The 142,188-nt window shown below is 51.8% G+C and overlaps 1 protein-coding gene across 1 annotated transcript; it reads right to left on the bottom strand.

The window, feature by feature from the left end:
• Positions 1 to 24,229: 24,229 nt before the first annotated feature.
• On the bottom strand, positions 24,230 to 128,518 carry LOC132388599 (NACHT, LRR and PYD domains-containing protein 3-like). The gene is made up of 9 exons (XM_059960973.1): positions 128,205 to 128,518; positions 127,753 to 127,918; positions 126,671 to 126,842; positions 126,506 to 126,571; positions 39,300 to 41,037; positions 29,817 to 29,903; positions 24,883 to 25,053; positions 24,557 to 24,727; positions 24,230 to 24,401 (listed from the first exon to the last, which is right to left on the bottom strand). Exons 1-9 carry the CDS (start codon positions 128,270 to 128,272, stop codon positions 24,230 to 24,232), a joined length of 2,811 nt encoding a protein of 936 aa, XP_059816956.1. The 5' UTR covers positions 128,273 to 128,518.
• Positions 128,519 to 142,188: the final 13,670 nt, after the last annotated feature.

The following is a 142,188-nucleotide window of genomic DNA, read 5'->3' as shown; positions in this document are numbered from 1 at the left end:
GTCTTCAGATGTTTGGTTATTCCTGCTGTTTGCCCGGATTGTGTGTTTTTCTCTTTGCTCTTTCTGTGTTCGTCCATCTTTTCACTTCTTTATTTTGTGGCTGCCTGCTAAGAGAGGAACTCAAAAATAAACGAACTTGGACTTGACTTTGAAACACCACCGGAGGAGAACAACAGAGAAAAACTACAGCACACTCGAGGCCCTTCGGCCCACAAGCTGTGTCGAACACGTACTGACTTTACAAATTACCTCGGGTTACCTGCAGCACGCTATCTTTGTAAGCTCCATGTACCAAAACAAGAGTCTCTAAAAAGATCCTATCGCATCCGGGTCCACCATCACTCTGTGAGTCAAACGTTTACCCCTGACATCTCCTCTGTCCCTACTCCCCAGCACCTTAAAACTGTGCCCTCTCGTGCTAGCCATTTCAGCCCTCGGAAAGAGCCTCTGTCTATCCACACGATCGATGCCTCTCATCATCTTATACATCTCTCATCCTCCACCGCTCTAAGGAGAAAAGACCGCGTTCACTCAACCTATTCCTGTAAGGGATGCCAATCCGGGCAACAACCTGGTAAACCTCCTCTTCACCTTTTCATATAGTTTTCACATCTTTCCTGGTGTGAGGTGAATAGTACTGAGCACAGTACTCCAAGTTGGGTCTGACCAGAGTCTTAAATAGCTGTAACATTACCTGTCGGCTCTTAAACTCAATCCCACCGTTGATGAAGGCCAATGCACCGTCTGCCTTCTTAACCACAGAGTCAACCTGCGCAGCAGCTTTGAGTATTCTATGGACTCTGACCCCAATATCCCGCTGATCCTCCACACTGCCAATATACTTACCATTAATGCTATTTATCATCACATTTGACCGACCAAACTGAACCATGTTACACTTATCTGGGTTGAGCACCATCTGGAAATTCTCAGACCAGTTTTACATCCTATCAATATCCCGCTGTTACCTCTGACAACCCTCCAGACTATCCATAACACCCACAACCTTTGTGTCATCAGCAAACTTGTGAATCCATCCCTCCACTTCCTCACCCAAGTAATTTATAAAACACGCAAAAGGACTGGTACACAGACCACAGAGAGACAGTTCTCAACACAAGGTAGCGGCAAATAGCCGGACCTACCCAGCGCAGGCGAGGACACAGAGACGGTTCCCAACATAAGGTAGCAACAAACGGCTGAAGCTACCCATCGAATGCATGGACACAAAGAGTCAGTTCCAAACCACAAAAGTCAGTTCCTCATCGAGACACTTCAAGGCTCCGGTCTTGCTCAGGCAGTAGGACTTGACAGCGATACAGACAAGGTTGCAGGCAAGGCTTCATAAGGAAGGGGATCGAAAGGGAACAGTCCAACAAATGAAGCTGACCCAGGAGCTATTTATGTATCCAGCCCAAACTGAGATTCAGTTGACTCGATTAGAGCACCAAGCAGAAAACTCGGAATAACGATGAGCCGGACCGTGAACCGGAATGTGGTCTTCACGGACCGGATGATGACACTGTTCCCAATTTATGCTTTCAAGCTTTGCTTGATAGGTTTATAGTTCCGCTTACTTCAGTTAAACTCTTTCCTAATTTGTCTGTTCCTATCGCTCTCCAATGCTATGGTAAAGGAGATAGAGTTGTGATCATTATCTCTAAAATGCTCACCCACTGAGAGATCTGACACCTGACTAGGTAAATTTTCCGATACCAGATCAAGTATAGCCTTCCCTGTTGTAGACCTATCTACATATCGTGTCAAGAAACCTTCTTGAACACACCTAACAAAATCCAGCCCATCTGAACCCCTCACTCTAGGGTCCTGCCAATCCATATTTGGGAAATTAAAATCTCCCACCACGACAATCCTGTTACTATTACACCTTTCCAGAATCTGTCTCCCGATCTGCTCCTCGATGTTCCTGTTACTGATGGGTGGTCTATAAAAAACACCCAGTAAAGTTATAGACCCTTTCCTGTTTCTAACGTCCAGCCACAGAGATTTCGTAGACAATTCCTCCATGTCTTCCTCCTTTCCTACGGCCGTATCACTATCTCTGATCAACAGTGCCATGCCCCACGTCCTTTGCCTCCCTTCCCGTCCTTTCTGAAAAAATCCTGAATCTAAATCTAAACTCTGAAGTCTGCAATGGACACAACATCATAGCTCCAAGTACTGATAGACGGCTAAAGCTCAATCACTTTGTTTCTGATGCGACTTGCATTAAAATAAGCACATCTCAGACCATCAATCTGAGCGCGTCCCTTCTCGATCAGCTGGCTATCCTCCCTCTCGCACTGTCTCAAAACTTCCTCTATCTGTGAGCCATCTGCCCCTTCCTTCGATTCTTCAGCTTGCTCCCACCCCCATTGATCCCAGTTTAAACTCGCCTCAATAACCTTGGCAAACCTCCCTGCCAGGTTATTGGTCCCCCTGGGAATCAAATGCAACCCGTCCTTTTTGTACAGGTCACTCATGCCCCCAAAAAAGTGCCAGTGATCCAGAAATCTGAATCTCTTCCTCTTGCTCCAATCCCTCAGCCAAGTATTTATCCTCCTCCTCACTCTATTTATATACTCACTGTCGCGTGGCACAGGCGACTACCTTTCTGCTTCTGCTTCTCAACATCCTTCTTAACTCCTTCTTGTGTGCTTTCAGAACATCCTCCCCTTTCCTGCCTATGTCGTTGGTACCAATATGTAACACGACCTCTGGCTGTTCTCCTTCCCAGTTCAGGATATCGTAGACACGAACAGAAACTTCGCCGACCCTGGCAAGTGGGAGGCAAACTACCACCCGAGTTTCTTTCCTGAGTGCAAAGAATCGCCTGTCTGCCCCACCCCCAACCCCCGGCAAATAGAGAGTACCCAATCACGACGGCCTTTCTCTTCCTTTCCCTACCTTTCTGAGTCACATGACCACCGTTGCTACCCCCAGGTAGGCCATCCCCCCAACAGTACTCAAACAGGAGTACTTATTATCAAAGTGTACAGCCACATGGGTACTCTCTAGCCTCTGACTCCGGCCCTTCCCGCTCCAGACTGTTACCCACTTATCGGTCTCGCCAGGGCCCGGAGTGAGGGCCTCCTCACTCTCCCTGCACAGACGAAAGTAATCGAGATGCATCTCCAGTTCCCTAACGTGGTCCCTAAGGAGCTGAGTCTCCTGGACATCTCATATCTGACACCCAGTCCAGAAAACCCGACTCATAGACATACTTCTGGTTTCTATTCCTCACAGCTAACGTACCCGTTATCGCTGAAGACCGAATGAGTCAAAGTCCTACCACTCTGCCTCAGATCATTGTGTCGATGACCGCTCTGCGAGGGAGTGTTTCCCTTCTCTGCCTGAACCTTGCCTGCTACTGAGCTCACGGTTTTTGCTCCGGTTATAACCGCTGATAGGCCACGCACATATAATTTGGACCAGTCAGAGTTGAAAGACACAGATACACAAGGCTGGAATGGACAGTACCATGAAACAATGCTGGTTGTACCCCTGTACAATGACCAGTACGAAGGTGACCCAGGTAGGTCAGGTGACCTTGGGATGGAGACGCACCAGTTTAGTTAATTCGGACCGCAGGAAGAGTAGGGCCGATGAGCCTCAAGACATCAGAGATCAAGCATTGTCGATAAGGGGGACCCCACGAGGAACGCCTGACCTGCGCAGTCTCCCTTCCCGGGCAATAGCATGTTTCTTCAGAGACTGCTCTGCGATGGTCAGGAATTCGAGTCGGGGGCACACAGGGAGATAGCTTGCGAAGCTACGTGATTTTTAATGGAGGCAATAAAGTTACTTGTGGGCAAATGCAGATTCCCTGTGCTTCACTGACCATTATTACAAGGTAAGATTCATGAAACAACACAGGATCCGTGGAGGTCTGGAGAGGCAAATGTGAAAGTGTAGCTGTATGTGTGCGTGTGTGTTTTTATCTGTGTTTCTAAGTAGGTGTGCGTATCAGTGTGTTGTGCACATGCGTGTGTCTTTTTATGTTGGTAAGTATTTGTGGCTGGGTGTTTTTCTGTCTGGGAGTCAGTATGTGTGTGTGTTTCTGTGTCTGCCTTTGTGTGATTGGTTGTGTCTGTGTGTAGCTGGTAGTTTGCGGGACTGTGTGTGGACGTGCGCGTTTGTGTGTGTGTTTGTGGGACTGTGCTTGTTCTCGTTGTGTGTCTCATCCTGTCTGTGTTTGTCCTTTCAGTTTCTTTGTATGTTTCTCTGTGTGTCTGTGTTGCGCTCTGTGACTGTGCGATGGTGTATTCCAGTGCGTGATGGTGTGCGTATCTCGGTGTATGTGTGTCTGCATGTTCATGTGTTTATGCTGGTGCCTGTTGATATACGTGTGTGCGCGTGTGCACGCTGTGTATGTGCGCGCGCATCTGAGTTTCTGTGCGCGTTTGTTAGTTTGTGCGTGCATGTGTGCATCTGCGTCTACCTCTGTATGTTTTATTTGCCATTGTGACTGAGCCCGTGTGTCTCTGAGTCTCTGTGTGTGTATGTCGAACAGTGTCTGTGTTCGGAGAGGTGTATGTGTCTTTGTCTGGTTATCTGTGTCTATGGTGTGTGTGTATGATGAGACCATGTGTTGGTGTTCACGTCTGTGTGTGTATTTGTGTGAGCGAGTGTGTCCGTGTGTATCGGGGTTAATTCGTATGTATGAGGGAGGGAGATACATCAGCAGCCATTCCACGTCGTACAAACAAGGATCCACACACCTGACTGTCCGGTTTGGTCCATTGTCTCTGCCTGCTCCTGTCTGACTGAACTCGTGTCCGTGTACACTGACTTCATTATACCCGCCTCGGTAGAGTGCAATCCCGTCCACATCCATGTCTCTGCACATGGCATCGATCTCTTCAACAAATTAAAATCCCTGGAAACGATTGCTTCACTGGGCATGGCTGCCCATTACCGAAAAACTGCAACCTTCTCCACCGCCCCTCCCCACTAACCAAGAAGGTTTTAAAGAGCTCCGCTTCCTTCTCGACAACAGACGCAACGGGTTCCACACCAACTCCCGTTATTCAGTCATAGAACACGACAATAAAGAAACAGACGCTTTTGCTCCTTTCCACCGTCCCGAGACTCAGGACTGAAACAGGACCGTAGCCCAATCAGTCCCCTCTTGTGCTTATCCAAACACTTCTTCAATTCAGCCAAACCCACATCCACCAATTCCGTGTGTGTGTGTGTGTGTGTGTGTGTGTGTGTGTGTGTGTGTGTGTGTGTGTGTGTGTGACTGAGAGCGAGCGGAGTGTGGTTATTTTGAAAGAGTGTTGAAAAGTTTAACGACGGTGTTGCCAGGTGGAGGGAGGCTGTGGGGGGACGATTGGCCGGGCTGTGGCTTTCACGCACTACTGGAGTCACCTGCTTTGTTTCACAGCGGGGCTGCATATGGAAAAGGGGATGAGGGCTCAGTTAATATATGCTTGTACGATTTTTTCAATAAAACGAGTCCGAGTCGTTTCAATTGTTTAACAAAAGCCGCAGCGCTTTGTTTCCATTATGGAGAAACCAAATACAGTCGCTTTACACTCTCTTCGCTTGATCAGGCCTCACCTCGGAAAGCGAACACAATTCAATGACGGAGATTGTGAATGATGTCGAGCATTTCCGCCTACGAACAGCTTTTGTCATTTGCCCCACTTTACATTGCCCCACAAATGTCTCATGATAGTGGGACATATTGCGACGGAGGGGACAATCATTGTTACTTCACGCTCATATTTGAGATCAGAGCACAGTTACTATCCAGTCTCCTCCTGACTCGAGTCCTCCCGTCCCGGTAACAAAAGACCTGAATCCTGACCGCGCCTGTCTGGGTTAATTACGTCCTCTCTGAGGCGGGGACACGGTTCTCCAGCTGTGGTCTGGGTTAATTACTTCCTTTCTGAGTCGGCGACCTGAGATTCACACGGTTCTCCAGCTGTGGTCTCACCAAACCAGAAAGGGACAGAACGGGAACAGGCCGGTCTGCTCATTGCCTTGTTCTGACCCAGTTGAAATGTTAATGTAATGCTCAGCTGAACCAGTCCCATCTGCCCGCAGAAGATCCACATCCCTCCATTTGCACAATATGCATGTGGATTGCAATATTCACCATCGCCTCTGCCTGCGCATTCATTCCAGGCACTCACCATGATGAGTATGGAAAAAAAAGACGTGCAACGCATATCTCCCGAAAACTATGGATCAGGTTTAACATTACTCTGTTATTCGGGTTGTTGTTTTTTTCCGCGTCAGTCTCGGGGAAAGAAACAAAATGACTCTAATCTAAAAACAAATTTCCCTGCTGTCAGAGTGCATGAACAAACCTTCACTATTCTGCCGGCACACAAACTTATTTTAAGTTAGTCTAAGTACAAGGGCACCAAGGAGGTCGCGCCTGGACTCATAAAGAACATTAAGCGGGAAATGTTTCCAGCGCCTGGCGGGATTTATTGCACATTATTCAGAGAGAGGAGATGGGTATACTGGGTATATGACCAATATATTTGGGTTCGCCAAACCCCACTCCCCTCGGAAATCAAAAGGGAAATAAATGGATGAAAAACACGGAACATAGAAATCTTTGTGAAACCACTAGCCACACTCCATAAACGCCATTATGTCCAATCATAACGCGGAAACATCTTCATTCGTCAACGAAAAGTGAGACATCACAACATAACCCGACGCTCCTGGAGCAGCGAGAGGCGTGGCAGTCTCAATTCAATTGACAAGGTTAAATAGAAGACCTCGGTAATGAACCCCCCCTCCCCAGTTGAGATAACAATTAATCAATACAGGCGCCAGAGAAACGAAGAAGCCCAACGCTCTTCGACACGTGGCAGAGGCCCAGGAACGGTAGGTGGCGCTGTGTCCACGGCAAAATCTGCCGGGATCTTATTGCAGGGCGGAGCAGGATCGCCAGGTCAGATGACCAACTCCTGCTCTGATTATTCCGTTTATTATGGAAAGGAGTAAGAGGAGAGAAAGAGGGAGGCTGGGGGCATACAGAGGGCAGAGATAGGAAGAGATACTGAGATCTTCGGAGGAGATCGACACAGAGGAAAAAGAGAAAGAGAATCCGCCGATCAGGTCCTGGGACAGCAGAGAGAACTCTGCAGATTAACGACACCAAACCGCTCAGCAGTAAACCGTACCCTCCACATCTTACCACCTCATGCAGCCCCTCCGCACAGGAAACACTGGCCACCCCAGTAAGGTAACCGCCAGCATCGAAGGGGAAAGGAAAAGGACCCAACTGTACTAATGCAATTTAATTAGAGCGAGGCTTTTGCAATCGAACAGCCATGTGATGCGGGATTTCAACGAGCTGTAATGGCGGGGGAGGGGTCTTAGTGAATGAATCCTTGCGACTCTACTGACCGAATCGAATCAATGCAGTTTTATTTCAGCGACGTTTCTGCAGTCAATGAGCTGTGATAGTGGAAGCTGTGTGTGGGGGGGGGGGGGTTGTGGGGAGGGAGGCGTACTGACCGAATCGAATCAGCTGAACCTCACTCCTCTGCCAGACAAGCTCCATATCCCTCCGTTCTCCTCAGATTCATGTGGATTGTAATATCCCCCATCGCCTCTGGCATCACCTCTGGATTTCATTGCAGACACTCACCACCATGAGTATGAACAAAAACTACTTGCAACACACGTCTGCTAAAAACATTATGGGTCAGGTTTGACATTACTGTATTAAACAGGTTGTTTTGTTTTTCCCGCAGCTGTCTTGGGAAAAGATAAAAATTACACTAAATTAAAAATAAACAAATAAATCGTGCGAAAACAACTGCCTGCGTTTGACAGGAATTGACTTAAATGTGCCTCCGTCGCTTTGAACATGAGCTGAAGGGTCTTTTCCCCGCTGTCGGAGTGTATGATCAAACCTGCAATATCCTGTCGGCAGACAAACTTCCTTTAAATTTGTCTAAGTACAAGGGCACAAAGGGTCGCGTCTGGTCGCTTAAGGAGAATTAATTGGGATATGTTTCCGCTCCTGGCAGGATATACTGCATTTATTGAGACGGTGTTGCTGGGTATACTGGGGACTTGAGCAACATGTTTGGGTTGTCCCTAGCCACAGGTAAGATCTCAAAAAGTCATAAATAGACATTATTGTTATTTCAGAAGGGTGGTGGATACTCCTGAAAAACAGAGACCCAACTCACCACAGGGGTAAGTAAGTTACTGGACAGGATTCTTAGGGAGATGATGTAGAATTATCGAGCAGCACGCACACAACGTGACCCCCTGGCTCTTCCAATCTGTGCTGAGCTGCTTTCTAGCCTTGTCCTCTCGGCGTGCACTGGAACAATAACCTTCCACAACCACTCCCATCGGTGCATCTACCGAGATGGGAACGAGACGAAGAGAGAATAGAAAAGCCGTTCGGAGTGAAACATTATCCCCACACCGCACAGAGAGGAACAGCATCCCGATCGCCAAACCCCAACACCGCTGCCCCGCGCAAAAAAAAAACAAAAATATCGACCCCAAACCCCACTCCCCTCAGAAATCAAAAGGGTAAGTAATGGGCGAAAATCACGGATCACAGAAACCATTAATGTGAGATCGCCACACTCCATAAACGCCATTATGTCCAACACGTAACACAGAAACACGGGAACATCTTCCTTCGTCAACAAAAAGTGAGACACCACACGATAGCCCGTCGCGCCTGGCACAGTGAAAGGCGTGCCAGTGTCAATTAACTTGACAAGGTTAAATAGAAGGCACCAGTACTTAACGGCCCTTGTTAAGATAATACTTTATAAATACAGGCTTCAGAGAAACGGAGAAGCCCAACGCTCTTCGACACGTCGCAGAGACCCAGGAACGGTAGGTGGCGCTGTATCCACGGCAGAATCTTCCCGGATCTTATTGCTGGGCGGAGCAGGATCGTCAGGTCAGATGACCGACTCCTGTTTTTTCCGCCTTCCGTTCATTATGGAAGGGAGTAAAGGGAGAGAAAGAGGGAGGCTGGGGAGAAAGAGAGTAATAGGGAATGGGGACAGAAATAGGAAGAGGCGCTGAGTGCTTCGGAGGAGGTCGAAACAGAGGGAATAGAGAAAGAGAATCAGCCGATCAGGTCCCGGGACGGCAGAGAGGACTGTTATGAGTGATAAACAGACCTGATGGACAATGGGGTGAAGGGTTTACCATTCCCAACACCCCCCATGAGAACCACGAACTGTTGTTATGCTGACCATGAGAAAGAGAGACGAAAAACAGGCAAGTACATCTGCGACAGATAAAAGAGAGGGATAAATTGCTGATTAACTGTATTATGACTCCTTTTTAATTATTTACTGCTTCGTTGCAAGAATAATAGTTTGCTCAATAACATTCCTCAGTGGACTGTAGGAGTGGCCTGATTTGATGAACACAGTCATTCAGAATTGATGGATAGCTGAGACCCCGTGAGTGGGGATAAAAAGACAGGTCTGGATAGACACCCTTCAGACACACCAGTGGACACTGATTGAGTGCTGGAACCCACAAGAAAGGTGGGGGCTTCAAAGACCGGAGGTCGGTCATTAAGGCAATCAGTGTTAATGCAGGGCCGGTGGGGACTTGTGTGCGTGTCCACTCATGTCAGACTGACGAGACCACCACAGAAGAACGGTCTAGCTGAAGGACGGAGGAGTCAAGCTGAATGACCACCGGAACAACGGTGCAACGGAATCAAAAGGCAACAGGAAGGTTTGCTGACTGCAACTGTTTAATCTCTCGCTCTCTCTCAATCTCCCCGACGATCACAACTCAACAAGCATAACTACCTCAGCACTCATGAACTGAACTGAACTGAACTTTATAATTTTCTATGACAATTCATTTACCCTTAGACATCGATAGAGCTTGTATATTATTGCTTATTATTATTATACCTACACTTTTAGGTTTATTATTGCTAACTTGTGTTATATGTATATTTGCATTATTGATATGGTTTTGATTATTTTTATTAATAAACGCTTTAGTTTGGTACCACCAGACTCCAACGGATTCTTCTTTCTCTGCTGGTTAGACACCCAGTTACGGGGCACGTAACAGGACTCTGCAGATTAACGACAACAAACCGCTCAGCAGTAAACCACACCCTCCACATCCTACCACCCCATGCAGCCCCTCCGCACAGGAAATACTGGCCACACCAGCAAGGTAGCCATCCGCATCCAAGGGAAAAGAAAGGAGACCCAATTATACCAATGCAATTTTATTTGGAGCGAAGCTTTTGCAGTTGAATAACAACTGCATGCGGGGCTTCAACGAGCTGTAATGGTGGGGGACGGGGCTTAGTGAATGCATCATTGCGACCCTATTGAATTTCCGTTTCGGGTATTGAGGGAGAGGGTTGTGGGTGGGCGGACTGGCAACTGCATTCTAAACCTTCCCTTAAACCTCCGAAGGGGAGTCGGTCGGGAAGTGGACATTTCCTAATGCACAGGATGATCAAACAGATACACGTCGCGGTGATATTGAACCACCCGTGTGTGTGGGGCGTCAGATCAATAGCCCGTCGAGTCTCCCTCCCCCCACCCCCTTGTTACAGCCGACTGATTGCTGGAGTTCCTTGGTTGGGGTGTGCGAGCAAGAGCTATGGTGGTGGGGCGTTGAGCGTCCTGCTGCTGGGAGATGCCTGGATTGGGGGCGGTGGGCTGGTGGTGGCTGAAGCAGGGCGAGGCGGATGTGCTGGTGAGTTGGCAGAGAGTCCTCACTCCTCTCCCCCCGAGGATAGGAGTTTGAAGGTCATTCCTCATGTCGTGTCCCTAAGGTGCGAATAGGGTTGGTTCCCCCGGCATCTGTTTGCCCCTCCGCTCACATCCTCTCCGGTTCATTCACTCGTCTTCCACTCTCAATCCATCGTCCTCTCTGCTTTCTCATTCCCAATCCTGCCTTCACTCTATCTCTCTCGAAGTTATACCGTTCAGCCGCTCTTCCGGCCTTTGGCTCCACCTCTCTCGCTGATCTAAAACGTGCCGTTCCTTGGTTGCTTGCACATTGTAAATTGTCCCGTGATTCGGTTCGTGTTGATCCCGGTTTGCTGGGCGGCGCGGCCTGTGGCCCATTGCACGCGCTCTCTCTCAATTAAAAAAAAAATAACCTTGCATGTCCCTATCATAAAGAGAAATTTAACAGCAAACTATTAGCTTTCGACTGCAGATAGTGGACTCCGCCCCTCCTCCCGTTGACCCCGTCCTTCCAGTCACAGGCCCATTCCATCCTGCCAATGACCGCGCTCCCTCCTCCCATTGACTCCGCCTGTCCACCCAGAAAAGCCACTGCCTCAGTAATACTCCTCCCAATGATGTTCCTCTGGTTGGCCTCAGCGGTGAACTAAGCGGGCTTGGTCTGGGGTCCGACGACATCACCGGTCTGGAAGAGGGGACCCAAAGAAACGAAGTTCATTTTCCTGATCACAGCAAACTCAAAAATCGATTCAATGGTGGATATGGATGGTCTGCAGAGTGGTATGTACAGGTTCAGAGAGAGAACAAATGTATTCCTGATGGATTACAACGCTGGGATTGCAAGTTTCCCCACTTTGGAAAATAAATACAATTCACTATTCAAACAGTGCAGGATTGCTGAGAACGCTCGCGGTGATGGACTGGAGTGCTTTTGCATGACTCGCAAAAGTTGCAACTGCTTGTGAGAAGGCAAATGAAAGGTCGACCTTCGTGGCTGGAGGGTTTGAATTTCGGAACAAGGAGATTATGCTGTATATTTTCAGGGTAGTGCCGATGCAGCAGCCGATATTCCGTATGCGGTTCTGCTCTCCCTACTTAAGGAAAGATCGAACACAGGAGGGGCCCTTCGGCCCACGGCATGCTGACTATTCAATTTACCCCTCTGTCAACCTAGCATCTCCCTCCTACACAGTCTATATCCTTCCATTTTGCTTTCATGCACACGGAGATGGAGAGAACTGAAATTTCCCCAGGCCTCTTTCCGCCTCCCGGTAGCGCGTTCGACGCTTCCACCAATCTCTGACAACCCCCGAAAATTTCCATTAATCACCTTCAACAAATGTCCCGTGGTACTCGCCAGTTCCGCCTGGGAGAAAATAATTCTGTATGTCTGCACAATCTGTGCCTATCGTCATCCTGTACATCCCTGTCAATTCACCTCTCATTCTCCTTCGCTCCAAAGTGAAGAGCCCGGGCTCGCTCAAACTATCCTCACAAGACACGCTCTCTAACCGAGGCAGCTCCCTGGTGAATCTCCCCTGCACCATCTCTAAAGCTTCCTCATCCTTCCTATGACGAGGCGACCTGAACCCAGGACTAGGAACTGTGCAATCGCACTGATGGGATTGTACCGCAGTCTCCCAACTAGCCCCAGGGATTATGAAGATCACATATGTAATCCGATTCAAGAAAACTGTTAAAGTGTTGCCATGAGGCGTATCACTATTATAAACTAGGACCTTCTAGTGCAAGGAGTTCAGATGGAGCTGAATTTGTGAAGTGTCTGCTGTACATTTTATTGAATCATTATGTGGGCGGTGCAACGAGAGAAGGGGCAGTACTGGACCTGGTGTTGGGTAATGAGCCCGGCCAGGTAACTGACCTTTCAGTCGGGGAGCGGTTAGGGAACAGTGATCACATCTCACTAACTTTCATGACAGCTGGAGATGAGAATAGGGAGAGTTATTAATTGCAGTAGGACACATTAGGCAGAGTTCTTTCGGAAGACCTTTTCTCTAGAAAATCCACATAAGACATGCGCAGAACGTTTGAAGATCAGTAGCATAGAGTACAGGAATGGTGTGCCCCCGTTAGAAGGAAGGACGGGGATGGAAAGATGAGAGAACCTTGGATGTCCAGAGACGTGATGGATGCAGTCAAGATGATAAAGGAAAAGTAGATAAAGCTTCAGAAGTCAGGATCAAACGAAGCACATCAGGAGAATAAAGACGCATGGAAAGAAGAAAGGAAGGGAATTAGGAAAAGCCAGGATGACCGTGAAATGTCCTTGGCGAATAGAATTCAGGAGCATCCCAAGGGTTTTTCATGCCTACTTCAAGAGCAAGAGGAATACTCGGGAGAAGGTGGGATTACTCAGAGATAAAGGGTGAAATATTTGCTTGTCTCTGGAGAACGTGGGTGAGGCAGAATGAGTATTCTGCTTCCGTATTTAACAAGGAAAAGTGTATGGAGGCCCGGGAGATCAGTGCTGAGTGTAAAAACACATTACGGTGATTAGAGGTCAAGCAGGAGGAAGTGTTGGTGTCCAAATGAGTATTAACTTGGAGCCCTGCAGGGCCTGGTGGGATTTACACCAGGTCATTGAAGGAGGAAAGTGACAAGACTGATGGAGTATTGAATGGTACGTTCTTGTCCTCCAGGCACAGGACACTTCCCGGATGATTGGCAAGTCGCTAATGTTGTATCGCCATTTAAGAAGTGAAGAAGGGAAAACCCTGCGAACGACAGACCGGAGAGATTCACAACAGTTCTATGGAAATTGCTGGCGAAAGTTCTTATGGACAGTCGAAATGAATATTTGGAAACCCATGGACTGATTAGGTATAGCCGGCTTGTCTCTGTGCGGAGCTGGTCTTGCTTAAAAACTTAGAACCATAGAAGGACCACAGAACTTTACAGCACAGAAACAGGCCTTTTGGCCCTTCTTGGCTATACCGAACCATTTTTCTACCTAGTCCCACTGACCTGCACCTGGGCCATATCCCTCCAAACCCCTCTCATCCAGATACCTGTCGATGTTTTTCTTAAATGTCAAAAGTGAGCCCGCATTCACCACTTCATCTGGCAGCTCATTCCACACTCCCACCACTCACTGCGTGAAGAAGCCCCCCCCCCCCAATGTTCGCTTTAAACTTTTCCCTCTTCACCCTTAACCCATGACCTCCGTTTTTTTTCTCCCCGAGCCTCAGTGGAAAAAGCCTGCTTGCATTCACTCTATCTATACCCATCATAATTTTATACACCTCCATCAAATCTCCCCTCATTCTCCTACGCTGCAGGGAATGAAGTACTAACCTATTCACACTTTCTCTGTCACTCAGTTTCTCAAGTCCCTGCAACATCCTTGTAAACCTTCTCGGCACTCTTTCAACCTTTTTAATATCCTTCCTGTAATTCGGTGACCAAAACTGCACACAATACTCCAAATTCGGTCTCACCAATGTCTTATATAACCTCACCTTTACATTCCCACTCTTATACTCAATACTTTGATTCATAAAGGCCAATGTACGAAAAGCTCTCTTTACGACCCTATCCACTTGTGACACCACTTTAAGGGAATTCTGTATCTGTACTTCTAGATCCCTCTGTTCGACTGCACTCCTCAGTGCCCTACCCTTTACCTTGTATGTTCTACCTTGGTTTGACCTTCCAAAGTAAGGTTTCACACTTGTCTCAAACCTCACACTTGTCCGCATTAAACTCCATCTGCCATTTTTCAGCTCATTCCTCAAACTGGTTCAGATCCCTCTGCAAGCTTTGAAAACCTTCCTCACTGTCCATGACACCTCCAATCTTTGAATCATCAGTTAATTTGCTGATCCAATTTACCACATTATCATCCAGATCATTGATATAGCTGACAAATCACAATGGACCCAGCACTGATCTCTGTGGCACACCACTAGTCACAGGCCTCCACTCAGAGTAGCAATCCTCCACTACCAATCTCTGGCTTCTTCCACTGAGCCAATGTCTAATCCAATTTATTACCTCTCCATGTATACCTAGCACCTGAATCTTCCTAACTAACCTCCCATGCGGGACCTTGTCATAGGTCTTACTGAAGTCCATGTATACAACATCCACTGCCTTCCTTTCATCCACATTCCTGGTAACTTCCTCTAGAAACTCCAATGGATTTGGTAAACGTGACCTACCACGCACAAATCCATACTAACTTTTTCTAATAAGTCTCTGTCTATCGAAATACCAGTAAATCCTATCTCTTAGTTTTCCTTCCAATAATGTACCTACTACCAATGTCAAACTTACGGGCCTATAATTTCCTAGCTTACCTTTTGAGCCTTTTTTAAACAACGGATCTACATGAGCTATCCTCCAATCCTCCTGACCCGTGGATTTCAACATTTTAAATATTTATGCCAGGGCCCCTGCAATTTCAACACTAGTCTCCCTCAAGGTCCGAAGGAATACCCTGTCAGGTCCTCGGGATTTATCTACTCTGATTTGCCTCAAGTCAGCAAGCACCGACTCCTCTTCAATCTGTATAAGTTCCACGACCTCCCTACTTGTTTGCCTTGTTTCCATAGACTCTATTCTATTTTCCTCAGTAAATACAGATGCACAAAAACCATTTAATCCATCTCCAATTTCTTTTGGTTCCATACATAGCCGACCAGTCTATTCTTCAAAAGGACCAATTTTATCACTTACTATCATTTTGCTCTTAACATGCCTGCAGAAGTTCTTCATCCTGACTGCCAAAGCAACCTCATGTCTTCTTTTAGCCCTCCTGATATCTTTCTTAAGTATTTTTTACTCTTTTTATACCCCTCAAGCATCTTATTTCCTCCCTGTTGCCTATACATGTTATACATCTCTCTCTTCTTCTTTATCTGAGTTCCAATATCCCTCGAGAACCAAGGTTCCTTATTCTTATTCATTTTGCCTTTAACCCTGACAGGAACATACAAACTCTGCACTCTCAAAATTTCACTTTTGAAGGCCTCCCACTTACCAATCACATCCTTGCCAGAGAACAACTTGTCCCAATCTACGCATTTCAGATCCTTACTCATTTCTTCAAATTTGGCCTTTTTCCAGTTTAGAACTTCAACCCGAGGACCAGCTCTACCTCTATCCATGATCAAGTTAAAACTAATGGCGTTATGATCACTGGAACACTAGTGTTTGCCTACACACACTTCTGTCACCTGTCCTAACTCATTTCCTAATAGGAAATCTCATATTGCATTCTTCCTAGTTGGTACATCGATATATTGATTTAGAAAACTTTCCTGAACACATTTTACAAACTCTAACCCATCTAGACCTTTAACAGTATGGGAGTCCCAATCAAAGTGTGGAAACTTAAAATCCCCTACAATCACAACCTTCTGTCTCCTGCAGTTGTCTGTTATCTCTTTGCAGATTTGCACCTCCGATTCTCGCTGACTATTGGGTGGTCTGCAGTATAACCCTATTAATGTGGTCATACCTTTCCCGTTTCTCAGTTCCACCCATATGCCCTCTGTAGACAAGCCCTCTAATTTGTCCTGCCGAAGCACTGCTGTAACATTTTCCCTGACTAGCAAAGCCACCCTACCCCTCCCCACAATTCATTCCTCTGCCTCTATCACGTCTGAAACATCGGAACCCTTGAACATTAAGCTGCCAGTCCTGCCCCTTCTGTAGCCTAGTTTCAGTAATGGCTACGATGTCATAATTCCATGTGTCAATCCGGGCCCTCCACTCGTCTGCCCTCCACACAATACTTCTCGCATTGAAATATACGCACCTCAGAAGATTAATACCACCACCAGAAGATTAATACCACCACACACAACCTTACTTTTTGAGACTTTGCATGAACTACTAACATCATGTATATTTACCTCCTTTCCACCATCTACTCTGGTACTCTGGTTTCCACCCCCCTGCAAATCTAGTTTAAATCCTCCCCAATAACCTCCCTGCAAGCACATTGGTTCCCTTGTAGTTCAGGTGTAACCCGTCTCTCTTGTACAGGTCCCACCGGCCCCAGAGGAGGTCCCAATGATCTAGAAATCTGAAACCCTGCCCCCTACACCAGTTTCCCAGCCACGTGTTCATCTGCCACAGCATGCTACTCTTACCCTCACTGGCACGTGGCACAGGCAGCAAACCGGAGTTTATACCCTTGAGGTCCTGTTTTTTAACTTCCGACCAAGCTCTCTGTACTCACTCTTCAGGACATCCTGACTCTTTCTACCTATGTCATTGGTACCGATGTGTACCACAAAATCTGGCTGATCACCCTCCCACTTCAGAATGCGGTGCATGCGATCAGAGACATCCCTGACCCTGGCACCCGGGAGGTAACAAACCATCCAGGAGTCTCCGTCACGAATACAGACCCTCCTGTATGCACCCCTGACTATGGAGTCACCTATCACTACCGCTCTCCTCTTCTTCCTCCCTCCCTTCTGCACTGCAGAACCAGACTCAGTGCCAGAGATCCGGCTGCCGCAGCTTGTCCCAGGTAAGCCATTCCCCCACAACAGTATCCAAATCAGTATACCTGTTTTGGAGGAGAATGGCCACAGGGGAACCCTGCACTACCTGCCCTTTCCCCTTCCCTCGCCTTACGGTATCCCAGTTACCTGTGCCCTGATCTTAAGGTGTAATTACCTCCCGGAAGCTACTATCTATAACCTGTTCAGTCTCCCGAATGATCCGGAGGTCATCCAGCTCCTCACAGGATCACAAGACAAAGGAGTAGAAGAAGGCAATTCGGCCCATCGAGTCTGCTCCACCACTCTATCCTGAGCTAAACTATTCTCCCATCTAGTTCCAATTTCCGGCTTTTTTAACAGCTACATTAAACAATGCCACCAGGATATTAGTGCCCTTTGAGTTCAGGTGTAACTCGTCGTTTCTGTATAAGTTATGCCTCCCCGAAAATAGATCCCAATGATCTAAGATTTTGAAGCCCTGCCCCCTGCGCCAGTTATTTAGCCACACATTCATCTGCTTAATTCTGCTATTCTCACCGTCATTGGCACGTGGCTCAGGCAGTAATCCTGAGATTATTACTATGGAGGTCCAGCTTTTCAATTTTCTTCCCTGCTCCCAGTAAGCTTCCTGTCTATGTTATTGGTACCAACATGTACCTCTGCTGGTTCGCCCTCTCTTCTCTGGACCCGATCCGAGACATCCCGTACCCTGGCACCAGGGAGGCAACACACTATTCGGGTATCCTTGTCCGGCTCGCAGAATCTCTTGTCTGTTCCCCTCACGATGGAATCCCCTATAACTACGGCATTTCTCCTTGCTCTCTTGATCACGGCACTGGGCAGAGTGCCAGAGTCCAGTTCGTTGTGGTCTTCCTCTGTCGGGTCAACCTGTCCAACAGTATCTAAAACGATATATCGATTCCTGAGGGGGACTGTCACAGAGGTGCAGTCGACTTTCTCTCAATACGTACTATCGATCACCCCCTCACTTTCTCTAATTAGCTGAGGGTCATCAAGTTGTTGCTCCAGATCCCTGACACGATCCCTAAGGAGCTTCATCTCATTGCATCTGAGCAGATGTTTTCCTGGGGGAGGCTGGAAGTCTCCCAAGGTCCCCACATCTGGCCCTCCGGGCACAACACTAATCCTAAATGCATACCTCTAATGCTACTATTAGCTCTAAATAAATAAACCTGTAACCTACCACTTAACTGTAAGACTCAACGGTGGCAGGAAGCCTCTTCCCGTTTCCGCCGAAGCCCGTTGAGCCGAAGCCCTGTCACTCTGTACCCGCTCACGCCGCTGCCCGCTGGATATGGCGGTGTTCTTTTTAAAAATTCCGCGCTCTGAGGTCACGCGCCTGCGCAGTCGTGCCTCCTTTATCCCAAGTAGTTTGAAAGATAATCTGAACTTTTTCCCGAAAAAACGGCGACTTACTCCGCTCCCTGCTTGCTGCGGTTCAAAGGAGCCGTTGAAGCGTGCTTCCCTTTTTAAATCTTCCGCGCTCTGTAGGTCACGCGCCTGCGCAGGCGTGCCTCTTTTATCCCAAGCAGTTTGAAAAAAGACTGAACTTTTTCCCGAAATCCGATTATTTACTCCGCTGCCTGCTTGCTGCGGTTCAGAGAATAATATATATTATTTTGTTTTTCTCGTGTCAAGCTGATAAAACTCGGGGTACGGGCACACTCATTTCTCAATTGCTCAGAAATTCCCGACGATTCTAATGGTGGTTATTAATTCTGGAGATTTACTGACATACTGCTGTGTGAGGACGGTGACGGGTGAGGAGGATGGGGGAGATGGAGGAGTTGAGGCGTGTGGACAGAGGAGAGAAGATGGTGAGGGAGCTACACACACTCAGACAGGGGATTGGAAAGTTCCATTCTCTCTGACCCAAACACAGTCACCATTGCAGCACAAGGGAAAGGGTCTGAGGTTCCTCATTCTCGCTCCGTTCGCCAGTTCTTCCTGTCTCCGAGCTTCGGTGCGAGTTTCCGCTACTCTGAATGGAGCCTTCCACGCGTCGCTGTTCCGTCCACATCCCGTCTCCGATTGATACTGATCCTGACATTCACTGTCTCTCTCCCTCACTCACTCTCTTTAACTATCACACTTTCTTTAATCTCACTCTCTGCCTCGATCTCTCTCTGTCTCTCCCCCCCCCCTCTCTCTCTCTCCCTCTCCCTCTCCCTTTACATTTCGGTCTTACTCATTGCTCCCTCCGACTTGCACTTTTCCTCTCGGGTTTGCTTTCTGTTTTTTTTTCTGTCTCTCTCTCCCGTATTTGTCTGTATGTCTGGGATTGGGGGAGGAAAAAGAGACAGAGAGTGAGACAGAGAGAGAGAAAGAGAGAGGAAGAGAATGAGAGAGAGAGAGCGCACGAAAGAGAGAACGAGAGACAGAGAGTGTGAATGAGACAGTCAGAGAGAAACAGAGAATGACAGACAGATAGAAAGAGAGTGAGAGAGAATCAGAGAGAGAGAGAAAGGGAGAGAAAATGAGAGACAGAGACATAGGGAATGAGAGAGGCAGAGACAGAATGAGAGATAGAGAAAGAAATAAGAGAGACAGAAAAACGAGAGACAGACAGAGACAGAAAGAGAGTGAGAGAGAATCAGAGACAGAGTGAGACATAAGAGTGAGAAAGGGTGAGAGAATGAGAGAGACAGAGACAGAGAGATAGAGAGAATAAGAGAGACAGAGAAAGAGAGAGAGAGAAAGGAGGAGAGAGACAGATAGAGACAGAGACAGAAAGACAGAGAATGAGAAAGCGAGACAGAGAGAGTGAGAGTGAGAGAGAAGGGAGAGAAAGAGCTCTGGTGTAGAGAGTCTGGAGAGGGAGAGAGAGTCTGAGAGACAGACGGGGTAATGAGAGAGTGGAGAAGGACCCCAGAGGAAGAAAACCCTGCATAATTAACATCAGAAGATATATTTAATTGATTCTATTATGGCTATTATTCTATGTTGGTTTGCTGGGTATGCATGCAAGAAAAAATAATCTCGGAGCTGTATATGGTGACATAGATCTACTTTCATTATAACTTTGAGAGAGACTGTTGGAGAGAGGGAATCTGGGAGGACGGAGAGAGAACGATTGGGGGAGAGAGGAAAATGAGACGATGAGAAAGGCCAGTGAGGGAGAGGGTGAGTTCAAGACGGGAGATAGACCAGTAGGAGAGGGAGAGAAATCGCAGATGAGAGAGAGAATGATGGGGATAGGGAGTCCCGTTAGGAGTGCGGACGGTGGGAGAGGACGGCAAGGGGTGTGGACCCTCAGGCGGGATTTTGTAGACGGGGAGGGGGTAACGGTGCCAATCTCTACCCCGAGATACATTCCTCCCCTTGTGACGCCCTCAGTTACGCTCCCGGTTTACGAGTCACTCCTGAAAATTTCCTCTCTCTGTTCCCTGGCCCTCCCTTCCATCACCGCCCATCTCACACTGGCTGGCGGCCATTTTGTGATGGTTACCATTGACAAGCGCTCTCCCAGCATCGTAGAAATAGTCACACCGTTTTCCTCACCTTCCACTCACTTCCCTCCCTGTTTAACCAATCTCAACTCCTCATCCCTCCTCTCCTTCCCCTCGGCGTCCACTCTCATTTATCTCCATTTAACCTTCTGCCGATTGCCATTTTGTGACAGGGCGTGACCCTCCCTCCCACTTACTCAACCACGAAGTGTCACTTCTTCACACTTATCATCTTTTCACCCTACCTCCTCTCCCATTATTCGCAAACCCCTTCCCTCCCCTCACCACCTCGATGCTCGGCATCTTATGCTGGTTGGCTGCCATTTTGCGATACCAATTTTCGTTTCCCCTCATCGCCTTCCGTCTCTCTGTTACCCAGTGAGTCCCTCCCCTATTCACCCAATCACTTCTGATTCCCTCCCTACTCTGACCCCTTGCCCTTTCTCCCGCCATCCACCACATCCTGGGTGGTGAACATTTTCTGATGGGAAATTTCGCTTCCCCCCCCCCGCCCCCCGTCGTTGAGTGAGTCGCTCCCCCCTCCGGCCCATCAGCCCTGACAGCGTCGCGACTTCTTGCTCCCCCTTTCCCTCGTCCACACCTTTCTTGCAGCTCGTCTTACTTGCGAAGGAAATGTCGCCACCCATCGATCCTCCACTATTGAAAACGTCACACTCCCACCCGACCCATTGTTCCTCCCCTCCCTGCCTAATCAGACCAGTCCCTCCCCTCCCTTCCCATCCCATAAATTCCCCTCACTCCACGTCCCATCGCAACCCTCCCACCCCGTCATATCACCCCTGCTGCCTTCCTGTCGTTTCACTACTCTATACCGCGTCTTTATCTTCTCCATGTCGGCCACCAGTTTGTGACAGGGACTTTCGCCCCTTTGCCTCCGTCCCATATTGAGTCAGTGACTTCGCCACGCTCACCGTCTCATCAGTCCACTCCTCGTCCCGTCACTCCTCTTCCTCCCAAACCCCTCACACCTCCTCCCCAAAACCCACATGTATATGTGTATGTGTGAATATCTGAGATATATACATTAGTTTATGCAATGACAAAATTATTTGAATTAAAACAGATATACAATACGCAAGAGGATATAAGACACAAATTAAAATACTGTTATTACCATCAATAACACACTCGATCCCGGGATTGTATCCATGGACACCGCATGATCCTTCGCCATAGATTCTGTGTGTGACAGGGCCATTTTAAGTCAGTGTCTCACTCCATCCCTGATGGCCACATTAACCAAGGATTCGCCAATTTTAAATCAGCGCGTCCCTCCCTCTCTTGTGCTCACTTCTACCAAAGCCGCCACGCTCTCCCCAGCGGACATTTCAAGCGTCGGCCATTTGAATCAACGTGTCCTTCACTCCTTCTCTGCCGCTCACTTTAACCAGGGCGTCGCTCCCTCCTTGGTCCCGTTTCAACCGGCCGAGCGGGGTCCCCTTCCGTCACCACATCTCTGCCTTTCCCTCAACAAAATTAACGGTGTTAACGGCCGTCTTCAATCGGAGTCTCACTCCCCTCCCTTCCCGGCGCTCACTTTAAACAAAGTATCACAAACCTTAAACTTCCCGGTCAGACATTTTAAGCGAAGCAGCGGCTGTTTTATGTCAGAGCATCACACTCTCCACTCAGATCAGGGTTCTATTGGGAGGCAGACGGTCGGAGTGAATGGGAAGGTCTGGGAGTGCGGAAGATGTGAGGGAACGAGAAGGGGTGGGGTCCATTGGGAATTCAGGCGATGGGGAAGAATGGGAAAGGGTGGAGACTGATTGGGAGCGCGGCCCGTGTACGTGGACGGGAAGGGACCGCGTTCTCTCAGGAGGGCGGACGCTGGGAGTGGACTGGAAGAAGTGGGGTCTCCCTTTTGCAAGATTATCCTCATCTTCGATTTCATCCAGGGCTACTTCTCCCAATCCCAGAAATCAAATGTAATTATTAACCGCTCGGGTTCTGATATACATCTGTTCTCCCCTGCCCGTGCGTGCCCCTTCCCACCATCGCCCACTCCGGGCACCCTGTGTCCCTCCCCGTCGTTCCACTACTTCTCTCCTCGTTTCTATGATCTCCTCGACAGTGATTCAACTTGTGTGTGTGTGTTGGGGGGGGGGGGTTGCTACAGCTTCAACGACAATTTAGCTGATGGATCTCACTCTACACCCGTCTGTGGCGGCCAGTTAGCCAGGAAGGGGGTTGGATAGAGATGCGATCCTGGGCACCCAGACTCTGCCAGTCCGACCTCCCTCAGCCTGGAGCTGAGACGCTACTGTGTCAGTGTGAGGAGCTCCGACCCACTGTTGCAGTGCACAGGCTGCGGGGGGCAGCAGAAACCTCAAATAAAACTCGAGTCCGGCACCAGGACAGGAAGTTACAGCGGTTTATTGATTTCATCATGACAAATGTAAATTAAACAATGTGTGAGCTGCTGACGTGTGTGAATAAATAAGCTGCTCCCGACTCCCTCACAGTCAGACACAATTAACTGACCGGCGACAAGGAGTGACCGGTTGAATAATCAGTCCCGTTTCTCACCGTCACTCTGCATCGGGGAACCGATGATTATAAAATCACACTTCAGGGCCGTGTCCGGGATCGCTGGAGATCCAGGGTCACTGCCGAGGGATTTGTCAATTTAACATCATTATATCGGCCAGCCTGCCGAATGCACCGTCCTCAGCAAAGGGGGCAAAAGGATTCTCTCCCGGGATCATCCCCCCCACCCCGGGACACCGGTGTCCCAGACTGAGCCCCGGACCCCGGGCTCTTCCTGTCCGGGTAATTCCCCGGGGTGTCACGTGGGAGTCTCGAACTCGCACATCCGGCGGAAGCTGCCCCGCCGGAACCAGGCGGAAATACGTCACTGCGGGACCGCTGCGAGCGACGCACACAGCGCGAGGCCCGAGCCGGCTCTGTTAAAACCGTTGGGAATCAGCCCCGGCGCGCGGCCGTTAAAGGTAAGGGCGGGAGTTAAAGGGGAGGGCGGGGAGTCGGCCAAATGTCCCCATCCCGCGGGCGGGGATGTTCACACATTCAGAGGTTCACAGATCCACCATCAGTCCGGGTCTGGGTTCCTGTAGAGATCTCAGTTCCTTCATCCCGGTCTCACTGAACCGATTCACCACATTCAGATGTTCACAGATCCACCATCAGTCCGGGTCTGGGTTCCTGTAGAGATCTCAGTTCCTTCATCCCGGTCTCACTGAACCGATTCCCCACATTCAGATGTTCACAGATCCACTCTCAGTCCGGGTCTGGGTTCCTGTAGAGATCTCAGTTCCTTCATCCCGGTCTCACTGAACCGATTCACCACATTCAGATGTTCACAGATCCACTCTCAGTCCGGGTCTGGGTTCCTGTAGAGATCTCAGTTCCTTCCTCCCGGTCTCACTGAACCGATTCTCCCCCAGCCTGAAACAGATGGGAGAATAAAGATGAAATAAACAGATCACACAACAGTGTCAGTAACAGGGGACCGGGGTTAATGTTTCAACAACACTCACAGACAAATATCTCCAGAAAACCCGCGGATCCGCTGATATTTTATCACATTGAACATTAACACAAACACTCACCAGATCCACTTCAGACCAGGGAGGGTCAGTATGAGGCGGCGGAGACCGGGGACAGATCGCTCTGTCAGCCAGTTTGATTCCAGGTTCAGCTCTGTCAGTGATGGGTTTATACTGAGAGCGGAGACGAGATCCTCGGCACCAGAATCTGTGAGTCCGACACGGGCCAGCCTGGAGATGAGAGAGAGTGAGGGTGAAGGACACAGAGAGACAGGAGACGGTACAAATCCCCAGTGTTTATCAGTAACACAATTACTGATCACATTAATGTTCAGTGTCAGACACCCAATGACTGTAAACACAATATCCCACAGTCTGGTACTTACTCCAGTTTCTGTATTTTACACTCCGGGTTCCTCAGAGCCGCAGACACGAGTTTCACTCCTGAATATCCCAGTTCATTAAAACTCAGGTCCAGCTCCGTCAGTGATGGGTTTGTACTGAGAGTGGAGACGAGATCCTCGGCACCAGAATCTGTGAGACCGACATTGTACAGCCTGGAGATGAGAGAGAGTGAGGGTGAAGGACACAGAGAGACAGGAGATGGTACAAATCCCCAGTGTTTATCAGTAACACGATTACTGATCACATTAATGTTCAGTGTCAGACACCCAGTGACTGTAAACACAATCTCCCACAGTCTGGTACTTACCACAGTTTCTGTATTTTACACTCCGGGTTCCTCAGAGCCGCAGACACCAGTTTCACTCCTGAATCTCCCAGTTCATTACGACTCAGGCTCAGCTCCGTCAGTGATGGGTTTGTACTGAGAGCGGAGACGAGATCCTCGACACCAGAATCTGTGAGACCGACCTCCCTCAGCCTGGAGATGAGAGAGAGTGAGGGTGAAGGACACAGAGAGACAGGAGACGGTACAAATCCCCAGTGTTTATCAGTGACACAATTACTGATCACATTAATGTTCAGTGTCAGACACCCAGTGACTGTAAACACAATCTCCCACAGCCTGGAGATGAGAGAGAGTGAGGGTGAAGGACACAGAGAGACAGGAGATGGTACAAATCCCCAGTGTTTATCAGTAACACAATTACTGATTTTTTTCTTCAGCACGACTGGGCAGGTCGGCCAGTGAGAACAGCGAGAAGAGTTTAAAAGGAAGACAGATTTACAGAGCGAGCGTCAGAGGAGCGGGAGACAGAGTCGGAAGTCTTTGGCTCAACGGGGCTTCGGAGATAAAGGGTCGAGGCGAGGTAGGTTATCTGTTTACAATACAGACAGAGAGTATGTATGTGAGGCTGGTTTTCTGTGCTTGGTGTCAGATGTGGGAGATCCTGGAGACTCCCAGCCTCCCGGACGGCAACATCTGCACCCGGTGTGTCGAGCTGCAGCTCCTTAGGGACCGCGTTAGGGAACTGGAGATGCAGCTTGATGACCTTCGTCTGGTCAGGGAGAGCGAGGAGGTGATAGAGAGGAGTTACAGGCAGGTGGTCACATTGGGGCCACGGGAGACCGAGGAACTGGGTCACAGTCAGGAGAGGGAAGGGCAAGAAGCAGGTACTAGAGAATAGTGGCTGTACCACTTTGATAATAAGTTCTCCTGTTCCAGTGCAGCTGGAGGGGGCTGGCCTACGGGGTTGGGGAGCATCAGTGTCAGTGCCTCTGGCACAGAGTCTGGCCCTGTGGTTCAGAAGGGTGGGGAAAGGAAGAGGATGGCAGCAGAGATAGGGGACTATAGTTAGGGGGTCAGACAGACAATTCTGTGGACGCAGGAAAGAAAATCGGATGGTAGTTTGCCTCCCCGGTGCCAGGGTCCGAGATGTTTCAGATCGCACCCAAAATATCCTGCAGTGTGAGGGAGAACAGCCAGAGGTTGTGGTACATATTGGTACCAGTGACATAGGCAGGGAAAGGGAAGAGGTCCTGAAAGAAGAGTACAGGGTGTTCGGAAGTAATTTGAGAAGCAGGACCTCAAAGTTAGTAATCTAGGGATTATTGCCTGTCCAACGTGACAGTGAGAATAAAATTAGGATGAGGTGGAGGATAAATGTGTGGCTGAGGGATTGGAGCAGGAGGCAAGGATTCAGTTTCTGGATCATTGGGACCTCTTTTGGAGCAGGTGTGACCGGTACAAAAAGGACAGGTTGCACTTGAATCCCAGGGGGACCAATATCCTGACCGGAAGGTTTGCTAAGGCTACTGGGGAGAGTTCAAACTGGAATTGCTGGGGGGAGGGAACCAAATTGATGTGACGGAGGAGAGGAAGGTCGGCTCACAAATAGAGAGAATTTGGAGACAGTGTGAAAGGGAGGATACGCAGGTGATAGAGAAGGGAGGCACTCAGTCCGATGGTTTGAGATGTGTCTATTTTAATGCAAGGAGTATGATGAATAAAACGGATGAGCTTTGAGTGTGGATCAGCTCTTGGAGCTATGACGTGGTGGCCATTGCAGAGACTAGGATGGTGCAGGGGCAGGAATGGCTACTTCGAGTGCCAGGCTTTAATTGTTACAGAAAGGACAGGGAGGGAGGCAAAAGAGGTGGGGACCTGGCACTGTTGATCAGAGATAGAGTCACGGCTACAGAAAAGGAGGACGTCATGGAGGGGTTGTCTCCGGCATCTCTGTGGGTGCAAGTTAGGAACAGGAAGAGGGTCAATAACTCTACTGGGTGTTTTGTATAGACCACTCAACAGTAACAGGGACATCGAGGAGCAGATAGGGAGACAGATTCTGGAAAGGAATTTAATAACCGGTTGTTGAGGTGTGACATTTTAATTTCCCAAATATTGATTGGCATCTCCCTAGAGTGAGGGGTTTAGATGGGGTGGACTTTGTTAGGCATGTTCAGGAAGTTTTCTTGAAGCAATACGGAGATAAGCTGACAAGAGGCGAGGCTGTACTTGATCTGCTATTGGGAAATGAACCTGGCCAGGTATCAGGTCTCTCAGTGGGAGAGCATTTTGGAGATAGTGATCACAATTCTATCTCTCTTACCATAGCATTAGAGAGGGATAGGAACAGGCAAGTTAGGGAAACCTTTAATTGGAGTAAGGAGAACTATGAGGCTATCAGGCTGGAACTTGTAAGCATAAATTGGAAACAGATGTTCTCAGGGAAACATACCGAAGAAATGTAGAAAATGTTCACGGGATATTTGTGTAGGGTTCTGAGTCGGTACGTTCCAATGAGACATGGAAAGGATGGTAGGGTACAAGATCCATGGTGCACCAAGGCTGTTGTAAATCTGGTCAAGAAGAAAAGAGCTTACGAAAGGTTCAAAAAAACGAGGAAATGACATGAATCTGGAAGATTATAAGGCTGGCAGGAAGGAGCATAAGAATGAAATCAGGAGAGCCAGAAGGGGCCATGAGAAGGCCTTGCCGGACAGGATTAAGGAAAACCCCAAAGCATTCTGCAAGTATGTGAAGAGCAAGAGGATAAGATGTGAAAGAATAAGACCAAACAAGTGTGACAATGGAAAAGTGCGTATTTAACCGGAGGAAATAGCGGAGGTATTTAATGAATCATTTGCTTCAGCGTTCATGACGGAAAAGGATCTTGGCAATTGTAGGGATGACTGGCATTGGACTGAAAAGCTTTAGAATGTAGATATTAAGGAAGAGGATGTGCTGGAGCTTTTGGAAAGCATCAAGTTGGATAAGTCACCGGGACTGGATGAGATGTACACCAGGCTACTGTCGGAAGCCAGGGAGGAGATTACTGTGCCTCTGGCAATGATCTTTGCATCATCAATGAGGATGTGAGAGGTTCCGGAGGATTGGAGGGTTGTGAATGTTGTTCACTTATTCAAGAAAGGAAGTAGGGATAGCCCAGGAAATTATAGGCTAGTGAGTCTTACTTCAGTGGTTGGTAAGTTGATGGAGAAGATCATGAGAGGTAGGGTTTATGAACATCTGGAGAGGCAAAATATGATTAGGAATAGACAGCATGGCTTTGTGAAAGGTAGGTCATGCCTTACGAGCCTGAATGATTTTTTTTGAGGATGTGACTAAACACATTGATGAAGGTAGAGCAGTACATGTAGTGTATATGGATTTCAGCAAGGCATTTGATAAAGTACCCCATGCAGGGCTTATTGAGAAAGTAAGGAGGCCTGAGATCCAGGGGGACATCGCTGTGTGAATCCAGAACTGACTTGCCCACAGAAGACAAAGAGTGGTTGTAGACGGGTCATATTCTGCATGGAGGCCGGTGACCAGTGGAGTGCCTCAGGGATCTGTTCTGGGACCCCAAGTCTTTGTGATTTTTATAAATGACCTGGATGAGGAAGTGGAGGGATGGGTTAGTAAATTTGATGATGACACAAAGATTGGGGGTGTTGTGGATAGTGTGAAGGGCTGTCAAAGGTTACAACAGGACATTGATAGGATGCAAAACTGGGCTGAGAACTGGCAGATGGAGTTCAACCCAAATAAGTGTGAAGTGGTTCACTTTGGTAGGTCAAATATGATGGCAGAATATAGTATTAATGGTAAGTCTTGACAGTGTGGAGGATCAGAGGGATCTTGGGGTCTGAGTACATAGGACACTCAAAGCTGCTATGCAGGTTGACTCTGTAGTTAAGAAGGCATACGGTGTATTGGCCTTCATCAGTTGTGGGATTGAGTTTAAGAGTTGAGAAGGGGATAGATCGAGGTGACGTGGATAGGCTTTTTCCGTTGAGAGTAGGGGAGATTCAAACAAGAGGTCATGATTTGAGAGTTAAGGGGAACAGTTTAAGGGTAACACGAGGGGGAATTTCTTTACTCAGAGAGTGGTGGCTGTGTGGAATGAGCTTCCAGTAGAAGTGGTAGAGGCAGGTTCGGTATTGTCATTTAAAGTAAAATTGGATAGGTAAATAGACAGGATAGGAATGGAGGGTTATGGGCTGAGTGCGGGCCAGTGGGAGTGGGTGAGAGTAAGTGTTTGGCATGGACTGCAAGGGCCGAGATGTCCTGTTTCCGTGCTGTAATTGTTACATGGTATATATGTTGCACCAATATAGGACCCTGGTCAGACCCCACTTGGAGTACTGTGCTCAATTCTGGTCGCCTCCCTACAGGAAGGATGTGGAAACCATCAGAAAGGGTGCAGAGGAGATTTACATGGATTTTGCCTGGGTTGGGGACCAAGCCTTATGAGAATAAGTTGAGTGAACTCGGCCTTTTCTCTTGGAGAGACAGAGGATGAGAGGTGATTTGATAGAGGTGTACAAGTTAATGAGAGGCATTGATCATGTGGTTCGTCAGAGGCTTTTCCCAGGGCTGAAATGGTTAGCACGAGAGGGCATAGTTTTAAGGTGCTTGGAAGTAGCAACAGAGGAGATGTCAGGGGTAAGTTTTTTTTTTACGCAGAGAGTGGTGAATGCGTGGAAAGGGCTGCTGGAGGCGGAAATGATAGGGTCTTTTAATTCCAGAATGGCTACACGGAGCTTAGAAATGTAGTGGATTATGGGTAAAACCGAGGTAATTATAAGGTCGTGACATATTCGGCACAGCATTGTGTACTGAACGGCCTCTATTGTGCTGTATGTTTTCTATGTTTCTTTGTTTCTGCTGATCACATTAATGTTCAGTGTCAGACACCCAGTGACTGTAAACACAATCTCCCACAGTCTGGTACTTACCCCAGTTTCTGTATTTTACACTCCGGGTTCCTCAGAGCCGCAGACACCAGTTTCACTCCTGAATCTCCCAGGTCATTCTGCCCAAGGCTAAACACAAACAGACAGATTGATGAACAAAGTGATTCAAACCGTGGGTTTGGGGGAATTTCTCTCGCTCGGATATTTCAGGAAACATTAAACCCTTCAGTAAATCACTGATCGGAGTTCCCATCACAGTCATTGCCCCTCACTGCCCAGCTCCAGTGTATTTACCAAATGTCGGTAATTTAGTTTGTTGGTGTGACCCTGTAAACTCGCTCATTTCCAGATGAATAAACAAAATGTTCCTAACAGAAAAACAGAAATGTCAATGGGACACAGTGAAATAGACCCACCCGAGCTAAAGGAATGGGGAAGAGAGATCCCACAAGAAGAGTGGGGGATGGGACCAGAGAACCCACACGAGAAAGGGTGCAGGTGAATAGAGATCCCACAGGAGGAAGGGGTTTGGTAAAGAGGGAGCCCACTGCAGGAGGGGGGAAGTGGAAAGGAGAACCAACAGTAGGGTTGGGGAGGAGAGATCCCACAGGAAGAAAGGGGGTAGGGAAGATAAATCCCACCGGAGGAAGGGGGATGGTGATGAGAAATCCCAAAGGGGGATAGGGAAGAGAGATCCCACTGGAGGAAAGGGAAGGGGAAGAGAGATCCCACAGGGGGAAAGGGAAGGGGAAGAGAGATCCTACAGGAGAAAGAGGGTTGGTGATGAGAGATCCCAAAGGGGGACAGGGAATGAGGCAGAATAATCCATCTGGAGGAAGGGAGATGTGGAAGAGAGATCCCACAGGAGGAAGGGGGTGGGGAAGAGATAGATCCCTCAGGAGGAAGGAAGATGTGGAAGAGAGATCCCAGAAGAAGAGTGGGGTATGGGAACATAGGCCACACACGAGAAAGGGTGATGGTGAATAGAGATCCCACAGGAGGAAGGGGGATGGGGGAGAGTGATCCCACAGGAGGAAGGGTGATGGGGAATGGATATCCCACAGGAGGAAGGGAGTTAGGAAGGAGAGTGCATGAAGGGGGAAGGGGAGGAGAGATCCCCAGGAAGAAAGGGGGTGGGGATGAGATGCCACAGGAGAAAGGGAATTTGGGAAGAGGGATTCCACAGGAGAAAGGGGGATGTGGAGGGGAGATCCCACAGGAGGAAGGGGGACGGGGAGGAGAGATCCCACAGGAGGAAGGGGGATGGGTAGGAGAGATCCCACAGGAGGAAGGGGGATGGGGAAGAGAGATCCCACGGGAGGATGGGGGTGGGGAAGAGAGATCCAACAGGAGGAAGGGGGATGTGGAAGGGAGATCCCACAAGAAGAGTGGGGGGATGGGAACAAATGCCCAACAGGCGAAGGTGGATGGGGAAAGAGATCACAGAGATAGAAGGCGGATGGGGAAGAGTGATCCCACTGGAGGAAGTGGGATGGGGAAGAGAGATTCCCACAGGATGAACAGAGGTGGAGATGACAAAAGATAAAGGGAGTGAGGAAGGGGATGTAGGAGAGTCATCCCACAGAAAGAAGGGGGTTGAGGAAGAGCAATTCCACAGGAGGAAGGAGCATGAGGAAGAAAGATACAGCAGGAGGAAGTCTGATGGGGTAGAGCGATCCTACGGGGGGAGGGGAGCTGAGAAAGTCAGATGCCACAGGAAGAGGGGAATGGGAATGGGAACAGAGGCCCAACTGCAGGAAGGGGGATGGTGAAGAGAGAGCCCAGAGGAGGAGTTCGGATGCACGAGCGATCTAAAAGTAGGAAGCGGGATGGGGGAGAGAGATCCCAAAGGAGGAAGGGGGATGGGGAAGTGAGATCCCAGAGGAGAAAAGGGATGGGGAAGAGAGATCCCAAATGGGGAAGGGGAAAGGGGAAGAGAGATCCAACAGGAGGAAGGGGGAAGGGGAAGAGAGATCCCACAGGAGAGAGGAAGATGGGGAACAGAGATCCCACAGGTGGATGAGGAAGTTTGATCCCACAGGAAGCAAGTGGATGGGGAAGATTAATCCCACAGGAGTAACGAGATGTGGAACAGAGGTTCCACAGAAGGATGTGGGATGGATGAGTGATCTCAAAGGAGGAATGCCAATGGGGAATAGAGATCTCTCAGGATTTAGGGGGATGGGAAAGAGAGATCCCACGGGAGGAAGGGGGATGGGGAAGAGAGATCCCACAGGAGGAAGGGAGATGGGGAAGAGAGATACCCCAGGAGGAAGGGGAATGGGGAAGAGGGATCCCACAGGAGGAAGGGGGACGGGGAAGAGGGATCCCACAGAAGGGGGATGGGGAAGAGAGATTCCACAGGATATAGGGGGGTGGGAAAGAGAGAACCCATGGGAGGAAGGGGGATGGGGATGAGAGAACCCAAATGGGGAAGTGGGAAAGGGAAGAGAGATCCCACAGGGGGAAGACGGATGGATGAGCGATCCATAAGCAGGAAGGAAGATGTGGAAGTGAGATCCCAAAAGATGAGTGTGGGATGGGAACAGAGGACCCACATGAGAAACGGTGATGTTGAATAGAGATCCCACAGGAGGAAGGGAGATGAGAAAGACAGATGCCACAGGAGGAAGGGAATGGGAACAGAAGCCCATCAACAGGAAGGGAGACGGTGAACTGAGAGCCCACAGGAGGAGGTTGGATGGACGAGCGATTTTAAAGCAGGAAGTGTGATGCCGAAGGGAGATCTCACAGGAGGAAGGGCGATGGGGAACAGGAATCCGACAGGAAGAGGAGGGATGTGGAAGAGAGATCGTACAGGAGGAAGGGGGTTGGGGAAGCGAGATCCCACAGAAGGATGTCAGATGGGGAAGGTACATCGCTCTGGAAGAAGAGGGATGTGAAATGGGGATCGGACAGGTGCATTGCTACCCGTGCCACGTGCTATTGAGGCTAGAAGTCGGAGAATAATGCAGCTAAATACTTGGCTAAGGGGATGGTGCATGAGGGAGGGGTTCATGTTTCTGGACAATAGGGCTTTCTTCCAGGGGAGGTGGGACCAGTTCGAATTGGACAGTTTGCACCTGAACTGGAGGAGACTAACATCCTTGTCGGTAGGTTAGCAAGTTCTGCTCCGGGGGTTTTAAACAAGGTTGCAGGGGGAGGGGAACCAGAGTGTTAGAGCAGATAGTGAGGTGGAGGACGATAAAGGTCATGCGAGGACTGCTTGTATAGACAGATATCAATGGGTTGTATGTGATAGAAATGTTCTCAGGTGCATCTATTTCAATGCAAGGAGTATTGTACGTAAGGCCGTTCAGTTTATGTCATGGATTGGCACATGATGATTTCGACATCTTTGCTATTAGTAAGACTTGGTTGCAGGAGGGGCAGGACTTGTAACTATATAACCATATAACAATTACAGCATGGAAACAGGCCATTTTGGCCCTTCTAGTCCGTGCCGAACGCTTACTCTCATCTAGTCCCACTGATTTGCACTCAGCCCGTAACCCTCCATTCTATTCCTGTCCATATACCTATCCAATTTTACTTTAAATGACAATAGCGAACTTGCCTTTACCACTTATACTGGAAGCTCGTTCCACACAGCTACCGCTCTCTGAGTAAAGAAATCAGCCCTCGTGTTACCCTTAAACTTTTGCCTCCTAAATCTCAACTCATGTCCTCTTGTTTGAATCTCACCTATTCTCAATGGAAAAAGCCTATCCACATGAACTTTATCTATTCCCCCTCATAAGTTTAAATATCTCTATCAAGTCCCCCCTCAACCTTCTATGCTCTAAAGAATAATGAGCTAACTTGTTCAATCTTTCTCTGTAACTTAGGTGCTGAAACTCAGGTAACATTCTAGTAAATCTCTGTACTCTCTCTATTTTGTTGACATCTTTCCTATAATTCGGTGACTAGAACTGTACACAGTACTCTAAATTCGGCCTTGCCAATGCCTTGTACAAGTTTAACATTACATCCTAACTCCTATACTCAATGCTCTGATTTATAAAGGCCAACATACCAAAAGCTTTCTTCACCACCCTATCCACGAGATTCCACCTTCAGGGAACTATGCACCATTATTCCTAGATCACTCTGTTCTACTGCATTCTTCAATGCCCTACAATTTACCATGTATGTCCTATTTGGATTAATCCTACTAAAATGTAGCACCTCACACTTATCAGCATTAAACTCCTTCTGCCATCATTCAGCCCACTCTTCTAACTGGCCTAAATCTCTCTGCAAACTTTTAAAACCTATTTCATTATCACCTACCTTAGTATCATCTGCATACTTACTAATCCAATTTACTACCCCATCATCCAGATCATTAATGTATATGACAAACAACATTGGACACAGTACAGATCCCTGTGGCACACCACTAGTCACCGGCCTCCAACCTGACAGGTATCCATCACTACTCTCTGGCATCTCCCATCCAGCCACTGTTGAATCTATTTTACTACTTCAATATTAATACCTAACGACTGAACCTTCCTAACTGTGTGGAACCTTGTCAAAGGCCTTACTGAAGTCCGTATGGACAACATCCACTGCTTTACCCCCGTCAACTTTCCTCACAACCTCTTCAAAAAATTCAATAAGATTTGTCAAACATGACCTTCCACGCACAAATCCATGTTGACAGTTCCTAATCAGACCCTGTTTATCCAGATAATTATATATACCATTCTAAGAATACTTTCCATTAATTTACCCACCACTGACGACAAACTGACAGTCTTATATTTGCTAGGTTTACACTTTGAACCCTTTTTTAAACAATGGAACAATATAAACAATACGCCAATCCTTCGGCACCAACTCTGTTTCTAATGACATTTGAAATATTTCTGTCAGGGCCCCTGCTATTTCTACACTAACCTCCCTCATGGTCCTAAGGAAGATCCTGTCAGGATCCAGAGATTTATACACTTTTATATTCCTTCAAATCTCCAGCTTCATGTTCCGAGGTTCCACTGTTTCAGACGCGATAGGGGGTAGGGATGAAAGGGGGAGGAATGGCATTACCAGTCAGGGAGAATCTCACAGCTGTGTATAGACGGGACAGCCCGGAGGGTTCGTCTACAGAGGCCATATGGGTGGAGCTGAGGAACGGGAAAGTGCGATCTCACTTATAGGGTTGTATTATAGACCGCCCAGTAGTCAGAGAGAATTAGAGGAGCAAATCTGTAGAGAGGTAGCACACCAATGTGAGAAACAGAAAGTTGTAATCGTAGGGGATTTTAACTTTCCACATATTGACGGGGACGCCCGCTCTGAGAAAGGGTTAGATGGCATGGAGTTTGTCAAATGTTTTCTAAATGTTTGTCAAAAAGTTTTCTAAATCAATATATTGAGGTACCAACGAGAGAGGGTGCAGTACCTGATCTCCTATTACGGAACCAGACAGGTCAGGTGACAGAAGTATGTGTAGGTGAAAATTTTGGGACCAGGGACCAGGGACCAGGGACCATTAGTTTCAAGATAATTATGGATAAGGATAGGACTGATTCACCTGTTAAGTTTCTGAATTGGAGAAGGGCCAATTTTATGGAAATGAGAGAGTATCTGGGAAAAGTGGATTGGGATAAGTTGTTTTCTGGCAAGGATGTGTTCAGTAAGTGGAACGCCTTCAAGGGTGAAATTTTGAGAGTGCAGAGTTTGCATGTTCCTGCCAGGATTAAAGGCAAAGTTAACAGGCAGAGTGAACCTTGGTTTTCAAGGGATATTGGTGATCTGGTTAAGTAGGTGTTTAGCAGGTATAGAAATTGTAAGGGATTACGAAAGAAGATATGTGGTTGCTTTGGCAGATAATGTGAAGGTAAACCAAAAGGGTTTCTACAAGTATATTGAGAGTAAAAGGATATTAAAGGACAAAATTGGTCCCCAAGAGGATCAGAGTTGTCGTCTATGTGTGGAGCCTCACGAGATGGGGGAGATCTTAAACAGTTTCTTTGCATCAGTGTTTACTCAGGAAACTGACATAGCGGATATGGAATTAAGGGAAACAACCAGTAGTGTCATGGAACATATAGAGATTAAAGAGGAGGAGCTGCTTGCTGCCTTACAGTGAATAAAGGTAGATAAATCCCCTGGAACTGACATGATACTTCCTCGGACCTTGAGGGAGACTAATGCAGAAATTGCAGGGGCCCTGGCAGAAATATTTAAAATGTCCTCAGCCAGAGGATTGGAGGGTAGTTCATGTTGTTCCATTGTTTCAAAAAGGCTCCAAAAGTTCACCAGGTAATTACAGGCCAGTGAGCCTGACATCAGTAGTAGGTAAATTATTGGAACGTGTTCTGAGAGATCGGATATACAAGGATTTGGACAACCAAGGGCTGATTAAAGATAGTCAGCATGGCTTTGTATGTGGTAGATCGTGTTTAATGAATCCTGTAGTGTTTTTCCAGGAGGTTACCAAGGATGCATATGAAGGAAAGGCTGTGGATGTTGTCTACATTGACTTTTGTAAGGCCTTTGACAAGGTCCCACATAAGAGGTTAGTTCTAAACATCCAGTCACTAGGTATCCATGGAGAGGTTGTAAACTGGATTCAAATTGGCTGTGTGGGAGAAGACAGAGAATGGTAGTGGATGATTGCTTCTCAGACGGAGGCCTGTGACTAGTGCTGTGTCTCAGGGCTCTGTGCTGGGACCATTGTTGTTTGTTGTCTATACCAATGATCTAGATGATAATGTGATAAATTGGATCAGCAGGTTTGCGGATGACACTAAGATAGAGGTGTTGTGGACAGCGAGGAAGACTTTCAAAGCTTGCAGAGGGATCTGAACTAACTGGAAGAATGGGCCAGAAAATGGCAGATGGAATTTAATGCAGACAAGTGTGAGGTGTTCCAATTTGGAAGGACAAATCAAGGTATGACATACACGATAAACGGTCGGGCACTGAAGAGTGCGGAGGAACAGAGGGAGCTGGGGTTTCAGATACATAATTCCCTGAAAGTGGCATCACAGGTAGACAGGGTTGTAAAGAAGGCTTTTGGCATCCTCGCATTAATAAATCAAAGTTGAGGTTAGGAGGTGGAATATTATCGTGAGGTTGTATAAAACATTGGTGAGGCCAAATATGGAATATAGTGTGCGGTTCTGATCACCTAACTATAGGAAGGATATCGGTAAGTTTGAAAAAGTGCAGAGAAGATTTACTAGGATGTTGCTGGGTTTTCAGGAGTTGAGTTACAAGGAAAGATTGAACAGGTTAGGACTTTATTCCTTGGAGCATAGAAGAATGAGGGGAGATTTGATAGAGGTTTACAATATTATGAGGGTATAGACGGGGTAAATGTGAATAGGCTCTTTCCACATAGATTAGGAGAGATAAATATGAGAAGACAGGGCTTCAGCGTGAAAGGGGAAAGGTTTAGGGGAAGCATTAGGAGGAACTTCTTCACTCAGAGGGTGGTGAGAGTGTAGAACGAGCTGCCGTCTGATGAGGAAAATATGGACTCCCTCTTCAGCTTTAAGAATAAATTGGATAGATACTTGGATGGGAGAGGACTGGAGGGTTATGGACTGGGAGCAGGTCAATGGGACTAGCGGAATAAGGTTTTGGTACAGACTAGAAGGACTGAATGGCTTGTTTTCTGTGCTGTAGTGTTCAATGATTTTAAGATTCTATGGGGAGAAGAGTTCGCACAGGCGAAATGGGGATGGAGATGGGGAAGAGGGATCCCAAAGGAGGAAGGGGATGGGCAAGAGAAATCCAACAGGAGGAAGGGGGATGGGGAAGAGACAACCCACAGGACAATGGGTCATGCCAAAGAGAGATCGACAAAAAGAAGTCGATGGGGAGAGAGATCCCACAGGAAAAAGGGGGATGTGGAAGAGAAATCCATAGAAGGAAGGGGGATGGGGAAGAGCAATCCCATAGGTGAAAAGGAGATGGGGAAGAGAAATCCCACAGGAGGAAGAGGGATGGGCTGGAGAGATCCCACAAGAAGAAGGGGGATGGGGAAGAGAGATCTCACAGGAAGGGGGGGGGTGTGGTAAAGACATCCCACAGGAGAATGAGGAATAATTGAGAGCCCATAGGAGGAATGGGGATGGGGAAGAAAAATCCCAAAGGAGGAAGGGGATGGGGAAGATAGATCCCACAGGAGGAAGGGGGATGGGGAAGAGAGATCCCACAGGAGGAAAGTGGACAGGCAGGAGAGACCCCACAGGAGGAAGGGGGATGGGGAAGAGAGATCCCACAGGAGGAAGGGGGATGGGGAGGAGAGATCCCACAGGAGGAAGGGGGATGGGGAAGATAGATCCCACAGGAGGAAGGGGGATGGGGAAGAGAGATCCCACAGGAGGAAGGGGGATGGGGAAGACATGCCACAGGAGGAAGGGGGATGGGGAAGAGAGATCCCACAGTAGGAAGGGGGATGGGGAGGAGAGACCCCACAGGAGGAAGCAGGATATAGTGAGAGATTAATCAAGATGAAGTGGGAAGGGGTTAAGAGATCGGCCAGGAGGAAGAGGGATGTGGAACAGAGTTTCCAGAGGAGGATGTGGGTTTGGGAAGAGAAATCTCACCGGAGGAAGGGGGGTTGTGGAAGAGAAATTCCACAGGACAATGGGGCATGCCAAAGAGAGATCCGATAGGAGGAGGTCGATGGGGGAGAGAGATCGCACAGGAGGAAAGGGTATGGGGAAGAGTGTTCCAACAGCAGGAAGGGATGGGAAAGAGATATCCATAGAAGGATGGGGGAAGGGGAAGAGCAATCTCATAGGTGAAAGGGGGATGGGGAAGAGAGATCTCACAGGAGGAAGGGGGATGGGGAAGAGCGATCTCACAGGAAGGGGGGGGTGTGGAAAAGACATCCCACAGGAGGATGAGTAATAATAGAGAGCCCACAGGAGGAATGGGGATGGGGGCGAGATTCCAAAGAATGGAAGGGAGATTGGGATGAGAGGTCCCACAGGAGGATTCCAAGTGTAAACGATAATCCTACAAGACGAGAGGACGCAGAAATTTTTTGTACTTGTGTGTTGGGTCTGAACAGAGACCCAGAGGAGATGCGCCCTCGCTCTTTGCGTATCTGGAAGTGAGCAAAGTCACACAGGGGGAATGGCAGTGGGAGGACAATCTCACAATCGTATTTCCTTCCTTCTCACTGAGACAATCTGAGGGGGTGTGAGGGGGTGTGAATCTCTGACCCACCTGCTGCAGTCAGTGTTGGTCTGGGTGTCAGTCACAGTGGGAAGGAACATTGTCAATGGACGTGTCACAGGCAGCGAGAAACACGGCCATTCCTGTGATTTACTACCATTAAACCAATGGCCGTTGTTCACTGATCTGATGAAGTCTCCAACATCCCTTCACAAGGAACCACAGAACCCTCCCGTCCTCGGGGAATGACTGACCGATCCCCTGGGCATTTGTCACAATTTTTCACAATCTGATTTACTACAGATTTACGAAAATTACTTTACATTGAAAAAACACAATGGAAATGTTTCACAGTTCAGAGTGAGAGATAAGTCAAGTTACCTCAACTCCTGGCACTTGTGCAGCCCGGGTCCCAGCCACTGGATTCCTTCACACTGAATGTGGCATTTCTCCAGGTTAAGGTGTTTTATTGTATCACAGAGTCCGATGACATGAGACAGGACCACGCAGTCAATCGGGGTCAGTGTCATTCCACGAAATGAAAGTGTTTCCACAGATCCCAGTGCGGCCTGAGCCAGTCCACGATTCTGAGACTCAAACAGGTAGTGCAATGTGTTCAGGAGTCTCCTTTTACCAGCTTCACTCCTCGTTTTCCCAATCTGCCGTTTAACCTCCTCCTTCACCCAGTCAATCACCCGGCAGGTTGATTCATTGGGAAATGGACCCAGAAACTCCTCCAGACCCCGAGCTGTCATTGGGTTGGAAAGCCCAGCAACAAAACGGAGAAATACCTCAAATCGACCATCTGTCGTGCTGTGGACTTCAGTGAGGAATTTCAGGATATCCACGGGATGTGGATTCAGGAATTGTGCGACTGCAGCTACAAACTCTTGGATGGTGAGGTGTGGGAATGTGTAGACCACGCTTTGGGCAGAATCCTCTCTCTCCAAAAGCTCCATCAGGAACCCAGACAGGAACTGGGAAGGCTGCAGATTGTAGTTGATCAAATCTCCATCTGTAAACACCATCTTCCTCTGGGACACTCCTCTGAAGGCCATCTGACCAACCCTGAGTAACACATCACGGGGGTTCTCAATCTCACGGCCATGGTTTTTCAGGATGTTGTAAATGTAGTAGGAGTACAGTTTGGTGATGGTCTTGGGAACTCGCAGTGGGTCCCTGACTCTTTGTGTGAAGAAGGGGCCCAGTGTCAGAGCGAGGATCCAGCAGTAGGAGGGGTTGTAGCTCATGGTGTACAGGATCTCGTTCTCCTTCACATAATTGAAAACAGCTTCCGCCACCGTCTGATCTTCAAAATGTCTGATGAAATATTCCTTCCGTTCCTCACCAACAAATCCCAGGATTTCAGCTTTGGTACCGATCTCAGCCTTTTCCAATAAAAGTAACTTAGTGGGACGGGTGGTCACCAGCACTGAACACCCTGGGAGCAGCTTGCCCTGGATTAAACTGTACACAATGTCAGACACCTTGCACTTGAATTCAGGATCTGTGCATGTGGACCGAGTTTCCGTGTCTCTCTGACTGTCAGAAAAATCAATTTTGTCATTGAATTCATCCAAACCATCGAATATAAACAGCGATCCCTCTGGGTTCTTCCAGACCTCTCTCAGGATATTCCCAAAGTAAGGATACTGATCCAGAATCAGTTCTCTCAGGTTTATTCTACAGTTAATGGAGTTTAAATCACGGAATTTGAAACTGAAGACAAACTGGAACTGTTGGTATATTTTCCCCGTGGCCCAGTCATGAACAATCTTTTGTACCATTGTTGTTTTCCCGATCCCCGCGACTCCAGCCACTGCTGCAGAATTCCCAGATTTGGATTTACTCTGGGAAAAGCTGTTCTGGAACAACTGATCAGTCCGGACTTTTTCCAGCTCTCCACGGAGATGTTTCTCTCTCCACTCCTCGTGGTCTCTGCCTCTCGCCAGCAGCTCATGTTCCACCAGTCTCCGATATCGAACAGTAGAACTGACCGTGAGCTCAGCGTATCGATCAACCAGCCGGAAAACCTTCACCTTCTCCCTCATCAGGATCGTGTTCACTCTCAGTGTTTCAGTTTGTGCCCGCAGAGTCTCCTTGTGTTTCTGTTGAACATCTTCCATGGGAACAGACAGTGGACAAACTGTTAGATGCCTCAGCTCAGAACTCAGTATTTAAGCACACTATTGCATAATGGTTGTTCGTACAGTACAGTAAATTAAATTAGCAAACCGCTGACTGGACAGAGAGGCCTGTTCCAGATAAACACCAGATCATCACATTTCCACATTAACTGTGCTGTGAAGGTGAGTATTTCCCTGGTAGTTTACTGACCCCCAACTGTCCCGTACTGGACAACATCTCACTACTGCCACAGATATCATCGCTCCTGAGGAAGAATCTTTTAATCTCCAGTGTTGATGTGGCATATGGAGATAGAGAAGAGGATAGTGGTCATTCTGTCAAAGGAACAGGTTGGGGAATCACAGCTGATCCTCCCGTCTCACCGTCACTGAATGAAAATACAAAGAAGCAGCTTTGCTGATCAGAACATGCACTGTGGGTGGGTGGGTGGGGTGCATGGAGTCTCAAACTGTGTTCGAAACCTGTCAGTGGCGTGTGGGGTTATGCACTGTGTCCGGCCTCTTCCAGGGATGTATGGGGAGGTCACACTGTGTCAGGACCCTGTCAGGTGTGTGGGGTCTCACATTGTGTCAGGAACATGTCAGGTGTGTGGGGTCTCACAGTGTGTCAGGACACTGCCAGGTTTGTGTGGGGTCTAACAGTGTGTCAGTATCGTGTCAGGGGCATATGGGGTCCCACAGTGTATCAGGACACTGTCAATGGCGTATGGGGTCTTACAGTGTTTCATCAACCTGTCAGAAATGTGTGGAGTCTTGTATTGTGTCAGGAACCTGTTTTGGAGTGTGGGGTCTCACATCCTGTCAGGACCGTGCCAGCGGTGTGTGGGGTCTCACATTGTTTCAGGATCATGCCAGGTGTGTCTGGGGTCTGACTGTTTGTCAATTGATAATAGACAATAAGTGCAGGAGTAGGCAATTCAGCCTTTTGAGCCAGCACCGCCATTCAATGTGATCATGGCTGACCAGCCACAATCAGTACCCCGTTCCTGCCCTCTCCCATATCCCTCGTCTCCACTATCCTTAACAGCTCTGTCTAACTCTTTCTTGAAAGCATCCAGAGAATTGGACTCCACTGCCTTCTGAAGCAGAGCATTCCATAGATCCACAACTCTCTGGGTGAAAAGTTTTTTCCTGAATTCCGTTCTAAATGACCAACCCCTTATTGTTAAACTGTGGCCTCTGGTTCTGGACTCGGGAACATGTTTCCTGTATCTAGTGTGTCTAATCCCCTAAAAATCTTATGTTTCAATCAGATCACCTCGCATTTTTCTAGATTCCAGTCCATCAGGACCCTATCAGGTGGGTGTGGGATCTCGTGCTGTACCAAGAACCGGACAGGGTTATGTGGAGTTTCACAGTGTGTCAGGACCCTGCCAGCAGACTGTGGTGACTCACACTGTGTCAGGACCCTGGCAGTGGTGTTTGGGGTCTCACAGTGTGTCAGGTCCATGTCCGGGGTGTGTGGGGTGTCACAGTGTGTCAGGAGCCTGTCAGGGGTTTGTGGGAGGTCACAGTGTGTCAGGACACTGTCAGGAGTGTGTGGGGTCTCACAGTGTATCAGGACCCTATGGGGTTTCACAGATTGTCAGCGCCCTGCTAGGCATCTGTGGGCTCTCTCTGTGTGTCACAACCCAGCCAGGGTTGTGTGGGGTCTCACAGTGCGTCAAGACACAGCCTTGGGTTGTGTGGGGTCACAGGGTTTGTCAATTGATAATAGACAATAGGTGCAGGAGTAGGCAATTCAGCCTTTTGAGCCAGCACCGCCATTCAATGTGATCATGGCTGATCATCCACAAGCAGTACCCCGTTCCTGCCTTCTTCCCACTTCCCTCATCTCCGCTATCCTTAAGAGCTCTATCTAACTCTTTCTTGAAATCATCCAGTTAATTGGTCTCCACTGCCTTCTGAAGCAGAGCATTCCATAGATCCACAACTCTCTGGGTGAAAAGATTTTCCTGAATTCCGTTCTAAATGACCTAGCGCTTATTGTTAGCTGTGGCCTCTTGTTCTGGACTCCCCCAACAATCAGGACCATGTTTCCTGCCTCTAGTGTATACAATCCCTTCAAAATCTTATATGTTTCAATCAGATCCCCTCACATCCTTCTAAATTCCAGAGTATCAGGACCCTATCAGGTGTGTGTGGCATCTCATGGTGTATCATGAACCTGTCAGGGGAGTGTCGCATCTGACAGTGTGTCAGGACCCTGTCAGGGGTGTGTGGGGTCTCACAGTGTGTCAGGACCCTGTCAGGGGCGTATGGGGTCTCACGGATTGTCAGCACCCTGCTAGGCATCTGTGGGGTCTCACAGTGTGACAGGACCCTGTCAGGGATGTGTGGAGTCTCGTAGTGTGTCAGGAACCTGTTTAGGGTTGTGAGGGGTCCCAGCGGGTGTCAGTATCCGGTTAGGAGTGTGGGGTCTCTCATCCTGTCTGGACCGTGCCAGGGGTGTGTGGGGTGTCACACTATTTCAGGATCATGCCAGGTTCTGTGGGGTCTCAGTGTTTCAGGAGTCTGTCAGGTGTGTGTGGGTTCTAACGGTTTGTCAATTGATAATAGACAATAGGTGCAGGAGTAGGCAATTCAGCCTTTTCAGCCAGCACCGCCATTGAATGTGATCATGGCTGATCAGCCACAATCAGTACCCAGTTCCTGCCTTCTCCCCATATCCCTTGACTCTGCTATCTTTAGGAGTTCTATCTAACTCTTTCTTGAAAGCATCGAGAGAATTGGTCTCCACTGCCTTCTGAAGCAGAGCATTCCATAGATCCATAACTCTCTGGGTGAAAAGTTTTTCCTGAATTCCGTTCTAAATGACATACCCCTTATTGTTAGCTGTGGCTTCTGGACTCCCCCAACATCAGGACCATGTTTCCTGCCTCTAGTGTATACAATGCCTTCAAAATCTTATATGTTTCAATCAGATCCCCTCACATCCTTCTAAATTCCAGAGTATCAGGACCCTATCAGGTGTGTGTGGCATCTTATTTTGTATCACAAACCTGTCAGGGGAGTGTCACGTCTGACAGTGTGTCAGGACCCTGTCAGGGGTGTGTGGGGTCTCAGAGTGTGTCAGGACGCTGTCAGGTGTGTGTGGGGTCTCACAATGTGTCATGACCCTGGCAGGCGTGTGTGGCTTCTCACTGTGTGTCAGGAATCTAAAATGAATTTGTGGGGCATCACAGTGTGTCAGGACCCTGTCAGAGACGTGTGGGATCTCACAATGTGTCAGGACTCTGCCATGGGTTTATGGGGTCTCACAGTGTGTCAGGACCCTGTCAGGGGTGTGTGTTGCTCACAGCGGGTCAGGACCATGTCAGGGTGTGTGGGGTCTTACAGTGTGTCAGGACACTGTCAGGGGTGTGTGGGGTCTCACAGTGTGTCAGGACCATGTCAGGGTGTGTGGGGTCTCACAGTGTGTCAGGACCCTGTCAGGGGTGTGTGGGGTCTCACAGTGTGTCAGAACACTGTCAGGGATGTGTGGGGTCTCACAGTGTGTCAGAACACTGTCAGGGATGTGTGGAGTCTCGAAGTGTGTCAGGAACCTGTTTAGGGTTGTGAGGGGTCCCAGCGGGTGTCAGTATCCGGTTAGGAGTGTGGGGTCTCACATCCTGTCAGAACCGTGTCAGGGGTGTGTGGGGTCTCAGACTGATTCAGGACCGTGCCAGGTGTGTGTGGAGTCCCAGTGTTTCAGGAGCCTGTCAGGCATCTGTGGTGTCTCAGTTTGTCAGGATCCTGCTAGCAGTGTATGGGGTCTCACGGTTTGTCAATTGATGATAGACAATAGGTGCAGGAGTAGGCAATTCAGCCTTTTGAGCCAGCACCGCCATTCAATGTGATCATGGCTGATTATCCATAATCAGTACCATGCTCCTGCCCTCTCCCCATATCCCTTGACTCCGCAATCTTTAAGAGCTCTACCTAACGCTTTCTTGAAAGCATCCAGAGAATTGGACTCCACTGCCTTCTGAGGCAGAGCATTCCATAGATCCACAACTCTCTGGGTGAAAAAGTTTTTCCTGAACTCAGTTCTAAATGGCCAACCCCTTATTGTTAAACTGTGGCCTGTTGTTCTGGACTCGGGAACATGTTTCCTGTCACTAGCATGTCTAATCCCCTAAAAATCTGATATGTTTCAATCAGATCACCTCGCATACTTCTAAATTCCAGTGCATCAGGACCCTATCAGGTGGGTGTGGGATCTCGTGGTGTATCAAGAACCAGTCAGGGTTAAGTGGCGTCTCACAGTGTGTCGGGACCCTTGCAGTGGTGTGTGTGGTCTCAAAGTGTGTCCGGACCCTGTCAGGGGTGTGTGGGGTCTCACAGTGTGTCAGCACCCTGTCAGGGGCGTATGGGGTTTCACAGATTGTCAGCGCCCTGCTAGGCATCTGTGGGGTCTCTCTGTGTGTCAAGACACTGCCGGGGTTGTGTGTGGTCTCAGAGTTTGTCAATTGATGATAGACAATAGGTGCAGGAGTAGGCAATTCAGCCTTTTGAGCCAGCACCACCATTCAATGTGATCATGGCTGATCAGACACAATCAGTGGGTGTCAGTATCCGGTTAGGAGCGTGGGGTCTCACATCCTGTCTGGACCGTGCCAGTGGTGTGGGGGGTCTCACACTATTTCAGGATCATGTCAGGCTCTGTGGGGTCTCACAGGGTGTCAGGATCCTGTCAGGGGTGTGTGGGGTCTCACAGTGTGGCAGGACCCTGTCAGGGGTGTGTGGGGTCTCACAGTGTGGCAGGACCCTGTCAGGGGTGTGTGGTGTCTCACAGTGTGTCAGGACCCTGTCAGGGGTGTGTGGGGTCTCACAGTGTGTCAGGACACTGCCAGGGGTGTGTGTGATCTCCCAGTGTGTCAGGACACTGCCAGGGGTGTGTGGGGTCTCACAGTGTGTCAGGACCCTGTCAGGGGTGTGTGGTGTCTCACAGTGTGTCAGGACCCTGTCAGGGGTGTGTGGGATCTCACAGTGTGTCAGGACCCTGTCAGGGGTGTGTGCGGTGTCACAGTGTGTCAGGACCCTGTCAGGGGTGTGTGGGATCTCACAGTGTGTCAGGACCCTGTCAGGAGTGTGTGGGGTCTCACAGTGTGTCAGGGCCCTGTCAGGGGTGTGTGGGATCTCACAGTGTGACAGGACCATGCCAGGGAATGTGGGCTCTCACAGTGTGTCCGGACACTGACAGGGATGTGTAGGATCTCACAGTCTGTCAGGATCTTCTCAGTTGTGTGGGAGATATCACAGTGTGTCAGGACCATGCCAGGTGTGTGTGGAATCTCACAGTGCGTCCAGACCGTGGCAGGCATGTGTGGCTTCTCACTGTGTGTCAGGAACCTAAAATGAGTTTGTGGGGCATCACAGAGTGTCAGGACCCTGTCAGGGGTGTGTGGGATCTCACAGTGTGTCAGGACCCTGTCAGGGGTGTGTGTGGTCTCACAGTGTGTCAGGAACCTGTCAGGGGTGTGTGGGATCTCACAGTGTGTCAGGACCCTGTCAGGAGTGTGTGGGGTCTCACAGTGTGTCAGGGCCCTGTCAGGGGTGTGTGGGATCTCACAGTGTGTCAGGGCCATGTCAGGGATGTGTGGGTGGTCTCACTGTTTGTCAGTATCCCCTTAGGAGGCTGTGGTGTCTCTCGATGTGTTAGGAACATGTAAGGGGTGTGGGGTCTCACAGTGTGTCTGGACCCTGTCAGGGATGTGTCAGGTCTCATAGTCTGTCAGGACCCTGTCAGGGGTGTGAGTGGTCTCACAGTGTGTCAAGACCCTGCCTGGGTTGTGTGGGGTCTCAGAGTTTGTCAATTGATAATAGACAATAGGTGCAGGAGTAGGCAATTCAGCCTTTTGAGCCAGCACCGCCATTCCATGTGATCATGGCTGAACAGACACAATCTGTACCCCGTTCCTGCCCTCTCCCCATATCCCTTGACTCCGCAATCTTTAAGAGCTCTATCTAACTCTTTCTTGAAAGCATCCAGTTAATTAGTCTCCATTGCCTTCTGAAGCAGAGCATTCCATAGATCCACAATTCTCTGGGTGAAAAGTTTTTCCTGAATTCCGTTCTAAATAACTTAGCGCTTATTGTTAGCTGTGGCCTCTGGTTCTGGACTCCCCCAACATCAGGACCATGTTTCCTGCCTCTAATGTATACAATTCCTTCAAAATTTTATATGTTTCAATCAGATCCCCTCACATCCTTCTAAATTCCAGTGAATCAGGACCCTGTCTGGTGTGTGTGGCATCTCATGGTGTATCACAAACCTGTCAGGGGAGTGTCGCATCTGACAGTGTGCCAGGACCCTGTCAGGGATGTGTGGAGTCTCGTAGTGTGTCAGGACCCTGTTTAGGAGTGTGTGTGGTCTCAGCGGGTGTCAGTATCCGGCGAGAAGTGTGGGGGCTCACATCCTGTCTGGACAGTGCCAGGGGTGGGTGGGGTCTCACACTATTTCAGGATCATGCCAGGCTCTATGAGGTCTCACAGTGTGTCTGGACCCTGTCAGTGGTGTGTGGGGTCTCACAGTGTGTCAGGATCCTGTCAGGGGTGTGTGGGGTCTCACAATGTGTCAGGACCCTGTCAGTGGTGTCTGGGGTCTCACAGTGTGTCAGGATCCTGTCAGTGGTGTGTGGGGTCTCACAGTGTGTCAGGACCCTGTCAGGGGTGTGTGGTGTCTCACAGTGTGTCAGGACCCTGTCAGGGGTGTGTGGGGTCTCAGAGTGTGTCAGGACGCTGTCAGGTGTGTGTGGGGTCTCACAATGTGTCATGACCCTGGCAGGCGTGTGTGGCTTCTCACTGTGTGTCAGGAATCTAAAATGAATTTGTGGGGCATCACAGTGTGTCAGGACCCTGTCAGAGACGTGTGGGATCTCACAATGTGTCAGGACTCTGCCATGGGTTTATGGGGTCTCACAGTGTGTCAGGACCCTGTCAGGGGTGTGTGTTGCTCACAGCGGGTCAGGACCATGTCAGGGTGTGTGGGGTCTTACAGTGTGTCAGGACACTGTCAGGGGTGTGTGGGGTCTCACAGTGTGTCAGGACCATGTCAGGGTGTGTGGGGTCTCACAGTGTGTCAGGACCCTGTCAGGGGTGTGTGGGGTCTCACAGTGTGTCAGAACACTGTCAGGGATGTGTGGGGTCTCACAGTTTGTCAGAACACTGTCAGGGATGTGTGGAGTCTCGAAGTGTGTCAGGAAGCTGTTTAGAGTTGTGAGGGGTCCCAGCGGGTGTCAGTATCCGGTTAGGAGTGTGGGGTCTCACATCCTGTCAGAACCGTGCCAGGGGTGTGTGGGGTCTCAGACTGATTCAGGACCGTGCCAGGTGTGTGTGGAGTCCCAGTGTTTCAGGAGCCTGTCAGGCATCTGTGGTGTCTCAGTTTGTCAGGATCCTGCTAGCAGTGTATGGGGTCTCACGGTTTGTCAATTGATGATAGACAATAGGTGCAGGAGTAGGCAATTCAGCCTTTTGAGCCAGCACCGCCATTCAATGTGATCATGGCTGATCAGACACAATCAGTGGGTGTCAGTATCCGGTTAGGAGCGTGGGGTCTCACATCCTGTCTGGACCGTGCCAGTGGTGTGGGGGGTCTCACACTATTTCAGGATCATGTCAGGCTCTGTGGGGTCTCACAGGGTGTCAGGATCCTGTCAGGGGTGTGTGGGGTCTCACAGTGTGGCAGGACCCTGTCAGGGGTGTGTGGGATCTCACAGTGTGTCAGGACCCTGTCAGGGGTGTGTGTGGTCTCACAGTGTGTCAGGACCCTGTCAGGGGTGTGTGGGGTCTCACAGTGTGTCAGGACACTGCCAGGGGTGTGTGTGATCTCCCAGTGTGTCAGGACACTGCCAGGGGTGTGTGGGGTCTCACAGTGTGTCAGGACCCTGTCAGGGGTGTGTGGTGTCTCACAGTGTGTCAGGACCCTGTCAGGGGTGTGTGGGGTCTCACAGTGTGTCAGGATCCTGTCAGGGGTGTGTGGGGTCTCACAGTGTGTCAGGATCCTGTCAGGGTTGTGTGTGATCTCCCAGTGTGTCAGGACCCTGTCAGGGGTGTGTGGGGTGTCACAGTGTGTCAGGACCCTGTCAGGTGTGTGTGGAATCTCACAGTGCGTCCAGACCGTGGCAGGCATGTGTGGCTTCTCACTGTGTGTCAGGAACCTAAAATGAGTTTGTGGGGCATCACAGTGTGTCAGGACCCTGTCAGGGGTGTGTGGGATCTCACAGTGTGTCAGGACCCTGTCAGGGGTGTGTGTGGTCTCACAGTGTGTCAGGACCCTGTCAGGGGTGTGTGGGGTCTCACAGTGTGTCAGGACACTGCCAGGGGTGTGTGTGATCTCCCAGTGTGTCAGGACACTGCCAGGGGTGTGTGGGGTCTCACAGTGTGTCAGGACCCTGTCAGGGGTGTGTGGTGTCTCACAGTGTGTCAGGACCCTGTCAGGGGTGTGTGGGGTCTCACAGTGTGTCAGGATCCTGTCAGGGGTGTGTGGGGTCTCACAGTGTGTCAGGATCCTGTCAGGGTTGTGTGTGATCTCCCAGTGTGTCAGGACCCTGTCAGGGGTGTGTGGGGTGTCACAGTGTGTCAGGACCCTGTCAGGTGTGTGTGGAATCTCACAGTGCGTCCAGACCGTGGCAGGCATGTGTGGCTTCTCACTGTGTGTCAGGAACCTAAAATGAGTTTGTGGGGCATCACAGTGTGTCAGGACCCTGTCAGGGGTGTGTGGGATCTCACAGTGTGTCAGGACCCTGTCAGGGGTGTGTGTGGTCTCACAGTGTGTCAGGACCCTGTCAGGGGTGTGTGGGGTGTCACAGTGTGTCAGGAGCCTGTCAGGGGTTTGTGGGAGGTCACAGTGTGTCAGGACACTGTCAGGAGTGTGTGGGGTCTCACAGTGTATCAGGACCCTATGGGGTTTCACAGATTGTCAGCGCCCTGCTAGGCATCTGTGGGCTCTCTCTGTGTGTCACAACCCAGCCAGGGTTGTGTGGGGTCTCACAGTGCGTCAAGACACAGCCTTGGGTTGTGTGGGGTCTCAGGGTTTGTCAATTGATAATAGACAATAGGTGCAGGTGTAGGCAATTCAGCCTTTTGAGCCAGCACCGCCATTCAATGTGATCATGGCTGATCATCCACAAGCAGTACCCCGTTCCTGCCTTCTTCCCACTTCCCTCATCTCCGCTATCCTTAAGAGCTCTATCTAACTCTTTCTTGAAATCATCCAGTTAATTGGTCTCCACTGCCTTCTGAAGCAGAGCATTCCATAGATCCACAACTCTCTGGGTGAAAAGATTTTCCTGAATTCCGTTCTAAATGACCTAGCGCTTATTGTTAGCTGTGGCCTCTTGTTCTGGACTCCCCCAACAATCAGGACCATGTTTCCTGCCTCTAGTGTATACAATCCCTTCAAAATCTTATATGTTTCAATCAGATCCCCTCACATCCTTCTAAATTCCAGAGTATCAGGACCCTATCAGGTGTGTGTGGCATCTCATGGTGTATCATGAACCTGTCAGGGGAGTGTCGCATCTGACAGTGTGTCAGGACCCTGTCAGGGGTGTGTGGGGTCTCACAGTGTGTCAGGACCCTGTCAGGGGCGTATGGGGTCTCACGGATTGTCAGCACCCTGCTAGGCATCTGTGGGGTCTCACAGTGTGACAGGACCCTGTCAGGGATGTGTGGAGTCTCGTAGTGTGTCAGGAACCTGTTTAGGGTTGTGAGGGGTCCCAGCGGGTGTCAGTATCCGGTTAGGAGTGTGGGGTCTCTCATCCTGTCTGGACCGTGCCAGGGGTGTGTGGGGTGTCACACTATTTCAGGATCATGCCAGGTTCTGTGGGGTCTCAGTGTTTCAGGAGTCTGTCAGGTGTGTGTGGGTTCTAACGGTTTGTCAATTGATAATAGACAATAGGTGCAGGAGTAGGCAATTCAGCCTTTTCAGCCAGCACCGCCATTGAATGTGATCATGGCTGATCAGCCACAATCAGTACCCAGTTCCTGCCTTCTCCCCATATCCCTTGACTCTGCTATCTTTAGGAGTTCTATCTAACTCTTTCTTGAAAGCATCGAGAGAATTGGTCTCCACTGCCTTCTGAAGCAGAGCATTCCATAGATCCATAACTCTCTGGGTGAAAAGTTTTTCCTGAATTCCGTTCTAAATGACATACCCCTTATTGTTAGCTGTGGCTTCTGGACTCCCCCAACATCAGGACCATGTTTCCTGCCTCTAGTGTATACAATGCCTTCAAAATCTTATATGTTTCAATCAGATCCCCTCACATCCTTCTAAATTCCAGAGTATCAGGACCCTATCAGGTGTGTGTGGCATCTTATTTTGTATCACAAACCTGTCAGGGGAGTGTCACGTCTGACAGTGTGTCAGGACCCTGTCAGGGGTGTGTGGGGTCTCAGAGTGTGTCAGGACGCTGTCAGGTGTGTGTGGGGTCTCACAATGTGTCATGACCCTGGCAGGCGTGTGTGGCTTCTCACTGTGTGTCAGGAATCTAAAATGAATTTGTGGGGCATCACAGTGTGTCAGGACCCTGTCAGAGACGTGTGGGATCTCACAATGTGTCAGGACTCTGCCATGGGTTTATGGGGTCTCACAGTGTGTCAGGACCCTGTCAGGGGTGTGTGTTGCTCACAGCGGGTCAGGACCATGTCAGGGTGTGTGGGGTCTTACAGTGTGTCAGGACACTGTCAGGGGTGTGTGGGGTCTCACAGTGTGTCAGGACCATGTCAGGGTGTGTGGGGTCTCACAGTGTGTCAGGACCCTGTCAGGGGTGTGTGGGGTCTCACAGTGTGTCAGAACACTGTCAGGGATGTGTGGGGTCTCACAGTGTGTCAGAACACTGTCAGGGATGTGTGGAGTCTCGAAGTGTGTCAGGAACCTGTTTAGGGTTGTGAGGGGTCCCAGCGGGTGTCAGTATCCGGTTAGGAGTGTGGGGTCTCACATCCTGTCAGAACCGTGCCAGGGGTGTGTGGGGTCTCAGACTGATTCAGGACCGTGCCAGGTGTGTGTGGAGTCCCAGTGTTTCAGGAGCCTGTCAGGCATCTGTGGTGTCTCAGTTTGTCAGGATCCTGCTAGCAGTGTATGGGGTCTCACGGTTTGTCAATTGATGATAGACAATAGGTGCAGGAGTAGGCAATTCAGCCTTTTGAGCCAGCACCGCCATTCAATGTGATCATGGCTGATTATCCATAATCAGTACCATGCTCCTGCCCTCTCCCCATATCCCTTGACTCCGCAATCTTTAAGAGCTCTACCTAACGCTTTCTTGAAAGCATCCAGAGAATTGGACTCCACTGCCTTCTGAGGCAGAGCATTCCATAGATCCACAACTCTCTGGGTGAAAAAGTTTTTCCTGAACTCAGTTCTAAATGGCCAACCCCTTATTGTTAAACTGTGGCCTGTTGTTCTGGACTCGGGAACATGTTTCCTGTCACTAGCATGTCTAATCCCCTAAAAATCTGATATGTTTCAATCAGATCACCTCGCATACTTCTAAATTCTAGTGCATCAGGACCCTATCAGGTGGGTGTGGGATCTCGTGGTGTATCAAGAACCAGTCAGGGTTAAGTGGCGTCTCACAGTGTGTCGGGACCCTTGCAGTGGTGTGTGTGGTCTCAAAGTGTGTCGGAACCATGTCAGGGGTGTGTGGGGTGTCACAGTGTGTCCGGATCCTGTCAGGGGTGTGTGGGGTCTCACAGTGTGTCAGCACCCTGTCAGGAGCGTATGGGGTTTCACAGATTGTCAGCGCCCTGCTAGGCATCTGTGGGGTCTCTCTGTGTGTCAAGACACTGCCGGGGTTGTGTGTGGTCTCAGAATTTGTCAATTGATGATAGACAATAGGTGCAGGAGTAGGCAATTCAGCCTTTTGAGCCAGCACCGCCATTCCATGTGATCATGGCTGATCAGACACAATCAGTGGGTGTCAGTATCCGGTTAGGAGCGTGGGGTCTCACATCCTGTCTGGACCGTGCCAGTGGTGTGGGGGGTCTCACACTATTTCAGGATTATGTCAGGCTCTGTGGGGTCTCACAGGGTGTCAGGATCCTGTCAGGGGTGTGTGGGGTCTCACAGTGTGGCAGGACCCTGTCAGGGGTGTGTGGGATCTCACAGTGTGGCAGGACCCTGTCAGGGGTGTGTGGTGTCTCACAGTGTGTCAGGACCCTGTCAGGGGTGTGTGGGGTCTCACAGTGTGTCAGGACACTGCCAGGGGTGTGTGTGATCTCCCAGTGTGTCAGGACACTGTCAGGGGTGTGTGTGGTCTCACAGTGTGTCAGGACCCTGTCAGGGGTGTGTGGGATCTCACAGTGTGTCAGGACCCTGTCAGGAGTGTGTGGGGTCTCACAGTGTGTCAGGGCCCTGTCAGGGGTGTGTGGGATCTCACAGTGTGACAGGACCATGCCAGGGAATGTGGGCTCTCACAGTGTGTCCGGACACTGACAGGGATGTGTAGGATCTCACAGTCTGTCAGGATCTTCTCAGTTGTGTGGGAGATATCACAGTGTGTCAGGACCATGCCAGGTGTGTGTGGAATCTCACAGTGCGTCCAGACCGTGGCAGGCATGTGTGGCTTCTCACTGTGTGTCAGGAACCTAAAATGAGTTTGTGGGGCATCACAGTGTGTCAGGACCCTGTCAGGGGTGTGTGGGATCTCACAGTGTGTCAGGACCCTGTCAGGGGTGTGTGTGGTCTCACAGTGTGTCAGGAACCTGTCAGGGGTGTGTGGGATCTCACAGTGTGTCAGGACCCTGTCAGGAGTGTGTGGGGTCTCACAGTGTGTCAGGGCCCTGTCAGGGGTGTGTGGGATCTCACAGTGTGTCAGGGCCATGTCAGGGATGTGTGGGTGGTCTCACTGTTTGTCAGTATCCCCTTAGGAGGCTGTGGTGTCTCTCGATGTGTTAGGAACATGTAAGGGGTGTGGGGTCTCACAGTGTGTCTGGACCCTGTCAGGGATGTGTCAGGTCTCATAGTGTGTCAGGACCCTGTCAGGGGTGTGAGGGGTCTCACATGTGTCAAGACCCTGCCTGGGTTGTGTGGGGTCTCAGAGTTTGTCAATTGATAATAGACAATAGGTGCAGGAGTAGGCAATTCAGCCTTTTGAGCCAGCACCGCCATTCCATGTGATCATTGCTGAACAGACACAATCTGTACCCCGTTCCTGTCCTCTCCCCATATCCCTTGACTCCGCAATCTTTAAGAGCTCTATCTAACTCTTTCTTGAAAGCATCCAGTTAATTAGTCTCCACTGCCTTCTGAAGCAGAGCATTCCATAGATCCACAATTCTCGGTGAAAAGTTTTTCCTGAATTCCGTTCTAAATAACTTAGCGCTTATTGTTAGCTGTGGCCTCTGGTTCTGGACTCCCCCAACATCAGGACCATGTTTCCTGCCTCTAATGTATACAATTCCTTCAAAATTTTATATGTTTCAATCAGATCCCCTCACATCCTTCTAAATTCCAGTGAATCAGGACCCTGTCTGGTGTGTGTGGCATCTCATGGTGTATCACAAACCTGTCAGGGGAGTGTCGCATCTGACAGTGTGCCAGGACCCTGTCAGGGATGTGTGGAGTCTCGTAGTGTGTCAGGACCCTGTTTAGGAGTGTGTGTGGTCTCAGCGGGTGTCAGTATCCGGCGAGAAGTGTGGGGGCTCACATCCTGTCTGGACAGTGCCAGGGGTGGGTGGGGTCTCACACTATTTCAGGATCATGCCAGGCTCTATGAGGTCTCACAGTGTGTCTGGACCCTGTCAGTGGTGTGTGGGGTCTCACAGTGTGTCAGGATCCTGTCAGGGGTGTGTGGGGTCTCACAATGTGTCAGGACCCTGTCAGTGGTGTCTGGGGTCTCACAGTGTGTCAGGATCCTGTCAGTGGTGTGTGGGGTCTCACAGTGTGTCAGGACCCTGTCAGGGGTGTGTGGTGTCTCACAGTGTGTCAGGACCCTGTCAGGGATGTGTGGGATCTCACAGTGTGTCAGGACCCTGTCAGGAGTGTGTGGGGTCTCACAGTGTGTCAGGACCCTGTCAGTGGTGTGTGGGGTCTCACAGTGTGTCAGGATCCTGTCAGGGGTGTGTGGGGTCTCACTGTGTGTCAGGACCCTGTCAGGAGTGTGTGGGGTCTCACATTGTGTCAGGACCCTCTCAGGGGTGTGTGGGGTCTCACAGTGTGTCAGGACCCTGTCAGGGATGTGTGGAGTCTCGTAGTGTGTCAGGAACCTGTTTAGGAGTGTGAGGGGTCCCAGCGGGTGTCAGTATCTGGTTAGGAGTGTGGGGTCTCACGTCCTGTCTGGATCGTGCCTGGGGTGTGTGGGGTCTCGCAATGTGTCAGGAACCTGTCAGGGATGTGTCAGGTCTCACAGTGTGTCAGGACCCTGTCAGTACTGTGTGGTGTCTCACAGTGTGTCAGGACCCTGTCAGGGGTGTGTGGGGTCTCACAGTGTGTCAGGACCCTGTCAGGGGTGTGTGGGGTCTCACAGTGTGTCAGGACCCTGTCAGGGTTGTCTGGGGTCTCACAGTCTATCAGGATACTGTCAGGGGTGTGTGGGGTCTCACAGTGTGTCAGGACCCTATCAGGGGTATGTGGGGTCTCACAGTATGACAGGACTTTGTCATGGGTGTGTGGGGTCTCACAGTGTGTCAGGACCCTGTCAGGGGTGTGTGGGGTCTCACAGTATGACAGGACCCTGTCAGGGGTGTGTGGGTTCTCACAGTTGGTCAGAAATCTCTAAGGGATGTGTGGGGTCTGACAGTGTGTCAGGACACTGTCAGGGGTGTGTGGGGTCTCACAGTGTGTCAGGTCCCTGTCAATAGTGTGTGGTGTCTCACAGTGTGTCAGGACCCTGTCAGGGATGTGTGGTGTCTCACAGTGTGTCTGGTCCCTGTCAATGGTGTGTGGTGTCTCACAGTGTGTCAGGATCCTGTCAGGGGTGTGTGTGGTCTCACAGTGTGTCAGGTCCCTGTCAATGGTGTGTGGTGTCTCACAGCGTGTCAGTACCGTGCCAGGGTTGAGTGGGGTCTCACAGCGTGTCTGGACCCTGTCAGGGGTGTGTGGGGTCTCACAGTGTGTCAGGACCCTGTCAGGGGTGTGTGGGGTCTCACAGTTCGTCGGGAATCTCTCAGGGATGTGTGGGGTCTGACAGTGTGTCAGGACCCTGTCAGGGGTGTGTGGGGTCTCACAGTTGGTCGGAAATCTCTCACGGATGTGTGGGGTCTCACAGTGTGTCAGGACCCTGTCAGGGGTGTGTGGGGTCTCACAGTGTGTCAGGAACCTGACAGGGGTGTGTGCGGTCTCACAGTGTGTCAGGACCCTGTCAGGGGTGTGTGGGGTCTCACAGTTGGTCGGAAATCTCTCACGGATGTGTGGGGTCTCACAGTGTGTCAGGAACCTGACAGGGGTGTGTGCGGTCTCACAGTGTGTCAGGACCCTGTCAGGGGTGTGTGGAGTCTCACAGTGTCAGGGCCCTGTCAGGGGTGTGTGGGGTCTCACAGTGTGTCAGGAACCTGTCAGGGGTGTGTGGGGACTCACAGTGGGTCAGGAACGTGCCAGGGATGTGTGGGATCTCACTGTGCGTCCAGACCCTAGCAGGCGTGAGTGGCCTCTCACTGTGTTTCAGGAACCTAAAATGAGATTGTGGGGTCTCACAGTGTGTCAGGAGCTTGTCAGGGGTGTGTGGGGTCTCACAGTGTGTCAGGACCCTGTCAGGGGAGTGTGGGGTCTCACAGTGTGTCAGGACCCTGTCAGGGGTGTGAGGGGTCTCACAGTGTATCAGAATCCTGTCAGGGGTGTGTGGGGTCTCACAGTGTGTCAGGAACCTGTTTAGGAGAGTGAGGGGTCCCAGCGTGTGTCAGTATCCGGTTAGGAGTATGGGGTCTCACGTCCTGTCTGGACCGTGCCAGGGCAGTGTGGGGTCTCACACTATTTCAGGATCATGCCAGGCACTGTGGGGTCTCACAGTGTGTCAGTCCGTGTCAGGGGTGTCTGGGGTCTCACAGTGTGTCAGGACCCTGTCAGGTGTGTCTGGGGTCTCACAGTCGGTCGGGACCCTGTCAGGGGTGTGTGGGGTCTCACAATGTGTCAGGACCCTGTCAGGGGTGTGTGGGGTCTCACAGGGTGTCAGGACACTGCCAGGTTTTTATGGAATCTCACAGTGTGTCTGGACCCTCTCAGGGGTGTGTGGGGTCTCACAGTGTGTCAGGACCCTGTCAGGGGTGTGTGGGGTCTCACAGTGTATCAGGACCCTGTCAGGGATGTGTGGGGTCTCACTGTGTGTCAGGACCCTGTCAGGGATGTGTGGGGTCTCACAGTCGGTCGGGACCCTGTCAGTGGTGTGTGGGGTCTCACAGTGTGTCAGGACCCTGTCAGGGGTGTGTGGGATCTCACAGTGTGTCAGGACCCTGTCAGGGATGTGTGGGGTCTCACAGTGTGTCAGGATCCTGTCAGGGGTGTGTGGGGTCTCACAGTGTGTCAGGATCCTGTCAGGGGTGTGTGGGGTCTCACAGTGTGTCACGACCCTGTCAGGCAACTGTGTCGGGTCAGAGATTCACTCGATTGGACTTAGACAAGCTTTAATGTATCCAGCGAAGCTTAGAATTGTGCTGGACGACAACAGTCAACGATTTTTCAACACTCCAGAAGAAGCGAAGAAATTTGTTGAAGAATTTCGATCTTCTACTGCAACTTGAACTATGTGTTATGTGGAAGATTTTTCGGAGAGAGGATATCTTTCTATTTTAAGTTTTAACCTATGAAGTTGGGTTATAACTTTTTGTTTTTTGATCTATGGGTCCGGTTTTTTTTTACTAGCATCATTGTTTATAGATGTTCTTCTTAATTTTGCTAATATTCTTCTTTTTTTCTTTCTGTTTTGGTTATATACGTTTATATTTTGCAATAATGATTTACCTTTTTTTTAAGATGTCGTTTCTTTTTCCCGTAAGATTCTGTTTTTTACAAGCATTTATCTGTTTGCCTGTACTCAGATATGGGACGAATGTTTTGGATTTTTGTTTTTGTTTTATATATATATATTGTACTGTTTATTATATCCCTTTTTTTTAAATGTTATTTTGTCTTTTAACAGATTGCTGAACTCACATTTGTATTTAGTAATATGGTTTTTTCAAAATGGCGTTTCTTCTTCCCATAAGTCTTTGCTCTTGAAACGTCATCTTGTATTTGAATATGGGATTTTTTTTTAAAGGTATATTACACTTAAATTTTGACGTTTATACTTTTTTTTATTAATGATTGTTGTATTATATTAGTTTTCTTTTATTCTGATTGATATATATATATATTTTTTTTGCAACTCTATATCTTAATTTGGGTGTTATATAGTTTTCTTTTAATCTTTTTTTATAGAGCTGCCATCTTGAAATGGGGGTAATATTAGTATTAGATTATGCGCCTGCCGCTTGGCTTTTTTTCGAAGGGTGGGGGGAGGGGGTAGGGATCTTTTTTCACGCTTTTGCTTTTTATTTTTTTGCTTTTAGTTTATGGGCCGACTTTAAACTACTAATATTGTTGAGTTGTCATGTTCTCCGGTTGCTCCTGAATCAATTTTCCTCCTTCCTGAATTGTGGGTTCTGTGTCTTTTTAACATTTTATGATACACACAATTAATATTGGTATGATGGATAGATCTGTTAACTTAATCTCCTGGAATACTAATGGTTTAAATCATCCGATTAAACGTAAAAAAATATTTAAAGTATTCCATAGACTGAATGCTAATATTATCTTTGCACAGGAGACCCATATCAGGAGGGAGGATAATCAACATTTTTTTTGGTTCTGGAAGGGTCAACAATTTCATTCGAATTGTACCGCCAAAATTAGGGGTGTGTCTATTTTTATAGATCTCTCAATATCGTTTACACATCATGAAATTATCTCTGACCCACAGGGTAGATTTTTGTTGATAACTGGCTTACTCTTCCATCGGAAAGTTGTTCTAGTTAATATTTATGCTCCAAACTTTGATTGCCCTGAATTTTTTAAACGTTTATTTACCTCTCTTCCTAATCTAAATGAATATATGTTGATAATGGGTGGAGATTTTAATTGTTGTTTGAATCCTTCGATGGATAGATCTAAACCTATTCGCACTCTTCCGAATAGATCAGCCCTACTTATTAATTCATTTATGGTTGACTCGGGAATTACAGAAATATGGCGGTTTTTGAACCCTAAAGATAAAGAATTTTCATTTTTTTCACATGTATATCATAGCTATTCTAGAATTGACTATTTTCTTATTGATCATCGGTTATTAACGGATGTTATTGATTGTAAATATGATTCTATTACTATTTCGGATCATGCACCTTTGAAGTTATCTATTAAGATTTCGGACTATTCCAATAATACCAGATCTTGGAGACTTAACGCTACTTTGCTTCAAGACCCAGAATTTATTACTTATATAAAACAGCAAATTGACTTGTTCTTTTCTACAAACTGTACTGAAGAAATCGACAGAGGAATACTTTGGGACTCTTTTAAGGCTTTTATTCGTGGTCAAATTATCTCATATTCTGCTGGCAAAAGAAAACAAAGATATTTAGATATTGCTTTATTGGTGGATAAAATCAAGGAAATTGATAAGATTTATTCCGTGACTCCTACCAAAGAACTTTATAAGAAGAGAGTTGAGCTTCAAATGGAACATAGTTTACTATTATCTTCTTCAATTGAAAATCAATTAATTAGGACCAGGGCTCAATTTTATATTCATAGTGACCGTACTGGTAAACTGTTAGCTAATCAATTAAAGGCTATCTCGACTAAGCGACAAATTATTAAAATTCGCAAATCAGACGGTAATTTAACTACTGATCATAAAGAAATTAATAATACCTTTCAAGATTTTTATAAATCTTTATATCATTCAGAATTTGATGGTGACCAGTCCATGATAGATAATTTTTTTAACAATTTGAATATTCCTAAACTGACTGATGAAGACCATAGTCTGTTAGATGCTCCTATTTCTATGGTGGAAATAGGAGAGGCTATTTCATCAATGAACTCAGGGAAAGCTCCTGGTCCTGATGGTTATATAGTAGAATTTTTTAAAACTTTTTCTTCTTTGCTTTCTCCTTGGTTATGTGAATTTTTTAATGATGCGTTTGCTAAGAAGAGATTACCTCAATCTTTTTATGAAGCTAATATTTCTCTAATTCTTAAAAAAGATAAAGATCCTACTTTATGTACATCTTATCGCCCTATATCACTATTAAATGTAGATTCTAAGATTCTTACAAAAATTTTAGCTATTAGATTAGAAAAAGTACTGTCTCAGATTATTTCAGAAGATCAAACTGGTTTTATGAGGAATCGGTATTCCTTTTTTAATGTTAGAAAATTGATTAATATAATTCATACTTCACCACCCACAATCCCAGAATCAGTTATTTCATTAGATGCTGAAAAAGCTTTTGATAGAGTTGAATGGATATATTTATTTAATACATTGAGAAATTTTAATTTTAGTCCTAACTTTATATCATGGATTAAATTAATATATCATAAACATATTGCTTCTGTTTTTACGAATAACCACAGATCCTCTTTTTTTCAATTATCTCGTGGTACGAGACAAGGCTGTCCCTTAAGTCCTTTATTATTTAATATTGCATTAGAACCTTTAGCTATTGCTATTCGTGAATCTCCTAATATTTTTGGTATTACCCGTAATGAGAAGTTATATAAATTATCTCTTTATGCTGATGATTTGCTGTTATATATTTCTGACCCTGATAGGTCTATTCCTGCTATTTTATCCTTGTTGGTTCAATTTGGTACTTTTTCTGGTTATAAACTAAATTTAGATAAGAGTGAATTATTTCCTTTAAATGCACAAACTTTATTGACTGATAGGATACCATTTAAAGTTGTTACTGATAACTTTACCTATCTAGGTATAAAAATTACCAAGAAATATAAAGATTTATTTAGACTGAATTTTTTACCTATGCTTCATCAAATTCATCAACTTACTACAAGATGGTCTCCTTTGTTTTTATCATTAATTGGTCGGATTAATGCTATTAAAATGATGATTTTACCGAAATTTTTATACTTATTTCAAGCCCTACCAGTTTTTATTCCTAAATCTTTTTTTGATAACATTGATTCAAAAATTTCCTCATTTGTGTGGCAAAATAAAAACCCTAGGTTAAGTAAAAAGCAATTACAAAAATCAAAAAAAGATGGTGGTTTAGCTTTACCTAATTTTAGATTTTATTATTGGGCAAATAATATTCGTAATTTATTGTATTGGAAACTAGATTTGGATTCACCACTGTGCCCACAGTGGGTAAATTTGGAATGTAATGAGGTAAAGGGATATTCTCTATTCTCTGTTCTTGGTTCTTGCCTTCCTGCGGGTTTAGTTAAATTTAATAAACAAATATTTAATCCTGTTATTAAACATACATTACGAATTTGGTTTCAATTTCGTAAGTTTTTTATTTTGAAAAACTTTGTTCTTGATAGCCCTATCTTATTTAATTTCTTTTTCAAACCCTCCTGGACAGATCAAGCTTTTAACATATGGAAAAGGAAAGGTATAAAATGTTTTCGTGATCTCTTTTTTGAAGATACTTTGATGTCATTTGATCAACTTTCCAATAAATTTGAATTACCTAAATCTAATTTTTTCAGATATTTACAAATTAGAAATTTCTTACATAAAGTTTTACCATCTTTTCCTAATTCAACTTTGGTGGACATTACAGATTTGATCTTTACCTTAAATCCTTGTCAGAAGGGATTAGTAGCTTTTATTTATAATATGATTATGAAGATACAACCAGAAATATCAGTTAGAATTAAACAAGAATGGGAAAAAGAACTTCAATATAACATATCAACAGATAAATGGGAAAAAATTTTGCAAATGGTTAATTCTTCTTCTATATGTGCTAAACATGCTTTAATACAATTTAAAATTGTACATAGAGCTCATATGTCTAAAGATAAACTTGCTCGATTCTATTCTCATATTAACCCTCTATGTGACAGATGTTATTCAGAAGTGGCCTCATTGACCCATATGTTTTGGTCATGTCCCACTTTACATAATTATTGGAAGGACATATTTACTACTATTTCCTCAATTTGGAATATAGATTTACAACCTCATTTTATTACTGCAATTTTTGGCATACCAAATGAATATGGTAATCAGTTTTCCCCTTCAATCAGACGAATGATTGCTTTTGTAACATTAATGGCCAGAAGGTCTATATTACAAAATTGGAAAGAAGTAAATCCTCCTACTACATTTCAATGGCTTTCTCAAACTATTTCTTATCTGAGTTTGGAAAAAATTAGAAGCACTATTTTTGACTCATCAATTAAATTTTAAGAAACTTGGAGACCGTTTATTCGACATTTTCATATGAATTAATTTGGCCTTTTCCAGACCTTCTTTCTGCTTATTCATGTTCAGGTATGGAGTTCCGGAGTTCTTTGACACTATCTTATACTTGTAAACTGTTATTATTGCCCATGTTAGTTTAGTTTAGTGTTTTATTTTTTTTTTAATATATATTTTTTTTCACATATTTTTAATATTTTTTTTCTTTTTTAATGGTTATTTTTGTTTTTTTTTTCATATAATCATGTGGAGTTGATTGATTAAGGTATTTTCTTTTGTTGATGTTTAGTAGGATATTATTATCTTATTATCAATGTGATTTCAAGTCTATTGTATTCATAATTTACTTATTACTATGTTATTTTTTTTGTGTATATATGAAAATCAATAAAAAGATTGAAAAAGAAAGAAAGGGGAGTGTGGGGTCTCACAGTGTGTCAGGACCCTGTCAGGGGTGTGAGGGGTCTCACAGTGTGTCAGTATCCGGTTAGGAGTATGGGGTCTCACGTCCTGTCTGGACCGTGCCAGGGCAGTGTGGGGTCTCACACTATTTCAGGATCATGCCAGGCACTGTGGGGTCTCACAGTGTGTCAGTCCGTGTCAGGGGTGTCTGGGGTCTCACAGTGTGTCAGGACCCTGTCAGGGGTGTCTGTGGTCTCACAGTCGGTCGGGACCCTGTCAGGGGTGTGTGGGGTCTCACAGTGTGTCAGGACCCTGTCAGGGGTGTGTGGGGTCTCACAGGGTGTCAGGACACTGCCAGGTTTTTATGGAATCCCACAGTGTGTCAGGGCACTCTCAGGGGTGTGTGGGGTCTCACAGTGTGTCAGGACCCTGTCAGTGGTGTGTGGGGTCTCACAGTGTGTCAGGACCCTGTCAGGGGTGTCTGGGGTCTCACAGTGTGTCAGGACCCTGTCAGGGGTGTGTGGGGTCTCACAGTGTGTCAGGACCCTGTCAGGGATGTGTGGGGTCTCACAGTGTGTCAGGATCCTGTCAGGGGTGTGTGGGGTCTCACAGTGTGTCAGGACCTTGTCAGGGATGTGTGGGGTCTCACAGTGTGTCAGGACCCTGTCAGGGAACTGTGTGGGGTCTCACAGTCGGTCGGGACCCTGTCAGGGGTGTGTGGGGTCTCACAGTGTGTCAGGACACTGTCAGGGCTGTGTGGGGTCTCACAGTGTGTCAGGACCCTGTCAGGGATGTGTGGGGTCTCACAGTGTGTCAGGACCCTGTCAGGGGTGTGTGGGGACTCACAGTGTGTCAGGACCCTGTCAGGGATGTGTGGGGTCTCACAGTGTGTCAGGACCCTGACAAGGGAGTGTGGGGTCTCACAGTGTGTCAGGACCCTGTCCGGGGTGTGTGGGGTCTCACAGTGTGTCTGGACACGGTCAGATTTGTGTGGGGTCTCACAGTGTGTCAGGACCCTGTCAGGGGTGTGTGGGGACTCACAGTGTGTCAGGACGCTGTCAGGTATGTGTGGGGTCTCACAGTGTGTCAGGACCCTGTCAGGGGTGTGTGGGGTCTCACAGGGTGTCAGGACACTGCCAGATTTTTATGGAATCCCACAGTGTGGCAGGACCCTCTCAGGGGTGTGTGGGGTCTCACAGTGTGTCAGGACCCTGTCAGTGGTGTGTGGGGTCTCACAGTGTGTCAGGACCCTGTCAGGGGTGTCTGGGGTCTCACAGTGTGTCAGGACCCTGTCAGGGGTGTGTGGGGTCTCACAGTGTGTCAGGACCCTGTCAGGGATGTGTGGGGTCTCACAGTGTGTCAGGATCCTGTCAGGGGTGTGTGGGGTCTCACCGTGTGTCAGGACCTTGTCAGGGATGTGTGGGGTCTCACAGTGTGTCAGGACCCTGTCAGGGAACTGTGTGGGGTCTCACAGTCGGTCGGGACCCTGTCAAGGGTGTGTGGGGTCTCACAGTGTGTCAGGACACTGTCAGGGCTGTGTGGGGTCTCACAGTGTGTCAGGACCCTGTCAGGGATGTGTGGGGTCTCACAGTGTGTCAGGACCCTGTCAGGGGTGTGTGGGGTCTCACAGTGTGTCAGGAACCTGTCAGGGATGTGTGGGGTCTCACAGTGTGTCAGGACCCTGACAGGGGTGTGTGGGTCTCACAGTGTGTCAGGACCCTGTCAGGGTTGTGTGGGGTCTCACAGTGGTCTGGACACGGTCAGATTTGTGTGGGGTCTCACAGTGTGTCAGGAACGTGTCAGGGGAGTGTGAGGTCTCACAGTGTGTCAGGTCCCTGTCAGGGGTGTGTGGGGTCTCACAGTGTGTCAGGACCCTGACAAGGGAGTGTGGGGTCTCACAGTGTGTCAGGACCCTGTCCGGGGTGTGTGGGGTCTCACAGTGTGTCTGGACACGGTCATATTTGTGTGGGGTCTCACAGTGTGTCAGGACCCTGTCAGGGGTGTGTGGGGTCTCACAGTCTGTCAGGACCCTGTCAGGGATGTGTGGGGTCTCACAGTGTGTCAGGATCCTGTCAGCGGTGTGTGGGGTCTCACCGTGTGTCAGGACCCTGTCAGGGATGTGTGGGGTCTCACAGTGTGTCAGGACCCTGTCAGGGATGTGTGGGGTCTCACAGTGTGTCAGGAACGTGTCAGGGGAGTGTGAGGTCTCAGAGTGTGTCAGGAAACTGACAAGGGAGTGTGGGGTCTCACAGTGTGTCAGGACCCTGTCCGGGGTGTGTGGGGTCTCACAGTGTGTCAGGACCTTGTCAGGGATGTGTGGGGTCTCACAGTGTGTCAGGACCCCGTCAGGGGTGTGTGGGGTCTCACAGTGTGTCAGGAACCTGTCAAGGGTGTGTGGGGTCTCACAGTGTGTCAGGACACTGTCAGGGCTGTGTGGGGTCTCACAGTGTGTCAGGACCCTGTCAGGGATGTGTGGGGTCTCACAGTGTGTCAGGACCCTGTCAGGGGTGTGTGGGGTCTCACAGTGTGTCAGGAACCTGTCAGGGATGTGTGGGGTCTCACAGTGTGTCAGGACCCTGACAGGGGTGTGTGGGTCTCACAGTGTGTCAGGACCCTGTCAGGGTTGTGTGGGGTCTCACAGTGGTCTGGACACGGTCAGATTTGTGTGGGGTCTCACAGTGTGTCAGGAACGTGTCAGGGGAGTGTGAGGTCTCACAGTGTGTCAGGTCCCTGTCAGGGGTGTGTGGGGTCTCACAGTGTGTCAGGACCCTGACAAGGGAGTGTGGGGTCTCACAGTGTGTCAGGACCCTGTCCGGGGTGTGTGGGGTCTCACAGTGTGTCTGGACACGGTCATATTTGTGTGGGGTCTCACAGTGTGTCAGGACCCTGTCAGGGGTGTGTGGGGTCTCACAGTCTGTCAGGACCCTGTCAGGGATGTGTGGGGTCTCACAGTGTGTCAGGATCCTGTCAGCGGTGTGTGGGGTCTCACCGTGTGTCAGGACCCTGTCAGGGATGTGTGGGGTCTCACAGTGTGTCAGGACCCTGTCAGGGATGTGTGGGGTCTCACAGTGTGTCAGGAACGTGTCAGGGGAGTGTGAGGTCTCAGAGTGTGTCAGGACCCCGTCAGGGGTGTGTGGGGTCTCACAGTGTGTCAGGACCCTGTCAGGGATGTGTGGGGTCTCACAGTGTGTCAGGAACGTGTCAGGGGAGTGTGAGGTCTCAGAGTGTGTCAGGAAACTGACAAGGGAGTGTGGGGTCTCACAGTGTGTCAGGACCCTGTCCGGGATGTGTGGGGTCTCACAGTGTGTCAGGACCCTGTCAGGGATGTGTGGGGTCTCACAGTGTGTCAGGACCCTGTCAGGGATGTGTGGGGTCTCACAGTGTGTCAGGAACGTGTCAGGGGAGTGTGAGGTCTCAGAGTGTGTCAGGAAACTGACAAGGGAGTGTGGGGTCTCACAGTGTGTCAGGACCCTGTCCGGGGTGTGTGGGGTCTCACAGTGTGTCAGGACCTTGTCAGGGATGTGTGGGGTCTCACAGTGTGTCAGGACCCCGTCAGGGGTGTGTGGGGTCTCACAGTGTGTCAGGAACCTGTCAAGGGTGTGTGGGGTCTCACAGTGTGTCAGGACACTGTCAGGGCTGTGTGGGGTCTCACAGTGTGTCAGGACCCTGTCAGGGATGTGTGGGGTCTCACAGTGTGTCAGGACCCTGTCAGGGGTGTGTGGGGTCTCACAGTGTGTCAGGACCCTGACAAGGGAGTGTGGGGTCTCACAGTGTGTCAGGACCCTGTCCGGGGTGTGTGGGGTCTCACAGTGTGTCTGGACACGGTCAGATTTGTGTGGGGTCTCACAGTGTGTCAGGACCCTGTCAGGGATGTGTGGGGTCTCACAGTGTGTCAGGATCCTGTCAGGGGTGTGTGGGGTCTCACCGTGTGTCAGGACCTTGTCAGGGATGTGTGGGGTCTCACAGTGTGTCAGGACCCCGTCAGGGAACTGTGTGGGGTCTCACAGTCGGTCGGGACCCTGTCAGGGGTGTGTGGGGTCTCACAGTGTGACAGGACACTGTCAGGGCTGTGTGGGGTCTCACAGTGTGTCAGGACCCTGTCAGGGATGTGTGGGGTCTCACAGTGTGTCAGGACCCTGTCAGGGGTGTGTGGGGTCTCACAGTGTGTCAGGACCCTGTCAGGGATGTGTGGGGTCTCACAGTGTGTCAGGACCCTGACAAGGGAGTGTGGGGTCTCACAGTGTGTCAGGACCCTGTCCGGGGTGTGTGGGGTCTCACAGTGTGTCTGGACACGGTCAGATTTGTGTGGGGTCTCACAGTCGGTCGGGACCCTGTCAAGGGTGTGTGGGGTCTCACAGTGTGTCAGGACACTGTCAGGGCTGTGTGGGGTCTCACAGTGTGTCAGGACCCTGTCAGGGATGTGTGGGGTCTCACAGTGTGTCAGGAACCTGTCAGGGGTGTGTGGGGTCTCACAGTGTGTCAGGAACCTGTCAGGGATGTGTGGGGTCTCACAGTGTGTCAGGACCCTGACAGGGGTGTGTGGGTCTCACAGTGTGTCAGGACCCTGTCAGGGTTGTGTGGGGTCTCACAGTGGTCTGGACACGGTCAGATTTGTGTGGGGTCTCACAGTGTGTCAGGAACGTGTCAGGGGAGTGTGAGGTCTCACAGTGTGTCAGGTCCCTGTCAGGGGTGTGTGGGGTCTCACAGTGTGTCAGGACCCTGACAAGGGAGTGTGGGGTCTCACAGTGTGTCAGGACCCTGTCCGGGGTGTGTGGGGTCTCACAGTGTGTCTGGACACGGTCATATTTGTGTGGGGTCTCACAGTGTGTCAGGACCCTGTCAGGGGTGTGTGGGGTCTCACAGTCTGTCAGGACCCTGTCAGGGATGTGTGGGGTCTCACAGTGTGTCAGGATCCTGTCAGCGGTGTGTGGGGTCTCACCGTGTGTCAGGACCCTGTCAGGGATGTGTGGGGTCTCACAGTGTGTCAGGAACGTGTCAGGGGAGTGTGAGGTCTCAGAGTGTGTCAGGAAACTGACAAGGGAGTGTGGGGTCTCACAGTGTGTCAGGACCCTGTCCGGGGTGTGTGGGGTCTCACAGTGTGTCAGGACCTTGTCAGGGATGTGTGGGGTCTCACAGTGTGTCAGGACCCCGTCAGGGAACTGTGTGGGGTCTCACAGTCGGTCGGGACCCTGTCAGGGGTGTGTGGGGTCTCACAGTGTGACAGGACACTGTCAGGGCTGTGTGGGGTCTCACAGTGTGTCAGGACCCTGTCAGGGATGTGTGGGGTCTCACAGTGTGACAGGACACTGTCAGGGCTGTGTGGGGTCTCACAGTGTGTCAGGACCCTGTCAGGGGTGTGTGGGGTCTCACAGTCTGTCAGGACCCTGTCAGGGATGTGTGGGGTCTCACAGTGTGTCAGGATCCTGTCAGCGGTGTGTGGGGTCTCACCGTGTGTCAGGACCCTGTCAGGGATGTGTGGGGTCTCACAGTGTGTCAGGAACGTGTCAGGGGAGTGTGAGGTCTCAGAGTGTGTCAGGAAACTGACAAGGGAGTGTGGGGTCTCACAGTGTGTCAGGACCCTGTCCGGGGTGTGTGGGGTCTCACAGTGTGTCAGGACCTTGTCAGGGATGTGTGGGGTCTCACAGTGTGTCAGGACCCCGTCAGGGAACTGTGTGGGGTCTCACAGTCGGTCGGGACCCTGTCAGGGGTGTGTGGGGTCTCACAGTGTGACAGGACACTGTCAGGGCTGTGTGGGGTCTCACAGTGTGTCAGGACCCTGTCAGGGATGTGTGGGGTCTCACAGTGTGTCAGGACCCTGTCAGGGGTGTGTGGGGTCTCACAGTGTGTCAGGACCCTGTCAGGGATGTGTGGGGTCTCACAGTGTGTCAGGACCCTGACAAGGGAGTGTGGGGTCTCACAGTGTGTCAGGATCCTGTCAGCGGTGTGTGGGGTCTCACCGTGTGTCAGGACCCTGTCAGGGATGTGTGGGGTCTCACCGTGTGTCAGGACCCTGTCAGGGATGTGTGGGGTCTCACAGTGTGTCAGGAACGTGTCAGGGGAGTGTGAGGTCTCAGAGTGTGTCAGGAAACTGACAAGGGAGTGTGGGGTCTCACAGTGTGTCAGGACCCTGTCCGGGATGTGTGGGGTCTCACAGTGTGTCAGGATCCTGTCAGCGGTGTGTGGGGTCTCACCGTGTGTCAGGACCCTGTCAGGGATGTGTGGGGTCTCACAGTGTGTCAGGAACGTGTCAGGGGAGTGTGAGGTCTCAGAGTGTGTCAGGAAACTGACAAGGGAGTGTGGGGTCTCACAGTGTGTCAGGACCCTGTCCGGGGTGTGTGGGGTCTCACAGTGTGTCAGGACCTTGTCAGGGATGTGTGGGGTCTCACAGTGTGTCAGGACCCCGTCAGGGAACTGTGTGGGGTCTCACAGTCGGTCGGGACCCTGTCAGGGGTGTGTGGGGTCTCACAGTGTGACAGGACACTGTCAGGGCTGTGTGGGGTCTCACAGTGTGTCAGGACCCTGTCAGGGATGTGTGGGGTCTCACAGTGTGTCAGGACCCTGACAAGGGAGTGTGGGGTCTCACAGTGTGTCAGGACCCTGTCCGGGGTGTGTGGGGTCTCACAGTGTGTCTGGACACGGTCATATTTGTGTGGGGTCTCACAGTGTGTCAGGACCCTGTCAGGGGTGTGTGGGGTCTCACAGTCTGTCAGGACCCTGTCCGGGATGTGTGGGGTCTCACAGTGTGTCAGGATCCTGTCAGCGGTGTGTGGGGTCTCACAGTCTGTCAGGACCCTGTCAGGGATGTGTGGGGTCTCACAGTGTGTCAGGATCCTGTCAGCGGTGTGTGGGGTCTCACCGTGTGTCAGGACCCTGTCAGGGATGTGTGGGGTCTCACAGTGTGTCAGGAACGTGTCAGGGGAGTGTGAGGTCTCAGAGTGTGTCAGGAAACTGACAAGGGAGTGTGGGGTCTCACAGTGTGTCAGGACCCTGTCCGGGGTGTGTGGGGTCTCACAGTGTGTCAGGACCTTGTCAGGGATGTGTGGGGTCTCACAGTGTGTCAGGACCCCGTCAGGGAACTGTGTGGGGTCTCACAGTCGGTCGGGACCCTGTCAGGGGTGTGTGGGGTCTCACAGTGTGACAGGACACTGTCAGGGCTGTGTGGGGTCTCACAGTGTGTCAGGAACGTGTCAGGGGAGTGTGAGGTCTCAGAGTGTGTCAGGAAACTGACAAGGGAGTGTGGGGTCTCACAGTGTGTCAGGACCCTGTCCGGGGTGTGTGGGGTCTCACAGTGTGTCAGGACCTTGTCAGGGATGTGTGGGGTCTCACAGTGTGTCAGGACCCCGTCAGGGAACTGTGTGGGGTCTCACAGTCGGTCGGGACCCTGTCAGGGGTGTGTGGGGTCTCACAGTGTGACAGGACACTGTCAGGGCTGTGTGGGGTCTCACAGTGTGTCAGGACCCTGTCAGGGATGTGTGGGGTCTCACAGTGTGTCAGGACCCTGTCAGGGGTGTGTGGGGTCTCACAGTGTGTCAGGACCCTGTCAGGGATGTGTGGGGTCTCACAGTGTGTCAGGACCCTGACAAGGGAGTGTGGGGTCTCACAGTGTGTCAGGATCCTGTCAGCGGTGTGTGGGGTCTCACCGTGTGTCAGGACCCTGTCAGGGATGTGTGGGGTCTCACCGTGTGTCAGGACCCTGTCAGGGATGTGTGGGGTCTCACAGTGTGTCAGGAACGTGTCAGGGGAGTGTGAGGTCTCAGAGTGTGTCAGGAAACTGACAAGGGAGTGTGGGGTCTCACAGTGTGTCAGGACCCTGTCCGGGATGTGTGGGGTCTCACAGTGTGTCAGGATCCTGTCAGCGGTGTGTGGGGTCTCACCGTGTGTCAGGACCCTGTCAGGGATGTGTGGGGTCTCACAGTGTGTCAGGAACGTGTCAGGGGAGTGTGAGGTCTCAGAGTGTGTCAGGAAACTGACAAGGGAGTGTGGGGTCTCACAGTGTGTCAGGACCCTGTCCGGGGTGTGTGGGGTCTCACAGTGTGTCAGGACCTTGTCAGGGATGTGTGGGGTCTCACAGTGTGTCAGGACCCCGTCAGGGAACTGTGTGGGGTCTCACAGTCGGTCGGGACCCTGTCAGGGGTGTGTGGGGTCTCACAGTGTGACAGGACACTGTCAGGGCTGTGTGGGGTCTCACAGTGTGTCAGGACCCTGTCAGGGATGTGTGGGGTCTCACAGTGTGTCAGGACCCTGACAAGGGAGTGTGGGGTCTCACAGTGTGTCAGGACCCTGTCCGGGGTGTGTGGGGTCTCACAGTGTGTCTGGACACGGTCATATTTGTGTGGGGTCTCACAGTGTGTCAGGACCCTGTCAGGGGTGTGTGGGGTCTCACAGTCTGTCAGGACCCTGTCCGGGATGTGTGGGGTCTCACAGTGTGTCAGGATCCTGTCAGCGGTGTGTGGGGTCTCACCGTGTGTCAGGACCCTGTCAGGGATGTGTGGGGTCTCACAGTGTGTCAGGAACGTGTCAGGGGAGTGTGAGGTCTCAGAGTGTGTCAGGAAACTGACAAGGGAGTGTGGGGTCTCACAGTGTGTCAGGACCCTGTCCGGGGTGTGTGGGGTCTCACAGTGTGTCAGGACCTTGTCAGGGATGTGTGGGGTCTCACAGTGTGTCAGGACCCCGTAAGGGAACTGTGTGGGGTCTCACAGTCGGTCGGGACCCTGTCAGGGGTGTGTGGGGTCTCACAGTGTGACAGGACACTGTCAGGGCTGTGTGGGGTCTCACAGTGTGTCAGGACCCTGTCAGGGATGTGTGGGGTCTCACAGTGTGACAGGACACTGTCAGGGCTGTGTGGGGTCTCACAGTGTGTCAGGACCCTGTCAGGGGTGTGTGGGGTCTCACAGTCTGTCAGGACCCTGTCAGGGATGTGTGGGGTCTCACAGTGTGTCAGGATCCTGTCAGCGGTGTGTGGGGTCTCACCGTGTGTCAGGACCCTGTCAGGGATGTGTGGGGTCTCACAGTGTGTCAGGAACGTGTCAGGGGAGTGTGAGGTCTCAGAGTGTGTCAGGAAACTGACAAGGGAGTGTGGGGTCTCACAGTGTGTCAGGACCCTGTCCGGGGTGTGTGGGGTCTCACAGTGTGTCAGGACCTTGTCAGGGATGTGTGGGGTCTCACAGTGTGTCAGGACCCCGTCAGGGAACTGTGTGGGGTCTCACGTCGGTCGGGACCCTGTCAGGGGTGTGTGGGGTCTCACAGTGTGACAGGACACTGTCAGGGCTGTGTGGGGTCTCACAGTGTGTCAGGACCCTGTCAGGGATGTGTGGGGTCTCACAGTGTGTCAGGACCCTGTCAGGGGTGTGTGGGGTCTCACAGTGTGTCAGGACCCTGTCAGGGATGTGTGGGGTCTCACAGTGTGTCAGGACCCTGACAAGGGAGTGTGGGGTCTCACAGTGTGTCAGGACCCTGTCCGGGGTGTGTGGGGTCTCACAGTGTGTCTGGACACGGTCAGATTTGTGTGGGGTCTCACAGTGTGTCAGGACCCTGTCCGGGGTGTGTGGGGTCTCACAGTGTGTCAGGACCCTGTCAGGGATGTGTGGGGTCTCACAGTGTGTCAGGACCCTGTCAGGGGTGTGTGGGGTCTCACAGGGTGTCAGGACACTGCCAGATTTTTATGGAATCCCACAGTGTGGCAGGACCCTCTCAGGGGTGTGTGGGGTCTCACAGTGTGTCAGGACCCTGTCAGTGGTGTGTGGGGTCTCACAGTGTGTCAGGACCCTGTCAGGGGTGTCTGGGGTCTCACAGTGTGTCAGGACCCTGTCAGGGGTGTGTGGGGTCTCACAGTGTGTCAGGACCCTGTCAGGGATGTGTGGGGTCTCACAGTGTGTCAGGATCCTGTCAGGGGTGTGTGGGGTCTCACCGTGTGTCAGGACCTTGTCAGGGATGTGTGGGGTCTCACAGTGTGTCAGGACCCTGTCAGGGAACTGTGTGGGGTCTCACAGTCGGTCGGGACCCTGTCAAGGGTGTGTGGGGTCTCACAGTGTGTCAGGACACTGTCAGGGCTGTGTGGGGTCTCACAGTGTGTCAGGACCCTGTCAGGGATGTGTGGGGTCTCACAGTGTGTCAGGACCCTGTCAGGGGTGTGTGGGGTCTCACAGTGTGTCAGGAACCTGTCAGGGATGTGTGGGGTCTCACAGTGTGTCAGGACCCTGACAGGGGTGTGTGGGGTCTCACAGTGTGTCAGGACCCTGTCAGGGTTGTGTGGGGTCTCACAGTGTGTATGGACATGGTCAGATTTGTGTGGGGTCTCACAGTGTGTCAGGAACGTGTCAGGGGAGTGTGAGGTCTCACAGTGTGTCAGGTCCCTGTCAGGGGTGTGTGGGGTCTCACAGTGTGTCAGGACCCTGACAAGGGAGTGTGCGGTCTCACAGTATGTCAGGACCCTGTCCGGGGTGTGTGTGGTCTCACAGTGTGTCTGGACACGGTCATATTTGTGTGGGGTCTCACAGTGTGTCAGGACCCTGTCAGGGGTGTGTGGGGTCTCACAGTCTGTCAGGACCCTGTCAGGGATGTGTGGGGTCTCACAGTGTGTCAGGATCCTGTCAGCGGTGTGTGGGGTCTCACCGTGTGTCAGGACCCTGTCAGGGATGTGTGGGGTCTCACAGTGTGTCAGGACCCTGTCAGGGATGTGTGGGGTCTCACAGTGTGTCAGGAACGTGTCAGGGGAGTGTGAGGTCTCAGAGTGTGTCAGGAAACTGACAAGGGAGTGTGGGGTCTCACAGTGTGTCAGGACCCTGTCCGGGGTGTGTGGGGTTTCACAGTGTGTCAGGTCCCTGTCAGGGGTGTGTGGGGTCTCACAGTGTGTCAGGACCCTGACAAGCGAGTGTGGGGTCTCACAGTGTGTCAGGACCCTGTCCGGGGTGTGTGGGGTCTCACAGTGTGTCAGGACACTGCCAAGGTTTTATGGAATCTCACAGTGTGTCAGGACCCTGTCAGGGGTGTGTGGGGTCTCACAGTGTGTCAGGACCATGTCAGGGGTGTATGGGGTCTCACAGTATGACAGGACTTTGTCATGGGTGTGTGGAGTCTCACAGTCTGTCAGGACCCTGTCAGGGGTGTGTGGGGTCTCACAGTTCGTCGGGAATCTCTCAGGGATGTGTGGGGTCTGACAGTGTGTCTGGACCCTGTCAGGGGTGTGTGGGGTCTCACAGTTGGTCGGAAATCTCTCACGGATGTGTGGGGTCTCACAGTGTGTCAGGACCCTGTCAGGGGTGTGTGGGGTCTCACAGTGTGTCAGGAACCTGTTAGGGGTGTGTGGGGTCTCATAGTGTGTCGGGACCCTGTCAGGGGTGTGTGGGGACTCAGAGTGGGTCAGGAACGATCCAGGGATGTGTGGGATCTCACTGTGCGTCCAGACCCTAGCAGGCGTGAGTGGCCTCTCACTGTGTTTCAGGAACCTAAAATGAGATTGTGGGGTCTCACAGTGTGTCAGGACCGTGTCAGGGGTGTGAGGGTTCTCACAGTGTGTCAGAATCCTGTCAGGGGTGTGTGGGGTCTCACAGTGTGTCAGGAACCTGTTTAGGAGTGTGAGGGGTCCCAGCGTGTGTCAGTATCCGGTTAGGAGTATGGGGTCTCACGTCCTGTCTGGACCGTGCCAGGGCAGTGTGGGGTCTCACACTATTTCAGGATCATGCCAGACACTGTGGGGTCTCACAGTGTGTCAGTCCGTGTCAGGGGTGTCTGGGGTCTCACTGTGTGTCAGGACCCTGTCAGGGGTGTCTGGGGTCTCACAGTCGGTCGGGACCCTGTCAGGGCTGTGTGGGGTCTCACAGTGTGTCAGGACCCTGTCAGGGATGTGTGGGGTCTCACAGTGTGTCAGGACCCTGTCAGGGGTGTGTGGGGTCTCACAGTGTGTCAGGACCCTGTCAGGGATGTGTGGGGTCTCACAGTGTGTCAGGACCCTGTCAGGGGTGTGTGGGGTCTCACAGTGTGTCAGGACCCTGTCATGGTTGTGTGGGGTCTCACAGTGTGTTAGGACACGGTCAGATTTGTGTGGGGTCTCACAGTGTGTCAGGACCCTGTCAGGGATGTGTGGGGTCTCACAGTGTGTCAGGACCCTGTCAGGGGTGTGTGGAGTCTCACAGGGTGTCAGGACACTGCCAGGTTTTTATGGAATCCCACAGTGTGGCAGGACCCTCTCAGGGGTGTGTGGGGTCTCACAGTGTGTCAGGACCCTGTCAGTGGTGTGTGGGGTCTCACAGTGTGTCAGGACCCTGTCAGGGGTGTCTGGGGTCTCACAGTGTGTCAGGACCCTGTCAGGGGTGTGTGGGGTCTCACAGTGTGTCAGGACCCTGTCAGGGATGTGTGGGGTCTCACAGTGTGTCAGGATCCTGTCAGGGGTGTGTGGGGTCTCACCGTGTGTCAGGACCTTGTCAGGGATGTGTGGGGTCTCACAGTGTGTCAGGACCCTGTCAGGGAACTGTGTGGGGTCTCACAGTCGGTCGGGACCCTGTCCAGGGTTGTGTGGGGTCTCACAGTGTGTCTGGACACGGTCAGATTTGTGTGGGGTCTCACAGTGTGTCAGGAACGTGTCAGGGGAGTGTGAGGTCTCACAGTGTGTCAGGTCCCTGTCAGGGGTGTGTGGGGTCTCACAGTGTGTCAGGACCCTGACAAGGGAGTGTGGGGTCTCACAGTGTGTCAGGACCCTGTCCGGGGTGTGTGGGGTCTCACAGTGTGTCTGGACACGGTCATATTTGTGTGGGGTCTCACAGTGTGTCAGGACCCTGTCAGGGGTGTGTGGGGTCTCACAGTCTGTCAGGACCCTGTCAGGGATGTGTGGGGTCTCACAGTGTGTCAGGATCCTGTCAGCGGTGTGTGGGGTCTCACCGTGTGTCAGGACCCTGTCAGGGATGTGTGGGGTCTCACAGTGTGTCAGGACCCTGTCAGGGATGTGTGGGGTCTCACAGTGTGTCAGGAACGTGTCAGGGGAGTGTGAGGTCTCAGAGTGTGTCAGGAAACTGACAAGGGAATGTGGGGTCTCACAGTGTGTCAGGACCCTGTCCGGGGTGTGTGGGGTTTCACAGTGTGTCAGGTCCCTGTCAGGGGTGTGTGGGGTCTCACAGTGTGTCAGGACCCTGACAAGCGAGTGTGGGGTCTCACAGTGTGTCAGGACCCTGTCCGGGGTGTGTGGGGTCTCACAGTGTGTCAGGACACTGCCAGGGTTTTATGGAATCTCACAGTGTGTCAGGACCCTGTCAGGGGTGTGTGGGGTCTCACAGTGTGTCAGGACCCTGTCAGGGGTGTGTGGGGTCTCACAGTGTGTCAGGACCCTGTCAGGGGTGTGTGGGGTCTCACAGTGTGTCAGGACCCTGTCAGGGATGTGTGGGGTCTCACAGTGTGTCAGGACCCTGACAAGGGAGTGTGGGGTCTCACAGTGTGTCAGGATCCTGTCAGCGGTGTGTGGGGTCTCACCGTGTGTCAGGACCCTGTCAGGGATGAGTGGGGTCTCACCGTGTGTCAGGACCCTGTCAGGGATGTGTGGGGTCTCACAGTGTGTCAGGAACGTGTCAGGGGAGTGTGAGGTCTCAGAGTGTGTCAGGAAACTGACAAGGGAGTGTGGGGTCTCACAGTGTGTCAGGACCCTGTCCGGGATGTGTGGGGTCTCACAGTGTGTCAGGATCCTGTCAGCGGTGTGTGGGGTCTCACCGTGTGTCAGGACCCTGTCAGGGATGTGTGGGGTCTCACAGTGTGTCAGGAACGTGTCAGGGGAGTGTGAGGTCTCAGAGTGTGTCAGGAAACTGACAAGGGAGTGTGGGGTCTCACAGTGTGTCAGGACCCTGTCCGGGGTGTGTGGGGTCTCACAGTGTGTCAGGACCTTGTCAGGGATGTGTGGGGTCTCACAGTGTGTCAGGACCCCGTCAGGGAACTGTGTGGGGTCTCACAGTCGGTCGGGACCCTGTCAGGGGTGTGTGGGGTCTCACAGTGTGACAGGACACTGTCAGGGCTGTGTGGGGTCTCACAGTGTGTCAGGACCCTGTCAGGGATGTGTGGGGTCTCACAGTGTGTCAGGACCCTGACAAGGGAGTGTGGGGTCTCACAGTGTGTCAGGACCCTGTCCGGGGTGTGTGGGGTCTCACAGTGTGTCTGGACACGGTCATATTTGTGTGGGGTCTCACAGTGTGTCAGGACCCTGTCAGGGGTGTGTGGGGTCTCACAGTCTGTCAGGACCCTGTCCGGGATGATTGGGGTCTCACAGTGTGTCAGGATCCTGTCAGCGGTGTGTGGGGTCTCACCGTGTGTCAGGACCCTGTCAGGGATGTGTGGGGTCTCACAGTGTGTCAGGAACGTGTCAGGGGAGTGTGAGGTCTCAGAGTGTGTCAGGAAACTGACAAGGGAGTGTGGGGTCTCACAGTGTGTCAGGACCCTGTCCGGGGTGTGTGGGGTCTCACAGTGTGTCAGGACCTTGTCAGGGATGTGTGGGGTCTCACAGTGTGTCAGGACCCCGTCAGGGAACTGTGTGGGGTCTCACAGTCGGTCGGGACCCTGTCAGGGGTGTGTGGGGTCTCACAGTGTGACAGGACACTGTCAGGGCTGTGTGGGGTCTCACAGTGTGTCAGGACCCTGTCAGGGATGTGTGGGGTCTCACAGTGTGACAGGACACTGTCAGGGCTGTGTGGGGTCTCACAGTGTGTCAGGACCCTGTCAGGGGTGTGTGGGGTCTCACAGTCTGTCAGGACCCTGTCAGGGATGTGTGGGGTCTCACAGTGTGTCAGGATCCTGTCAGCGGTGTGTGGGGTCTCACCGTGTGTCAGGACCCTGTCAGGGATGTGTGGGGTCTCACAGTGTGTCAGGAACGTGTCAGGGGAGTGTGAGGTCTCAGAGTGTGTCAGGAAACTGACAAGGGAGTGTGGGGTCTCACAGTGTGTCAGGACCCTGTCCGGGGTGTGTGGGGTCTCACAGTGTGTCAGGACCTTGTCAGGGATGTGTGGGGTCTCACAGTGTGTCAGGACCCCGTCAGGGAACTGTGTGGGGTCTCACAGTCGGTCGGGACCCTGTCAGGGGTGTGTGGGGTCTCACAGTGTGACAGGACACTGTCAGGGCTGTGTGGGGTCTCACAGTGTGTCAGGACCCTGTCAGGGATGTGTGGGGTCTCACAGTGTGTCAGGACCCTGTCAGGGGTGTGTGGGGTCTCACAGTGTGTCAGGACCCTGTCAGGGATGTGTGGGGTCTCACAGTGTGTCAGGACCCTGACAAGGGAGTGTGGGGTCTCACAGTGTGTCAGGACCCTGTCCGGGGTGTGTGGGGTCTCACAGTGTGTCTGGACACGGTCAGATTTGTGTGGGGTCTCACAGTGTGTCAGGACCCTGTCCGGGGTGTGTGGGGTCTCACAGTGTGTCAGGACCCTGTCAGGGATGTGTGGGGTCTCACAGTGTGTCAGGACCCTGTCAGGGGTGTGTGGGGTCTCACAGGGTGTCAGGACACTGCCAGATTTTTATGGAATCCCACAGTGTGGCAGGACCCTCTCAGGGGTGTGTGGGGTCTCACAGTGTGTCAGGACCCTGTCAGTGGTGTGTGGGGTCTCACAGTGTGTCAGGACCCTGTCAGGGGTGTCTGGGGTCTCACAGTGTGTCAGGACCCTGTCAGGGGTGTGTGGGGTCTCACAGTGTGTCAGGACCCTGTCAGGGATGTGTGGGGTCTCACAGTGTGTCAGGATCCTGTCAGGGGTGTGTGGGGTCTCACCGTGTGTCAGGACCTTGTCAGGGATGTGTGGGGTCTCACAGTGTGTCAGGACCCTGTCAGGGAACTGTGTGGGGTCTCACAGTCGGTCGGGACCCTGTCAAGGGTGTGTGGGGTCTCACAGTGTGTCAGGACACTGTCAGGGCTGTGTGGGGTCTCACAGTGTGTCAGGACCCTGTCAGGGATGTGTGGGGTCTCACAGTGTGTCAGGACCCTGTCAGGGGTGTGTGGGGTCTCACAGTGTGTCAGGAACCTGTCAGGGATGTGTGGGGTCTCACAGTGTGTCAGGACCCTGACAGGGGTGTGTGGGGTCTCACAGTGTGTCAGGACCCTGTCAGGGTTGTGTGGGGTCTCACAGTGTGTATGGACATGGTCAGATTTGTGTGGGGTCTCACAGTGTGTCAGGAACGTGTCAGGGGAGTGTGAGGTCTCACAGTGTGTCAGGTCCCTGTCAGGGGTGTGTGGGGTCTCACAGTGTGTCAGGACCCTGACAAGGGAGTGTGCGGTCTCACAGTATGTCAGGACCCTGTCCGGGGTGTGTGTGGTCTCACAGTGTGTCTGGACACGGTCATATTTGTGTGGGGTCTCACAGTGTGTCAGGACCCTGTCAGGGGTGTGTGGGGTCTCACAGTCTGTCAGGACCCTGTCAGGGATGTGTGGGGTCTCACAGTGTGTCAGGATCCTGTCAGCGGTGTGTGGGGTCTCACCGTGTGTCAGGACCCTGTCAGGGATGTGTGGGGTCTCACAGTGTGTCAGGACCCTGTCAGGGATGTGTGGGGTCTCACAGTGTGTCAGGAACGTGTCAGGGGAGTGTGAGGTCTCAGAGTGTGTCAGGAAACTGACAAGGGAGTGTGGGGTCTCACAGTGTGTCAGGACCCTGTCCGGGGTGTGTGGGGTTTCACAGTGTGTCAGGTCCCTGTCAGGGGTGTGTGGGGTCTCACAGTGTGTCAGGACCCTGACAAGCGAGTGTGGGGTCTCACAGTGTGTCAGGACCCTGTCCGGGGTGTGTGGGGTCTCACAGTGTGTCAGGACACTGCCAAGGTTTTATGGAATCTCACAGTGTGTCAGGACCCTGTCAGGGGTGTGTGGGGTCTCACAGTGTGTCAGGACCATGTCAGGGGTGTATGGGGTCTCACAGTATGACAGGACTTTGTCATGGGTGTGTGGAGTCTCACAGTCTGTCAGGACCCTGTCAGGGGTGTGTGGGGTCTCACAGTTCGTCGGGAATCTCTCAGGGATGTGTGGGGTCTGACAGTGTGTCTGGACCCTGTCAGGGGTGTGTGGGGTCTCACAGTTGGTCGGAAATCTCTCACGGATGTGTGGGGTCTCACAGTGTGTCAGGACCCTGTCAGGGGTGTGTGGGGTCTCACAGTGTGTCAGGAACCTGTCAGGGGTGTGTGGGGTCTCATAGTGTGTCGGGACCCTGTCAGGGGTGTGTGGGGACTCAGAGTGGGTCAGGAACGATCCAGGGATGTGTGGGATCTCACTGTGCGTCCAGACCCTAGCAGGCGTGAGTGGCCTCTCACTGTGTTTCAGGAACCTAAAATGAGATTGTGGGGTCTCACAGTGTGTCAGGACCGTGTCAGGGGTGTGAGGGTTCTCACAGTGTGTCAGAATCCTGTCAGGGGTGTGTGGGGTCTCACAGTGTGTCAGGAACCTGTTTAGGAGTGTGAGGGGTCCCAGCGTGTGTCAGTATCCGGTTAGGAGTATGGGGTCTCACGTCCTGTCTGGACCGTGCCAGGGCAGTGTGGGGTCTCACACTATTTCAGGATCATGCCAGACACTGTGGGGTCTCACAGTGTGTCAGTCCGTGTCAGGGGTGTCTGGGGTCTCACTGTGTGTCAGGACCCTGTCAGGGGTGTCTGGGGTCTCACAGTCGGTCGGGACCCTGTCAGGGCTGTGTGGGGTCTCACAGTGTGTCAGGACCCTGTCAGGGATGTGTGGGGTCTCACAGTGTGTCAGGACCCTGTCAGGGGTGTGTGGGGTCTCACAGTGTGTCAGGACCCTGTCAGGGATGTGTGGGGTCTCACAGTGTGTCAGGACCCTGTCAGGGGTGTGTGGGGTCTCACAGTGTGTCAGGACCCTGTCAGGGTTGTGTGGGGTCTCACAGTGTGTTAGGACACGGTCAGATTTGTGTGGGGTCTCACAGTGTGTCAGGACCCTGTCAGGGATGTGTGGGGTCTCACAGTGTGTCAGGACCCTGTCAGGGGTGTGTGGAGTCTCACAGGGTGTCAGGACACTGCCAGGTTTTTATGGAATCCCACAGTGTGGCAGGACCCTCTCAGGGGTGTGTGGGGTCTCACAGTGTGTCAGGACCCTGTCAGTGGTGTGTGGGGTCTCACAGTGTGTCAGGACCCTGTCAGGGGTGTCTGGGGTCTCACAGTGTGTCAGGACCCTGTCAGGGGTGTGTGGGGTCTCACAGTGTGTCAGGACCCTGTCAGGGATGTGTGGGGTCTCACAGTGTGTCAGGATCCTGTCAGGGGTGTGTGGGGTCTCACCGTGTGTCAGGACCTTGTCAGGGATGTGTGGGGTCTCACAGTGTGTCAGGACCCTGTCAGGGAACTGTGTGGGGTCTCACAGTCGGTCGGGACCCTGTCCAGGGTTGTGTGGGGTCTCACAGTGTGTCTGGACACGGTCAGATTTGTGTGGGGTCTCACAGTGTGTCAGGAACGTGTCAGGGGAGTGTGAGGTCTCACAGTGTGTCAGGTCCCTGTCAGGGGTGTGTGGGGTCTCACAGTGTGTCAGGACCCTGACAAGGGAGTGTGGGGTCTCACAGTGTGTCAGGACCCTGTCCGGGGTGTGTGGGGTCTCACAGTGTGTCTGGACACGGTCATATTTGTGTGGGGTCTCACAGTGTGTCAGGACCCTGTCAGGGGTGTGTGGGGTCTCACAGTCTGTCAGGACCCTGTCAGGGATGTGTGGGGTCTCACAGTGTGTCAGGATCCTGTCAGCGGTGTGTGGGGTCTCACCGTGTGTCAGGACCCTGTCAGGGATGTGTGGGGTCTCACAGTGTGTCAGGACCCTGTCAGGGATGTGTGGGGTCTCACAGTGTGTCAGGAACGTGTCAGGGGAGTGTGAGGTCTCAGAGTGTGTCAGGAAACTGACAAGGGAATGTGGGGTCTCACAGTGTGTCAGGACCCTGTCCGGGGTGTGTGGGGTTTCACAGTGTGTCAGGTCCCTGTCAGGGGTGTGTGGGGTCTCACAGTGTGTCAGGACCCTGACAAGCGAGTGTGGGGTCTCACAGTGTGTCAGGACCCTGTCCGGGGTGTGTGGGGTCTCACAGTGTGTCAGGACACTGCCAGGGTTTTATGGAATCTCACAGTGTGTCAGGACCCTGTCAGGGGTGTGTGGGGTCTCACAGTGTGTCAGGACCCTGTCAGGGGTGTGTGGGGTCTCACAGTATGACAGGACTTTGTCATGTGTGTGTGGGGTCTCACAGTGTGTCAGGACCATGTCAGGGGTGTATGGGGTCTCACAGTATGAAAGGACTTTGTCATGGGTGTGTGGAGTCTCACAGTCTGTCAGGACCCTGTCAGGGGTGTGTGGGGTCTCACAGTGTGTCAGGAACCTGTTTAGGAGTGTGAGGGGTCCCAGCGTGTGTCAGTATCCGGTTCGGAGTATGGGGTCTCACGTCCTGTCTGGACCGTGCCAGGGCAGTGTGGGGTCTCACACTATTTCAGGATCATGCCAGGCACTGTGGGGTCTCACAGTGTGTCAGTCCGTGTCAGGGGTGTCTGGGGTCTCACTGTGTGTCAGGACCCTGTCAGGGGTGTCTGGGGTCTCACAGTCGGTCGGGACCCTGTCAGGGCTGTGTGGGGTCTCACAGTGTGTCAGGACCCTGTCAGGGATGTGTGGAGTCTCACAGTGTGTCAGTTCACTGTCAGGGATGTGTGGGGTCTCACAGTGTGTCAGGACCCTGTCAGGGATGTGTGGGGTCTCACAGTGTGTCAGGAACGTGTCAGGGGAGTGTGAGGTCTCACAGTGGGTCAGGACCCTGACAAGGGTGTGTGGGGTCTCACAGTGTGTCAGGACCCTGTCCGGGGTGTGTGGGGTTTCACAGTGTGTCAGGACCCTGTCAGGGGAGTGTGAGGTCTCACAGTGGGTCAGGACCCTGACAAGGGAGTGTGGGGTTTCACAGTGTGTCAGGACCCTGTCCGGGGTGTGTGGGGTTTCACAGTGTGTCGGGACCCTCTCAGGGGTGTGTGGGGTCTCACTGTGTGTCAGGACCCTGTCAGTGGTGTGTGGGGTCTCACAGTGTGTCAGGACCCTGTCAGGGGTGTCTGGGGTCTCACAGTGTGTCAGGACCCTGTCAGGGGTGTGTGGGGTCTCACAGTGTGTCAGGACCCTGTCAGGGATGTGTGGGGTCTCACAGTGTGTCAGGATCCAGTCAGGGGTGTGTGGGGTCTCACAGTGTGTCAGGACCTTGTCAGGGATGTGTGGGGTCTCACAGTGTGTCAAGGCCCTGTCAGGGAACTGTGTGGGGTCTCACAGTCGGTCGGGACCCTGTCAGGGGTGTGTGGGGTCTCACAGTGTGTCAGGACACTGCCAGGGTTTTATGGAATCTCACAGTGTGTCAGGACCCTGTCAGGGGTGTGTGGGGTCTCACAGTGTGTCAGGACGCTGTCAGGGGTGTGTGGGGTCTCACAGTATGACAGGACTTTGTCATGGGTGTGTGGAGTCTCACAGTCTGTCAGGACCCTGTCAGGGGTGTGTGGGGTCTCACAGTGTGTCAGGTCCCTGTCAGTGGGGTGTGGAGTCTCACAGTGTGTCAGTACCGTGCCAGGGTTGTGTGGGGTCTCACAGCGTGTCTGGACCCTGTCACGGATGTGTGGGGTCTCACAGTGTGTCAGGACCCTGTCAGGGGTGTGTGGGGTCTCACAGTGTGTCAGGAACCTGTCAGGGGTGTGTGGGGTCTCATAGTGTGTCAGGACCCTGTCAGGGGTGTGTGGGGTCTCACAGTGTGTCAGGACCCTGTCAGGGATGTGTGGGGTCTCACAGTGTGTCAGGATCCTGTCAGGGGTGTGTGGGGTCTCACCGTGTGTCAGGACCTTGTCAGGGATGTGTGGGGTCTCACAGTGTGTCAGGACCCTGTCAGGGAACTGTGTGGGGTCTCACAGTCGGTCGGGACCCTGTCAAGGGTTGTGTGGGGTCTCACAGTGTGTCTGGACACGGTCAGATTTGTGTGGGGTCTCACAGTGTGTCAGGAACGTGTCAGGGGAGTGTGAGGTCTCACAGTGTGTCAGGTCCCTGTCAGGGGTGTGTGGGGTCTCACAGTGTGTCAGGACCCTGACAAGGGAGTGTGGGGTCTCACAGTGTGTCAGGACCCTGTCCGGGGTGTGTGGGGTCTCACAGTGTGTCTGGACACGGTCATATTTGTGTGGGGTCTCACAGTGTGTCAGGACCCTGTCAGGGGTGTGTGGGTTCTCACAGTCTGTCAGGACCCTGTCAGGGATGTGTGGGGTCTCACAGTGTGTCAGGATCCTGTCAGCGGTGTGTGGGGTCTCACCGTGTGTCAGGACCCTGTCAGGGATGTGTGGGGTCTCACAGTGTGTCAGGACCCTGTCAGGGATGTGTGGGGTCTCACAGTGTGTCAGGAACGTGTCAGGGGAGTGTGAGGTCTCAGAGTGTGTCAGGAAACTGACAAGGGAATGTGGGGTCTCACAGTGTGTCAGGACCCTGTCCGGGGTGTGTGGGGTTTCACAGTGTGTCAGGTCCCTGTCAGGGGTGTGTGGGGTCTCACAGTGTGTCAGGACCCTGACAAGCGAGTGTGGGGTCTCACAGTGTGTCAGGACCCTGTCCGGGGTGTGTGGGGTCTCACAGTGTGTCAGGACACTGCCAGGGTTTTATGGAATCTCACAGTGTGTCAGGACCCTGTCAGGGGTGTGTGGGGTCTCACAGTGTGTCAGGACCCTGTCAGGGGTGTGTGGGGTCTCACAGTATGACAGGACTTTGTCATGTGTGTGTGGGGTCTCACAGTGTGTCAGGACCATGTCAGGGGTGTATGGGGTCTCACAGTATGACAGGACTTTGTCATGGGTGTGTGGAGTCTCACAGTCTGTCAGGACCCTGTCAGGGGTGTGTGGGGTCTCACAGTGTGTCAGGAACCTGTTTAGGAGTGTGAGGGGTCCCAGCGTGTGTCAGTATCCGGTTCGGAGTATGGGGTCTCACGTCCTGTCTGGACCGTGCCAGGGCAGTGTGGGGTCTCACACTATTTCAGGATCATGCCAGGCACTGTGGGGTCTCACAGTGTGTCAGTCCGTGTCAGGGGTGTCTGGGGTCTCACTGTGTGTCAGGACCCTGTCAGGGGTGTCTGGGGTCTCACAGTCGGTTGGGACCCTGTCAGGGCTGTGTGGGGTCTCACAGTGTGTCAGGACCCTGTCAGGGATGTGTGGGGTCTCGCAGTGTGTCAGGATCCTGTCAGGGGTGTGTGGGGTCTCACCGTGTGTCAGGACCCTGTCAGGGATGTGTGGAGTCTCACAGTGTGTCAGTTCACTGTCAGGGATGTGTGGGGTCTCACAGTGTGTCAGGACCCTGTCAGGGATGTGTGGGGTCTCACAGTGTGTCAGGAACGTGTCAGGGGAGTGTGAGGTCTCACAGTGGGTCAGGACCCTGACAAGGGTGTGTGGGGTCTCACAGTGTGTCAGGACCCTGTCCGGGGTGTGTGGGGTTTCACAGTGTGTCAGGACCCTGTCAGGGGAGTGTGAGGTCTCACAGTGGGTCAGGACCCTGACAAGGGAGTGTGGGGTTTCACAGTGTGTCAGGACCCTGTCCGGGGTGTGTGGGGTTTCACAGTGTGTCAGGACCCTCTCAGGGGTGTGTGGGGTCTCACTGTGTGTCAGGACCCTGTCAGTGGTGTGTGGGGTCTCACAGTGTGTCAGGACCCTGTCAGGGGTGTCTGGGGTCTCACAGTGTGTCAGGACCCTGTCAGGGGTGTGTGGGGTCTCACAGTGTGTCAGGACCCTGTCAGGGATGTGTGGGGTCTCACAGTGTGTCAGGATCCAGTCAGGGGTGTGTGGGGTCTCACAGTGTGTCAGGACCTTGTCAGGGATGTGTGGGGTCTCACAGTGTGTCAGGACCCTGTCAGGGAACTGTGTGGGGTCTCACAGTCGGTCGGGACCCTGTCAGGGGTGTGTGGGGTCTCACAGTGTGTCAGGACACTGCCAGGGTTTTATGGAATCTCACAGTGTGTCAGGACCCTGTCAGGGGTGTGTGGGGTCTCACAGTGTGTCAGGACCCTGTCAGGGGTGTGTGGGGTCTCACAGTATGACAGGACTTTGTCATGTGTGTGTGGGGTCTCACAGTGTGTCAGGACCATGTCAGGGGTGTATGGGGTCTCACAGTATGACAGGACTTTGTCATGGGTGTGTGGAGTCTCACAGTCTGTCAGGACCCTGTCAGGGGTGTGTGGAGTCTCACAGTGTGTCAGTACCGTGCCAGGGTTGTGTGGGGTCTCACAGCGTGTCTGGACCCTGTCAGGGGTGTGTGGGGTCTCACAGTGTGTCAGGACCCTGTCAGGGGTGTGTGGGGTCTCACAGTTCGTCGGGAATCTCTCAGGGATGTGTGGGGTCTGACAGTGTGTCTGGACCCTGTCAGGGGTGTGTGGGGTCTCACAGTTGGTCGGAAATCTCTCACGGATGTGTGGGGTCTCACAGTGTGTCAGGACCCTGTCAGGGGTGTGTGGGGTCTCACAGTGTGTCAGGAACCTGTCAGGGGTGTGTGGGGTCTCATAGTGTGTCGGGACCCTGTCAGGGGTGTGTGGGGACTCAGAGTGGGTCAGGAACGTGCCAGGGATGTGTGGGATCTCACTGTGCGTCCAGACCCTAGCAGGCGTGAGTGGCCCCTCACTGTGTTTCAGGAACCTAAAATGAGATTGTGGGGTCTCACAGTGTGTCAGGACCGTGTCAGGGGTGTGAGGGTTCTCACAGTGTGTCAGAATCCTGTCAGGGGTGTGTGGGGTCTCACAGTGTGTCAGGAACCTGTTTAGGAGTGTGAGGGGTCCCAGCGTGTGTCAGTATCTGGTTAGGAGTATGGGGTCTCACGTCCTGTCAGGACCCTGTCAGGGATGTGTGGAGTCTCACAGTGTGTCAGTTCACTGTCAGGGATGTGTGGGGTCTCACAGTGTGTCAGGACCCTGTCAGGGATGTGTGGGGTCTAACAGTGTGTCAGGAACGTGTCAGGGGAGTGTGAGGTCTCACAGTGGGTCAGGACCCTGTCAGGGGAGTGTGAGGTCTCACAGTGGGTCAGGACCCTGACAAGGGAGTGTGGGGTTTCACAGTGTGTCAGGACCCTGTCCGGGGTGTGTGGGGTTTCACAGTGTGTCAGGACCCTCTCAGGGGTGTGTGGGGTCTCACAGTGTGTCAGGACCCTGTCAGTGGTGTGTGGGGTCTCACAGTGTGTCAGGACCCTGTCAGGGGTGTCTGGGGTCTCACAGTGTGTCAGGACCCTGTCAGGGGTGTGTGGGGTCTCACAGTGTGTCAGGACCCTGTCAGGGATGTGTGGGGTCTCACAGTGTGTCAGGATCCTGTCAGGGGTGTGTGGGGTCTCACAGTGTGTCAGGACCTTGTCAGGGATGTGTGGGGTCTCACAGTGTGTCAGGACCCTGTCAGGGAACTGTGTGGGGTCTCACAGTCGGTCGGGACCCTGTCAGGGGTGTGTGGGGTCTCACAGTGTGTCAGGACACTGTCAGGGCTGTGTGGGGTCTCACAGTGTGTCAGGACCCTGTCAGGGATGTGTGGGGTCTCACAGTGTGTCAGGACCCTGTCAGGGGTGTGTGGGGTCTCACAGTGTGTCAGGACCCTGTCAGGGATGTGTGGGGTCTCACAGTGTGTCAGGACCCTGTCAGGGGTGTGTGGGGTCTCACAGTGTGTCAGGACCCTGTCAGGGTTGTGTGGGGTCTCACAGTGTGTCTGGACACGGTCAGATTTCTGTGCGGTCTCACAGTGTGTCAGGAACGTGTCAGGGGAGTGTGAGGTCTCACAGTCTGTCAGGACCCTGTCAGGGATGTGTGGGGTCTCACAGTGTGTCAGGATCCTGTCAGCGGTGTGTGGGGTCTCACCGTGTGTCAGGACCCTGTCAGGGATGTGTGGGGTCTCACAGTGTGTCAGGACCCTGTCAGGGATGTGTGGGGTCTCACAGTGTGTCAGGAACGTGTCAGGGGAGTGTGAGGTCTCAGAGTGTGTCAGGAATCTGACAAGGGAATGTGGGGTCTCACAGTGTGTCAGGACCCTGTCCGGGGTGTGTGGGGTTTTACAGTGTGTCAGGTCCCTGTCAGGGGTGTGTGGGGTCTCACAGTGTGTCAGGACCCTGACAAGCGAGTGTGGGGTCTCACAGTGTGTCAGGACCCTGTCCGGGGTGTGTGGGGTCTCACAGTGTGTCAGGACACTGCCAGGGTTTTATGGAATCTCACAGTGTGTCAGGACCCTGTCAGGGGTGTGTGGGGTCTCACAGTGTGTCAGGACCCTGTCAGGGGTGTGTGGGGTCTCACAGTATGACAGGACTTTGTCATGTGTGTGTGGGGTCTCACAGTGTGTCAGGACCATGTCAGGGGTGTATGGGGTCTCACAGTATGACAGGACTTTGTCATGGGTGTGTGGAGTCTCACAGTCTGTCAGGACCCTGTCAGGGGTGTGTGGGGTCTCACAGTGTGTCAGGAACCTGTTTAGGAGTGTGAGGGGTCCCAGCGTGTGTCAGTATCCGGTTCGGAGTATGGGGTCTCACGTCCTGTCTGGACCGTGCCAGGGCAGTGTGGGGTCTCACACTATTTCAGGATCATGCCAGGCACTGTGGGGTCTCACAGTGTGTCAGTCCGTGTCAGGGGTGTCTGGGGTCTCACTGTGTGTCAGGACCCTGTCAGGGGTGTCTGGGGTCTCACAGTCGGTTGGGACCCTGTCAGGGCTGTGTGGGGTCTCACAGTGTGTCAGGACCCTGTCAGGGATGTGTGGGGTCTCGCAGTGTGTCAGGATCCTGTCAGGGGTGTGTGGGGTCTCACCGTGTGTCAGGACCCTGTCAGGGATGTGTGGAGTCTCACAGTGTGTCAGTTCACTGTCAGGGATGTGTGGGGTCTCACAGTGTGTCAGGACCCTGTCAGGGATGTGTGGGGTCTCACAGTGTGTCAGGAACGTGTCAGGGGAGTGTGAGGTCTCACAGTGGGTCAGGACCCTGACAAGGGTGTGTGGGGTCTCACAGTGTGTCAGGACCCTGTCCGGGGTGTGTGGGGTTTCACAGTGTGTCAGGACCCTGTCAGGGGAGTGTGAGGTCTCACAGTGGGTCAGGACCCTGACAAGGGAGTGTGGGGTTTCACAGTGTGTCAGGACCCTGTCCGGGGTGTGTGGGGTTTCACAGTGTGTCAGGACCCTCTCAGGGGTGTGTGGGGTCTCACTGTGTGTCAGGACCCTGTCAGTGGTGTGTGGGGTCTCACAGTGTGTCAGGACCCTGTCAGGGGTGTCTGGGGTCTCACAGTGTGTCAGGACCCTGTCAGGGGTGTGTGGGGTCTCACAGTGTGTCAGGACCCTGTCAGGGATGTGTGGGGTCTCACAGTGTGTCAGGATCCAGTCAGGGGTGTGTGGGGTCTCACAGTGTGTCAGGACCTTGTCAGGGATGTGTGGGGTCTCACAGTGTGTCAGGACCCTGTCAGGGAACTGTGTGGGGTCTCACAGTCGGTCGGGACCCTGTCAGGGGTGTGTGGGGTCTCACAGTGTGTCAGGACACTGCCAGGGTTTTATGGAATCTCACAGTGTGTCAGGACCCTGTCAGGGGTGTGTGGGGTCTCACAGTGTGTCAGGACCCTGTCAGGGGTGTGTGGGGTCTCACAGTATGACAGGACTTTGTCATGTGTGTGTGGGGTCTCACAGTGTGTCAGGACCATGTCAGGGGTGTATGGGGTCTCACAGTATGACAGGACTTTGTCATGGGTGTGTGGAGTCTCACAGTCTGTCAGGACCCTGTCAGGGGTGTGTGGGGTCTCACAGTGTGTCAGGTCCCTGTCAGTGGGGTGTGGAGTCTCACAGTGTGTCAGTACCGTGCCAGGGTTGTGTGGGGTCTCACAGCGTGTCTGGACCCTGTCAGGGGTGTGTGGGGTCTCACAGTGTGTCAGGACCCTGTCAGGGGTGTGTGGGGTCTCACAGTTCGTCGGGAATCTCTCAGGGATGTGTGGGGTCTGACAGTGTGTCTGGACCCTGTCAGGGGTGTGTGGGGTCTCACAGTTGGTCGGAAATCTCTCACGGATGTGTGGGGTCTCACAGTGTGTCAGGACCCTGTCAGGGGTGTGTGGGGTCTCACAGTGTGTCAGGAACCTGTCAGGGGTGTGTGGGGTCTCATAGTGTGTCGGGACCCTGTCAGGGGTGTGTGGGGACTCAGAGTGGGTCAGGAACGTGCCAGGGATGTGTGGGATCTCACTGTGCGTCCAGACCCTAGCAGGCGTGAGTGGCCTCTCACTGTGTTTCAGGAACCTAAAATGAGATTGTGGGGTCTCACAGTGTGTCAGGACCGTGTCAGGGGTGTGAGGGTTCTCACAGTGTGTCAGAATCCTGTCAGGGGTGTGTGGGGTCTCACAGTGTGTCAGGAACCTGTTTAGGAGTGTGAGGGGTCCCAGCGTGTGTCAGTATCTGGTTAGGAGTATGGGGTCTCACGTCCTGTCAGGACCCTGTCAGGGATGTGTGGAGTCTCACAGTGTGTCAGTTCACTGTCAGGGATGTGTGGGGTCTCACAGTGTGTCAGGACCCTGTCAGGGATGTGTGGGGTCTAACAGTGTGTCAGGAACGTGTCAGGGGAGTGTGAGGTCTCACAGTGGGTCAGGACCCTGTCAGGGGAGTGTGAGGTCTCACAGTGCGTCAGGACCCTGACAAGGGAGTGTGGGGTTTCACAGTGTGTCAGGACCCTGTCCGGGGAGTGTGGGGTTTCACAGTGTGTCAGGACCCTCTCAGGGGTGTGTGGGGTCTCACAGTGTGTCAGGACCCTGTCAGTGGTGTGTGGGGTCTCACAGTGTGTCAGGACCCTGTCAGGGGTGTCTGGGGTCTCACAGTGTGTCAGGACCCTGTCAGGGGTGTGTGGGGTCTCACAGTGTGTCAGGACCCTGTCAGGGATGTGTGGGGTCTCACAGTGTGTCAGGATCCTGTCAGGGGTGTGTGGGGTCTCACAGTGTGTCAGGACCTTGTCAGGGATGTGTGGGGTCTCACAGTGTGTCAGGACCCTGTCAGGGAACTGTGTGGGGTCTCACAGTCGGTCGGGACCCTGTCAGGGGTGTGTGGGGTCTCACAGTGTGTCAGGACACTGTCAGGGCTGTGTGGGGTCTCACAGTGTGTCAGGACCCTGTCAGGGATGTGTGGGGTCTCACAGTGTGTCAGGACCCTGTCAGGGGTGTGTGGGGTCTCACAGTGTGTCAGGACCCTGTCAGGGATGTGTGGGGTCTCACAGTGTGTCAGGACCCTGTCAGGGGTGTGTGGGGTCTCACAGTGTGTCAGGACCCTGTCAGGGTTGTGTGGGGTCTCACAGTGTGTCTGGACACGGTTAGATTTCTGTGCGGTCTCACAGTGTGTCAGGAACGTGTCAGGGGAGTGTGAGGTCTCACAGTGTGTCAGGATCCTGACAAGGGAGTGTGGGGTCTCACAGTGTGTCAGGACCCTGTCCGGGGTGTGTGGGGTCTCACAGTGTGTCTGGACACGGTCAGATTTGTGTGGGGTCTCACAGTGTGTCAGGACCCTGTCAGGGGTGTGTGGGGTCTCACAGTGTGTCAGGACCCTGTCAGGGATGTGTGGGGTCTCACAGTGTGTCAGGATCCTATCAGGGGTGTGTGGGGTCTCACCGTGTGTCAGGACCCTGTCAGGGATGTGTGGAGTCTCACAGTGTGTCAGTTCACTGTCAGGGATGTGTGGGGTCTCACAGTGTGTCAGGACCCTGTCAGGGATGTGTGGGGTCTCACAGTGTGTCAGGAACGTGTCAGGGGAGTGTGAGGTCTCACAGTGTGTCAGGACCCTGACAAGGGAGTGTGGGGTCTCACAGTTTGTCAGGACCCTGTCAGGGGTGTCTGGGGTCTCACAGTGTGTCAGGACCCTGTCAGGGGTGTGTGGGGTCTCACAGTGTGTCAGGACCCTGTCAGGGATGTGTGGGGTCTCACAGTGTGTCAGGATCCTGTCAGGGGTGTGTGGGGTCTCACAGTGTGTCAGGACCTTGTCAGGGATGTGTGGGGTCTCACAGTGTGTCAGGACCCTGTCAGGGAACTGTGTGGGGTCTCACAGTCGGTCGGGACCCTGTCAGGTGTGTGTGGGGTCTCACAGTGTGTCAGGACACTGTCAGGGCTGTGTGGGGTCTCACAGTGTGTCAGGACCCTGTCAGGGATGTGTGGGGTCTCACAGTGTGTCAGGACCCTGTCAGGGGTGTGTGGGGTCTCACAGTGTGTCAGGACCATGTCAGGGGTGTATGGGGTCTCACAGTATGACAGGACTTTGTCATGGGTGTGTGGAGTCTCACAGTCTGTCAGGACCCTGTCAGGGGTGTGTGGGGTCTCACAGTGTGTCAGGTCCCTGTCAGTGGGGTGTGGAGTCTCACAGTGTGTCAGTACCGTGCCAGGGTTGTGTGGGGTCTCACAGCGTGTCTGGACCCTGTCAGGGGTGTGTGGGGTCTCACAGTGTGTCAGGACCCTGTCAGGGGTGTGTGGGGTCTCACAGTTCGTCGGGAATCTCTCAGGGATGTGTGGGGTCTGACAGTGTGTCTGGACCCTGTCAGGGGTGTGTGGGGTCTCACAGTTGGTCGGAAATCTCTCACGGATGTGTGGGGTCTCACAGTGTGTCAGGACCCTGTCAGGGGTGTGTGGGGTCTCACAGTGTGTCAGGAACCTGTCAGGGGTGCGTGGGGTCTCATAGTGTGTCGGGACCCTGTCATGGGTGTGTGGGGACTCAGAGTGGGTCAGGAACGTGCCAGGGATGTGTGGGATCTCACTGTGCGTCCAGACCCTAGCAGGCGTGAGTGGCCTCTCACTGTGTTTCAGGAACCTAAAATGAGATTGTGGGGTCTCACAGTGTGTCAGCACCGTGTCAGGGGTGTGAGGGTTCTCACAGTGTGTCAGAATCCTGTCAGGGGTGTGTGGGGTCTCACAGTGTGTCAGGAACCTGTTTAGGAGTGTAAGGGGTCCCAGCGTGTGTCAGTATCTGGTTAGGAGTATGGGGTCTCACGTCCTGTCTGGACCGTGCCAGGGCAGTGTGGGGTCTCACACTATTTCAGGATCATGCCAGGCACTGTGGGGTCTCACAGTGTGTCAGTCCGTGTCAGGGGTGTCTGGGGTCTCACTGTGTGTCAGGACCCTGTCAGGGGTGTCTGGGGTCTCACAGTCGGTCGGGACCCTGTCAGGGCTGTGTGGGGTCTCACAGTGTGTCAGGACCCTGTCAGGGATGTGTGGGGTCTCGCAGTGTGTCAGGATCCTGTCAGGGGTGTGTGGGGTCTCACCGTGTGTCAGGACCCTGTCAGGGATGTGTGGAGTCTCACAGTGTGTCAGTTCACTGTCAGGGATGTGTGGGTTCTCACAGTGTGTCAGGACCCTGTCAGGGATGTGTGGGGTCTAACAGTGTGTCAGGAACGTGTCAGGGGAGTGTGAGGTCTCACAGTGGGTCAGGACCCTGTCAGGGGAGTGTGAGGTCTCACAGTGGGTCAGGACCCTGACAAGGGAGTGTGGGGTTTCACAGTGTGTCAGGACCCTGTCCGGGGTGTGTGGGGTTTCACAGTGTGTCAGGACCCTCTCAGGGGTGTGTGGGGTCTCACAGTGTGTCAGGACCCTGTCAGTGGTGTGTGGGGTCTCACAGTGTGTCAGGACCCTGTCAGGGGTGTCTGGGGTCTCACAGTGTGTCAGGACCCTGTCAGGGGTGTGTGGGGTCTCACAGTGTGTCAGGACCCTGTCAGGGATGTGTGGGGTCTCACAGTGTGTCAGGATCCTGTCAGGGGTGTGTGGGGTCTCACAGTGTGTCAGGACCTTGTCAGGGATGTGTGGGGTCTCACAGTGTGTCAGGACCCTGTCAGGGAACTGTGTGGGGTCTCACAGTCGGTCGGGACCCTGTCAGGGGTGTGTGGGGTCTCACAGTGTGTCAGGACACTGTCAGGGCTGTGTGGGGTCTCACAGTGTGTCAGGACCCTGTCAGGGATGTGTGGGGTCTCACAGTGTGTCAGGACCCTGTCAGGGGTGTGTGGGGTCTCACAGTGTGTCAGGACCCTGTCAGGGATGTGTGGGGTCTCACAGTGTGTCAGGACCCTGTCAGGGGTGTGTGGGGTCTCACAGTGTGTCAGGACCCTGTCAGGGTTGTGTGGGGTCTCACAGTGTGTCTGGACACGGTCAGATTTCTGTGCGGTCTCACAGTGTGTCAGGACCCTGTCCGGGGTGTGTGGGGTCTCACAGTGTGTCTGGACACGGTCAGATTTGTGTGGGGTCTCACAGTGTGTCAGGACCCTGTCAGGGGTGTGTGGGGTCTCACAGTGTGTCAGGACCCTGTCAGGGATGTGTGGGGTCTCACAGTGTGTCAGGATCCTGTCAGGGGTGTGTGGGGTCTCACCGTGTGTCAGGACCCTGTCAGGGATGTGTGGAGTCTCACAGTGTGTCAGTTCACTGTCAGGGATGTGTGGGGTCTCACAGTGTGTCAGGACCCTGTCAGGGATGTGTGGGGTCTAACAGTGTGTCAGGAACGTGTCAGGGGAGTGTGAGGTCTCACAGTGGGTCAGGACCCTGTCAGGGGAGTGTGAGGTCTCACAGTGGGTCAGGACCCTGACAAGGGAGTGTGTGGTTTCACAGTGTGTCAGGACCCTGTCCGGGGTGTGTGGGGTTTCACAGTGTGTCAGGACCCTCTCAGGGGTGTGTGGGGTCTCACAGTGTGTCAGGACCCTGTCAGTGGTGTGTGGGGTCTCACAGTGTGTCAGGACCCTGTCAGGGGTGTCTGGGGTCTCACAGTGTGTCAGGACCCTGTCAGGGGTGTGTGGGGTCTCACAGTGTGTCAGGACCCTGTCAGGGATGTGTGGGGTCTCACAGTGTGTCAGGATCCTGTCAGGGGTGTGTGGGGTCTCACAGTGTGTCAGGACCTTGTCAGGGATGTGTGGGGTCTCACAGTGTGTCAGGACCCTGTCAGGGAACTGTGTGGGGTCTCACAGTCGGTCGGGACCCTGTCAGGGTTGTGTGGGGTCTCACAGTGTGTCAGGACACTGTCAGGGCTGTGTGGGGTCTCACAGTGTGTCAGGACCCTGTCAGGGATGTGTGGGGTCTCACAGTGTGTCAGGACCCTGTCAGGGGTGTGTGGGGTCTCACAGTGTGTCAGGACCCTGTCAGGGATGTGTGGGGTCTCACAGTGTGTCAGGACCCTGTCAGGGGTGTGTGGGGTCTCACAGTGTGTCAGGACCCTGTCAGGGTTGTGTGGGGTCTCACAGTGTGTCTGGACACGGTCAGATTTCTGTGCGGTCTCACAGTGTGTCAGGAACGTGTCAGGGGAGTGTGAGGTCTCACAGTGTGTCAGGATCCTGACAAGGGAGTGTGGGGTCTCACAGTGTGTCAGGACCCTGTCCGGGGTGTGTGGGGTCTCACAGTGTGTCTGGACACGGTCAGATTTGTGTGGGGTCTCACAGTGTGTCAGGACCCTGTCAGGGGTGTGTCGGGTCTCACAGTGTGTCAGGACCCTGTCAGGGATGTGTGGGGTCTCACAGTGTGTCAGGATCCTGTCAGGGGTGTGTGGGGTCTCACCGTGTGTCAGGACCCTGTCAGGGATGTGTGGAGTCTCACAGTGTGTCAGTTCACTGTCAGGGATGTGTGGGGTCTCACAGTGTGTCAGGAACGTGTCAGGGGAGTGTGAGGTCTCACAGTGTGTCAGGACCCTGACAAGGGAGTGTGGGGTCTCACAGTGTGTCAGGACCCTGTGAGGGGTGTCTGGGGTCTCACAGTGTGTCAGGACCCTGTCAGGGGTGTGTGGGGTCTCACAGTGTGTCAGGACCCTGTCAGGGATGTGTGGGGTCTCACAGTGTGTCAGGATCCTGTCAGGGGTGTGTGGGGTCTCACAGTGTGTCAGGACCTTGTCAGGGATGTGTGGGGTCTCACAGTGTGTCAGGACCCTGTCAGGGAACTGTGTGGGGTCTCACAGTCGGTCGGGACCCTGTCAGGTGTGTGTGGGGTCTCACAGTGTGTCAGGACACTGTCAGGGCTGTGTTGGGTCTCACAGTGTGTCAGGACCCTGTCAGGGATGTGTGGGGTCTCACAGTGTGTCAGGACCCTGTCAGGGGTGTGTGGGGTCTCACAGTGTGTCAGGACCCTGTCAGGGATGTGTGGGGTCTCACAGTGTGTCAGGACCCTGTCAGGGGTGTGTGGGGTCTCACAGTGTGTCAGGACCCTGTCAGGGTTGTGTGGGGTCTCACAGTGTGTCTGGACACGGTCAGATTTCTGTGCGGTCTCACAGTGTGTCAGGAACGTGTCAGGGGAGTGTGAGGTCTCACAGTGTGTCAGGATCCTGACAAGGGAGTGTGGGGTCTCACAGTGTGTCAGGACCCTGTCCGGGGTGTGTGGGGTCTCACAGTGTGTCTGGACACGGTCAGATTTGTGTGGGGTCTCACAGTGTGTCAGGACCCTGTCAGGGGTGTGTGGGGTCTCACAGTGTGTCAGGACCCTGTCAGGGATGTGTGGGGTCTCACAGTGTGTCAGGATCCTGTCAGGGGTGTGTGGGGTCTCACCGTGTGTCAGGACCCTGTCAGGGATGTGTGGAGTCTCACAGTGTGTCAGTTCACTGTCAGGGATGTGTGGGGTCTCACAGTGTGTCAGGACCCTGTCAGGGATGTGTGGGGTCTCACAGTGTGTCAGGAACGTGTCAGGGGAGTGTGAGGTCTCACAGTGTGTCAGGACCCTGACAAGGGAGTGTGGGGTCTCACAGTGTGTCAGGACCCTGTCCGGGGTGTGTGGGGTTTCACAGTGTGTCAGGTCCCTGTCAGGGGTGTGTGGGGTCTCACAGTGTGTCAGGACCCTGACAAGCGAGTGTGGGGTCTCACAGTGTGTCAGGACCCTGTCCGGGGTGTGTGGGGTCTCACAGTGTGTCAGGACACTGCCAGGGTTTTATGGAATCTCACAGTGTGTCAGGACCCTGTCAGGGGTGTGTGGGGTCTCACAGTGTGTCAGGACCCTGTCAGGGGTGTGTGGGGTCTCACAGTATGACAGGACTTTGTCATGTGTGTGTGGGGTCTCACAGTGTGTCAGGACCATGTCAGGGGTGTGTGGGGTCTCACAGTCTGTCAGGACCCTGTCAGGGGTGTGTGGGGTCTCACAGTGTGTCAGGTCCCTGTCAATGGGGTGTGGTGTCTCACAGTGTGTCAGTACCGTGCCAGGGTTGTGTGGGGTCTCACAGCGTGTCTGGACCCTGTCAGGGGTGTGTGGGATCTCACAGTGTGTCAGGACCCTGTCAGGGGTGTGTGGGGTCTCACAGTTCGTCGGGAATCTCTCAGGGATGTGTGGGGTCTGACAGTGTGCCTGGACCCTGTCAGGGGTGTGTGGGGTCTCACAGTTCGTCGGAAATCTCTCACGGATGTCTGGGGTCTCACAGTGTGTCAGGACCCTGTCAGGGGTGTGTGGGGTCTCACAGTGTGTCAGTACCCTGTCCGGGGTGTGTGGGGTCTCACAGTGTGTCTGGACACGGTCAGATTTGTGTGGGGTCTCACAGTGTGTCAGGACTCTGTCAGGGGTGTGTGGGGTCTCACAGTGTGTCAGGACCCAGTCAGGGATGTGTGGGGTCTCACAGTGTGTCAGGATCCTGTCAGGGGTGTGTGGGGTCTCACCGTGTGTCAGGACCCTGTCAGGGATGTGTGGAGTCTCACAGTGTGTCAGTTCACTGTCAGGGATGTGTGGGGTCTCACAGTGTGTCAGGACCCTGTCAGGGATGTGTGGGGTCTCACAGTGTGTCAGGAACGTGTCAGGGGAGTGTGAGGTCTCACAGTGTGTCAGGACCCTGTCAGTGGTGTGTGGGGTCTCACAGTGTGTCAGGACCTTGTCAGGGATGTGTGGGGTCTCACAGTGTGTCAGGACCCTGTCAGGGAACTGTGTGGGGTCTCACAGTCGGTCGGGACCCTGTCAGTGGTGTGCGGGGTCTCACAGTGTGACAGGACACTGCCAGGGGTGTGTGGGGTCTCACAGTGTGTCAGGACTTTGTCATGTGTCTGTGGGGTCTCACAGTATGACAGGACTTTGTCATGTGTGTGTGGGGTCTCACAGTGTGTCAGGACCATGTCAGGGGTGTGTGGGGTCTCACAGTATGACAGGACCCTGTCAGGGGTGTGTGGGTTCTCACAGTGTGTCAGGACCCGGTCAGGGGTGTGTGGGGTCTCATAGTGTGTCAGGACCCTGTCAGGGGGGTGCGGGATCTCACAGTGTGTCAGGACCCTCTCAGGGGTGTGTAGGGTCTCACAGTTGGTCAGAAATCTCTCAGGGATGTGTGGGGTCTGACAGTGTGTCAGGACCCTGTTAGGGGTGTGTGGGGTCTCTCAGTGTGTCAGTACCCTGTCAGGGGTGTGTGGGGTCTCACAGTGTGTCGGGACCCTGTCAGCTGTCTGTGGTGTCTCACAGTGTGTCAGGACACTGCCAGGGTTTTATGGAATCTCACAGTGTGTCTGGACGCTGGCAGGGGTGTGTAGGGTCTCACAGTTGGTCAGAAATCTCTCAGAGATGTGTGGCGTCTGACAGTGTGACAGGACCCTGTTAGGGGTGTGTGGGGTCTCACAGTGTGTCAGTACCCTGTCAGGGGTGTGTGGGGTCTCACAGTGTCTCAGGTCCCGGTCAATGGTGTGTGGTGTCTCACAGTGTGTCAGGACCCTGTCAGGGGTGTGTGGGTCTCATAGTGTGTCAGGACCCTGTCAGGGGTGTGTGGGATCGCGCAGTGTGTCAGGACCCTGTCTGTGGTGTGTGGGGTCTCACAGTGTGTCCGGATCCTGTCAGGGGTGTGTGGGGACTCACAGTGTGTCAGGACCCTGTCAGGGGTGTGTGGGGTCTCACAGTGTGTCAGGACCCTGTCAGGGGTGTGTGGGGTCTCACAGTATGACAGGACTTTGTCATGTGTGTGTGGGGTCTCACAGTGTGTCAGGACCATGTCAGGGGTGTGTGGGGTCTCACAGTATGACAGGACTTTGTCATTGGTGTGTGGGGTCTCACAGTCTGTCAGGACCCTGTCAGGGGTGTGTGGGGTCTCACAGTGTGTCAGGTCCCTGTCAATGGGGTGTGGTGTCTCACAGTGTGTCAGTACCGTGCCAGGGTTGTGTGGGGTCTCACAGCGTGTCTGGACCCTGTCAGGGGTGTGTGGGATCTCACAGTGTGTCAGGACCCTGTCAGGGGTGTGTGGGGTCTCACAGTTCGTCGGGAATCTCTCAGGGATGTGTGGGGTCTGACAGTGTGCCTGGACCCTGTCAGGGGTGTGTGGGGTCTCACAGTGTGTCAGTACCCTGTCCGGGGTGTGTGGGGTCTCACAGTGTGTCTGGACACGGTCAGATTTGTGTGGGGTCTCACAGTGTGTCAGGACTCTGTCAGGGGTGTGTGGGGTCTCACAGTGTGTCAGGACCCTGTCAGGGATGTGTGGGGTCTCACAGTGTGTCAGGAACGTGTCAGGGGAGTGTGAGGTCTCACAGTGTGTCAGGACCCTGTCAGTGGTGTGTGGGGTCTCACAGTGTGTCAGGACCTTGTCAGGGATGTGTGGGGTCTCACAGTGTGTCAGGACCCTGTCAGGGAACTGTGTGGGGTCTCACAGTCGGTCGGGACCCTGTCAGGGGTGTGTGGTGTCTCACAGTGTGTCAGGACACTGTCAGGGCTGTGTGGGGTCTCACAGTGTGTCAGGACCCTTTCAGGGATGTGTGGGGTCTCACAGTGTGTCAGGACCCTGTCAGGGGTGTGTGGGGTCTCACAGTGTGTCAGGACCCTGTCAGGGATGTGTGGGGTCTCACAGTGTGTCAGGACCCTGTCAGGGGTGTGTGGGGTCTCACAGTGTGTCAGGACCCTGTCAGGGTTGTGTGGGGTCTCACAGTGTGTCTGGACACGGTCAGATTTGTGTGCAGTCTCACAGTGTGTCAGGAACGTGTCAGGGGTGTGTGAGGTCTCACAGTGTGTCAGGACCCTGACAAGGGAGTGTGGTGTCTCACAGTGTGTCAGGACCCTGTCCGCGGTGTGTGGGGTCTCACAGTGTGTCTGGACACGGTCAGATTTGTGTGGGGTCTCACAGTGTGTCAGGACCCTGTCAGGGGTGTGTGGGGTCTCACAGTGTGTCAGGACCTTGTCAGGGATGTGTGGGGTCTCACAGTGTGTCAGGATCCTGTCAGGGGTGAGTGGGGTCTCACCGTGTGTCAGGACCCTGTCAGGGATGTGTGGAGTCTCACAGTGTGTCTGTTCACTGTCAGGGATGTGTGGGGTCTCACAGTGTGTCAGGACCCTGTCAGGGATGTGTGGGGTCTCACAGTGTGTCAGGAACGTGTCAGGGGAGTGTGAGGTCTCACAGTGTGTCAGGACCCTGACAAGGGAGTGTGGGGTCTGACAGTGTGTCAGGACCCTGTCCGGGGTGTGTGGGGTTTCACAGTGTGTCAGGTCCCTGTCAGGGGTGTGTGGGGTCTCACAGTGTGTCAGGACCCTGACAAGCGAGTGTGGGGTCTCACAGTGTGTCAGGACCCTGTCCGGGTTGTGTGTGGTCTCACAGTGTGTCAGGACACTGCCAGGGTTTTATGGAATCTCACAGTGTGTCAGGACCCTGTCAGGGGTGTGTGGGGTCTCACAGTGTGTCAGGACCCTGTCAGGGGTGTGTGGGGTCTCACAGTATGACAGGACCTTGTCATGTGTGTGTGGGGTCTCACAGTGTGTCAGGACCATGTCAGGGGTGTGTGGGGTCTCACAGTATGACAGGACTTTATCATGGGTGTGTGGGGTCTCACAGTCTGTCAGGACCCTGTCAGGGGTGTGTGGGGTCTCACAGTGTGTCAGGACCCTGTCAGGGGTGTGTGGGGTCTCACAGTGTGTCAGGACCCTGTCAGGGGAGTGTGGGGTCTCACAGTGTGTCAGGACACTGTCAGGTGTGTGAGGGGTCTCACAGTGTGTCAGAATCCTGTCAGGGGAGTGTGGGGTCTCACAGTGTGTCAGGACCCTGTCAGGGGTGTGTGGGGTCTCACAGTGTGTCAGGACACTGTCAGGGATGTGTGGGGTCTCACAGTTGGTCGGGACCCTGTCAGGGGTGTGTGGGGTCTCACAGTGTGTCTGGACACGGTCAGATTTGTGTGGGGTCTCACAGTGTGTCAGGACCCTGTCGGGGGTGTGTGGGGTCTCACAGTGTGTCAGGACCCTGTCAGGGGTGTGTGGGGTCTCACAGTGTGTCAGGACCCTGTCAGGGGAGTGTGGGGTCTCACAGTGTGTCAGGACACTGTCAGGTGTGTGAGGGGTCTCACAGTGTGTCAGAATCCTGTCAGGGGAGTGTGGGGTCTCACAGTGTGTCAGGACCCTGTCAGGGGTGTGTGGGGTCTCACAGTGTGTCAGGACCCTGTCAGGGATGTGTGGGGTCTCACAGTTGGTCGGGACCCTGTTAGGGGTGTGTGGGGTCTCACAGTGTGTCTGGACACGGTCAGATTTGTGTGGGGTCTCACAGTGTGTCAGGACCCTGTCAGGGGTGTGTGGGGTCTCACAATGTGTCAGGACCCTGTCAGGGATGTGTGGTGTCTCACAGTGTGTCAGGATCCTGTCAGGGGTGTGTGGGGTCTCACAGTGTGTCAGGACCCTGTCAGGGATGTGTGGGGTCTCACTGTGTGTCAGGACACTGTCAGGGATGTGTGGGGTCTCACAGTGTGTCAGGACCCTGTCAGGGGTGTGTGGGGTCTCACAGTGTGTCAGGACCCTGTCAGGGGTGTGTGGGGTCTCACAGTGTGTCAGGACGCTGTCAAGGTTGTTTGTGGTCTCACAGTGTGTCTGGACACGGCCAGATTTGTGTGGGGTCTCACAGTGTGTCAGGACGCTGTCAGGGTTGTTTGGGGTCTCACAGTGTGTCTGGACACGGTCAGATTTGTGTGGGGTCTCACAGTGTGTCAGGAACGTGTCAGGGGAGTGTGAGGTCTCACAGTGTGTCAGGACCCTGACAAGGGAGTGTGGGGTCTCACAGTGTGTCAGGACCCTGACAAGGGAGTGTGGGGTCTCACAGTGTGTCAGGACCCTGTCAGTGGTGTGCGGGGTCTCACAGTGTGACAGGACACTGCCAGGGGTGTGTGGGGTCTCACAGTGTGTCAGGACTTTGTCATGTGTCTGTGGGGTCTCACAGTATGACAGGACTTTGTCATGTGTGTGTGGGGTCTCACAGTGTGTCAGGACCATGTCAGGGGTGTGTGGGGTCTCACAGTATGACAGGACCCTGTCAGGGGTGTGTGGGTTCTCACAGTGTGTCAGGACCCGGTCAGGGGTGTGTGGGGTCTCATAGTGTGTCAGGACCCTGTCAGGGGGGTGTGGGATCTCACAGTGTGTCAGGACCCTGTCAGCGGTGTGTAGGGTCTCACAGTTGGTCAGAAATCTCTCAGGGATGTGTGGGGTCTGACAGTGTGTCAGGACCCTGTTAGGGGTGTGTGGGGTCTCTCAGTGTGTCAGTACCCTGTCAGGGGTGTGTGGGGTCTCACAGTGTGTCGGGACCCTGTCAGCTGTGTGTGGTGTCTCACAGTGTGTCAGGACACTGCCAGGGTTTTATGGAATCTCACAGTGTGTCTGGACCCTGCCAGGGGTGTGTAGGGTCTCACAGTTGGTCAGAAATCTCTCAGAGATGTGTGGCGTCTGACAGTGTGTCAGGACCCTGTTAGGGGTGTGTGGGGTCTCACAGTGTGTCAGTACCCTGTCAGGGGTGTGTGGGGTCTCACAGTGTCTCAGGTCCCGGTCAATGGTGTGTGGTGTCTCACAGTGTGTCAGGACCCTGTCAGGGGTGTGTGGGTCTCATAGTGTGTCAGGACCCTGTCAGGGGTGTGTGGGATCGCGCAGTGTGTCAGGACCCTGTCTGTGGTGTGTGGGGTCTCACAGTGTGTCCGGATCCTGTCAGGGGTGTGTGGGGACTCACAGTGTGTCAGGACCCTGTCAGGGGTGTGTGGGGTCTCACAGTGTGTCAGGACCCTGTCAGGGGTGTGTGGGGTCTCACAGTATGACAGGACTTTGTCATGTGTGTGTGGGGTCTCACAGTGTGTCAGGACCATGTCAGGGGTGTGTGGGGTCTCACAGTATGACAGGACTTTGTCATTGGTGTGTGGGGTCTCACAGTCTGTCAGGACCCTGTCAGGGGTGTGTGGGGTCTCACAGTGTGTCAGGTCCCTGTCAATGGGGTGTGGTGTCTCACAGTGTGTCAGTACCGTGCCAGGGTTGTGTGGGGTCTCACAGCGTGTCTGGACCCTGTCAGGGGTGTGTGGGATCTCACAGTGTGTCAGGACCCTGTCAGGGGTGTGTGGGGTCTCACAGTTCGTCGGGAATCTCTCAGGGATGTGTGGGGTCTGACAGTGTGCCTGGACCCTTTCAGGGGTGTGTGGGGTCTCACAGTTCGTCGGAAATCTCTCACGGATGTCTGGGGTCTCACAGTGTGTCAGGACCCTGTCAGGGGTGTGTGGGGTCTCACAGTTCGTCGGGAATCTCTCAGGGATGTGTGGGGTCTGACAGTGTGCCTGGACCCTGTCAGGGGTGTGTGGGGTCTCACAGTTCGTCGGAAATCTCTCACGGATGTCTGGGGTCTCACAGTGTGTCAGGACCCTGTCAGGGGTGTGTGGGGTCTCACAGTGTGTCAGTACCCTGTCCGGGGTGTGTGGGGTCTCACAGTGTGTCTGGACAAGGTCAGATTTGTGTGGGGTCTCACAGTGTGTCAGGACTCTGTCAGGGGTGTGTGGGGTCTCACAGTGTGTCAGGACCCTGTCAGGGATGTGTGGGGTCTCACAGTGTGTCAGGATCCTGTCAGGGGTGTGTGGGGTCTCACCGTGTGTCAGGACCCTGTCAGGGATGTGTGGAGTCTCACAGTGTGTCAGTTCACTGTCAGGGATGTGTGGGGTCTCACAGTGTGTCAGGACCCTGTCAGGGATGTGTGGGGTCTCACAGTGTGTCAGGAACGTGTCAGGGGAGTGTGAGGTCTCACAGTGTGTCAGGACCCTGTCAGTGGTGTGTGGGGTCTCACAGTGTGTCAGGACCTTGTCAGGGATGTGTGGGGTCTCACAGTGTGTCAGGACCCTGTCAGGGAACTGTGTGGGGTCTCACAGTCGGTCGGGACCCTGTCAGGGGTGTGTGGTGTCTCACAGTGTGTCAGGACACTGTCAGGGCTGTGTGGGGTCTCACAGTGTGTCAGGACCCTTTCAGGGATGTGTGGGGTCTCACAGTGTGTCAGGACCCTGTCAGGGGTGTGTGGGGTCTCACAGTGTGTCAGGACCCTGTCAGGGATGTGTGGGGTCTCACAGTGTGTCAGGACCCTGTCAGGGGTGTGTGGGGTCTCACAGTGTGTCAGGACCCTGTCAGGGTTGTGTGGGGTCTCACAGTGTGTCTGGACACGGTCAGATTTGTGTGCAGTCTCACAGTGTGTCAGGAACGTGTCAGGGGAGTGTGAGGTCTCACAGTGTGTCAGGACCCTGACAAGGGAGTGTGGTGTCTCACAGTGAGTCAGGACCCTGTCCGGGGTGTGTGGGGTCTCACAGTGTGTCTGGACACGGTCAGATTTGTGTGGGGTCTCACAGTGTGTCAGGACCCTGTCAGGGGTGTGTGGGGTCTCACAGTGTGTCAGGACCTTGTCAGGGATGTGTGGGGTCTCACAGTGTGTCAGGATCCTGTCAGGGGTGTGTGGGGTCTCACAGTGTGTCAGGTCCCTGTCAATGGGGTGTGGTGTCTCACAGTGTGTCAGTACCGTGCCAGGGTTGTGTGGGGTCTCACAGCGTGTCTGGACCCTGTCAGGGGTGTGTGGGATCTCACAGTGTGTCAGGACCCTGTCAGGGGTGTGTGGGGTCTCACAGTTCGTCGGGAATCTCTCAGGGATGTGTGGGGTCTGACAGTGTGCCTGGACCCTGTCAGGGGTGTGTGGGGTCTCACAGTTCGTCGGAAATCTCTCACGGATGTCTGGGGTCTCACAGTGTGTCAGGACCCTGTCAGGGGTGTGTGGGGTCTCACAGTGTGTCAGTACCCTGTCCGGGGTGTGTGGGGTCTCACAGTGTGTCTGGACACGGTCAGATTTGTGTGGGGTCTCACAGTGTGTCAGGACTCTGTCAGGGGTGTGTGGGGTCTCACAGTGTGTCAGGACCCTGTCAGGGATGTGTGGGGTCTCACAGTGTGTCAGGATCCTGTCAGGGGTGTGTGGGGTCTCACCGTGTGTCAGGACCCTGTCAGGGATGTGTGGAGTCTCACAGTGTGTCAGTTCACTGTCAGGGATGTGTGGGGTCTCACAGTGTGTCAGGACCCTGTCAGGGATGTGTGGGGTCTCACAGTGTGTCAGGAACGTGTCAGGGGAGTGTGAGGTCTCACAGTGTGTCAGGACCCTGTCAGTGGTGTGTGGGGTCTCACAGTGTGTCAGGACCTTGTCAGGGATGTGTGGGGTCTCACAGTGTGTCAGGACCCTGTCAGGGAACTGTGTGGGGTCTCACAGTCGGTCGGGACCCTGTCAGGGGTGTGTGGTGTCTCACAGTGTGTCAGGACACTGTCAGGGCTGTGTGGGGTCTCACAGTGTGTCAGGACCCTTTCAGGGATGTGTGGGGTCTCACAGTGTGTCAGGACCCTGTCAGGGGTGTGTGGGGTCTCACAGTGTGTCAGGACCCTGTCAGGGATGTGTGGGGTCTCACAGTGTGTCAGGACCCTGTCAGGGGTGTGTGGGGTCTCACAGTGTGTCAGGACCCTGTCAGGGTTGTGTGGGGTCTCACAGTGTGTCTGGACACGGTCAGATTTGTGTGCAGTCTCACAGTGTGTCAGGAACGTGTCAGGGGAGTGTGAGGTCTCACAGTGTGTCAGGACCCTGACAAGGGAGTGTGGTGTCTCACAGTGAGTCAGGACCCTGTCCGGGGTGTGTGGGGTCTCACAGTGTGTCTGGACACGGTCAGATTTGTGTGGGGTCTCACAGTGTGTCAGGACCCTGTCAGGGGTGTGTGGGGTCTCACAGTGTGTCAGGACCTTGTCAGGGATGTGTGGGGTCTCACAGTGTGTCAGGATCCTGTCAGGGGTGAGTGGGGTCTCACCGTGTGTCAGGACCCTGTCAGGGATGTGTGGAGTCTCACAGTGTGTCAGTTCACTGTCAGGGATGTGTGGGGTCTCACAGTGTGTCAGGACCCTGTCAGGGATGTGTGGGGTCTCACAGTGTGTCAGGAACGTGTCAGGGGAGTGTGAGGTCTCACAGTGTGTCAGGACCCTGACAAGGGAGTGTGGGGTCTGACAGTGTGTCAGGACCCTTTCCGGGGTGTGTGGGGTTTCACAGTGTGTCAGGTCCCTTTCAGGGGTGTGTGGGGTCTCACAGTGTGTCAGGACCCTGACAAGCGAGTGTGGGGTCTCACAGTGTGTCAGGACCCTGTCCGGGTTGTGTGTGGTCTCACAGTGTGTCAGGACACTGCCAGGGTTTTATGGAATCTCACAGTGTGTTAGGACCCTGTCAGGGGTGTGTGGGGTCTCACAGTGTGTCAGGACCCTGTCAGGGGTGTGTGGGGTCTCACAGTATGACAGGACTTTGTCATGTGTGTGTGGGGTCTCACAGTGTGTCAGGACCATGTCAGGGGTGTGTGGGGTCTCACAGTATGACAGGACTTTGTCATGGGTGTGTGGGGTCTCACAGTCTGTCAGGACCCTGTCAGGGGTGTGTGGGGTCTCACAGTGTGTCAGGACCCTGTCAGGGGTGTGTGGGGTCTCACAGTGTGTCAGGACCCTGTCAGGGGAGTGTGGGGTCTCACAGTGTGTCAGGACACTGTCAGGTGTGTGAGGGGTCTCACAGTGTGTCAGAATCCTGTCAGGGGAGTGTGGGGTCTCACAGTGTGTCAGGACCCTGTCAGGGGTGTGTGGGGTCTCACAGTGTGTCAGGACCCTGTCAGGGATGTGTGGGGTCTCACAGTTGGTCGGGACCCTGTCAGGGGTGTGTGGGGTCTCACAGTGTGTCTGGACACGGTCAGATTTGTGTGGGGTCTCACAGTGTGTCAGGACCCTGTCAGGGGTGTGTGGGGTCTCACAATGTGTCAGGACCCTGTCAGGGATGTGTGGTGTCTCACAGTGTGTCAGGATCCTGTCAGGGGTGTGTGGGGTCTCACAGTGTGTCAGGACCCTGTCAGGGATGTGTGGGGTCTCACTGTGTGTCAGGACACTGTCAGGGATGTGTGGGGTCTCACAGTGTGTCAGGACCCTGTCAGGGGTGTGTGGGGTCTCACAGTGTGTCAGGACCCTGTCAGGGGTGTGTGGGGTCTCACAGTGTGTCAGGACGCTGTCAAGGTTGTTTGTGGTCTCACAGTGTGTCTGGACACGGCCAGATTTGTGTGGGGTCTCACAGTGTGTCAGGACGCTGTCAGGGTTGTTTGGGGTCTCACAGTGTGTCTGGACACGGTCAGATTTGTGTGGGGTCTCACAGTGTGTCAGGAACGTGTCAGGGGAGTGTGAGGTCTCACAGTGTGTCAGGACCCTGACAAGGGAGTGTGGGGTCTCACAGTGTGTCAGGACCCTGACAAGGGAGTGTGGGGTCTCACAGTGTGTCAGGACCCTGTCAGTGGTGTGCGGGGTCTCACAGTGTGACAGGACACTGCCAGGGGTGTGTGGGGTCTCACAGTGTGTCAGGACTTTGTCATGTGTCTGTGGGGTCTCACAGTATGACAGGACCCTGTCAGGGGTGTGTGGGTTCTCACAGTGTGTCAGGACCCGGTCAGGGGTGTGTGGGGTCTCATAGTGTGTCAGGACCCTGTCAGGGGGGTGTGGGATCTCACAGTGTGTCAGGACCCTGTCAGGTGTGTGTAGGGTCTCACAGTTGGTCAGAAATCTCTCAGGGATGTGTGGGTCTGACAGTGTGTCAGGACCCTGTTAGGGGTGTGTGGGGTCTCTCAGTGTGTCAGTACACTGTCAGGGGTGTGTGGGGTCTCACAGTGTGTCGGGACCCTGTCAGCTGTGTGTGGTGTCTCACAGTGTGTCAGGACACTGCCAGGGTTTTATGGAATCTCACAGTGTGTCTGGACCCTGCCAGGGGTGTGTAGGGTCTCACAGTTGGTCAGAAATCTCTCAGAGATGTGTGGCGTCTGACAGTGTGTCAGGACCCTGTTAGGGGTGTGTGGGGTCTCACAGTGTGTCAGTACCCTGTCAGGTGTGTGTGGGGTCTCACAGTGTCTCAGGTCCCGGTCAATGGTGTGTGGTGTCTCACAGTGTGTCAGGACCCTGTCAGGGGTGTGTGGGTCTCATAGTGTGTCAGGACCCTGTCAGGGGTGTGTGGGATCGCGCAGTGTGTCAGGACCCTGTCTGTGGTGTGTGGGGTCTCACAGTGTGTCCGGATCCTGTCAGGGGTGTGTGGGGACTCACAGTGTGTCAGGACCCTGTCAGGGGTGTGTGGGGTCTCACAGTGTGTCAGGACCCTGTCAGGGGTGTGTGGGGTCTCACAGTATGACAGGACTTTGTCATGTGTGTGTGGGGTCTCACAGTGTGTCAGGACCATGTCAGGGGTGTGTGGGGTCTCACAGTATGACAGGACTTTGTCATGGGTGTGTGGGGTCTCACAGTCTGTCAGGACCCTGTCAGGGGTGTGTGGGGTCTCACAGTGTGTCAGGTCCCTGTCAATGGGGTGTGGTGTCTCACAGTGTGTCAGTACCGTGCCAGGGTTGTGTGGGGTCTCACAGCGTGTCTGGACCCTGTCAGGGGTGTGTGGGATCTCACAGTGTGTCAGGACCCTGTCAGGGGTGTGTGGGGTCTCACAGTTCGTCGGGAATCTCTCAGGGATGTGTGGGGTCTCACAGTGTGCCTGGACCCTGTCAGGGGTGTGTGGGGTCTCACAGTTCGTCGGAAATCTCTCACGGATGTCTGGGGTCTCACAGTGTGTCAGGACCCTGTCAGGGGTGTGTGGGGTCTCACAGTGTGTCAGTACCCTGTCCGGGGTGTGTGGGGTCTCACAGTGTGTCTGGACACGGTCAGATTTGTGTGGGGTCTCACAGTGTGTCAGGACCCTGTCAGGGGTGTGTGGGGTCTCACAGTGTGTCAGGACCCTGTCAGGGATGTGTGGGGTCTCACAGTGTGTCAGGATCCTGTCAGGGGTGTGTGGGGTCTCACCGTGTGTCAGGACCCTGTCAGGGATGTGTGGAGTCTCACAGTGTGTCAGTTCACTGTCAGGGATGTGTGGGGTCTCACAGTGTGTCAGGACCCTGTCAGGGATGTGTGGGGTCTCACAGTGTGTCAGGAACGTGTCAGGGGAGTGTGAGGTCTCACAGTGTGTCAGGACCCTGTCAGTGGTGTGTGGGGTCTCACAGTGTGTCAGGACCTTGTCAGGGATGTGTGGGGTCTCACAGTGTGTCAGGACACTGTCAGGGCTGTGTGGGGTCTCACAGTGTGTCAGGACCCTCTCAGGGATGTGTGGGGTCTCACAGTGTGTCAGGACCCTGTCAGGGGTGTGTGGGGTCTCACAGTGTGTCAGGACCCTGTCAGGGATGTGTGGGGTCTCACAGTGTGTCAGGACCCTGTCAGGGGTGTGTGGGGTCTCACAGTGTGTCAGGACCCTGTCAGGGTTGTGTGGGGTCTCACAGTGTGTCTGGACACGGTCAGATTTGTGTGCAGTCTCACAGTGTGTCAGGAACTTGTCAGGGGAGTGTGAGGTCTCACAGTGTGTCAGGACCCTGACAAGGGAGTGTGGTGTCTCACAGTGTGTCAGGACCCTGTCCGGGGTGTGTGGGGTCTCACAGTGTGTCTGGACACGGTCAGATTTGTGTGGGGTCTCACAGTGTGTCAGGACCCTGTCAGGGGTGTGTGGGGTCTCACAGTGTGTCAGGACCTTGTCAGGGATGTGTGGGGTCTCACAGTGTGTCAGGATCCTGTCAGGGGTGAGTGGGGTCTCACCGTGTGTCAGGACCCTGTCAGGGATGTGTGGAGTCTCACAGTGTGTCAGTTCACTGTCAGGGATGTGTGGGGTCTCACAGTGTGTCAGGACCCTGTCAGGGATGTGTGGGGTCTCACAGTGTGTCAGGAACGTGTCAGGGGAGTGTGAGGTCTCACAGTGTGTCAGGACCCTGACAAGGGAGTGTGGGGTCTGACAGTGTGTCAGGACCCTGTCCGGGGTGTGTGGGGTTTCACAGTGTGTCAGGTCCCTGTCAGGGGTGTGTGGGGTCTCACAGTGTGTCAGGACCCTGACAAGCGAGTGTGGGGTCTCACAGTGTGTCAGGACCCTGTCCGGGTTGTGTGTGGTCTCACAGTGTGTCAGGACACTGCCAGGGTTTTATGGAATCTCACAGTGTGTCAGGACCCTGTCAGGGGTGTGTGGGGTCTCACAGTGTGTCAGGACCCTGTCAGGGGTGTGTGGGGTCTCACAGTATGACAGGACTTTGTCATGTGTGTGTGGGGTCTCACAGTGTGTCAGGACCATGTCAGGGGTGTGTGGGGTCTCACAGTATGACAGGACTTTGTCATGGGTGTGTGGGGTCTCACAGTCTGTCAGGATTTGTCAGGGGTGTGTGGGGTCTCACAGTGTGTCAGGACCCTGTCAGGGGTGTGTGGGGTCTCACAGTGTGTCAGGACCCTGTCAGGGGAGTGTGGGGTCTCACAGTGTGTCAGGACACTGTCAGGTGTGTGAGGGGTCTCACAGTGTGTCAGAATCCTGTCAGGGGAGTGTGGGGTCTCACAGTGTGTCAGGACCCTGTCAGGGGTGTGTGGGGTCTCACAGTGTGTCAGGACCCTGTCAGGGATGTGTGGGGTCTCACAGTTGGTCGGGACCCTGTCAGGGGTGTGTGGGGTCTCACAGTGTGTCTGGACACGGTCAGATTTGTGTGGGGTCTCACAATGTGTCAGGACCCTGTCAGGGGTGTGTGGGGTCTCACAATGTGTCAGGACCCTGTCAGGGATGTGTGGGGTCTCACAGTGTGTCAGGACCCTGTCAGGGATGTGTGAGGTCTCACTGTGTGTCAGGACACTGTCAGGGATGTGTGGGGTCTCACAGTGTGTCAGGACCCTGTCAGGGGTGTGTGGGGTCTCACAGTGTGTCAGGACCCTGTCAGGGGTGTGTGGGGTCTCACAGTGTGTCAGGACGCTGTCAATGTTGTTTGTGGTCTCACAGTGTGTCTGGACACGGCCAGATTTGTGTGGGGTCTCACAGTGTGTCAGGACGCTGTCAGGGTTGTTTGGGGTCTCACAGTGTGTCTGGACACGGTCAGATTTGTGTGGGGTCTCACAGTGTGTCAGGAACGTGTCAGGGGAGTGTGAGGTCTCACAGTGTGTCAGGACCCTGACAAGGGAGTGTGGGGTCTCACAGTGTGTCAGGACCCTGACAAGGGAGTGTGGGGTCTCACAGTGTGTCAGGAGCCTGGCAGTGGTGTGCGGGGTCTCACAGTGTGACAGGACACTGCCAGGGGTGTGTGGGGTCTCACAGTGTGTCAGGACTTTGTCATGTGTCTGTGGGGTCTCACAGTATGACAGGACTTTGTCATGTGTGTGTGGGGTCTCACAGTGTGTCAGGACCATGTCAGGTGTGTGTGGGGTCTCACAGTATGACAGGACCCTGTCAGGGGTGTGTGGGTTCTCACAGTGTGTCAGGACCCGGTCAGGGGTGTGTGGGGTCTCATAGTGTGTCAGGACCCTGTCAGGGGGGTGTGGGATCTCACAGTGTGTCAGGACCCTGTCAGGGGTGTGTGGGGTCTCACAGTGTGTCAGGAACGTGTCAGGGGAGTGTGAGGTCTCACAGTGTGTCAGGACCCTGAAAAGGGAGTGTGGGGTCTGACAGTGTGTCAGGACCCTGTCCGGGGTGTGTGGGGTTTCACAGTGTGTCAGGTCCCTGTCAGGGGTGTGTGGGGTCTCACAGTGTGTCAGGACCCTGACAAGCGAGTGTGGGGTCTCACAGTGTGTCAGGACCCTGTCCGGGTTGTGTGTGGTCTCACAGTGTGTCAGGACACTGCCAGGGTTTTATGGAATCTCACAGTGTGTCAGGACCCTGTCAGGGGTGTGTGGGGTCTCACAGTGTGTCAGGACCCTGTCAGGGGTGTGTGGGGTCTCACAGTATGACAGGACCTTGTCATGTGTGTGTGGGGTCTCACAGTGTGTCAGGACCATGTCAGGGGTGTGTGGGGTCTCACAGTATGACAGGACTTTGTCATGGGTGTGTGGGGTCTCACAGTCTGTCAGGACCCTGTCAGGGGTGTGTGGGGTCTCACAGTGTGTCAGGACCCTGTCAGGGGTGTGTCGGGTCTCACAGTGTGTCAGGACCCTGTCAGGGGAGTGTGGGGTCTCACAGTGTGTCAGGACACTGTCAGGTGTGTGAGGGGTCTCACAGTGTGTCAGAATCCTGTCAGGGGAGTGTGGGGTCTCACAGTGTGTCAGGACCCTGTCAGGGGTGTGTGGGGTCTCACAGTGTGTCAGGACACTGTCAGGGATGTGTGGGGTCTCACAGTTGGTCGGGACCCTGTCAGGGGTGTGTGGGGTCTCACAGTGTGTCTGGACACGGTCAGATTTGTGTGGGGTCTCACAGTGTGTCAGGACCCTGTCGGGGGTGTGTGGGGTCTCACAGTGTGTCAGGACCCTGTCAGGGGTGTGTGGGGTCTCACAGTGTGTCAGGACCCTGTCAGGGGAGTGTGGGGTCTCACAGTGTGTCAGGACACTGTCAGGTGTGTGAGGGGTCTCACAGTGTGTCAGAATCCTGTCAGGGGAGTGTGGGGTCTCACAGTGTGTCAGGACCCTGTCAGGGGTGTGTGGGGTCTCACAGTGTGTCAGGACCCTGTCAGGGATGTGTGGGGTCTCACAGTTGGTCGGGACCCTGTTAGGGGTGTGTGGGGTCTCACAGTGTGTCTGGACACGGTCAGATTTGTGTGGGGTCTCACAGTGTGTCAGGACCCTGTCAGGGGTGTGTGGGGTCTCACAATGTGTCAGGACCCTGTCAGGGATGTGTGGTGTCTCACAGTGTGTCAGGATCCTGTCAGGGGTGTGTGGGGTCTCACAGTGTGTCAGGACCCTGTCAGGGATGTGTGGGGTCTCACTGTGTGTCAGGACACTGTCAGGGATGTGTGGGGTCTCACAGTGTGTCAGGACCCTGTCAGGGGTGTGTGGGGTCTCACAGTGTGTCAGGACCCTGTCAGGGGTGTGTGGGGTCTCACACTGTGTCAGGACGCTGTCAAGGTTGTTTGTGGTCTCACAGTGTGTCTGGACACGGCCAGATTTGTGTGGGGTCTCACAGTGTGTCAGGACGCTGTCAGGGTTGTTTGGGGTCTCACAGTGTGTCTGGACACGGTCAGATTTGTGTGGGGTCTCACAGTGTGTCAGGAACGTGTCAGGGGAGTGTGAGGTCTCACAGTGTGTCAGGACCCTGACAAGGGAGTGTGGGGTCTCACAGTGTGTCAGGACCCTGACAAGGGAGTGTGGGGTCTCACAGTGTGTCAGGACCCTGTCAGTGGTGTGCGGGGTCTCACAGTGTGACAGGACACTGCCAGGGGTGTGTGGGGTCTCACAGTGTGTCAGGACTTTGTCATGTGTCTGTGGGGTCTCACAGTATGACAGGACTTTGTCATGTGTGTGTGGGGTCTCACAGTGTGTCAGGACCATGTCAGGGGTGTGTGGGGTCTCACAGTATGACAGGACCCTGTCAGGGGTGTGTGGGTTCTCACAGTGTGTCAGGACCCGGTCAGGGGTGTGTGGGGTCTCATAGTGTGTCAGGACCCTGTCAGGGGGGTGTGGGATCTCACAGTGTGTCAGGACCCTGTCAGCGGTGTGTAGGGTCTCACAGTTGGTCAGAAATCTCTCAGGGATGTGTGGGGTCTGACAGTGTGTCAGGACCCTGTTAGGGGTGTGTGGGGTCTCTCAGTGTGTCAGTACCCTGTCAGGGGTGTGTGGGGTCTCACAGTGTGTCGGGACCCTGTCAGCTGTGTGTGGTGTCTCACAGTGTGTCAGGACACTGCCAGGGTTTTATGGAATCTCACAGTGTGTCTGGACCCTGCCAGGGGTGTGTAGGGTCTCACAGTTGGTCAGAAATCTCTCAGAGATGTGTGGCGTCTGACAGTGTGTCAGGACCCTGTTAGGGGTGTGTGGGGTCTCACAGTGTGTCAGTACCCTGTCAGGGGTGTGTGGGGTCTCACAGTGTCTCAGGTCCCGGTCAATGGTGTGTGGTGTCTCACAGTGTGTCAGGACCCTGTCTGGGGTGTGTGGGTCTCATAGTGTGTCAGGACCCTGTCAGGGGTGTGTGGGATCGCGCAGTGTGTCAGGACCCTGTCTGTGGTGTGTGGGGTCTCACAGTGTGTCCGGATCCTGTCAGGGGTGTGTGGGGACTCACAGTGTGTCAGGACCCTGTCAGGGGTGTGTGGGGTCTCACAGTGTGTCAGGACCCTGTCAGGGGTGTGTGGGGTCTCACAGTATGACAGGACTTTGTCATGTGTGTGTGGGGTCTCACAGTGTGTCAGGACCATGTCAGGGGTGTGTGGGGTCTCACAGTATGACAGGACTTTGTCATTGGTGTGTGGGGTCTCTCAGTCTGTCAGGACCCTGTCAGGGGTGTGTGGGGTCTCACAGTGTGTCAGGTCCCTGTCAATGGGGTGTGGTGTCTCACAGTGTGTCAGTACCGTGCCAGGGTTGTGTGGGGTCTCACAGCGTGTCTGGACCCTGTCAGGGGTGTGTGGGATCTCACAGTGTGTCAGGACCCTGTCAGGGGTGTGTGGGGTCTCACAGTTCGTCGGGAATCTCTCAGGGATGTGTGGGGTCTGACAGTGTGTCAGGACCCTGTCAGGGATGTGTGGGGTCTCACAGTGTGTCAGGAACGTGTCAGGGGAGTGTGAGGTCTCACAGTGTGTCAGGACCCTGTCAGTGGTGTGTGGGGTCTCACAGTGTGTCAGGACCTTGTCAGGGATGTGTGGGGTCTCACAGTGTGTCAGGACCCTGTCAGGGAACTGTGTGGGGTCTCACAGTCGGTCGGGACCCTGTCAGGGGTGTGTGGTGTCTCACAGTGTGTCAGGACACTGTCAGGGCTGTGTGGGGTCTCACAGTGTGTCAGGACCCTTTCAGGGATGTGTGGGGTCTCACAGTGTGTCAGGACCCTGTCAGGGGTGTGTGGGGTCTCACAGTGTGTCAGGACCCTGTCAGGGATGTGTGGGGTCTCACAGTGTGTCAGGACCCTGCCAGGGGTGTGTGGGGTCTCACAGTGTGTCAGGACCCTGTCAGGGTTGTGTGGGGTCTCACAGTGTGTCTGGACACGGTCAGATTTGTGTGCAGTCTCACAGTGTGTCAGGAACGTGTCAGGGGAGTGTGAGGTCTCACAGTGTGTCAGGACCCTGACAAGGGAGTGTGGTGTCTCACAGTGAGTCAGGACCCTGTCCGGGGTGTGTGGGGTCTCACAGTGTGTCTGGACACGGTCAGATTTGTGTGGGGTCTCACAGTGTGTCAGGACCCTGTCAGGGGTGTGTGGGGTCTCACAGTGTGTCAGGACCTTGTCAGGGATGTGTGGGGTCTCACAGTGTGTCAGGATCCTGTCAGGGGTGAGTGGGGTCTCACCGTGTGTCAGGACCCTGTCAGGGATGTGTGGAGTCTCACAGTGTGTCAGTTCACTGTCAGGGATGTGTGGGGTCTCACAGTGTGTCAGGACCCTGTCAGGGATGTGTGGGGTCTCACAGTGTGTCAGGAACGTGTCAGGGGAGTGTGAGGTCTCACAGTGTGTCAGGACCCTGACAAGGGAGTGTGGGGTCTGACAGTGTGTCAGGACCCTGTCCGGGGTGTGTGGGGTTTCACAGTGTGTCAGGTCCCTGTCAGGGGTGTGTGGGGTCTCACAGTGTGTCAGGACCCTGACAAGCGAGTGTGGGGTCTCACAGTGTGTCAGGACCCTGTCCGGGTTGTGTGTGGTCTCACAGTGTGTCAGGACACTGCCAGGGTTTTATGGAATCTCACAGTGTGTCAGGACCCTGTCAGGGGTGTGTGGGGTCTCACAGTGTGTCAGGACCCTGTCAGGGGTGTGTGGGGTCTCACAGTATGACAGGACTTTGTCATGTGTGTGTGGGGTCTCACAGTGTGTCAGGACCATGTCAGGGGTGTGTGGGGTCTCACAGTATGACAGGACTTTGTCATGGGTGTGTGGGGTCTCACAGTCTGTCAGGACCCTGTCAGGGGTGTGTGGGGTCTCACAGTGTGTCAGGACCCTGTCAGGGGTGTGTGGGGTCTCACAGTGTGTCAGGACCCTGTCAGGGGAGTGTGGGGTCTCACAGTGTGTCAGGACACTGTCAGGTGTGTGAGGGGTCTCACAGTGTGTCAGAATCCTGTCAGGGGAGTGTGGGGTCTCACAGTGTGTCAGGACCCTGTCAGGGGTGTGTGGGGTCTCACAGTGTGTCAGGACCCTGTCAGGGATGTGTGGGGTCTCACAGTTGGTCGGGACCCTGTCAGGGGTGTGTGGGGTCTCACAGTGTGTCTGGACACGGTCAGATTTGTGTGGGGTCTCACAGTGTGTCAGGACCCTGTCAGGGGTGTGTGGGGTCTCACAATGTGTCAGGACCCTGTCAGGGATGTGTGGTGTCTCACAGTGTGTCAGGATCCTGTCAGGGGTGTGTGGGGTCTCACAGTGTGTCAGGACCCTGTCAGGGATGTGTGGGGTCTCACTGTGTGTCAGGACACTGTCAGGGATGTGTGGGGTCTCACAGTGTGTCAGGACCCTGTCAGGGGTGTGTGGGGTCTCACAGTGTGTCAGGACCCTGTCAGGGGTGTGTGGGGTCTCACAGTGTGTCAGGACGCTGTCAAGGTTGTTTGTGGTCTCACAGTGTGTCTGGACACGGCCAGATTTGTGTGGGGTCTCACAGTGTGTCAGGACGCTGTCAGGGTTGTTTGGGGTCTCACAGTGTGTCTGGACACGGTCAGATTTGTGTGGGGTCTCACAGTGTGTCAGGAACGTGTCAGGGGAGTGTGAGGTCTCACAGTGTGTCAGGACCCTGACAAGGGAGTGTGGGGTCTCACAGTGTGTCAGGACCCTGACAAGGGAGTGTGGGGTCTCACAGTGTGTCAGGACCCTGTCAGTGGTGTGCGGGGTCTCACAGTGTGACAGGACACTGCCAGGGGTGTGTGGGGTCTCACAGTGTGTCAGGACTTTGTCATGTGTCTGTGGGGTCTCACAGTATGACAGGACCCTGTCAGGGGTGTGTGGGTTCTCACAGTGTGTCAGGACCCGGTCAGGGGTGTGTGGGGTCTCATAGTGTGTCAGGACCCTGTCAGGGGGGTGTGGGATCTCACAGTGTGTCAGGACCCTGTCAGGGGTGTGTAGGGTCTCACAGTTGGTCAGAAATCTCTCAGGGATGTGTGGGGTCTGACAGTGTGTCAGGACCCTGTTAGGGGTGTGTGGGGTCTCTCAGTGTGTCAGTACCCTGTCAGGGGTGTGTGGGGTCTCACAGTGTGTCGGGACCCTGTCAGCTGTGTGTGGTGTCTCACAGTGTGTCAGGACACTGCCAGGGTTTTATGGAATCTCACAGTGTGTCTGGACCCTGCCAGGGGTGTGTAGGGTCTCACAGTTGGTCAGAAATCTCTCAGAGATGTGTGGCGTCTGACAGTGTGTCAGGACCCTGTTAGGGGTGTGTGGGGTCTCACAGTGTGTCAGTACCCTGTCAGGGGTGTGTGGGGTCTCACAGTGTCTCAGGTCCCGGTCAATGGTGTGTGGTGTCTCACAGTGTGTCAGGACCCTGTCAGGGGTGTGTGGGTCTCATAGTGTGTCAGGACCCTGTCAGGGGTGTGTGGGATCGCGCAGTGTGTCAGGACCCTGTCTGTGGTGTGTGGGGTCTCACAGTGTGTCCGGATCCTGTCAGGGGTGTGTGGGGACTCACAGTGTGTCAGGACCCTGTCAGGGGTGTGTGGGGTCTCACAGTGTGTCAGGACCCTGTCAGGGGTGTGTGGGGTCTCACAGTATGACAGTACTTTGTCATGTGTGTGTGGGGTCTCACAGTGTGTCAGGACCATGTCAGGGGTGTGTGGGGTCTCACAGTATGACAGGACTTTGTCATGGGTGTGTGGGGTCTCACAGTCTGTCAGGACCCTGTCAGGGGTGTGTGGGGTCTCACAGTGTGTCAGGTCCCTGTCAATGGGGTGTGGTGTCTCACAGTGTGTCAGTACCGTGCCAGGGTTGTGTGGGGTCTCACAGCGTGTCTGGACCCTGTCAGGGGTGTGTGGGATCTCACAGTGTGTCAGGACCCTGTCAGGGGTGTGTGGGGTCTCACAGTTCGTCGGGAATCTCTCAGAGATGTGTGGGGTCTCACAGTGTGCCTGGACCCTGTCAGGGGTGTGTGGGGTCTCACAGTTCGTCGGAAATCTCTCACGGATGTCTGGGGTCTCACAGTGTGTCAGGACCCTGTCAGGGGTGTGTGGGGTCTCACAGTGTGTCAGTACCCTGTCCGGGGTGTGTGGGGTCTCACAGTGTGTCTGGACACGGTCAGATTTGTGTGGGGTCTCACAGTGTGTCAGGACCCTGTCAGGGGTGTGTGGGGTCTCACAGTGTGTCAGGACCCTGTCAGGGATGTGTGGGGTCTCACAGTGTGTCAGGATCCTGTCAGGGGTGTGTGGGGTCTCACCGTGTGTCAGGACCCTGTCAGGGATGTGTGGAGTCTCACAGTGTGTCAGTTCACTGTCAGGGATGTGTGGGGTCTCACAGTGTGTCAGGACCCTGTCAGGGATGTGTGGGGTCTCACAGTGTGTCAGGAACGTGTCAGGGGAGTGTGAGGTCTCACAGTGTGTCAGGACCCTGTCAGTGGTGTGTGGGGTCTGACAGTGTGTCAGGACCTTGTCAGGGATGTGTGGGGTCTCACAGTGTGTCAGGACCCTGTCAGGGAACTGTGTGGGGTCTCACAGTCGGTCGGGACCCTGTCAGGGGTGTGTGGTGTCTCACAGTGTGTCAGGACACTGTCAGGGCTGTGTGGGGTCTCACAGTGTGTCAGGACCCTCTCAGGGATGTGTGGGGTCTCACAGTGTGTCAGGACCCTGTCAGGGGTGTGTGGGGTCTCACAGTGTGTCAGGACCCTGTCAGGGATGTGTGGGGTCTCACAGTGTGTCAGGACCCTGTCAGGGGTGTGTGGGGTCTCACAGTGTGTCAGGACCCTGTCAGGGTTGTGTGGGGTCTCACAGTGTGTCTGGACACGGTCAGATTTGTGTGCAGTCTCACAGTGTGTCAGGAACGTGTCAGGGGAGTGTGAGGTCTCACAGTGTGTCAGGACCCTGACAAGGGAGTGTGGTGTCTCACAGTGTGTCAGGACCCTGTCCGGGGTGTGTGGGGTCTCACAGTGTGTCTGGACACGGTCAGATTTGTGTGGGGTCTCACAGTGTGTCAGGACCCTGTCAGGGGTGTGTGGGGTCTCACAGTGTGTCAGGACCTTGTCAGGGATGTGTGGGGTCTCACAGTGTGTCAGGATCCTGTCAGGGGTGAGTGGGGTCTCACCGTGTGTCAGGACCCTGTCAGGGATGTGTGGAGTCTCACAGTGTGTCAGTTCACTGTCAGGGATGTGTGGGGTCTCACAGTGTGTCAGGACCCTGTCAGGGATGTGTGGGGTCTCACAGTGTGTCAGGAACGTGTCAGGGGAGTGTGAGGTCTCACAGTGTGTCAGGACCCTGACAAGGGAGTGTGGGGTCTGACAGTGTGTCAGGACCCTGTCCGGGGTGTGTGGGGTTTCACAGTGTGTCAGGTCCCTGTCAGGGGTGTGTGGGGTCTCACAGTGTGTCAGGACCCTGACAAGCGAGTGTGGGGTCTCACAGTGTGTCAGGACCCTGTCCGGGTTGTGTGTGGTCTCACAGTGTGTCAGGACACTGCCAGGGTTTTATGGAATCTCACAGTGTGTCAGGACCCTGTCAGGGGTGTGTGGGGTCTCACAGTGTGTCAGGACCCTGTCAGGGGTGTGTGGGGTCTCACAGTATGACAGGACTTTGTCATGTGTGTGTGGGGTCTCACAGTGTGTCAGGACCATGTCAGGGGTGTGTGGGGTCTCACAGTGTGTCAGGACGCTGTCAGGGTTGTTTGGGGTCTCACAGTGTGTCTGGACACGGTCAGATTTGTGTGGGGTCTCACAGTGTGTCAGGAACGTGTCAGGGGAGTGTGAGGTCTCACAGTGTGTCAGGACCCTGACAAGGGAGTGTGGGGTCTCACAGTGTGTCAGGACCCTGACAAGGGAGTGTGGGGTCTCACAGTGTGTCAGGAGCCTGTCAGTGGTGTGCGGGGTCTCACAGTGTGACAGGACACTGCCAGGGGTGTGTGGGGTCTCACAGTGTGTCAGGACTTTGTCATGTGTCTGTGGGGTCTCACAGTATGACAGGACTTTGTCATGTGTGTGTGGGGTCTCACAGTGTGTCAGGACCATGTCAGGGGTGTGTGGGGTCTCACAGTATGACAGGACCCTGTCAGGGGTGTGTGGGTTCTCACAGTGTGTCAGGACCCGGTCAGGGGTGTGTGGGGTCTCATAGTGTGTCAGGACCCTGTCAGGGGGGTGTGGGATCTCACAGTGTGTCAGGACCCTGTCAGGGGTGTGTAGGGTCTCACAGTTGGTCAGAAATCTCTCAGGGATGTGTGGGGTCTGACAGTGTGTCAGGACCCTGTTAGGGGTGTGTGGGGTCTCTCAGTGTGTCAGTACCCTGTCAGGGGTGTGTGGGGTCTCACAGTGTGTCGGGACCCTGTCAGCTGTGTGTGGTGTCTCACAGTGTGTCAGGACACTGCCAGGGTTTTATGGAATCTCACAGTGTGTCTGGACCCTGCCAGGGGTGTGTAGGGTCTCACAGTTGGTCAGAAATCTCTCAGAGATGTGTGGCGTCTGACAGTGTGTCAGGACCCTGTTAGGGGTGTGTGGGGTCTCACAGTGTGTCAGTACCCTGTCAGGGGTGTGTGGGGTCTCACAGTGTCTCAGGTCCCGGTCAATGGTGTGTGGTGTCTCACAGTGTGTCAGGACCCTGTCAGGGGTGTGTGGGTCTCATAGTGTGTCAGGACCCTGTCAGGGGTGTGTGGGATCGCGCAGTGTGTCAGGACCCTGTCTGTGGTGTGTGGGGTCTCACAGTGTGTCCGGATCCTGTCAGGGGTGTGTGGGGACTCACAGTGTGTCAGGACCCTGTCAGGGGTGTGTGGGGTCTCACAGTGTGTCAGGACCCTGTCAGGGGTGTGTGGGGTCTCACAGTATGACAGGACTTTGTCATGTGTGTGTGGGGTCTCACAGTGTGTCAGGACCATGTCAGGGGTGAGTGGGGTCTCACAGTATGACAGGACTTTGTCAGGGGTGTGTGGGGTCTCACAGTGTGTCAGGACCCTGTCAGGGGTGTGTGGAGTCTCACAGTGTGTCAGGACCCTGTCAGGGGTGTGTGGGGTCTCACAGTGTGTCAGGACCCTGTCAGGGGTGTGTGGGGTCTCACAGTGTGTCAGGACTTTGTCATGTGTGTGTGGGGTCTCACAGTGTGTCAGGACCATGTCAGGGGTGTGTGGGGTCTCACAGTGTGTCAGGACCCTGTCAGGGGAGTGTGGGGTCTCACAGTGCGTCAGGACCCTGTCAGGGGTGTGTGTGGTCTCACAGTATGACAGGATCCTGTCAGGGGTGTGTGGGATCTCGCAGTGTGTCAGGACCCTGTCAGGGGAATGTGGGGTGTCGCAGTGTGTCAGGGCCCTGTCAGTGGTGTGTGGGGTCTCACAGTATGACAGGACTTTGTCAGGGGTGTGTGGGGTCTCACAGTGCGACAGGACCCTGTCAGGAGTGTGTGGGGTCTCACAGTGTGTCAGGACCCTGTCAGGGGTGTGTGTGGTCTCACAGTATGACAGGACTTTGTCAGGGGTGTGTGGGGTCTCACTGTGTGTCCGGGCCCTGTCAGGGGTGTGTGGGGTCTCACAGTATGACAGGACTTTGTCATGTGTGTGTGGGGTCTCACAGTGTGTCAGGACCATGTCAGGGGTGTGTGGGGTCTCACAGTGTGTCAGGATCCTGTCAGGGGTGTGTGGGGTCTCACAGTGTGTCAGGACCCTGTCAGGGGTGTGTGGGGTCTCACAGTGTGTCAGGACCCTGTAAGGGGTGTGTGGGGTCTCACAGTGCGTCAGGACCCTGTCAGGGGTGTGTGGGGTCTCACATTGCGTCCGGACCCTGTCAGGGGTGTGTGGGGTCTCACAGTATGACAGGACCTTGTCATGTGTGTGTGGGGTCTCACAGTGTGTCAGGACCATGTCAGGGGTGTCTGGGCTCTCACAGCATGACAGGACTTTGTCATGGGTGTGTGGGGTCTCACAGTGTGTCAGGACCCTGTCAGGGGTGTGTGGGCTCTCACAGTATGACAGGACCCTGTTAGGGGTGTGTGGGTTCTCACAGTGTGTCAGGACCCTGTCAGGGGTATGTGGGGTCTCGCAGTGTGTCAGGGCCCTGTCAGGGGTGTGTGGGGTCTCTCAGTATGACAGGACTTTGTCAGGGGTGTGTGGGGTCTCACAGTGCGACAGGACCCTGTCAGGAGTGTGTGGGGTCTCACAGTGTGTCAGGACCCTGTCAGGGGTGTGTGGGCTCTCACAGTATGACAGGACCCTGTTAGGGGTGTGTGGGTTCTCACAGTGTGTCAGGACCCTGTCAGGGGTATGTGGGGTCTCGCAGTGTGTCAGGACCCTGTCAGGGGTGTGTGGGGTCTCACAGTGTGTCAGGACCCTGTAAGGGGTGTGTGGGGTCTCACAGTGCGTCAGGACCCTGTCAGGGGTGTGTGGGGTCTCACAGTGCGTCAGGACCCTGTCAGGGGTGTGTGGGGTCTCACAGTATGACAGGACCTTGTCATGTTTGTGTGGGGTCTCACAGTGTGTCAGGACCATGTCAGGGGTGTGTGGGGTCTCACAGTATGACAGGACTTTGTCATGGGTGTGTGGGTTCTCACAGTGTGTCAGGACCCTGTCAGGGGTGTGTGGGATCTCGCAGTGTGTCAGGACCCTGTCAGGGGTGTGTGGGGTCTCACAATGTGTCAGGGCCCTGTCAGGGGTGTGTGGGGTCTCACAGTATGACAGGACTTTGTCAGGGGTGTGTGGGGTCTCACAGTGCGACAGGACCCTGTCAGGAGTGTGTGGGGTCTCACAGTGTGTCAGGACCCTGTCAGGGGTGTGTGGGGTCTCACAGTTGGTCAGAAATCTCTCAGAGATGTGTGGCGTCTGACAGTGTGTCAGGACCCTGTTAGGGGTGTGTGGGGTCTCACAGTGTGTCAGTACCCTGTCAGGGGTGTGTGGGGTCTCACAGTGTCTCAGGTCCCGGTCAATGGTGTGTGGTGTCTCACAGTGTGTCAGGACCCTGTCAGGGGTGTGTGGGTCTCATAGTGTGTCAGGACCCTGTCAGGGGTGTGTGGGGTCTCACTGTGTGTCCGGGCCCTGTCAGGGGTGTGTGGGGTCTCACAGTATGACAGGACTTTGTCATGTGTGTGTGGGGTCTCACAGTGTGTCAGGACCATGTCAGGGGTGTGTGGGGTCTCACAGTGTGTCAGGATCCTGTCAGGGGTGTGTGGGGTCTCACAGTGTGTCAGGACCCTGTCAGGGGTGTGTGGGGTCTCACAGTGTGTCAGGACCCTGTAAGGGGTGTGTGGGGTCTCACAGTGCGTCAGGACCCTGTCAGGGGTGTGTGGGGTCTCACAGTGCGTCCGGACCCTGTCAGGGGTGTGTGGGGTCTCACAGTATGACAGGACCTTGTCATGTGTGTGTGGCGTCTGACAGTGTGTCAGGACCCTGTTAGGGGTGTGTGGGGTCTCACAGTGTGTCAGTACCCTGTCAGGGGTGTGTGGGGTCTCACAGTGTCTCAGGTCCCGGTCAATGGTGTGTGGTGTCTCACAGTGTGTCAGGACCCTGTCAGGGGTGTGTGGGTCTCATAGTGTGTCAGGACCCTGTCAGGGGTGTGTGGGGTCTCACTGTGTGTCCGGGCCCTGTCAGGGGTGTGTGGGGTCTCACAGTATGACAGGACTTTGTCATGTGTGTGTGGGGTCTCACAGTGTGTCAGGACCATGTCAGGGGTGTGTGGGGTCTCACAGTGTGTCAGGATCCTGTCAGGGGTGTGTGGCGTCTCACAGTGTGTCAGGACCCTGTCAGGGGTGTGTGGGGTCTCACAGTGTGTCAGGACCCTGTAAGGGGTGTGTGGGGTCTCACAGTGCGTCAGGACCCTGTCAGGGGTGTGTGGGGTCTCACAGTGCGTCCGGACCCTGTCAGGGGTGTGTGGGGTCTCACAGTATGACAGGACCTTGTCATGTGTGTGTGGGGTCTCACAGTGTGTCAGGACCATGTCAGGGGTGTCTGGGCTCTCACAGCATGACAGGACTTTGTCATGGGTGTGTGGGGTCTCACAGTGCGTCAGGACCCTGTCAGGGGTGTGTGGGGTCTCACAGTGCGTCCGGACCCTGTCAGGGGTGTGTGGGGTCTCACAGTATGACAGGACCTTGTCATGTGTGTGTGGGGTCTCACAGTGTGTCAGGACCATGTCAGGGGTGTCTGGGCTCTCACAGCATGACAGGACTTTGTCATGGGTGTGTGGGGTCTCACAGTGTGTCAGGACCCTGTCAGGGGTGTGTGGGCTCTCACAGTATGACAGGACTTTGTCATGGGTGTGTGGGGTCTCACAGTGTGTCAGGACTTTGTCAGGGGTGTGTGGGGTCTCACAGTGCGACAGGACCCTGTCAGGAGTGTGTGGGGTCTCACAGTGTGTCAGGACCCTGTCAGGGGTGTGTGGGCTCTCACAGTATGACAGGACCCTGTTAGGGGTGTGTGGGTTCTCACAGTGTGTCAGGACCCTGTCAGGGGTATGTGGGGTCTCGCAGTGTGTCAGGACCCTGTCAGGGGTGTGTGGGGTCTCACAGTGTGTCAGGACCCTGTAAGGGGTGTGTGGGGTCTCACAGTGCGTCAGGACCCTGTCAGGGGTGTGTGGGGTCTCACAGTGCGTCAGGACCCTGTCAGGGGTGTGTGGGGTCTCACAGTATGACAGGACCTTGTCATGTTTGTGTGGGGTCTCACAGTGTGTCAGGACCATGTCAGGGGTGTGTGGGGTCTCACAGTATGACAGGACTTTGTCATGGGTGTGTGGGTTCTCACAGTGTGTCAGGACCCTGTCAGGGGTGTGTGGGATCTCGCAGTGTGTCAGGACCCTGTCAGGGGTGTGTGGGGTCTCACAATGTGTCAGGGCCCTGTCAGGGGTGTGTGGGGTCTCACAGTATGACAGGACTTTGTCAGGGGTGTGTGGGGTCTCACAGTGCGACAGGACCCTGTCAGGAGTGTGTGGGGTCTCACAGTGTGTCAGGACCCTGTCAGGGGTGTGTGGGCTCTCACAGTATGACAGGACCCTGTTAGGGGTGTGTGGGTTCTCACAGTGTGTCAGGACCCTGTCAGGGGTATGTGGGGTCTCGCAGTGTGTCAGGACCCTGTCAGGGGTGTGTGGGGTCTCACAGTGTGTCAGGACCCTGTAAGGGGTGTGTGGGGTCTCACAGTGCGTCAGGACCCTGTCAGTGGTGTGTGGTGTCTCACTGTGTGTCAGGACCCTGTAAGGGGTGTGTGGGGTCTCACAGTGCGTCAGGACCCTGTCAGGGGTGTGTGGGGTCTCACATTGCGTCCGGACCCTGTCAGGGGTGTGTGGGGTCTCACAGTATGACAGGACTTTGTCATGGGTGTGTGGGTTCTCACAGTGTGTCAGGACCCTGTCAGGGGTGTGTGGGATCTCGCAGTGTGTCAGGACCCTGTCAGGGGTGTGTGGGGTCTCACAATGTGTCAGGGCCCTGTCAGGGGTGTGTGGGGTCTCACAGTATGACAGGACTTTGTCAGGGGTGTGTGGGGTCTCACAGTGCGACAGGACCCTGTCAGGAGTGTGTGGGGTCTCACAGTGTGTCAGGACCCTGTCAGGGGTGTGTGGGGTCTCACAGTATGACAGGACTTTGTCAGGGGTGTGTGGAGTCTCACAGGGTGTCAGGACCCTGCCAGGCGTGTCTGGGGTCTCACTGTGTGTCCGGACCCTGTCAGTGGTGTGTGGTGTCTCACTGTGTGTCAGGACCCTGTCAGGTGTGTGTGGTGTCTCAATGTGTTTCAGGTGCCTCTCAGAGCTGTGTGTGGTCTCATGGTGTGTCAGCACACTGCCAGGCGTGTCTGGGGTCTCACTGTGCAACAGGACCCTATCAGGGGTGTGTGGGGTGACTATTCATTGTGTTGGGCTGTGATAGGGAGCGTAGGAAAACACTGATCCTGGACATATTCACTTTCGAGTATGTGACAGTGGCAGAAATGGTTTTCTTCAATAATCAGGGAGTTTCATATTCGGAAATGGGTTTGGGTCAAGTTTCAACTTGATGAACTCCTCTTCAGCCTCATCTGGGTCATTGCGTACCGTTCCGATCACCCCATTACCGGAGGGATGTTGAGGCTTTAGTGAGGGAGCAGAAGAGATTTACCGGGATGCTGCCTGGATTACGGGGCATGTGCTATCATGAGAGGCTGGATAAAATTAGGTTGTTTGCTCTGGTTCATCGGAGGCTGGGAGGAGCTCTGACACAGGTTCACAAGATTACGAGAGGCTTGGATAGAGTGGACAGAGAGAATCCGTTTCCCGCGGTTGAAATGTCCATTACCAGAGGGAATATATTGAAGGTAAGAGGGTGTAGAATGAAGGGGGATGTGAAGGACAGCTTATTTTTTAAATCAGACAATCGTGGCTGCCTGGAACGCACTGCCTGGTAAGGTGGTCGAGGCAAATTATTAGAAGCTTTTAAAGGACTTTTGGACAGTCACATGGGTGTAAGGAAGATGGAAGCATGTGGACACGGTGAAGGAAGGAGAGATTAGAGGTTGTGTTTGTTTGATTTATTTCTTGGCTGTTTCAGCACAATATTATTTGCCTAATGGCCTGTTCCTGTGTTACACTCTTCAGCGTTCAATGCATGTTCACTTACCTTTCAGCTCACTGAGAACCTTTAGTAAAATTTGAGCGGGAATTGGTCGATGGGAAGGATCACAACCTGTTTAAATATCAACAAATTGAGGGAAATCTTTTTTGTAAAATTTTAAATTGTGCTGTATTAAATCCAAATTTAAATTAATCTCTGATATTATCTCACCATATATCTGTATTTCCTTCAGTATTTTGTCCAACTCTGGAACACCAATCCGCATTTTCACAAAGGTTTCCCACATCACCCTCCGGGCGCGGGATCCTTTCTCCATCACCAGGCTCAGGAGGAGTTTAGAACTGTCCGCCCGCTCTCCCTTATCAGCGAGATCAGAGATTTTCTGTGAAGAGTAACAGTGAACATATTGGGGACTCACAGATTCACACAGAGAGTGAGAAGTAAATGATGTGCTCTGTAACGGGATCACACTGAGCAGTCACCCGGACGGGTGCTGATCCTGTATGGACATGGACTGTACATTCTGAGTGCAGAGCACACGGAGGGACATTCACCGTGAACCTGGTCCACCAGTCAATGAGATCCTGGCTAGTCTGTGACCGCTTCGTTAACTTGGCTTGGCTCCAAATCCATAAATAATTCCTCACCGGATCTGACCGTGTAAAACAAAATCAGAAAATAACGATCACAGATGAGTTAAGAAGTCAGGAGGGTTTTTATAACTGCGTGAGCAGTCTCGGAGAAGTTGCAGAAAAGATGATGTGATTCATCTCCTCAGTCCGCCAGTGCCCAACATGACAGCGGATTACCGGCTGACAACCTGATGCCTTTCCTTTGCCTTTTCCAATGGAGGTTTATTCAGTGATTACACATTACAACATGGCCGTATTCCCCGATCCACACCGTTTGCAGTTACAGATTGTCACAGAATGATCTCCACCCAGAACAGAACACACTCGAGCTCCTGTGGCATCCGGTCGTAATGCCCCGGTTCTCACTGAATCCTGCTGTCACACCTGTACACTTTTCCCGAAATAAAGATTTCTACCGTATTTCCATTTAAGCTCGTTTATTGCAACATCATAGAACTGTTGCCTACTCGCCTCGCTCGGAACATTGAGCCATCAGCAGGGGTATTTACAACTTTTTCAATCATCGCTTGAGGTTAATATTTTTAAGAATTTATTTATTTCTGATTTGTTTTTATGCTCTATTATCCAATGAGTGATAGTCCCGACACCCATCAGTCCTGTGATGTGTGAAAATTCAAACCCATTCTCCCTCCCACTCACCCGATGTTCCTCTCCACTGAACTGATTCCCAGCCGTTAACGCCAGGCTCACTCCGTGCACCCCTCCTTCCATCGCCTGTTCCAGCCTGTCCCGGTAGAAATCTGTCAACTGCAGCAGCTGAAATCGTCCCAGCTTGTCAGGAGCTCGGTGATCACTGAGCTTGGACCTGTGAAGGAAAATGAGGGGCATTAAAGAAATTTCAACACCATACTGGGTAGTAACTTTCTCTCTGGAACCTAAAGATCACAACAAAACACAGTCCGGGGGGGCGGGGGGGGGACAAGTGATGACGTAGGATCGAGACGGGGGGAAACCAGCTCTCCCGTAAAAAATCAGTAAATTAATGTTTACGTGAAGAAAAGTTAGTAAATACTTTCTAAAAGTTACTTATAAACTACTCCGGATTGTTTTCAAACTGTGTCTCACAAACAGAAGATGAAGAAAACTACTACCGTGAAGACAACGCAAGTTGGGACAGAATCAAGGCCGCTGCTGCCAGAGAACCGGGGCTCAGGTACATTTCACCTGCGGTGATACAGAACAGGAAACTGCGGCAACATCGACCATTTCAAAGAAAAAGACCAACAAGAACTGCGCAAACGTGAAGGAAGGAGCATGCGCAAACGCGAGCAACAGAACCACAAATCCCAGTTACGATTGAAACCGGAAGTGAATGTGAATCTGAGGCCGATTCGGATTCTCTTGATAAAAAAGTTTTTCTGGAAATATAGAAAAAAACTTTGATGCAAACAGTGTGTAAATTAGAAAAATTAAACGCATTAAAAGAAATCAAAAAAAAAAGATAAATATGGAGATTATGTTTGATAAAATGATAAAAAGACCGGAAAAAATAGAAAGAGAATTATAGACTTGGAAGCCAGAACGGAAGACATGTTGAAAGAATTAATAAAACGGAAAATAATATCTCTGCCTGGACATCAGAAAGAAAACAATTGTTGGAAAATGTGGATAAGCTAGAAAACTTGAGCAGACGAAAAAATATTAAGATTGTTGGGCTTAAAGAAGATACAGAAGGCGAAGATTCAATAATTTTTTTTCAAAAATGGATCCCTGAAAACTTGGAAATGGAAGAAGAAACTCTAATTCAAACTGAAAGGGCTCATAGAGCCGGAAGATCAAGACCTCAAGCTGATCAAAATCCTCAATCAATGTTGATAAAATGCTTAAGATACTAAGATAAAGAAAAGATCCTGAGGGCGGCTGCCCAATGTGCCAGAAAGAGTAAAGGGACATTGGTGATAGAAGGGAAAGCAGTTCTTTTCTATCCTGATATAAGTTATAACCTTTTGAAGAGAAAGAAGGAATTTAACCCAGTGAAAAGAGCTTTATGAGAAAAGGGTTATAAATTCATAATGCGTCACCCAGCAACAGTGATAATTTTTTTGGAGGATGGAAAAAGATTTTTTACCGATTATCGAGAAGCGGAGGAGTTCGCACAAAAACTCCTAGTTATTCGCTAACTACACATAGAGATTTCCAAGCGTAATGGATTAAAGATGAAGACAGAGACAGTGAATGGAATTGATGGACATTTAAGTATGATACAGGGAGCGAAAGGCAAAATTTGAGAAATATTAATTGTGAGTAGTATTTTTTTCTTTTTTTCTTCTCATATATACTTTTTTATGTCACAGGGGAGCTGGGGGAGCTTTGGATCGATTGCTATGGGATTCACGTGTGTAGTCATGGCGATTGCCATGACCCGTACAACAGAGAGGGGTAATGTTGTGTTCTTTTTTATCCACAACATTTGTAGGGGGGTATTTTGTTTTTTTTTTTCTTTATAATCTATTTTTCTTCTATCTTTCTTTTTTTGCCTGGATGATCGGTGGGGGCACACATAGCAACATGGTTAATTTTAAAAAGATTCCCCAAGGTACACGACGTAAATTGAAAAGATTAGGTATTATTATAGATTGGAGTAACCCAATTAAAAATAATGACTAATATACTAAATTTTTAAAGTTTTAATGTTAATGGGCTTAATGGACCAGTGAAAAGAAGAAGAATCTTAACACATATTAAAAAAAATGAAAATACATATACCTTTTTTTCAAGAAACACACTTAAACACACTTATGAAAGAATATCAGAAATTAAAAGGAGATTGGGTTGGAAATGTTATTGCAGCTTCATTTAACTCACAGGGGAGAAGAGTTGCAATTTTGGTTAATAAAAATTTGCCAATTACAATACAAAATGCATTAATTGTTTCGGCGTGGAGATATTTAATTATACATTGTCAATTTTTTTCAGAACTATGGACTCTTATGAATATTTATGCACCAAATGAAAATGATGTAAAATTTATACCAGGTCTGTTTGAATTTGGTTAACGCATATGACAAAATATTAATAGGTGGAGATTTTAACTTTTGTCTAGATCCAGTTTGAGATAGATCAACAAAGGTTCTCAAAAAATCAAAGTAGCAAAATTAATTTTATCATTGATGAAAGATTGGTATATGGAGAAGTAACACAAAAGTAAGAGATTACTCATTTTATTCAATTAGACATAACTTATTCAAGAATAGATTTTTTTCCTATTAATGAATATTCAAGACAGTGAAAAATATGGAATATAAAGCAAGAATATTGTCAGATCATTGATAATGACAATGATAATGATAGATAAAGAGGAATCAATTTATAGATGGAGATTTAATTCAATATTACTAAAACATCAAGATTTTTGTGATTTTATGAAAAAGCAGATTCAGTTCTTTTAGATACAAATTCACATTCAGTTGATGATAAATTTATATTGTGGGAAGCAATGAAGGCATATTTGAGAGGTCAGATAATAAGATACTTCTAAAATTAAGAAGGAATATATGATAGAAATAGATCAATTGGAAAAAGAGATTACAAAATTAGAAAAAGAATCTCAAAAATATATGGCAGAAGAAAAATGAAGACAACTTGTTAATAAGAAGTTACAATATAATACACTTCAGATATATCGAACGGAAAAAGCAATTATGAGAACGAAACAGAGATATTATGAACCAGGTGAAAGATCACATAAGGTTCTTGCTTGGCAGTTAAAAACAGACCAGGCTTCTAAAAAGGTGAATGCAATTCGAACAAGAGTAAATAAAATTAATTATAAACCTTTAGAAATTAATGAAACTTTTAAGAATTTTTATTCTGAACTGTATAAATCAGAACCACAAAATGATAATGTCAAGATAGAAAGGTTTTTATCACAAATAACTCTTCCAAAATTGAATTCAGAAAAACAGAAGGGATTAGATATGCCTTTTATATTAAAAGTGGTCGAAGAAGCTCTATGATCATTTCAAAGTAATAAATCCCCAGGAGAAGATGGATTTCCGACTGAATTTTATAAAAAGTTTAAAGATTTATTAATTCCTCCTTTTATGGAGTTAATACACCAAGCGGAAAGAATACAAACTTCCAGAATCTTTTTCGACAGCTATTTTAATAGTATTGCCAAAAAAAGATAGAGATCTTTTAAAGCCAACATATAGACCTATTTCTTTCTTAAACACTGACTATAAAATAATAATAAAAATCTTATCCAACAGATTATCTAAATACTTACCAAAATTAATACACATGGATCAAACAGGATTTATTAAAAATAGACCATCGGCAGATAATGTAACTCGGTTATATAATTCATTTGGCTCAAAAGAGGGAGGAAATGAGTGTGGCAGTTGCTTTAGATGCAGAAAAAAGCATTTGATAGATTGGAATGGGATTTTTTATTTAAGGTATTGGAAAAAATATGGAATAGGAGTATCGTTTATAAAATAGATTAAAACCTTAAATACTAATCCCAAAGCTAAAGTAGTGACAAATGGTCAAATGTCAACACCATTTCAGTTAACAAGGTCAACTAGGCAAGGTTATCCATTATCACCTGCTTTATTTGTGATGGCGATAGAACCATTAGCTGAATTAATTAGAATGGACCCAGATATTAAGAGTTTCAGAGTTAACCAGGAGGAATACAAGATTAACTTATTTGCTGATGATGTTCTGTTTTATTTATCAAACCTCATTGAACTCGTTGTGTAAATTATCCTCCAGATTAGAAGAATATGGGAAAATATCAGGCTGCAAACTAAATTGGGATAAAAGTGAAATTTTACCTCTTACTAAAGGAGATTATAGTCAATGTCGATTAATAACTCAATTTAGATGGCTGATAAACAGTATAAAATATTTAGGTATAAAAGTTGGTAATGATATAAAGAACATATAAATTCAATTATTTACCATTATTGAAAAAAATTCAAGAAGATCTTGATAAATGGATGATATTACCAATAACATTAGTAGGTAGAGTAAATACCATAAAAATGATATATATTCCCTAGATTACAATACTTATTTCAATCACTACCAATACAACTACCCCAGAAGTTTTTTCAAGAGTTAAATAAATATGTGAGGAAGTTCCTTGGAAAGGTAAGATGTCAAGAATATCGTTGGAAAAAATTGACATGGAATTTGATCTGGGAGGGTTACAACTTCCAAATATTAAGAATTATTATAAAGCAAATCAACTTAGATTTATTGCACCTTTTTTTGAGAAAGATAGATAGGCATGGATTAGAATAGAACTAGATAAAACAGGAGAAAATACACCAGAAGATTTTATATATAAATGGGAATCTAAATGGATACAGGAAAAGAAAGAATCTCCTATATTAAAACATTTGATTGATATCTAGAATAAGATAAATGTTGATGATGAGATAAAGAAATCTTTATTAGCAAAGAGATCTTTAATTCAAAATAGACTTATAATTTTTACAATGGATAATCAAAATTATATAATTGGTTTCAGAAAGGGATTAGATATATGGGAGATTGTTTGAAGGAGGTATATTAATGTCATTTGATCAATTAAAGAATAAATATAAAATATCAAACAACAATCTTTTTTGTTACTTCCAATTAAGGCTTATTTAAGAGCAAAATCGGTTCAAACAATGTTATTGCTGATATCTAATGAAATAGAAACTTTAATTCAAAAAGGAAAAGCTAAAAAAAATATTTCTTGTATGTATAGTTTGATTCAAAAACTGGCAATTAAACAACGAATCCATAAGTCAAGACAAAAATGGGAAACTGACTTGAATATTAAAATTGAAGAAACAAATTGGTCAAGACTATGTCTTGATAGTATGAGAAATACAATAAGTGTCCGGTTAAGATTAGTGCAATGTAATTTTTTACATCAATTTTATATTACACCACAAAAAATAAATAAATCAAACCCAAATTTATCTGATCAGTGTTTCTGATGTAACCAAGAAATTGGTACTGTTTTATATTCTACTTGGTCTTGTTCTAAAATTCAACCTTTTTGTACAAATTTAAGAGTTTTACTGGAACAAATTATTGGAACACAACTTCCACATAGCCCAATATTATTTTTATTCGGTGATATTGAAGGGATAAAATCGAAACCCAAATTGAATAAATATCAGAAAGAATTCATAAAAATTGGACTGGCAGTAGCCAAAAAGGCTATTGCAGTTACTTGGAAATCGGATTCATACTTAAGTATAGATCGTTGGAAGAATGAAATTTCCAGCTGTATTCTACTTGAAAAAATTACTTATATTTTAAGAGATAAATATGAAATATTTTTGAAAATTTGGCACCCTTATTTACAAAAGACAGGATTAAATATATAGGTGCTCCGAAGATAAAATAATTGGTTATTTGGGGAAAGAAATAAATATATATACTAAAGTTATTATGAACTCCGTGGAGCATGTGGGGATCTTCCGATATCCAGTCTGTCTGTCTTTCTTTCTTTCTTTCTTTCTTTCTTTCTTTCTTTCTTTCTTTCTTTCTCTCTCTTTCTTTCTCTCTCTTTCTTTCTCTCTCTCTTTCTCTCTCTCTCTTTCTCTCTCTCTCTTTCTCTCTCTCTCTCTCTCTCTCTCTCTCTCTCTCTCTTTCTCTCTCTCTTTCTCTCTCTCTCTCTTTCTCTCTCTCTCTTTCTCTCTCTCTCTCTTCTCTCTCTCTCTCTTTCTCTCTCTCTCTCTTTCTCTCTCTCTCTTTCTCTCTCTCTTTCTCTCTCTCTCTTTCTCTCTCTTTCTCTCTCTTTCTTTCTCTCTCTTTCTTTCTCTCTCTTCTTTCTCTCTCTTTCTTTCTCTCTCTCTCTTTCTTTCTCTCTCTTTCTTTCTCTCTCTTCTTCTTTCTTTCTCTCTCTTCTTTCTCTCTCTTTCTTTCTCTCTCTTTCTTTCTCTTTCTTTCTTTCTTTCTTTCTTTCTTTCTTTCTTTCTTTCTTTCTTTCTTTCTTTCTTTCTTTCTTTCTTTCTTTCTTTCTTTCTTTCTTTCTTTCTTTCTTTCTTTCTCTTTTCCTTTTCTTCTATAGGGATGTTAGGGGGGAGAGGTTAAGGGGAGGGGGAAGGGTAGATAATTTTTTTCTTTCTGTAATCATTTGAAAACTCAATATTTTTTAAAAAAAAACAAAATACAGTCCGAAATATATATGTGGGAGAATGGGTTTGGGCTGGAGGGTAGGTGTCGCCGGGGAGTAGGAGGTGGTATAGTTCCATCTGTTGATGTCTGCTCTTTCGTGTCCCCAGGAATATACCTCCCTGTTTTGAAAGGACTCTGCTTATTGCTGAGAATATAGTAACCATCACCATCACTCTCCTGGTACTGACCATCACCACCGCTTTGCAATGGGTTACTGTCTGACTGCCTGGTCAACCCCCTTCCTCTGCAAATCTCTGGGATTTCTCACAAAATACTGGAGGAATTCAGCATGTCTGGCAGCGTCTATGGAGGAGAATAAACAATCAATGTTTCGGGCTAAGGCCCTTCATCGGTCTGGAAATGAGGGGATAGAAATTCTAGATATTGTCACATTACTTTCTATTCCTTGTGGTCCTGATCTGAAATGTTGACTGTTTATTCCTGTACATGGATGCTGTCTGACCTGCTGAATTCTGCCAATATTTTGTGTGTCTTTTTGTTGCCCAAAACTTTCAGCATCTGCAGAATGTCTTGTCTTCTGGAGTAACTCGCTATTTTAATGTGCATCACAATCTGTCAGAGGAGCAGGAACAGATGGTAAATGTACTCCTTCCACGTGTGACTATGTTTCCCAAGATATGTCAACTCTCTCTCTCTCATCTCCCTGCTCAGTTTTCACAAATATTTTGTCAATTGCCTATATTGCATTAAGCTCAGGCTCAGAATCCGCAGAGTATTTATAAATTAAAATAATTCGCCATCATACCCATGTCCTTTCCCGATGTTGACGTCACTGGAGCCCCTCCACTGCTCGAACCTTGACGCATTTTGGTGAGAGGTGTGATCAGTTTTTACTGTTCTGTAACAAAACAAAACAACAACAGGAGGATCAGCCATTAACTAAAGGAGAATACTGTTTTGTTTTTAAACTGAGGGAAACACTTCCAAACATCTTGGGCCTATCCACTGAACACTTGAGGGTAGGGTCCACCTGATCCACCTGCGCCCATCCACCCACAGTCACACAATGTCCATTTCTGATCTCTCCATGGATTGTACACTGGGCCAGGATTATCCAGGGTATCTACTCTCTGTATTGCAGGCAATTCCCTCTTTGGAAACCAATCTTTTGCCCTGGACCAGGAGTGTTGCGTCCACGGAATGCCGAGGCAGGCTGAGCAGACAGCGCCCACTGCTTTGGTCCTCCTACCACTGTTGGCGCTGTGGTGAGTAATGGACAAATGTTACAGCAGTGTGGAGTGAACCATTTCTGCTGACGATGAGACTTCTATTCCTCTCGTCACTGGATTATACAGATTTCTCAGTCACACCTGATGCTCACTGTCTCCTTTCAGGTTATCATTGCCTGGCCTTGACACCTATGACAATATAGGATTTGAGTTTATAGAGAGACACTCTGACATCCTGAACAATCCAATTTCACCTGTAGCATCGTGACATCTTGTTCTGAACCACTATAGTTTTTTTTTTTTCCGGCAGGACTTTAAGACCATTATTAGCACCAAAACTCAGTTAAGATTTCTTTCAGCATATCACCTGGCTATTATCAGATAGTTAGTTATATGACACAATGTCAAACACAATGTCGACATGCCATACATAAAGAACAACAAGTTGGGAAAAATCATTAAAATAAATAAAGTAAGATGCTGGAGTTATTCAACAAGACAGAGAGTATGTTAATATTTCAGGTGGAAGACCCTGTATCAGAGCTGAACCTGTGTGTAAGAGCCATGTATCTGTTCTCTATCAGCATTGCATCCTGCGTTGTGTATTTATGATGTTTTTTATGGTAACTAGTTGCATCAGTGGGGGTGTGGTACACGCAAAGGGAGTCAGTTATATATCTGTGCTTTGTTCCATGCAGTGCACAGCCCTAATGCCCTTCCTTCAGACAACATTGGTGGCGTGGAGAGGGGAGACTTGCAGCTTGGGCAACTGCCGGTCTTCCATTAAAAAACCTTGCCCAGGCTTGCGCCCTGGAAACTTTCCAAGGTGCAAATCCATGTCTATTGAGACTAACGGAGGCCGACTACACTACCCAGCTGGGGACTGACGGATGTCATATATTTTGTTATTATCCACTCAAATATGCTGAACTTAAACTTGGGTTCAGATCAGTTTCATCGCTTCAAGATTGTATGTTTACTGATTGCTAATAAAGGATCGAATACTTATCACTGACATTTGTAACAATCATTATTGGATTTGAGGGCACGTCATGTAAGTAGAACAAACCTGTGGGGGGGGGGGGTCGCCAGCAATGGCAAATTAGCTTGGCTATATCTCACCGCTGCATTCTCAACAGATGTTTCTCAACCTGCCGATCATTGAAATATTCTGAGATACTGAGTATTTTGCTTCAGTTCTCACCAGTGAAAAGGCCCTTGGCAATTGTGGGGATGACTTACAGTGGACTGAAACAAAAGTACAGACTTTAAGAAAGAGCATGCGCAGTATCTTTTGAGAAGTGTTAAGTTAGATAGGTTGCCGGGACTGAACGAGATATACCCCATGCAAATGTAGGAATCGAGGGAGGAGATTGTGAATCCCCTGACGATGATCTTCGCATCATTAATGAGGTGGGGAGAAGTACCGGAAGATTGGAAGTTTGCAAACGTTGCTCTTTTGTTCGAGAAATGGAGTAGAGATAACTCAAGAAATTATAGACCAGTGAGTCTTACTTCAGTGGTGGGCAAAATTTAGAGAAGATCCTGAGAGGCAGGGTTTATGAGCATTTGGAGAGACATAATCTGATTAGGGATAGTCAGCCTGGCTTTGCAAGGGCAGGTCATGCCTTATGAATCTGACTGAATTCTTTGAGGATGTAACAAAACACACTGATGAAGGTAGAGCAGTGGAAGTACTGTATATGTATTTCAGTAAGAGGTTAGCAAAGGTTCCCCATGGAAAGCTCATTCAGAAAATAATGAGGGATGGGATCCAAGGAGACCTTGCTTTGTGGATCCAGAATTGGCTTGCCCACAGAAGGTGAAGGGCGGCTGTAGATGGTTCGTATTCTGCAGGGATGATGATGACCGATAGTGTTCCGTTGGGTCTGTTCTGGGACACCTTCTCTTTGTGATTTTTACAACTGACCCAGATGAGGAAGTTGAAGGATGGGTTAGTAAGTTTGCCGAAGACACAAACGTTGGGAGTGTTGTGGATCGTCTACAGGGTTGTCAGATGTTACAGTGCAACATCGATAGGGTGCAGAATTGGACAGAGAAGTGGCAGATGGAGTTCAATACTGATAAGCGTGAAGCGGTTCATTTCGGTCAGATTCCATGAAAATGTAATATTAATGGTAATACTCCTGTCAATCTGGAGGATCAGTGAGATCTTGGGGCTAGTGTCGATAGAACACTCAAAGCTGATGCATGTGTTGACAGTGTTGATAAGAAAGCATATGGTGTGTTGACATTTATCAGCCACGGGATTGAGTTCAAGAGCGTGAGGTAATGTTACAGCTATACAAGACCTTGATTAGATCCCACTTGGGAGTACTGTGTTCAGTCCTGGTCACCTCACCACAGGAAACGATATGGCTGCTATAGAGGGAGCACAGAGGAGATTTACAAGGACTTCCTTTGGATCCAGAATAACAATCATTTTGTTCTCCTTTACACTTGTAAACAATCTTGAATCTTGAACCCTGGGGATAATACCACGACCAACCACATTATCTATGATCCCACTTGATTTCATAAACTTCAACAATGTCACCCTCATTCTCCTCTGGAATAAAGATCCAGCTCGGCCAACCTCTGCCTATGACTCGGCCCTCTAGTCCAGGCAACGTCTTCAGCAATCTCGTCTGCACCCGATCCAACTTGATAGTATCTTTCCTACAGCAGGGTCAACACAACTGTACAGAATACTCTGTGTCGCCACACCAACAATATAATGCCCATAATCCAGAACTCAATGCCCTAACTGATGACGGCCAGCATGATTAAATCCTTCTTTTCCACTCTCTATACTTGCCCGTCCACTTTCAGTGACTGTACTCTTGTACTCCCAGGTCGCTCTGTTCCACAACACTTGGTGCCCTCCCATTCACTATACCAGTCCCACCTAGTTTGACTGTCCACAATGCACCATCGCTCACCCGTCCAAGTTGAAAACCATTTACCATTGCTCAGCCCATCTCCATAACTGACCAAGATGTCTTTGAAATTCATTGTCACCTGTTGCCTGATAAGCCAGTCTCCCGAATTTAGTCTCCCTGTCTGCACATGACTGTGTCGCCACCCACAGCTCTAACCTGCTAATTAAGTTTGTCGACGGCACCACATAGATTGGCCTCTTCTCAAGCAATAACGAGATGGCCAACAGGGAAGAGGTCATCTCTCTGACACAGTGGTGGCAAAGTAACAACCTTCCTCTCAATGTCGCAAAAACAAAGGAGCTGGTTGTGGATGACAGGAGGAATGGAGACAGGATAACCCCTATTGACATCAATGGATCTGGGGTTGAGAGAGTGAACAGCTTTAAGTTCCTCGGCATAAACATCACCGAGGATCTCACGTGGTCTGTTCACACCAGCTGTGCGGTGAAAAAGGCACAAAAACACGTCTTTCACCTCAGACGGTTGAGGAAGTTCGGTATCGGCCCCCATGTCCTAAGAACTTTCTACAGGGGCACAACTGAGAGCATCCTGACTGGCTGCATCGCTACTTGGTATGGGAACTTTACTTCCTTCAATTGCAGGACTCTGCAGACAGTGGTGCGGACAGTCTGGCGCATCTGTAGTTATGAACTTCCCATGATTCAGGAATTTACAAGGACAGGTGTATAGAAAGGGCCCGAAGGATCATTGGGGACCAGAGTCACCTCAACCACAATCTATTCCAGCTGCTACCATCCGGGAAACGGTACCGCAGCATAAAAGCCAGCACCAACAGGCTCTGGAACACCTTCTTCCACCGGGCCATGAGACTAGTTAACTCACGCTCAATTGAGTGTCTCTATATTATATTGACTGTTCAATATATTATAAATTATTATAAATTACTTTCATTGCACATTGCACATTTTGACCGAGACCTAACGTAAAGATTTTTGCTCCACATGTATGTGAAGGATTTAAGAAATCAATTAAACTTAATTCAATTCAATTCAAACTTGCTAATCGTAACATGTCCATTCATGAACAAATCAATGGCATGAATAATGAATTACAGAGGTCTCAGCACTGACGCACACATCCCATTCGTCACAGGCCTCGATTTGCTAAAACCATCTTCAATTATCTCCCTCTGCTTCTTGTTCTCGATCCCGGTGTGAATCCACCTCGCCAGCTCCCCGTGAATCCCACGTGACTGAACCTTCCCGATCAGCTGACATGTGGGATCTTGTTACAGACTTTACCAAAGTTCAACAACATTTCTGCCCAACTTCACTCAACTCCCTAGTTAACTCTTAAATAATCTCCAAAATACTTGACAGATATGATGTCCTAGTGGGCAGTTTAGACGGTGATTTTCCGATAACCAATGTCCAACATCCCGGGATTTCAGCTTCACTGCAAACTGAGGAAATTCCAATCCCAGCTGTCGAATTACCAACCTGGACTGAAGCCCGTATACTGCCAGTTCCATATCCTCAGAGTCACCAGCCCAATATCATCACCAATACAAAGACGCTTTGATGCCGGCGATTTGCCGTGGTGTTCCCGCCATTTCCGATTCATAATCTAAGGTAGAATTAGAACCTAATGACCCTTTGCCGGGGCTGGTACTCAGGCTGGTTCCCCGGTCTGTATAGAGGATGCGGATATACTTCAGCCTGACCCCAGCAGATAAACCGAACACATTTGATTACAATTTTCCTGCTGTGTGGGATCTTGCCCAGCACAGCTGCCTGCCATGTTTCCTGCAGTATAGCCGGAACAAAATGTAAAATTATAAAGTAGAAACGCTGGGAACTCAGTACATCAGACTACATCTCTGAAAGGAGAAATGGTGGAAGACCCAATTCCAGAACTGAGACTGTCCGAGATGCTGCCGATCTGCTGTGCGTTTCCAGTATTTTCTCCTCCTCACTTTTAATTTCCTGCAACTGCAGTATTCCCTCTTCATTTTAATGCACAGATGGTAATTGATTGTAAAATATCAGCAACACCCTATACTGTAAATGTCACCCCACCCCAACCAATTTCTTAGTTCTCAGTTCATTCAGACCCCGGTGTAATTCATCCCATAGTCAATGCTCACAACATCCTTTCCTGAGTACATCATAGAAACCAACCTCCCCTCCATGGACCCTGTCTATTCTTCCCACTGACTCAGTAAAGCAGGCCACAGGAGGAAAGATCCCCACAACCCTGGACATTCTCACTTCTAATGCTCCATCGGGGCGAAGATAAAACAAAACAGAAACACCCCACCGGGCTCAAGGACGGTGTCCATTCTGCTGTTAGAAGCGAACAGCGTGATGAGTGGACTCTTGACAAAATCGATGTGACCTTGCACCACATATCTACCTGCACTGCACTTTCTCTGTAACCAGAATGATTTGTTTTACCTCAATGTACTGCTGCAATGTATTGATCTGTGTGGAGAATACCGGAGGCACGATTTTCACTCAACTGCTGTACATAGAAAACAAAATAAAGATCCCCCAATGCAACGGTGAGGAAATATTAGACAGACTGGGTTGCTTCTTTGGAAATTCTGAGGGGAGTGTATGCCCTTCTGGTGGAAAGCGGCCAGTGAAGGAGTGGAGCTTTGAGGCTTTGACTCGAAAGATTCTGGCAGTTTTGGCAGTTGGACTGTGCAATCAAATCAATCAAAATTTGAATAGCTCAGCAGAAAGCCGCTGATTAGACAATCAAGATTTGAATAGCTCAGACTCAGCAGAGAGCAGCTGATTGGGTAATTGAGGTCAGGTGAGCAAGCTGTTTGAAAAACCCAAACAAGTAAATAGAGGGGTAGCTCAAGCGGAGCGGCCTGTGAAAAGCGGCCAGTAAGTGATTGGGCAGGTGAAGGAGTGGAGTTTCAGGCTTTGACTGTGGAGGCTTCAGCTAGAAGAGGCGGAGTGCGAGCTTGTTCCCAGTTAGTCTTTTCAATGCCTCCTCAGACAGTAATGTGCCTCACCTGTGAGTTGTGGCAGTCTTGGGAAACCCCTCTCCCGCAGAGTCACATCTGCCAGAAGTGCTTGCGGTTGGTCGATCTGGAAGACCGTTTTAGGAATCTGGAGCAGCAGCTGGATGACCTTCGACTCATAAGGGAGAATGAGGCAGTCATAGATGAGAGCTACAGGGAGGTAGTCACACCTAGGCTGCCGAAAGTAGGTCATTGGGTGACAGTCCGAAGAGGGAAAGCGAAGGAGAGTAGACAGGAAGTGCAGGGCCATTCCCCTGAATAATATGTTTACCATCCTGTATACTGTTGGCGGGGACGACCGGCCAGGTGTGAGCCACGGTAGCAGAGCTTTTGGCACTGAGTCTGACCCTGTGGTGCAGAAGGATGGGACGGATAAGAGGAGAGCTGACGTCATTGGAAACTCTATAGTCAGGGGAGCGGACAGGAAATTTTGTGGACATGAGAAGGAAACCCAGATGGTTTGTTGCCTCCCGGGTGCCAGGGATGTCTCTGACAGGGTGCATGACATCCTGGGACGAGAGGGAAAGCAACCAGAAGTCGTGACACATGTTGGTACCAACGACATAGGCAGGAAGAGGGATGAGGTCCTGAAGTGTGAGTTTCGGGAACTAGGCAGAAGGCTGAAGAACAGGACCTCAAGGGTGGCGTTCTCAGGATTGCTGCCAGTACTACGTGACAGTGATGGTAAGAATTGGAGGAGATGGCAGTTGAATGCGTGGCTGAGGAGTTGGTGCAGGGGGCAGGGTTTTATATTTTTGGATAATTGGGCATTTTTTCTGGTGAATTTGGGACCTGTAGAGATTGGATGGGTTAC

This window comes from Hypanus sabinus, unplaced genomic scaffold (assembly GCF_030144855.1).
Source record: "Hypanus sabinus isolate sHypSab1 unplaced genomic scaffold, sHypSab1.hap1 scaffold_361, whole genome shotgun sequence".
NCBI lineage: Eukaryota > Metazoa > Chordata > Chondrichthyes > Myliobatiformes > Dasyatidae > Hypanus > Hypanus sabinus.
Note: the sequence above shows the minus strand (reverse complement) of the source record. Positions and strands in the feature narration are given on the sequence as shown.

Excerpts from the sequence above, each read along its gene's own strand:
- LOC132388599 (XM_059960973.1), bottom strand. The coding sequence starts at position 128,272 with ATGTACCTGAGCCCCGGTTCTCTGGCAGCAGCGGCCTTGATTCTGTCC. Across the intron at positions 24,728-24,882 it reads TGTAAAATACAGAAACTGTG|GCTGTACAATGTCGGTCTCA; the intron begins GTAAGTACCAGA and ends TCTCATCTCCAG. Across the intron at positions 24,402-24,556 it reads TGTAAAATACAGAAACTGGA|GCTGGCCCGTGTCGGACTCA; the intron begins GTAAGTACCAGA and ends TCTCATCTCCAG.